General features: G+C 41.5%; 1 protein-coding gene across 2 annotated transcripts; it reads left to right on the top strand.

The window, feature by feature from the left end:
• Positions 1-58,568: 58,568 nt before the first annotated feature.
• Positions 58,569-141,126, top strand: ptdss2 (phosphatidylserine synthase 2). Of its 2 annotated transcripts, XR_012099328.1 has the most exons (13): positions 58,569-58,887; positions 74,314-74,415; positions 83,622-83,704; positions 93,672-93,739; positions 105,718-105,852; positions 113,765-113,815; positions 115,154-115,267; positions 116,512-116,630; positions 117,987-118,101; positions 119,192-119,337; positions 121,261-121,446; positions 124,596-124,844; positions 137,985-138,110. XR_012099328.1 is itself a non-coding variant. In XM_073049213.1 (12 exons), the coding sequence occupies exons 1-12, from the start codon at positions 58,673-58,675 to the stop codon at positions 138,124-138,126; spliced, it is 1,476 nt and encodes a 491-aa protein (XP_072905314.1). In that variant the 5' UTR covers positions 58,569-58,672; the 3' UTR covers positions 138,127-141,126. The 2 variants fall into 2 exon arrangements, 1 of the variants encoding a protein (XP_072905314.1); XM_073049213.1 differs by lacking the exon at positions 124,596-124,844 and having other exon boundaries at positions 137,985-141,126.
• The last annotated feature ends 3,053 nt before the right edge of the window (positions 141,127-144,179 follow it).

The following is a 144,179-nucleotide window of genomic DNA, read 5'->3' as shown; positions in this document are numbered from 1 at the left end:
AGTAAGACGAAAGAGCTGATTGTAGACTTCCAGAAGGGTAAGACGAAATAACACATACCAATCCTCATAGAGGGATCAGAAGCGGAGAGAGTGAGCAGTTTCAAATTCCTGGGTGTCAAGATCTCTGAGGATCTAACCTGGTCCTAACATATCAATGCAGTTATAAAGAAGGCAAGACAGCAACTATACTTCATTAGGAGTTTGAAGAGATTTGGTATGTCAACAAATTTGGTATGTCAAAAACTTCTATAGATGTACCGTGGAGAGCATTGTGGCAGGCTGCATCACTGTCTGGTATGGGAGGGGAGGGGGTGCGCGACTGCACAGGACTGAAAGAAACTGCAGAGGGTTGTAAATCTTGTCAGCTCCATTTTGGATACTAGCCTACAAAGTACCCAGGACATCTTCATGAAGCGGTGTCTTAGAAAGGAAGTGTCCACTATTAAGAACCTCCAGCACCCAGGGCATGCCCTTTTCTTGCTGTTGCCAATGGGTAGGAGATACAGAAGCCTGAAGGCACACACTCAGCAATTCAGGAACAGCTTCTTCCCCTCTGCCATCTGATTCCTAAGTGGACATTCAAACCCTTGGACTCTACGTCACTTCTTTAAAATATAGTATTTCTGTTTTTTGCACTTTTTAAAATCTATTCAATATATGTATACTGTAATTGATTTATTATTATTATTATTAATATTATTATGTTATTTTGGTGTTTTTCCTTCTATATTATGTATTACATTGAACTGCTGCTGCTAAGTTAATAAATTTCACGTCACATGCCGGTGATAATAAACCTGATTCTGATGTTGTGGACTTGGATTTTCAGAAGGCCCTTGACAAGGTGCCACAGATAAGACTGCTTAACAAGCTATGAGTCTATAGTATTACAGGGAAGATTCTAGCATTGATAAAACAGTGGCTGATTGGCAGGAGGCAAAGAGTGGGAATAAAGAGAGCCTTTTCTGGTTGGCTACCAGTGACGAGGTGTGTTCCACAAGGGTCTGTGTGGAACCGATTCTTTTTGTGTTACATGTCAATGATATGGATTGGCTTTGTTGCAAAGTTTGCAGAAAATATGAAGATAGATGGAGGGACAAATAGTTTTGAGGAAGTAGAGAGGCTACAGAAGGACTTAGACAGATTAGGAGAATGGGCAAAGAAGCAACAGATGCAATACAGTGTTGGGAAGTGTATGGCCATGCACTTCAGTAGAGAAAATGAAAGGGTTGACTATTTTCTAAATGCAGAGAAAATACAAAAAATTGAGGTGCAAAGGGACTTGGGAGTCCTTGTGCAGGACTCCCAAAAGGTTAATTTGCAGGTTGAGTCTGTGGTGAGGAAGGCAAATGCAATGTTAGCATTCATTTTAAGAGGACTAGAATATAAAAACAAAGATGTAATATTGAGACTTTATAAAGCACTGGTGACGCTTCACTTGGAGATTGTGAGCAGTTTTGGGTCCTTATCTTAGAATGGATGTGCTGAAACTGGAGAAGATTCAAAGAAGGTTCACGAAAATGATTCCAGGATTGAATGGTTTATCATATGAACAGCATTTGATGTCTCAGAATCTATATACACTGGAATTCAAAAGAATGAGGGGTGACCTCATTGAACCCTATTGAATGGTGAAATGTTTTGTTAGAGTGGATGTTGGATGCTTCCTATGGTGGGAGAGTCTAAGACCAGAGGACACAGCCTCAGAATATGGAGGCGCTCTTTTAGAACAGAGATGAAGAGGGAGTTCTTTTGCTAGAGAGTGGTGAATCTGGAATTCTTTGCCATAGGCAGCTGTAGAAGCCAAGTCTTTATGTATACTTAAGGCAGAGGATGGTAGATTCTTGATTGGTCAGGGCATGAAGGGATACAGGCAGAAGGCAGGAGAATGGGGCTGAGGGGGAAATGGATCAGCCATGATAAAATGGTGGAGCAGACTTCATGGGCCAAGTGGCTTAAGTTTGCTTCTATTCTAATGGTCTTATGAATGTGGATGTAGTTGGTGTTACTTGATAATAAATATTCACAAGTGGTTGTATGCCCATATTATGCTACCATATGGGATTAAGTCAGACCCAAAAATGCTGTAGTTGGTGGTAGACAAAATACTAAAGAGATCCAGGGTGTCTATGTAATCAGGAAACCACAGAGAAGCAGCAAGAAGACTGGGTGGAGCTGGGGGAGGAACTCAGCAGGACATGGACGCGCCATGTATGATTGAACAAGTGTGCAACCCAGAGCGATCAGGGATATTAGACAGGAAAGCAGAGAGACCAGTCATGGAAAAGATGGTGGTTGCATTGGATGTGAAAGAGCTGACGGATGTTCCTGGACTGTGCTCTTTCCTTGGAATGTTTCAGAACTACTCATGGTGACCACATTCATCCTTTTCATAAGCTATTACACAAAAAAAGAGCCAAGAGTTTATTGCAAAGAAAAACACAGAGTATAAAAGAACAAAATTTATCCTGTTTCATTACTTGTGAAAACCATCAAGATTCATGTGATGAATTCAGTAAGGGGTGGATGCAGACGTTACCCATAGAAAGGATCAGTTTACCTGATTACTTATAGAGCCATAGTGACCCAGCAAGATACAGAATGGAAATAGCCCCTACAGATATCAAGGCTCAAGGTTCATTTTATTATCAAATTATGCATCACATCTGTGCTTAACATGAAGCACCAAACTTTTGATCTGTCCGAGCCTAACACATTTATCCTCCCTACTATCCCAACAATTCCTCTGCCTCCATCCCCCCTCTAGATTCTACCATTAATCTATACACTAGGAGCAATTTCCAGTGACCAATTAACCTACCAATCTGCTAGCTTTTGGATGTGGGAGGCAACCAGAGCATCCAGAAGAAAGCACACACCCATACAGTGACAAGGAAAACATGACACTCTATAGAGATAGCACCTGGGCACAGGATTGATAAACTAGCCATGGTTCACTGTCTATTTTTCCTGCATTCTTGCCACCTGCGAGAGAAACCACGTACAGATTTCTAAACTATTTTTCCAACTATTATGTTTTGGTTTATTTGCTTGCAGAAGTTTCTGGTGGATGGAAAATTTACTCTGATCGTGGATCACAAACTCTCGGTGCAATTTTTGGACCAAAGTCCAAAGATGGTAACCAAAAGCCTGCAAAAATGGGCTATCCTTTTAGAACACATGGACTACTCTATTAGCAGAATGCTATAGCTGATCCAGTGTAATATTTTCCTCCTGAGGAGCTTAAAGACTAATTTGCGACATAGCATTTTTCAATTGCAGTTCACAAGCTTTCCAGGATAACACATGAAGATGCTCAGTTGAAGCAGGTATATGAAAATAGGCCTTGTCAAAGTAGAAATGTAATAGACAATAGATGCAGAAGTAGACCATTCGGCCCTTCGAGCCTGCACCGCCATTTTGAGATCATGGCTGATCATCTACTATCAATACCCGGCTCCTGCCTTGTCCCCATATCCCTTGATTCCCCTATCCATAAGATACCTATCTAGCTCCTTCTTGAAAGCATCTAGAGAATTGGCCTCCACTGCCTTCTGAGGCAGTGCATTCCAGACCCCCACAACTCTCTGGGAGAAGAAGTTTTTCCTTAACTCTGTCCTAAATGACCTACTCCTTTTTCTCAAACCATGCCCTCTGGTACTGGACTCTCCCAGCATCTGGAACATATTTCCTGCCTCTATTTTGTCCAATCCCTTAATAATCTTATATGTTACAATCAGATCCCCTCTCAATCTCCTTAATTCCAACGTGTACAAGCCTCTCTAATTCTCTCTAACCTCTCTGCGTAAGACAGTCCTGACATCCCAGGAATTAACCTTGTGAATCTATGCTGCACTTCCTCTACAGCCAGGATGTCCTTCCTTAACCCTGGAGACCAAAACTGTACACAATACTCCAGGTGTGGTCTCACCAGGGCCCTGTACAAATGCAAGAGGATTTCCTTGCTCTTGTACTCAATTCCCTTTGTAATAAAGGCCAACATTCCATTAGCCTTCTTCACTGCCTGCTGCACTTGCTCATTCACCTTCAGTGACTGATGAACAAGGACTCCTAGATCTCTTTGTATTTCTCCCTTACCTAACTTTACACCATTCAGATAATAATCTGCCTTCCTGTTCTTACTCCCAAAGTGGATAACCTCATACTTATTCACATTAAACGTCATCTGCCAAGTATCTGCCCACTCACCCAGCCTATCCAAGTCACCCTGAATTCTCCTAACATCCTCATCACATGTCACACTGCCACCCAGCTTAGTATCATCAGCAAACTTGCTGATGTTATTCTCAATGCCTTCATCTAAATCGTTGACGTAAATCGTAAACAGCTGTGGTCCCAATACCGAGCCCTGTGGCACCCCACTAGTCACCACCTGCCATTCCGAGAAACACCCATTCACCACTACCCTTTGCTTTCTATCTGCCAACCAGTTTTCTATCCATGTCAATGTCTTCCCCCCCAATGCCATGAGCTTTGATTTTACCCAACAATCTCCTATGTGGGACCTTATCAAATGCCTTCCGAAAATCAAGGTACACTACATCCATTGGATCTCCCTTGTCTAACTTCCTGGTTACTCCAATAAACTCCAATAGATTAGTCAAGCATGATTTACCCTTGGTAAATCCATGCTGGCTTGGCCCAATCCTATCACTGCTATCTAGATATGCCACTATTTCATCTTTAATAATGGACTCTAGCATCTTCCCCACTACTGATGTTAGGCTGACAGGTCGATAGTTCTCTGTTTTCTCCCTCCCTCCTTTCTTAAAAAGTGGGATAACATTAGCCATTCTTCAATTCTCAGGAACTGATCCTGAATCTAAGGAACATTGGAAAATGATTACCAATGCATCCGTAATTTCCAGGGCCACCTCCTTTAGTACCCTAGGATGCAGACCATCTGGACCTGGGGATTTGTCAGCCTTCAGTCCCATCAGTCTACTCATCATCGTTTCCTTCCTAATGTCAATCTGTTTCATTTCCTCTGTTACCCTATGTCCTTGGCCCATCCATACATCTGGGAGATTGCTTGTGTCTTCCTTAGTGAAGATAGATCTAAAGTACTTATTAAATTCTTCTGCCATTTCTGTTTCCTGTAACAATTTCACCCAATTCATTCTTCAAGGGCCCGACATTGTTCTTAACTATCTTCTTTCTCTTCACATACCAAAAAAAAAAGCTTTTGCAATCCTCCTTTATATTCCTGGCTAGCTTGCGTTCATACCTCATTTTTTCTCCCCGTATTGCCTTTTTAGTTAAGTTCTGTTGTTCCTTAAAAATTTCCCAATCATCTGTCCTCCCACTCACCTTAGCTCTGTCATACTTCCTTTTTCTTAATGCTATGCAATCTCTGACTTCCTTTGTCAACCACTGTGGCCCCTTTCCCCCTTTTGAATCCTTCCTTCTCCGGGGGATGAACTGATTTTGCACCTTGTGCATTATTCCCAAGAATACCTGCCATTGCTGTTCCACTGTCTTTTCTGCTAGGCTATCCGTCCAGTCAACTTTGGCCAGCTCCTCGCTCATGGCTCCATAGTCTCCTTTGTTCAACTGCAACACTGACACCTCCGAGCTGCCCTTATCCTTCTCAAATTGCAGATAAAAACTTATCATATTATGATCACTACCTCCTAATGGCTCCTTTACTTCAAGATCGCTTATCAAATCCTGTTCATTACATAACACTAAATCCAGAATAGCCTTGTCCCTTGTCGGCTCTCGTACAAGCTGTTCCAAGAATGCATCCCTTAGGCACTCTACGAACTCCCTATCCTGGGGTCCAGCACCAACCTGATTCTCCCAGTTCACCTGCATGTTGAAATCCCCCATAACTACTGCAACATTACCTTTGCCACATGCCAATGTTAACTCCCTATTCAACTTGCACCCAATATCCATGCTACTGTTTGGTGGCCTATAGACAACACCCATTAGGGTCCTTTTGCCCTTACTGTTCCTCAATTCTATCCACACAGACTCCACTTCTCCTGATCCTATGTCCCCCCTTGCAAAGGACTGAATCTCATTCCTCACCAACAGGGCCACCCCACCCCCTCTGCCCACATTTCTGTCCCTACGATAGCACGTATACCCTTGCACATTCATTTCCCAGGTCTGATCTCCCTGCAGCCATGTCTCCTTTATCCCAACAACATCATAGTTACCCATTCGCACCTGAGCTTCAAGCTCATCCGTCTTATTTCTGACACTTTGTGCATTCAGATATAGAATTTTTAGCCCATTTCTCCTCTCTGTTTGAATCTCTGCCTATTGTGCTTAACCCAGTTCCCCGAACTCCCACCGGGCTATACGCCCCTAGAATTTTGTTGTCCTTCCTAAATTTACTTATTCTTTCTGCACATTTAACTCCATGTTCCGTCAGACCATCCCTCTGTACATGTGTCCTCCTTATCACTTGTTCCGCCTCACCTTTCTCTACTACACACTTAATATTCCGGAACCGTGTAGTCCCCACCAGTCCTTTATTCTTCATCTCGCTATCCTCTCTCACATTCTGGATCCCCGCCCCCTGCAAATTTAGTTTAACCCCCCCCCCCCCCCCCAAGAAGCAATGGCAAACTTCCCTGCAAGAATGTTAGTACCGCTCCAGTTCAGGTGTAAACCGTCCCTTCGGAACAGATCCCACCTTCCCTGGAACAAAGCCCAATTATCTACAAACCTGAAGCCCTCACTCCTGCACCATCCTCTCAGCCACGTATTAATCTGTATAATCTTTCTGTTCCTTGCCTCACTCACACGTGGCACAGGTAGCAATCCTGAGATTGTTACCTTGGAGGTCCTGTTCTTCAGCTTCGCACCTAACTCCCTGAACTCCCTACACAGGACCCCCTCACTCATCCTACCCACGTCGTTGGTCCCTACATGGACCACAACATCTGGATTTTTGCCCTCTCTCTTGAGAATAACCTGCACCCGATCTGAGATGTCGAGGAAGGTATTGAGAACCTCTCGTCCATACATCAGGACCACACAGAAAGCCAAAAAATAGAGGTATGAGCAGACCAAGTCACAAACTAACCATCAGTCAACACCCCTCCATCCCCAGGCACCTCCCACCCTTTCTTATAAAGAGTCTGTGATTCCCACATTCGCCTTGTCAATCTTCTCAGAACTCACAAAAATAGTGGGTGCAACTCTTCCTCAATCTAGGAACTACCTAAGGTGAAGAAGGGAATAACCACATTAATTATGTAAATACTTTACCTGCTGCATAATTGCATTTGTGAAAATAATTGATGGTTAGTATTGATTTTCTCTCTGAAGGGGAAATAATAGAGTATAAATCCTTCCTAGGTTGCAACATGATTCTGCTCGTGTGAACTATTTGTAACCTAGCAGTTCACATGTTGGAAACCTGGCTGTGAACTGAGTTTCCAGACAGCAGCAGATGTCAGCAGCATCCGGCAAATCTGTCCTGCCAGTGCCCCAAATGCACATTCATATTTACAGTCTATCCATTAGTTGAGCTTTCGTAGCCCAGGGAGGGCCTGTATATAACTGTACTGGTACCTGTAAGAACATCATAGGAATCTAGTATATTGTGGTTCTGCCCACTGCTGTTTAGTTCAGAGTTATTCTAGTAAACAAAGGACGTTCTGTTTACTGTTCTACCTCTGTCAAGTTACTTATGCTTACAGCAACGATAAGAAATTCATGGATCCTATGTTAGGCAAGCAATTTCCAAAATGTAAGATGTGTTCTGATTAAAAGCTGCAATATTTTGGTCTCAAGCTGGTAACATGCCCTGTCATGACTAAATAGCCAAGAAGAACTCAATATATATCTGGCCTAATCCTTCTTGAAAGTACATCACAGCAGCAAGATATGAAAGGGCAAATTGTAATTGAACAGAATTCAAACTTCTAATCCCCTACTTTTGCTTATTCTCCTTGCAAGATGGTGATACCAAGATTGTGAGAGGCTTAATAGTCTAAAATAAATTAATTAAATGTATAGTTGCTTTTCTTTTAGGCCTAATTATTTCTGTGATTTATCCTATATTCCCGAATTCTGGTTTATTCATCCACTAGAGGATGCAATAGTACAGTGATACGACAATAAGACAGGAGCAGAATTAGGCCATTTGGCCCATCAAGTCTGCTCTGCGATTCGATCATGGCCGACATATTTTTCCCCCTTGACCACATTCTCCTGCCATCTCCCCATAATCTTTGTCGTCCTTAGTAATCAAGAACCTATCAGCCTTGTAAAATAAGAAGTGTTGTAGCTGTATTCAGCAAAGGAGGGTGAGAGGAAACAAAACCAATTTTTCTTAGGGCATTAAACAGCTGCTATGAAACAACAAGTTTCTGTAGACTGCATTAACATTTAGGATAATGATCAATTGGCTGACCACACATCACTATGCATACCTTTCAGATGACTGCTCATAGAACAGATGCTTCTGCAACCGCATTATTTCATCTCTGAGAAGGCGAATTTCAGACTCCATAGTGCAGCATCGAAAATGTTCCTGGTGCAGCTGGTGGCGTAGGTCCTAAGGGTGATCATAGAATCATAGAATGGTTATTGCGTAGAAGGAGACAATTTGGCTCACGGTGTCCTTGCCAGCTATCTAACATACCAACTCCCCACAAACTCTCCTCCATGGTCTTGCACTGTTTTTGTTTATTGTACTGTATGTTCATTCATGTACCTCTTGGAGGCCATTGTGGAACCACCAAACCTGCAGGCAGTGCATTCCAGATTTGTACCAAACTCTACACAGAACGTGTTTCCTCATGTCAGTCCTTCCTTCCCTTTTATTTTTAGACCTGCAATGCTTAACTGCAGAGCAAAGTGAAAATCTTGCCATTATCTACTCAGACCCCTCATCATTTAATATACAGTAGTTTTATAAAATTTCCATTTAGCTTCCTCTGAAGAAAACAATCCAAGTAGATAATATATCCAGTAATTATACCTCCAGGAGGCCATCTCTCAGATGTTTTCTTGAATCTCTCTAATGCCTTCACATTCTTCCTACATGTGGCGTCCAAAATTGAACACAGAATTCTGGTTGTGATCAGACCACTGCCATTAAAAGTTTTAGAAAGTTTTCCATTTACAATACTTTATGCCTTTATTGATCAAGTCCAAGAAATATGTATTTTCTACTAATTTCTTTCCCAATTTTTCCTGCCCTTTCAAAGAAGTAGGCATTCATAATTCTGAGTTCTTCTGCTTCGGCACCTGTTTTATATTATCCTTTATTCTGTCTGGAGGGCAAAAGAGATTACTGAAAACTAAAATATTAAGGGAAACAGGATAAATTATTTCTTCACATCGTGTCTGGTTGTTCGGCTGGGTGGAGCTCTTGCACGTTTAAACACACTCAAGATTAGCGTGAAGGAAGCATGCTCTGTGAAGGATATTGCTCCATTGATTACTACCCTATTTTTAAATAATGAAACTTACTCTTAATACCTTCTATGTTTCTTTTTAAATATGAGAAAGAAAAGTGGGAAATAAACTATTTTTAACATGGCTTTTTTTTTTGCAAAGCAGAAAGATGGAATGAAATCAGTTAAGATTTGGTGCAGAGAGGCAGGATAGGATGTGGAGGGTCAGTTCAGTTTGAAATGGGACAGGATGACCTTGTTTTATAGAAAGCCACACAGTTCCAAAATCTAAAAGTAACTGGGGTGTAATTTTCAAACGGGGCATCTGGCAGTGTGTGGCTGCACTAACAAATGTACTATTCTACCTTAAAAATCTTCCTGTTGCCAATAAATTGACAAACATTGATGCTTTCTATTTTAGGCAATAAATGTCAGTTTTGTATACAGTTTTGTTCCAGATATAATATGGTACTAGACATAAAGCAAAGCTCCTCTTATCTACCTCAGCAATAGACTCAGAATAATGACTTCCATTGCCTCAGTGTGTTATTTTGCTTCCAACAATTGACCACAGGCTTTTTGGGGTAAATGAAAACTTAACCCTTAAATCCATGCCTGTATCGTCCCCATTGCTCCACCCAACCCTACCCAAATGAATCTCCAGCTACTACACCTGGTTTAACATTGGGAAACATGGTGCATCAGTGGTGACAGTAATAGGGAACACCCTGAAGGGCAACATCCTGTTATCACTAGCTGTTTCAATATATTTGTACAGGCGTGTTCAACACCAGAAGATATGAAGATAACAGTGCCAGTGCCAAATCCAAAGTTAGTGCTTCCTGGGTGATTTATTTCATTGCACCTGGTTTTAACTTTAGTCATACAACTTTATAAATGCCAGTGATATCTCGTTCACATCAGCCTAATGCATGCTTCCATGTACATTCTTATTGCTGTCTTTTACAAAAATGTAAGCAAAAAAAAATGAGGAAAATGTTCTTCAGTATTTTGAGTCATGTCCAAACCTATCTGGATGACACTTTGATTATAGGCACTATCCTGCAGGTGGAATATACTTGCCTTTGATGTAAAGAGAGTACAGGTTCAACAAAATGAAGCAGAGCAACAGAGAAAGATAATGCATAACATATAACTGGGTGAATTGATCAAAGAGACAAAATGACAGGCATTTGATAGAGTTGGAATCAAAGGAGGAATTATGAATAGGGAGAAACCGTGTACAATTCCATAATTGGACTGTACAGGAGGGACACACACAAAATGCTGGTGGAACGCAGCAGGTCAGGCAGTATCTATAGGGAGAAGTGCTGTCGAAGTTTCGGGCCGAAATCCTGCGTCAGGACTAAGGGTCTCGGCCCAAAACGTCGACAGCGATTCTCCCTATAGATGCTGCCTGACCTGCTGCGTTCCACCAGCATTTTGTGTGTGTCGCTTGAACTTTCAGCATCTGCAGATTTCCTCGTGTGTACAGGAGGGAAATCAGAAAGCACTTCCTCAACCTGAGGTTAGTGGAAATCAGCTTCAGTGCTGGGACTTGGAGGCTTCCAGATCAGGACTGATAGAGTTTGTCTGGTGAAAGATGTAAGAGTCATGAAGCAAGGGCAGATGGCTAAATGTATACTGCAGGTCATACTGAATGGTGGGGCAGATTCAAGGGGCTGAATAGCCTCCCATTCTGGTTCCCCTCCTGTTCCCACCTCAACTTTTTGCCTCCAGCTCTTCACTTCCTTGTATGTACTGTCCTCCATACGGTGAATTTCCTCTGCTATTGAAGATGTTGACTTTTTCAGAACCTGTTGCACAGCCTCAGCACTGAAGCAGCATTCAACGACACTAGTAAGGTAAGAGAGAGCGGAGCAAACGTAAATAAGAACTGCTTGGAAGGTATGCTCTCTATCCAATAGCTCAGAAAAATAATAATAAACTTAATAATGATATAAAAATAATTAATTTCAGCATTATCTCACTGATATACACCGTGGCATTCATATGCACACAGACCTGATAAAATGTAGGATTCCACCATCACCTCTTGTTCATTATCATCTTGTTCCACAGAGGATGCAATCACAACAGCCCTCCATATTGCTCTGACTCACTTAGAGGAACCGAACACTTACTTTTGTATATGAGGATGTTATTTGTGGACTTCAGTTCTGCATTTAACACAGTCATCCCCCATAAATTGGTCAGCAAGCTGAACACTCTTGGCCTTGGTTCCTCCCTGTGCTCGTGGGTCATGGACTTTCTCACAGACCGACCACAGCAAGTCAGAGTTGGTCAGCACACCTCCACCACCCTCATCTTAAAAACAGGCACCCCGCAGGGCTGTGTGCTGAGCCCTATGCTCTACACATTCTTCACACTTGACTGCACCCCCATCTACACCTCCAACTCCATAATTAAATTTGCAGATGATACCACACTGGTTGGCCTGATCTCCGACGAGGATGAAACAGCCTACAGGCTCGAGGTGGATCATCTGACGGAGTGGTGCAAGGACAACGACCTGGTCCTTAACACTTCTAAAGCAAAATAGATGATCATTGACCTCTGGAGATCAAAGGACAGAGTACACATCCCTCTCCAAATACATGGAGAGGTAGTGGAAAGTGTGGAACACCTGAAGTTCCTTGGAGTTATGTTGTCAAAACAGCTGACATGGACCACCAACACCTTGCTGCTTGTAAAAAGGCACAGCAAAGACTCTTCTTCCTCAGAAAGCTGAAACAGGCCAAACTCCCACAAAAGCTGTTGCTTAACCTCTACAGAAGCACAATTGAAACCATCCTGACCAACAGCGCCACAGTGTGGTATGCTAGCTGCACAGTCGCTGAGCGACAAGACCTGCATCACGTGGTGAAGGCGGCCCAGCGAATTGTCAGGATGGAGCTCCCAGGACTGGACACCATCTAGTCCAGCAGACTCGGGAGGAAAGCAATCAGCATAACCAGAGAAACCACACACCCTGGCCGCCCCCTGTTTGACCCGCTGCCGTCCAGCAAAAGGTTTAGGACACTAAAAGCCAGAACAAATAGACTGAGGGACGGCTTCTACCCCAGAGCTGTGGCCTCCATCACACCACTCCCACAGAACAATGACTGAAACTGTGAGCACACACATGCACACACAAGGACTCAAATACTTACACTAGTGGCACTTTGTGCATTACTGTGACATTCTGATGCTGCTGTAACTTATTTTCTGCTACTTATCTATTTAATACTGTTTTTCTAGTACTGTCTTGTTTTTATCTACTGCTTTATTTAATTGCCTAAGAGGAAGCTAAACAGAGTTTTATTGTACTGTTATGAATGTACCACAGCTCTGAGGGGCCGAAGGGTGTGGGGGTAGCCCCCTCCTTTGTGAGAATCGCAAGATCACTATTGAGTCAATTCAGGAGACACAGGAAATGAGAGAAAGACATGCAGAATCCACAAAAGGGTTAGAATGTGTCCTGGCCTCCGAAAGGCGGACCCATTGATATCGGCTATTGTCTCTTGGAGACGGACTTGTGTATTGCATCCTGTATGATGCAATCAAAGCCCCCCCCCCCCCCAGGCAATGAACCGAGGGGGAGGTTGGTGGAGGGATTGCATCATTCCAACCTTATTGACACCTGAGACCCTGTGAGTCAGGATAAAAAGAGGGTCTGTGGGAACAGCCCCTCAGACGCACCAGAAGAAATGCTAGCGATCCCGTAATAGCGAAAGCCGGTGGAAGGCCACATGCGTCCGCTTCCATTTGCCCGGAATCGGTGACCTTTGCCACGGAAAAACGGTTTTTAGCTAACAACGGGGAACTCAACTCTCAACGACTCTCGAAGGATTGACATCATAAACAGAATGGGCAAGTTTTAACCTGTCTCTCTCTCTCTCTCTCTCTCTCTCTCTCTCCAACAATTGCCACACTGGGTCCCCAACGGCTGCAGCCTGTATGAACTGAACGAACTATATATTGGACAATTCATTATCCCCTAGACAACGATACAGCTTATTTCTTATTGATTATTATTATACCCGCACTTTTAGATTTAGTATTGACGACGTATATTATCTGTCTGTTTGCATTGATATTATTTTTGTGTATTTCTATCAATAAATACTGTTAAAAATAGTACCATCAGACTTCAACGGACCTCTCTATCTTTGCTGGTAAGTGACCCAGTTAAGGGGTACGTAATAGTACCTCAAGTCAAATCAAGTCAAGTCACTTTTTACTTTTTACCTATGTATAATGACAATAAATATCATTCAATTCATTTCAATTCAATTCCTCAACCACCTTTCTTATCCCTCCTCATGGATCGCCAGGGTTGAATTTGGTCTTATTGCATACTATTATAAGGATGTGAACAGTGAGATTAAAGAATAGGTGCTAAATCACTTCAGAGGGTAAAAAAAAAGTCACTTAAAAATATACTTACTATCAAAGTACATATATGTTAACATGTACTACCTCGAGATTAATTTACTTGCATGCATTTACAGGAAAAACGATAGAATTCGTGAAAACTGCACATAAACAAAGACTGACAAGCTACTAATGGGTAAAAGAGGACAAACTGCACAAATAAAAATACTACTGTGAACATGAGTTGTAAAGAGTCCTTAAAAGTGAGTTTGTTGGTTGTTGAATCAGTTCAGAGTTGTGGTAAGTGAAGTTATCTGCGCCGGTTCAGAAACCTGATAGTTGTAGAATAATAATTGCTCCTGAAGCTGGTGGTGTGGGGCCTAAGGCTCCTGTACCTCCTGTCAGATGGTCGTGGTGAGAAGAGAACATGTTTCCATACCAGCCATGTTACAACCATTTAGGATGCTTTCCAATGTGCACCTATAGACATTTATCACAGCTTTTGGCAAATCTATGCAACCTTCTAAGAAAGCAGAGGCACCATTGTGTCTTCTTTGTGATGGCACATACATGTTGGTCCCAGGGCAGATCCTGTCATATGTCTATGACAAAGAATTTAAAGCTACTGACCCTCTCCACCTCCAACCTGTAATGAAGAATGGACCTCAAGCTTCCTTGTCCTGTAGTTAATAATCATGTCTTTGGACTTGCTGACATTGAGCGAGAGGTTGCTATTGTGGCACCAGTCAACTAGATTTTTAATCTCCCTCCTTTATGATGATTCATAACCATCTTTGATTTGGCCAACAACAGTGGTATCATTGACAAACAAGTACAGCATTCGAGCTGTACTTAGCCATATAATCATAGGTATAAAGTGAGTAAAGCAAGGGCTTAAGCACTCAGCCTTGGGGTATAACTGTGCTAATGGTGAGCATTGAGGAGATGTTGTTGCCAATCCATACTAACTCTGGTCTGCCAACAAGTAATTTGAGGATCCGGTTGCACAGGGAAGTATCACCTCCACCTACCTGCAGGAAAGATGTAAATAAGATTGAAAGAGTGCAGAGAAAATTTCCAAGGATGTTGCTGGGACTTAAGGACCTGTGTTCCAGGGGAAGATTGAATAGGTTAGGACTTTACTCCCTGGTACACACAGTAGAAGATTGAGAGGCAATTTGATAGAGATATACAAAGTTATGAGGAGGTATAGATAGGGTAAATGCAAATAGGCTTTTTCCACTGACGTTCAGTAAAACTACAATTAGAGGTCATGGGTTAAGGTGAAAAGAGAAATGTTTAAGGGGAAAATGAAGGAGAACTTTTTCAATCAGAAGGTAGTGAGCGTGGAATGAGCTTCCAAGGTAATGTGGACAGAAGGTAAATTTCAACATTTAAGAGAAATTTGGATAGGTACATGGATGAGAGGGAAATGGAGGCTATGGTCCAGGTGCAGCTCCATGGGACTAGACAGAATCACAGTTTAGCACAGACTAGATGGGCCAAATGACCTGTTTCTGTGTTGTAATGTTCTATGGCTCTAATTTGCAGCCCTTCCTATGACACTAGAGATTTGAGGTGCATGTGACTGGGCATTCAGACCATAACGGACTGATAGGCTTGAATATCTTTTACACTCGGATTGATGGTACAGAATGATGTGCCAACAAGGAAGAACCCCCTCCCCCACCACCCCTTCCCCTGAAGAACAGGCTCTCTCTGTCTGGTCACAGCTGATGTGAGGAAGACTCTAAGCAGGGTCAATACACGTAAAACTACTGGGTCTGATTAAGTACCTGGTCGGGTTCTGAGGGATTGTGCAGCTCAGTTAACAGAGATTCTAACAGACACTTACAACATCTCTTTGGATTAGTCCATTGTGACTACCATCATCCTGGTGCCCAAGAGGACAACAGAAAACTGGCTCAACAACTACTGTCCGATGGCACTGACTTCAACAATAATGAAGTGCTTTGAGTGGATGCTTACCTTCTTGCTACATTGGACCCTTTCCAGTTTGCTTATCATTGATGATGCCATAGCCTCTGCACTCCACTCTATCCTGTCCCACTTGGAAAATAGTGCCTCATATGCCAGGATGCTTTTTACGGACTTCAGCTCAGTGTTTGACATAATCATCTCTCTAAAGCTGGTGAGTAAACTGTGCTAGTTGGGTCTCAACACCTCTTTATCTGGATCCTGGACTTCTTGACAGAAAGACCACAGTCAGTCTGTGTTGGCAGAAACATCTCTAGCTCCATCACACTGACCAGCAATGACCTGCTGCTGTTCACGCTGCTGATGCATGACTGCACTGCTACTGTACACCCAGTGCAAACTGAATCATCAAGTTCACTGATGGCACAACAGTAGCTGGCTTCATCAATGATGACGTACAGAGAGGAGGTAAGAGGGGCTGGTAGAATGGTGCGGGCACAACAACTTGAGTCTCAACATGGACAAGACCAAAGGGATAAATGCGGATTTTAAGAGGGTGCAGGCTAACCATTCCTCACTGCACATACACATCTCTTTGTGGATAGTGCTAGGAGCACCAGCCAAGTTTCTGGGAGTGCACATAATGGATGATCTTACCTGATCCCTCAATATCACCTCTTTAGTCAAGAAAGCACAGCAGCATCTCCACCTCTGGAGGAGATTGAGGCAAGTGAGGCTCCCCGGCCCACCCCCATTCTAACCAATTTTTACAGGAGCACCATTGATAGTGTCCTGATCTGCTGCATCACTGTCTGGTACAGGAATTGCAAGGCATCTGACCACAAGTCCTTACAAAGGATCGTGAGGACTGCTGGGAGGATCACCAGGGTCTTTCTTCCACCCAGAGATATTTATCAGGAGCGCTGTCTACGCAGGGCCTTTGACATTGTCAATGATCCCTCCCATCCATCCATCCAACAATCTCTTTGACTCCCTACCATCAGGCAGGAGGTTCCATGGCATTAGGACAAGAACTGTTAGGATGGGAAACAGCTTCTTCCCCCAGGCTGTTTGACTAACAAACTCCCTGCCACCACCCCCGTCTCACCTCGCATGAAGCACTGGTAGCATTATACTGTTTACTTATTAACTTGTGTCATAAGTGCACCTTATTATTTGTTAATTTACTAGTGTTAATATTACTTTATGTTTTATGTGTGAGTTATGCAGTATATACTGTGTTGTGCCCCTTGGTCTGTAGGAGTTTTGTTTGGGTTGGTGGTATACAGTACATAGATATAGTTGAATGACATAAACTGAACTTGAACTTGATATGGTCACTGCTCTTCAGCATCTTATCTATTTCAATCCGGTTCTCTCTCACTTTTCTAAACTTGAAAGATCCCAATTTAGCCTGTCCAACCCTTCCTCAGAATACAATGCGTCTATTCCAGAAACTAATCTAATGAACTTTATTTGAAACTTTTCCAATGCATTAAAAAGGAATTAAAATGCACAAAATAGAATTAGGCAACTGGCCTAAAGAGTTTACTCCATCGTTCAGTAAGGTCATGGCTGATCCAATCTTAGCCTCAATGCCACTTCCCCCTTTCTCTATTCAGTGATACTCTTGTTGTTCAAATGCCTGACAATCTCTGCCTCTACAACTTTAAGAAGTCACTCTTAATCCTGAAGACATCTTTGCCAAATTGATTTGATCAATTTACAACTAAAATGGCCTTTGATTACTTAAGTACCTTTCTCACAAATCCCAATTGTTTCTTGATTTACTTATTGACACATTTAAACAAGACCAAAATGGTACTTGGATTACCCTACAATACTGAAATATATTGTAATCTTTCAACTTTTATATTCAATTACCCCTAGCAACAACTTTGTCAGCTCTCCTGCATACTAGTTTTCTAATAATTATACGCCAGGACACCAAGGTTCCTTTTCATTTCAGAACTCTGAACCTCTCAAAATTTGATAAATGTGATCCTTTTTATTTTTCCTGCCAAAATGAACTATTTTATATTTTTCCACATTATAATCTTTGCTCATTCACTTAACTATACACATTCCTTTGTGACCTCCTGTGCCCTCTTCATGTATTTTTGAGTCTCTAATTATCCCAAAGGCTCACCAATTATTACATTTTGGAAACCGTAAGAAGACCCAACTCTACATATTTTCTGCTTCCTATTTGTCTTCTCTGTCTTCCGTTTAACAACCTAACTTCCATTCCTGCTAAAATGCCTCTCTGGGTTTCTGTGTGCTCCCCAGCATAGACTCAATGTTCTCAATTCTATCTGAAAAATTCCTTTCTCACTTTGTGCAGTTATGGGTCAGAGGTTCCCAGGAGTTAATGAGGATATCAAATTTCTTTAAGGAGACAAGACTCTGGGAAAACTTGGATCATTTCCCGTATCTCAGAGCTACCTCTCAGTAAAGGCAGACAGATATTGATGATGGAATTCACCACTGCTTCAGTGTACAAAACTGCTTTTGGTCAATTGAAGAAAACGATGCTGGAAAATCTAGATTTCAGACATGGCAAAAAACTTAGATCCAAGGGATAGCTATCATCTCTATCCTCATATGTGCTTCTGTGACCTCGGAACTGTTGGGAACCACTTTTTAAATACCCTTTATAAGATATTAGATGAATTAATTTACGAGGAATGTTGACAAGGGTAAGGCAGTGGATGTAGTCTATATGGACTTCAGCAAGGCCTTTGACAAAGTTCCACATGGAAGGTTAGTTAAGAAGGTTCAGTCATTAGGTATTAATGCTGGAGTAATAAAATGGATTCAACAGTGGCTAGATGGGAGATGCCAGAGAGTAGTGGTGGATAATTGTTTATCGGGATGGAGGCCGGTGACTAGCGGGGTGCCTCAGGGATCTGTTTTGGGCCCAATGTTGTTTGTAATATACATAAATGATCCGGATGATGGGGTGGTAAATTGGATTAGTAAGTATGCCGATGATACTAAGGTAGGAGGTGTTGTGGATAATGAGGTGGGTTTTCAAAGCTTGCAGGGAGATTTATGCTGGTTAGAAGAATGGGCTGAACGTTGGCAGATGGAGTTTAATGCTGAGAAGTGTGAGGTTCTACATTTTGGCAGGAATAGTCCAAATAGAACATACAGGGTAAATGGTAGGGCATTGAGGAATGCAGTGGAACAGAGAGATCTAGGAATAACAGTGCATAGTTCCCTGAAGGTGGAGTCTCATGTAGATAGGGTGGTGAAGAAGGCTTTTGGAACGCTGGCCTTTATAAATCAGAGCATTGAGTACAGAAGTTGGGATGTAATGTTAAAATTGTACAAGGCATTGGTAAGGCCAAATTTGGAATATTGTGTACAGTTCTGGTCACCGAATTATAGGAAAGATATCAATAAATTAGAGAGAGTGCAGAGACGATTTACTAGGATGTTACCTGGGTTTCAGCACTTAAGTTACAGAGAAAGGTTGAACAAGTTAGGTCTCTATTCATTGGAGCGTAGAAGGTTGAGGGGGGATTTGATCGAGGTATTTAAAATTTTGAGAGGGATAGATAGAGTTGACGTGAATAGGCTGTTTCCATTGAGAGTAGGGGAGATTCAAACGAGAGGACATGATTTGAGAGTTAGGGGGCAAAAGTTTAAGGGAAACACGAGGGGGTATTTCTTTACTCAGAGAGTGATAGCTGTGTGGAATGAGCTTCCTGTAGAAGTAGTAGAGGCCAGTTCAGTTGTGTCATTTAAGGTAAAATTGGATAGGTATATGGACAGGAAAGGAGTGGAGGGTTATGGGCTGAGTGCGGGTAGGTGGGACTAGGTGAGATTAAGAGTTCGGCACGGACTAGGAGGGCCGAGATGGCCTGTTTCCGTGCTGTGATTGTTATATGGTTAAGACTAAAGTTGTAGTTAAATCTTAATTTCTACTTTTTGACAAACTCAATGTATTTCCCACAGTATGTGGTGGTTCATTCCCATTTACTGTCAGAAAGTGGTTAACCATACCTTTTCATTTATCATTGGCTAAGTGTTAGTACATTATCCATGTGATGTAATTGTGCAACCATTGATAGGTTTTTAAGGAATTTTCTGTTATCTGGATTTTTCAGTGGAGCCACCTTTTTCTTTTTATCTTTACCTTCTTTGCTTTTCATTGAATCCATGCTTTGTTTATCAACCCGTCGCTTAATTTGCTTTTATTTGTATTCTTGTTTAAACTTTGAAATAAACGATCATTGAGAATTAAAACTCCTCACCATTCTTTACCCGCTGAAGAACCCTAGGATCAGAAAGTAACAGAGATCCAACAGGACACTGGAGCATTACCTACTACACTGTCCCAGTAATCTGCTCTGAATTCACTGGAAAGATAATGGAACCAATGTCAATGTTCTCCGATATTGAGAACCCAGTTATATTCAGAAAGCTAGGTTGTAGAGGCTTAGCATTTGCATGATGGCATTAGACTTCAGAACAGAGAAAATGATCCAAAGCTTTAAGAAATTCTTCGTTGATGGTAATAACAGCAGAACAATTATTTTGACTTTGAATCCTGTAAGAACCTCTCCATCCCCACAAAACACAAACAAGAATAAAAGCATCATGAAAATATTGTTTTACATACTGCATTTTCATTGCAAATAAATCTACAAATATTGAATACTGATGTAGCATATATGATATTCATAGTACTGTACTCTTCCTTTCAAAGTGTTGAAGAACGTACAAATAACAACCCCACACATGATTATCATTCTGTGTTAATTGAAATACAGAATATGCACATACATAATACATCACAGCTGTAGATTTAGTCCATTGTATATCAATATTAATCAGTATTTCTCCAGATACAATATGAATAACATTAATATGTTGCAGGATACCTATATATTAAATATAAAAAGTATTTTAAGTGCTCTGTTTCGGTCTTTTACACCGATACTTACTTGCCACTCTGGGGCTTAGCCAGTAAGTAGCTGCTTTTTTGACTCAGGTCATTTGCTTTGTGTAGTTCAACCAGGATAGCTTCTAAAAGTGATTGAATTCCTGTGAGATCACTGGTATCTGCTGCAATTTTTGATAATGCATCGGAAGATTCATTCACACTGAAAGAAAATTTGGTTTAAAACAGCTGGTTAGCTTCAGGTCCTAGTGCATATAGGAAACATATCTGATTGTGTGGAAGGTAATTTTGGTCAATTACTGATGTCGTGCTGACTACCATGTTACCAAAGAGCCCGTAGTGGTTTGGACAAGTTCTAAATTAAGGTGGCAGGGAGTGAATAAAGCTTAATTTCAACTAGAGGTAGCTGATAGAAGGCCCACAGAGGAGCTCGGAGAGAGGGAAATTATCATACAGTTAGAGGTAGGTCATTCAAAGAAGATGCCAGAAATAATCCTTCATATAAGCAAAGTTCTGGAACCCTCCAGACATGAAGCTTACTAAAGCTGAAAACAGAGATCGAAAGTTTTTAGTCTATTAGGCAAGTGTGTTGAGAATTGTGAGACAGGTAGCTGGAATCAGACGCAGATCAGTCAGAAGCTCCTAGAACCGCGTGTCAATTTTCTAAACATGGTCCATATAAAAGCAATGGCCTATCCCCAGAATTGCAACAAAATGGCCGGGCTCCAGGTTTGAAAGTAGGCCATGTCAAAGGGTGTGTGCCAATCGATGAAGCAGAAGTGCAGGGATCTTTCTAATCCTAATGGATGCTCGTTCCAGATGACTGCAAGTGCCACACAACAGATCTTGCATCCCCACCTAATGAACCATTCATGAATTGCAGTCAATTTTTGCATTTTCTGTGGTACTAGAAGAAATTATATTTGGAAAAATTGCTACAATTTTGCTCAGACTTTATGCACAGAAATTATGTAAGACTAATGTATATATCCCCGTATATTCCTACTTCTAACATGCAGCAGAGGAGTTAGTTTGTAGTTTGAATGAGGTAATATAAAGTAGATGTAGAAGAAGCCAAGTGTCCATGAAGCACAGATTAACTATATTCCTGTTAACAGACAGAATGATACAACTTTTGGCCATTGGCTGCAGTGAAGTTGAAATGTACATGATTCTCACGCTCACGACAAGAATGAGGTTGGTGTAATCAAGCTCAGCAGGTAGAGGGGAAAAGGAGAAATTGAATTAAATAAAGCATTTTAGAACAAACCGGGAAGATTTAAAAAAATATTTTGGTAAGATGATATATTTCAAGGATTCAGGTTTCCCAGGAAGATGCAGACTTCAGATGGGATCAAGGAGAAATTGTAGAGGAGTATGGAGTCATAACCTGTTTAGTAAACGTGGACTGAAAGTTTAGAAAGCTCCACATAGATCAAATAGTACTGCAAACAACTCACAATGGGAACAGATTAGTAGTGAAGAGCTATAGGACAGAAGATATACTGGAAGACAACATAATAAGTGAATACACAAAAGCTACTCAGGAAATAGTGATCAACAGTCCAAATTAGATCACACCAGTGAATCATGCAGCAGATGACTATTAGTAAGCATCTAAAGAAGTCATAAGAACTCCACGAGTCATGCCAAAATCGCTGAGAGGTTTCCCAAGTGTTGAGAACTTGAAGTGATTGGACTTGTATATCTTGTACAGCTAGTTGATTGTAATTGTTAACTTTTCTTTGTTTCTAACTGCAAGCTGAATGCACAAATGGATGTTATGTCCCTCAATGCCACTGTAAGAGCTTTTGAACCAGTTTAATTCCTCACCAAGGGCCTACTCAAAACTGGGCATTTTTGCTGAACAGTTGTTTCATGTCAAGCTTGAATATCTTCAACCAATCTCTGTAGCAAGATAGGCTTGAAATCAACAGTAATATAAATAGCTTAACTTTTAAAGATCTCCCCAATGTTTTCTATTCTTTTATCTGCATAACCACATAGCACCATATTGGTGCTCACTAATCTGATCTTGCTGTATTTTGGCAGTATGTTTTTCTTCTCGTGGAAAGGCAATCTGTTATTTACTTTACTTTATTGTCACCAAACAATTGATACTAGAGCGTACAATCATCACAGTGATATTTGTTTCTGCGCTTCGTGCTCCCTGAAGTACAAATCGAAATAAATATAATAAAAAAATTAAATTATAAATCATAATTAGAAAATAGAAAAGGGAAAGTAAGGTAGTGCAAGTCAGGTCCAGATATTTTGAAGGTACAGCCCAGATCCGGGTCAGGATCTGTTCAGCAGTCTTATCACAGTTGGAAAGAAGGTGTTCCCAAGCGGTCCATCCGATGGATCAAAAATCCCTCTGGTCAGATGGCACAGTCGGGGGTGGCGGGGAGAGCCATGTCTCTGTGAAACAGAATACACAGCAGTTCTGCATCTCCCTGCAGTAGGTGAATCTCCCTTTAAGATCATCCACCTTGTTCTCTATGGCTTGCACATTAGCTAGTAGGATGGTGGGCAGAGGGATCCTAAAGCCCCTCTGCTTCAATCTGACCAGCAGCCCAGCTCTTTTCCCATGCTTCCTCGGTAATTTGTGCATCTGTCCAGGTTTCCATCGATGCAGTGTGGTGTTGGCAGCTCTTTCAGGTTGGTGGGCGCGTCCCGCGGGGATCGATCGGTGGGTCGCGTCTTCAGGCGCTCCAGGTTGGGCCGAGTGACGGGGGAGGCTCCATTGCCACTCCAACTGTCAGGGGCCCGGGCTGTTATTTACAGCTCATTTAAGTTTTTGGCTGTCAGTACTGTTTTGAAATCATCATTGTTCTTCTTTTTGTTGTCCTACCATTTTTGCTCTTTTAAGTACATACTTTGTGGTCCTCATTCACTTCAGGAAGTGTCAATTATCCCTCTGTGATTGCTTATTAGATGCATTTCTCTGCTGCTGGGACATTTGTGCATTGTTGTTATCTGAAATATTTATGCTGTTTTTCTCGTTTCATAGGCTGATACTGTGAATCCATCTTCTTGCAACTAAGATGAATTGTGTTAAGCAAACACACTGAGCTGAATAGCTGAGATTTTCTGTCAAAGTCACCTTTAGTGTTCATTGATTCAGGCCTGATAATGTAAATGTTGTTTCAGAAGAAGATACCATGTATATCTTGCAAATACTGTGTTTGCATGCAATTTCCATGGCAGCTGTCAAGGTGAGTTTCTGTATACTGTACTGAAGAGTTTTGGTTGAAAATGCTCATATCCATGCCCACATATATACTGGTCCTGATCTAAGATCAATCCCAACATTATAATGCCACTCTTAATGTACAGTATGTATACAATGTACTTATCGATCATCTCCTTAGAGTGCAATGTTCATTGCTGTTAAATATTTCCGAAGATGCTGCCTCAAAATGACTCTGCAGCAATTCAACAATCTCACTGAAATGACTCACTCAGCTCTCCACTTTTCAAGGGATCAGGTTCCCCTTTGTCTTTCTTGGCAACAACAAAACGGAGAACACTGGCACTTATTGTGGAACCAATTCAATTTCATCCTATCGAATTCACAGTATATTCACTGTACTCAGAGCTGCACCATTTAATACATCATCTGAGATGCTCCAGCTAGTAATTTCAAGCTGTCCAGGCAAACCTCAGCTTTTTGGATACATAGCCTATATGACTACCATGAAAGACATTACTTGGTTCAGTTTTAAAATCATTATTCACTTTTGTTAACTTGCATATAAACCAAATATGGAGATTTGTTCAATTGGACTGCGTTCAGAATAATGATCGTTAAATCTGCTTAAACTGACTCCAGATTTAGGCCATAGGGAATAGAGCAAAATAGAAGACTGCTGAGTGCAGGTGAAAATCAGGATCATAACTTGGATGATGCCATTTTTTATGATAACTATCAACTCATTCCTTAGATATCTAATTACACCTTGGCGCACCATTCACAAGCTCTATCACACTGTGCTGCTTGAATGTTACACCTATGAAATAAGGGAATTGCTAATCAGATAAATTGTGCATCACTGGCCAATGTGAGGGCTGTTGATGAGTGGCAGCATGCCATTCATTACTAGCCCTTTGCATGCTGGAGTTCTGGTGTGCTGCTCACTTTCAGCCAGTCTCACTGGCTTGCAGCATTGCAAGAAGGAATGCTGTCATGACCTCAGCCCCCTCCTTTGTGAGAATCGCAAGAGAGAGAGAGAGAGCCTTACAGTTTGGAATGTGGGCTGGTCGCTCAACAAGACAAAAGCTTCGGACATAGCCATTGTTTTGGGAGACACCTTTGTGGGATAAGGAACTGGCCTACGTGCAAAATCTCAGGGCAATGTGAGATGGGTGATGGGGGAAGGATTGCCTCGCCCCCCCCACCCTGATGGACATCTACAACCCTGCCAGTCCAGATAAAAGGTGGGCTGCCGAGGCGGGGCGCCAGACGCACCAGAAGACACGCTTGAGATCCTGTGACAGCGTTTTGATAGCGACAGCCGGTGGTGGGGTTCGTGTGCGTCTTTTCCTTGCCTGGGATTGGCGACCCCACAACGGAAGAATGGCTTAGCTACAGGGGAGGCCACAGATGAGCATTCATTCCCCCAACGAGGCTCCGACAAACCGAACTCCTCCAGGTTGGAAAACCTGTCGGGTAACTCTTTCATCCCCCCTCTCTCTCTCTGTCTAACAAAAGTGCACCAACGCGACACCACAACGACGGCAGCGGGTGGAACTGCAGTGACCGCAAAAAGACTTTTAAATATCCAGTAAACAATATATATCTACATTACCCCTAGACAACGATAGAGCTTATTTCTGATTGATTATTACTATACCTGTGCTTTAGATTGAGTCGTGACGACGTATATGATCTGAATGTTTTGTATTAACCATACGTTTGTGCCCCTTTATAAATAAAAACGTTTGAAAATAGTAGCATCAGGCTTCGGTGGACCCATCTATCTTTGCTGGAAATTTACCCGGTTACTGGGGAACGTAACAATGCCAAATGTATTTTCCTATCAATACATAGTATCTCCATTAGCATGTCCACTGCTGTGCTTCCAGGTCGTAATGCATGGGAATTGGGACAGTTGCAGCCCTGAACTCAAGCCACAGGAAGAATTGGAGGGGGGTGTTGGGTCCCAAATATACAGTACATTACAGAGTGTACCTGCAAGTTGACCTACCAGAGCACTTCAACCAACTTCTCATCCATCTCCATCGTGGGTGAACAGTACCACTGCCCAGAATTGGCTACACAGTCATGAGTACACATGGAGTAGAGTAGGAGCTAAGGATACAACCTTCTAAAGCACCAGTGTTAAGAATAATTGTGGCAGAGGTGTTGCTGCCTATCCTACTGATTGTGGTCTGTTAATCAGAAAGTCAAGGATCGAGTTGCACTGAGAGGCATTAACCCCCAGGCAAGGAGTTTCATGATGAGTTTGCTTGGAATATTAGTGTTGAAGGCAGAACTCTAGTCAACAAACAAGAGCCTGGCATAGTTGGTTTTAATGTCCAGATGCTTCAGAGATGAGTGCAGGGACAAGGAATTTGCATCCACTGTTTCGACAGTAGACAAATTGCAGTGGGTCAGAATTGTTTAGAAAGCTGAAAGTGATGCATCTTGAAGCACTTCATGTTGTAGAGCAGTGGTTCCCAACCTTTTCTATTCCCCACACCCCTAGGAAATGTTTGATTAATGTTCGTACCCCCTACAAAAGTAATATCACATTTGAAGATGAAGAAGTCTAATTTCTAATTTTTGAACCACAAATTGAACCACATACAATACTATGGGTGAACAAGTTGAACTTAAAAAAAATAAGCTTTTAACTCAGTGCATAAAATGCAAATATAAATTGAGCAATTAGATTCTAATTTATTCAGAAAAGATTGTAAACAGTAAAATCAATCCCAATTGTGAACATAAAATTCAATGACCTCTTTGCTCCTGCTTCTCATTCATGATTTGGTCAAAACGTGGAACTTTCTTGCTGACTGCGATCCGCAGGTCTGCCTGTGGATTCAGGCGATTCCTAGATTTTGTCTTGATTGACAAAAGAGAACTGAATCCAGATTCACACAAATATGTTATTGCAAATGGAATGAGGACACGGAGTGCTTTTCCACGAAGTCTTGGGAACATATCCAGTGATGCACACCAAAAACTCCTCCAAAGTCTTGCTTTCAAATTGCATTTCAAGAGCTTGATTTGTCCACAAATCAATAAGATCTTCCTTCAGCTCTTCATCATCTGACATTTTCTCCAAATTGTAGGAATATGGATTCATGATCCATTCTTCTGAAATCTTCAGGTCTCCAGCAGCAAAATATCCATCAAACGATTCTGACAGCATTTCCAAGTGAGCCACAATTTCTTCACGCACAGTAGGAGTTATGGATCCAGCATCATCAACCATCTCTTCTAGTGAAGGAAAATTTGAGAGACTGCCTCTTTCCATCCTTCAACGCCAAAGACATAACTTTTCTTTGAAGGCATTCAACTTTTCATAAGCCTTCAATATGTTTATCCCTTTTCCTTGAAGAGAAACACTCAGGTCATTCATAGAGTTAAAATATCAGCTAAGTAAGCCAGCATTTGGGCGAATCCCTGTGATTCCATCGCCCCAACCAGATCACATTCATGCTCCTCCAGAAAAACTTTGATTTCTTCCCGCAGTTCAAAGAAGTGGGTTAAAGCTTGTCCTCGTGACAACCAACGGACTTCTGCGTGGGAAAGCAAAACTGAATGCTCACTTCCCAGATCCTCACAAAATAATTTGAAGATGCGATGGTTCAAAGCACGCCCCCTGATCCAGTTGATGATCTTCACACAAGTATCAAGGACTTTCTTCAAATTTGGAGGCAATGTTTTTGATGCCAAAGCATGCCGATGAAGAAAACAATGGGTAACTTGCAAGTCTGGAATCTCCTTTTTCATCAATGCAGAAAAGCCAGATTTATTTCCAAGCATTGCAGGTGCCCCGTCAGTGCACACAGAACTAATGACTTTGATATCTAAATCACGTTTGCAAATGTTACATACCCCGTAACTGGGTCACTTACCAGCAAAGATAGAGAGGTCCATTGAAGTCTGATGGTACTATTTTTTAACAGTATTTATTGATAAAAATACACAAAAATAATATCAATGCAAGCACACAGATAAGATACGTCGTCAATACTAAATCTAAAAGTGCGGGTATAATAATAATCAATAAGAAATAGCTCTATCGTTGTCTAGGGGATAATGTATTGTCCAATGGAAATATAAAAGTCACTTTAGTTCATTCCAGCTGCAGCTCTTTGGTTGGAGAGAAAGACGGGTTAAAACTTGCCCATTCCTTTTATGATGTCAATCCTTCGAGAGTGGTTGGGAGTTGATTTCCCCGTTGTTAGCTAAAAACCGTTCTTCCGTGGTAAAGGCCACCGATTCCAGGGCAAATGGAAACGGACGCACGTGGCCCTCCCACCGGCTTTCGCTATTACGGGATCGCTAACGTTTCTTCTGGTGCGTCTGAGGGGCTGTTCCCCCAGACCCTCTTTTTATCCTGACTCACAGGGTCTCAGGTGTCAATCAGGTTGGAATGATGCAATCCCTCCACTAACCTCCCCCTCGGTTCATTGCCTGGGGCTTCGATGCATCGTACAGGATGCAATACACAAGTCCGTCTCCAAGAGACAATAGCCGGTATCAATGGGTCCGCCTTTCGGAGGCCAGGACACATTCCAACTCTTTGTGGATTCTGCATGTCTTTCTCTCATTTCCTGGGTCTCCTGAACTGACTTAATAGTGATCTTGCGATTCTCACAAAGAAGGGGGCTACCCCGCACCCTTCGGCCCCTCAGAGCTGTGGCACATTCATAACACCCCCTTTCTTCAAAACGTTTTCACCAGCAGTGAAAACGAAGTAGTACAGAGTCTTACAGGATTTTAGAATCTAACACAATATAAAAGCTTTTCCTTTTCACTACAGAGTAATACAGTTATACATTCAACTCAGCATCTAGATGGTTACCGATTACAATTGTCACTTCCTTTAATATCTTAACATCTTGTACCCTACTAAAGTCTTGTAGCATCAGACTCCAATTTAGTAACCACCTATTTTTTTTTCTTCAGCAAACAAAACTAAAGAGTTGTGATCTTAAGCTTACGTGTATGCTACAAAAGTTCATGCAAATACTAATTGTTATGTTGCTTTCAAACTTAACAGGCAGGCTTCCATGGGGGTTGTCTTATTATTCCCAGGCTTTGTTGAAATCCCTTAAAACCAGTTTCTGCTATTTAAAAATGGCGTCCCCATTAACCCTCATCTTTTTTCCGGTTAGTTCCCACGTGGGGAGCTTGGGTACTCTGGCGAAATAGGCTTTCGCCCGCTTCTTTCACAGGAGTTATTTTATCAACACTGTGTCCCAAACTTAGACCATCTTCTGACTTTCCACCCAATTCTTTAATTTTACGCAAGTTGCTAGCTTTCTGTTCAGGACCCTTCAGGCTATTAGTTTTCAGTTCAAACTCTTTGTTCAAGCAGCATTTCAAATTCTGCCTTTTCACACCACACTGTGGAATAACAATAGCATGGGGGGCCCATCATCTTCCCACTCAACCTGTAAGTGATCCGCAGGTTTTAAATTTTCTTCATTCGATTTGGGAACTACATATTTCCCATTTCCTTCAATGATAATACTCATCTCCCCACTTTTGATCTCCGCATTAACTTTTAACACACCTTCGAGCACAAACACCTGGGAACTCACTTCCCACTATTACCAAGGTTAACCCTTTCTTTGCTGAACCAAGTCTATCTGACCCACAAGGACTGCGTTCCTTGTCAACTGAATCAAATACCTCAGACTTTTTCTGAGCTTCATTACTAGGTTCAGTACCACATGCATCCACATCTTGGACACACTCCAACGGGACATTTGCCTCTTCCAGGTTTTCAATACCCGTACCCGGTCCAAACTCTAAATTCCCCTGATTCTCCCAGCTACTCTCTGGGCAACTCCCTTCCAGAGTAAACTCAACTCCGCGGGCTGAAACAACCTCATCTGCCAACCCAGCAGACTTCTTCAAGGTAAGGGCACCCTTTTCATCTAGGACTGCCCTCATTTCATTATCGGGAACACCTTTAGAATTTTCAACTTCTTCAAACAGTTCTGCCAAACCAGACAGATCATCCATGTCCAACTCTGGACCTTTTAACAGCTCTATCTGTTTCTCATCTTTATCTCCTGCCTCTAGAACTTTTCTCCTCACTAAGGGCAGGTCTACCTCCTCTCCCTTACTCTCTTTCACTTTACTACTCTTCGTTTTACCACCCTCTAAACCCTCGTGGTACAGGGTCGGTAAAAACGTCTCGGCCAAATCGACACTGGCCAGATTTAAACTGCTCTCGTTCTCAGTTGCCTTTCTCGACATGCTGCGAGTAACCACGCATGCGGGATAGATCTTGGACGCTAGGGGCGGGGCTGCAACGCTCACCGGCCGGCTCGCTAGCGTCATTGCTGACCAAACCTTACCACCAGCTAAATCGTTACCCAGAAGGACGTCCGCGTCAGTTTTCGGGAATTCTGATCGCACCCCCACTTCTACTGGTCCAGAGACTAGCTCACAATTCATAATGACCTTATGCAAGGGCACCATTTCCGTCCCTTTGCCTATTCCTTTCACAGCTACCATTCCCGTCTTGCGACCAAAATCTAGTACCTTACTGCTAATCAATGATAGTTCAGCCCCCGTGTCTCTCCAGATCCGTACTGGAACTGGGGTGCCTCCCTCCCTCACAGACACGGTTCCGTTTGACATACAAGTTTCAGACCCTTCTCGTACTCTGTCTACCCGGGGCTCTCTTGTCGATTTACTGATTACCACGGCACATCCGATAGGGACTGCTGCTTTCCCTGTTCCTGTCTCTTTCTTCGGAGCAAAGCACCTAGATGCAATATGCCCCCCCTTTCCACGATTAAAACAGGTCAAGCCCGGAAATCTCTGGCCGTCTTGCCTTTCCCCCTCAATCTTACCACTAGCTCCCGGCGGGACCTCTGCCTCAGCCGGCAGGCTTTCTCGATCGTGCCCACGGTCTCTCTGGGAACTTTTATTTGAGGAAAACTTTGTCTTGTGGGTTAGAGCATATTCATCTGCGAACCTAGCAAATTCTGAGATGGACTTATTCGGTTTCTCATTCAAATACATCCGGATATCCTCCGAAACACAACCTTTAAATTCCTCAATCAGAATTAACTCCCTGAGACGCCAATAATCCTCTTCCACTATCTCTGCTGTGCACCAACGGTCCAAGAGCACACCCTTCTCATAGGCAAACTCAGTATACGTCTGATTCCACCCTTTCTTTAGATTTCTGAACTTTTGTCTATACGCTTCAGGTACTAACTCATAACTCCGGAGAATGGCCGCCTTTATTTTGTCATAACTCTCCTCCTCTTCCTCCTCCATGGACAACGCCGTATATGCCCACTGTGCCTTCCCTTTTAACACACTTTGTAACAACGCCACCCACTGATCTCTGGGCCACTTCTGATTCACTGCCACCTTTTCAAAAAGCAAGAAATAACTATCAACATCCGTCTCCTCGAACGGAGGTACTAACCTCAACTCCCGACTAACATTAAACCGCTCCTCTCGGTCTGATCCTTGATCTCTTCGCCCTTGCCTTAACTTCTCCATCTCCAAGTCATGTTTCCTTTGTTTCTCTGCCTTCCCATATTCTCTCTCCTTCTCAGCTCTTTCCTTCTCTTTTTCAGCTGCTTCCAGCTGTTTTAACTGAATTTCGTGCTCTCTTTGTTTCTCAGCTCTTTCCTGCTCCCGTTTCACCTCTAACTCCTTTAGCTGGAGCACATGCTCCCTTTCTCTCTCGGCCCTTTCTTTCTCCTTCTCAGCTGCTTCCAGCTGCTTTAACTTAATTGCATGTTCCAACCCTAATTTCTCCAACTCTAACTGAGCCGTCCCACTAACTGGTACCTTTTCAGGGATATTTTCCAATACCTCAGCTGCAAACACATTCTTCCCAATATAATACTGAGTTATTGTCCTTCGCACCTCCCGCTTTTTCATTGACAACCTCACCTCTGCGAGGTTTAACCCCTTCGCCAAATTTATCAGGTCTGATTTGGTGGCCGCCTCCAGAGTCGGGTTTTCTATAAATTCACCCACGTCCATCTTTGCTGGTTTCCCGTCTGGCTACCCGCGTAACCAGATCCAAGTTTGGACTTACAAGCCCGATTCACTGGCCTCCCAATTTGATGTCAAATCCTGAGACGAGAACCCCAATTGTTACGTACCCCGTAACTGGGTCACTTACCAGCAAAGATAGAGAGGTCCGTTGAAGTTTGATGGTACTATTTTTAACAGTATTTATTGATAAAAATGCACAAAAATAATATCAATGCAAACACACAGATAAGATACGTCGTCAATACTAAATCTAAAAGTGCGGGTGTAATAATAATCAATAAGAAGTAGCTCTATCGTTGTCTAGGGGATAACGTATTGTCCGATGGAAATATAAAAGTCACTTTAGTTCATTCCAGCTGCAGCTCTTTGGTTGGAGAGAAAGACGGATTAAAACTTGCCCATTCCTTTTATGATGTCAATCCTTCGAGAGTGGTTGGGAGTTGATTTCCCCGTTGTTAGCTAAAAACCCTTCTTCCGTGGTAAAGGCCACCGATTCCGGGGCAAATGGAAACGGACGCACGTGGCCCTCCCACCGGCTTTCGCTATTACGGGATCGCTAGCGTTTCTTCTGGTGCGTCTGAGTGGCTGTTCCCACAGACCCTCTTTTTATCCTGACTCACAGGGTCTCGGGTGTCAATAAGGTTGGAATGATGCAATCCCTCCACCAACCTCCCCCTTGGTTCATTGCCTGGGGCTTCGATGCATCGTACAGGATGCAATACACAAGTCCGTCTCCAAGAGACAATAGCCGGTATCAATGGGTCCGCCTTTCGGAGGCCAGGACACATTCCAACTCTTTGTGGATTCTGCATGTCTTTCTCTCATTTCCTGGGTCTCCTGAACTGACTTAATCGTGATCTTGCGATTCTCACAAAGGAGGGGGGCTACCCCGCACCCTACGGCCCCTCAGAGCTGTGGCACATTCGTAACACAAAGAAGTCTTTCACCAGCTGCATCACATCCTTTGCAGTTGTGTTTGTTTTCAGATCCTTACAAAACAGGAAATCTTCCTTCACAGCACCATCACTGACATACCTCACTAATGTGATGAGTTGACTACAACTGGTGACATCAGTTGACTCATCCAACTAAATAGAGATTTTAAGAGGGCTAGCTCTGACATCTGAGATGACTTAGTCCAAAATATCTTCACTCAAATCACTGATTCGGTTGTGAATGACATTATTTGATAGGGGCACCTGTCCAAATTTTTTTCTTGCTTCTTTGCCCAGGATAATTGTTGCCATTTCCAGTGCACATGGCTTGATGAGATCTTCCGCAATTGTATGGGGCTTCTTGGATTTGGCCACGTTATATGCCACTTGGTATGAAGCAAGAAGTAGTGATTTTTCAACAGAAACTAAACCTAATTTTGGAAGAGTTTGTTGTGAATCAAAACGAGCTCTTTTGATTTTCAATGACCCAGCATGTCCTTCAACATCATCTCCGCCATGCTTGTTCTTGAAGCTTGGATGGCTTCAGATTTGAGTTGGAAAACACAATGTTACAAAGAATGCACTGGGGTTTTTGCAAGCCATCATTTCCTGTTGTGCAAGTGAAACCAAAGCACACATAGTCATCATTCCATTTCCTTCTTTTTGACATGATGAAGGGTTAATGAAGGGTTAAGGGTAAAGAGAAAAATATGAGCTAATATAAGAAAAACTATCTGACTAAGTCAGGGATGACCGCTTTACTCAACCAGACATGCCTATAGCAAAGTATCACGAGAAATACGCTTTTGAATATTATATTATGATATTATCTGTGGTTACGCCAAGATAAATCGTCAGGTGGAAATGCTACGGCGACACGACGCGACTTATTAGGCTACTCTCTACTGAATTTACACACCTATTTCCGATGATCACCGGAGATATGAAGTCCCATCACACGATTCAAAGTCCTCGGTGCTAACCATGATACCTCCTCAACTAACACAATTCAAAATTATCAACGATTCAAGAAAAAAACCTTTGAAATTCAAAAACTTCTTTAATGCATTGATGCAAATACGAATGAATGACTTCAGCTGTTTTTTAAAATTTTATAATTGAATAATTTACCTACTGTCTGCGGGTTTGGTTTTAACGCGAAGTTATTACTCGATGGTTGATTCGGGATGTATAAAGATTTTGGCATTATGAGATGATTTTTAAATCTGAGATGTAACCTTTTAGCTAACATTTATGAGACCTCTCAACTCTGAGGTGTAACTTCCCAGGTAACACTGATGAGAATCCTCAACGCTGACTCAGGCAGTGGGAGACTGGAGTGTGCCTGGGTCAAACGTTACTACCACTTCTCAAGGCACACTGGCAACTGGCTGAGTGTTGACTCATGACTCGTCACTCAAGGACACAAGCCACTCTTTGTCGCACCCCCTGAAATTCCATCTCGCACCCCAGGTTGGGAACCCCTGTTGTAGAACCTCTGGGTGGTAGTCATTAAGGCACATTATCTTGTTTTTCTTGGGTACCGAGATGATAATGGTCTTCTTAAAGCTTGAAGCAAGGAAGGTTTAAAAAGGTTTGCAAATACCCTGCCAGCAGATCTGCAAAGGATCTAAGGACAACGTCATTCAGGCCCAATGCTTTCCCTGGGTTTACCCTTCAGAAAACTGATCTGACATCTGTGATGGTGACTGTAGGTTTCGGTGCACTGGAGACTGTCAGGGTGAGTGGTGACATACTGTTCCCTTCCATTCAATTGGTGCATAGAATGTATTAAGCTCACTGAGAAGGATGTGCTGATGTTAGCAATTCTGCCTGACTTCATTTTGCAATCCTTTATAGTATGTAAACCCTGACACAGCTGATGGCTGGACTGAGATTTGATTTTGGACTGGTACTGTCTCTTAGTATCTCTAATAGTTTTATGAAGGTCCTCTCTTGTTTCCTTGTAAAGATCAGGTCATTTGATTTGAATGCAAAAGACCTAAACTTAAAAACCGAATGGATCTCCTGGTTTATCCATAGTTTCTGGTTTGGAAACACCAATGTTTTTCTCTTCGGTGCACAGTCCTCTACACACTTTGTGATAAAATCTGTGATGGTAGTGACTTACTCCTCTAGGCTGGCAGCTGAACCAGTCCACCGACTCAAAGCAGTCACGTAGAATCTCATCTCCTTCCTCAGACCAGAACTCTTCAATTTTCTGTTCTGGATTCTCCCATTTTAGCATCTGTTTGTATGCAGGGAGCATACATACTGATGATTTTATCTCTAAAGTGTGGACTAGGGATGGCTCAGTCGGCATCTGTGGTGGTTGTGTAGCATCCAGGACATCTGGGCCTCTGATCGGACAGTTACATTCATCAGATGAATGGTGGCTGTGTCCCATTGATGTTGTGTAAGGTGAACTGGCCCCTGGGTCAACCTCCCAGATGTCCACCTGTCCGTAACAAATACAGATGTAAGCAGGATATGAAGACTGTGGACATTGATTCAGGGAATGGGAAATAGTCACTGAGCGTTCAAACCTCCAGAGTCTATCACTTTTTATGAGGGCATTTGAAAAGCCAAGGAGAATGAAACAGGTTCAGAAGAGGTAGAAGAGAAAACAGAAGTTAGAAAACTTGGTACTTTCTCAGCACATTACCTTCACCTGCAATGAGTGCAGCAGAGACTGCCACTCCAGGGTGAAGGCTCCGAGTCACAGTGTTATCATAATTCCAAATTGCATAGGAGAAGCTAATATATGCTCATTGTTTATATTGGTTTCTAGAGCAAAACATCAAATTCAATCCATCTATTATTTTCCTGTAACTATTATCTTATATTTGCCCAATGACACACCCTCTGATTCTCCAATCAGCCTCCAGTACTAGTTGCTAAATGCTTTGGCCAGATACCTTAACAAGATAATGATAAACACAGAGCTAACCACAAAGGCACAAATTATTACCCTACAGGATGGAAGACTGCCAAAAGGAGATTCACGGGGTGTATTGCATTACCCTGCAGGGTAGGTGTGAGTTACGCAGCACCAAGCTACTCTAGTCATGGGTGAGAGAGTATAATTGCAAGGCATAAAACTATACAGTATGAAGTGCAGTGTATACAAACCCCTAACCCAAAGTAGCAATGAAACTGTGAAGAATATAGATGGACACCCACACAGAAACACTCTTGAATTTTCATGTTGCTGACACTCAGTTGTAAAAATAGACTCACTCGATAAGCTGGAGACATATGATTCTTGGTTGGGGTTTTGGTTAAAACAATGCTCCTATCTAAGCAACACAACCTCTTGTGGTACTTCACTTTTAATTAGGCCTGTGTACACTGGGGCTTCCTGTGCTTGAAATCAGACAAAGATAACAGCAGGGAGACATCAGGAACAACCGCGTGAACTCCTTCCCCCACCCAACCAGATCAGTTGGCCGCCGAAGCTGTTAAGTTGTTAAGTCGCCTTTCCCATTGATTTACCTGACAGAAATGTCATTCGCTTCATTTTTGAAGTCTCCAAGCATTTTATGCAAACTGGACTCTTCTTCTTGGCTGACCTCCCACTGGTTCAGTAAACTGGTCATCTTCTCTTTGATTTTGTCAGTCTGCTTAGACACTTCTTCTGTGAGGACATTATCCTCGTGGTATCCCGAATTGAAATCCACTAGTGTCTTCCTGAAATAATCACAGAGGTTTGGTAATTGGCATAGGGAGTAGTTGAAATGGAGAGAAGTTCCCTTCCTTCTCTTTGACAACCCATCCTATTTATAAGCCTCATTCATAAACAATATAAGGCAGTCATATGCTTTGGCCAGCAGGCTCCATCCGCTCCAGAGGATGTGCCCATTCTGTGTACCCTTGTCAATCTCATAGTCCTTTGGATGTCAGATTCTAAGTCCCCAGGGATTTTGCTGTGCCAAACTGTGGGACTCACTCCATTCTAGACCCTAAACCTTGAGCTTTGGCATCTAGGTGAGGTTTAGGGCCTATGCTGACGTGAGTGCGGAATATGTGGGCCCAGCTGCAGAATATGATCTGGGACAACACAAAAATACAACTGCAGATGCTATGGATCAAAGAATACGTACACAACACTGGAAGAACTCAGCAGGTCAGGCAGCATCCGTGAGAAAAGAGTAGCCAATGTTTTGGGCCGAGACCCTTCATCAGGAATGGTCTTGAAGTATGAATTTCAAATGCCCCTCAATTCAAGGGTGATTTGGAACAGAGTATAAATGCAGGCATTACTAGGGTAATCCACATTTCCTGAGTGAAAAATATATGAAGAAAACAACTAATCACCAGACTAGCTGGCAAGTTCCAGACTAATTATTTTTTTAAAACTCCCATTCCCTGCTTGGTCTAATACTGTTATCCCTGTGGTGTTTAAGTTCAAAGGTCACACTGGCCATTTGTCTTCTCCAGAAAAGTCATGCCTGCAATCATCCCAATTTTGTCAATATCAAGCTAAATTCCTAAATTCCCTGAGCACTCATGGACTCTTTAGAACTGGCAGAGCTTTTTGACTGATATAAATAGGAATTCTCAGCATAAACAATCAAGCTCAAAGAAATGTTGAATTTATAGCTAAATTTATTTTTTTAAGTCTTAAAATTAAACTTTGTCATCATTGACCAGCATTGACCATACTATGTTTAAAATTCTTTACTTTGGGAGGACATTTAATTTTTAGTATGAACTATACTTAATGCAAAGAAAATAAATTAAAAGTAAAAGAGAGCACAGACTAACTTAGAAGTGATGTTTATAAATGCTTAAAAGATTGCAATTATAAACCAGACAAATTACTGTTCCCACTGTGCCTTAAAACCTTTGAATATTTATTTATTTAGTGATACAATGTGGAACAGTCCCTTAAGAGAACTGATCAAAAACAACTACCGTAGATGCATTTGCATGCAAGTTGAAAGCAGGGCCAGTTTTGTGGATAGAGATTCATATGGGCTTATATAATAAAGTTTTGATCATATTAGTTATGCTTGTAATTTAATCATGGCCAAAATGCTATTTTTTTAGGTTGTACCAGATTGCAAACCTGGTACCAGATTCTGACTGGCCCAGAATTGTACTGTTCATTTTAGCATCTGCATTTGCTTTCATCTTTCAAACACTGCTGCCCTGTCTATGTTTTCACAGCAGGAGCAATAACTACTAAGCAGCCACATGGCACACAGAAGTCCTAACAGTATTCTCACCAAGGAGTATAATTCATCTGACTGACAAAGCTATATCTGTGGCAACAGGAGGGCAAATTTAGCATAACCCAGCCACGAAATGAAGCATAACTGTTCATTTGACCTTAGCACCAATTCCATTAGAAAATATTACAGCATAGATTTGCTTCAGGTCTGTAGTCAGCACATAACATACAATAATAGAGCTTCCTCAAACCACAGCATATGTTAATCCTAACTCAGAACATTTCTCCATTGAAACCAATGGGATGCTTTTCAGTCTTCCACCAGTCCACTTCTAAATTGCTCTGTAACAAAGTTCATTGCATACACAGGTCACTTAGGGTCCTTACACCAGCCATTGTTGGAAAAGCTGAGTTTCACATAATTGCATGCATGGAGATGTCACTGATTTGCTGGTGAAGGGATGAATAAATATGAACCTGAGCTTGATTTAAGAATAATTACAGCCAAAGAAAAGATATTTATCATTATTATTATTAAGATACAGTGCGGAGAAGACCCTTTTGGTCCTTCGAGCTGCACCACACCGTTCAGCAACCCCCCAATTTGACGGTTGACTAATTTATCATTGGACTGTGGGAAGAAATTGGAGCTCCCAGAGGAAGCACATGCGGTCACAGGTACAAAGTACAAACTCCTTGCAGACAGTGGCAGGAATTGGACCCAGGTCGCTGGCACTGTAAAGCGTTGTGCTAACCACTATGCTACTATGCCGTGGTATTGTGAGATTCCATCTATCATTGTTTGACATCTTTCATCAGAAGCTACCCAAAAATTTAACTGCAGTGTGAGTCTGTCACTAGGAAAGTAGTTCACCTGCTATAAGGTAATTCTGAGAAGTATATATACAAAAATTGAACCTGTGGATTTACTTCATTTCAGGGAAAAAGGCTGTCTTTTTTCTTTTCACACACACACAACATTCCAATGTTCCCTTCCTTATTTTGTAAGTTGTGTACCAAAGAAACACATGTGCATACTTTAAAAATACTCCTTAAATACAAGCTGTTGTTGCTGGATTATTTTTACTCTTCCATTTGCACATTTACGCTGGAGTGCTGTGCAGGCTTATTTTTCAGTTACCAAACATCAAGTTCTTCCAGTAAATATTGTATTTCTTTGGAAGGGAGATATTCACAAAATGTTAAGGACCATTTTTAACTTGCAAATGTTAAATGACAGTGTCTATATCTCTCATGTCATTCAAAATATATGAGCATTTAATCTACTATACTGCACTTAGTGGTCACTTTATTAGGTACACCTGTACCCCAGTTTGTGAATGCAAATATCTAATCAGCCAATCATGTGGCAGCAAGTCAATGTATTAAAGTAGCAGACATGGTCAAGAAGCTAATTTGTTGTTTAGACAGAACATCAGAAAGGGGCAGAAATTTGACCTAAATGGCTGACCATGTAATAATTGTTGATGCCAGACAAGATGGTTTGAGTATCTCAGAATCTGCTGATCACCTAGGATTTTTATCCACAGCAATCTTTAGAGTTTACAGAGAATAGAGCCTTTAGAGTGTGAGAAACAAAAAAAAAACATCTAGTAAGCAGCAGTTCTGTGGGGGGAAATGCCTTGTTAATGAGAGTGGTCAGAGGAGAATGGCCAGACTGGTTCAATCTGACAGGAAGGCAGCAATTACTCAAATAACCACACATTACAACAGTGCGTTTAGAAGAGCATCTTTGAAGCACAACACATTAAAACTTGAAGTGGATCAGTTACAGCAGCAGAAGACCACAAACATATTCAGTGGCCACTTTATTAGCTACAGGGGGTACCTAACAAAGTGGCCACAGTGTATATTTTGACCTTAATAATGATAAATGGTTAATAATTTAAGCAGCTCTTATTAATAAATAGCTAAGAGGTAGGGATTTCCACATAAAAGTACAATTTCTGTATTCCTTGGCAATTCTGTGATTAAGGATTTCAATTCCACCATCATGTTCTCTTAAATGAAGAAGCAAAATAATAAATAAGGAATGTTAAAGTTGTATAGGACTTTCACCAGTTCATATCACACTTGGGAAGCATTAGCCAAGTATTGATCTTTTTGTTATTGAAAGGATATTATGGACCAATAAAAGATACAAAAACATTTATACAGTTGAGGTTATACTCTGGAGGAAAGGCTGAGACTCTTTCTCCAAAAGGTGATCTTGTAGAGACTTTTAAAATTATGAAAGGGTATAATCCATTAGATGCAGAGAAAATATGACTACTAATGGGAGAAACTAAGAGACATGAATACTAAAGAGCTACTAATAAATCTAATAAGGAATTCAGAAGAAACTGCTTTTTATTTAGGATCTGGGTAAGAAGGTGGCATTTATTTGTAACTAAGGCAGCTGAGCTGAGTCGCATAAATATAAAGAATAGTTTGACAAATGTTAGGGAGAAAAAATTGAAAGCAAATTTTGAGGTAACAGGTGATAGAAAAAGCTTGTGTAGACCTTCCCTTGACTATTTTGCATGAACATACCGGTACTAGTCCTGTCTCTTTGGTTCATGACTCACATTCAGGTACACCAAGCTGACAGATGTTATTGCTTATTGCCAAGGGAACTGAATACACCACCATCTCAAGTTATATAGGGCTCAATGCACACTATTAGCTTCCTTTTTTAAGGAAGGATGTTAAATCTTTGAAAGCAGTTGACACGTTTACCTCGCTAATATCCATAAAGGGCTAATTGGACAGGCTAGATTTGAATCTGCTGGAGTTTAGAAGAGGGGAAAGGGACATGACTGAAATGCACAGGGTCCTGAGGGGTCTTGATAGGGTGGAAAAGATACTACCTCGTGTTAGAGATTATAGAACTAAGTGTCACCACTTAAAAATCGGAGACAGCTCATTTACAAAGTTATTTTTTCTTAGATGGTCTTGAGTCTTTGTATTGCTATCATAGGACAGTGGAAGCAGTGTTTGAATATTTTTCAGGCAGAGAAAAATAGATGCTATAATCAGGGAAGTGAAAGATTATAATGAAGATTTGAATTTAGAATCAGATTACTCAAGAGATTATGTTTATATACTTCGTGGGTTACCTGACTTCCTCTAATACTGATGATAAAGATTTGGGCTTGTGTGGTATGTTTCGAGTTTCAGATTCTTTCCTGGATGTCATGGGGTCCGTCTCTAGCATTCTGTCAGAACTGGAGTCCTCTTCAATAGTGTTTATAATGTCGCTCATCATCACCTCCAGGTCTGACATTGTGGCAACAACATATTCAAGTGTCTGGCATAAACTTTCATTAGGGTTGTGATATCCTGATGAGCCAATCTCATCAGTAAGGCTTCTCTTTCTGAGTTTCTTGCTTAAATCAACTTTAATCTTTTTGTGTTTCTTCATGGTGTCCTCCTTGATACGTCTGCAGAGCTGTCGCAATTTTATCTGTCATGGAGAAGAATTAGATTATCATGGGTCTTTCTCTTAGATATTCCAAACACTGGTAGCAATGACGAACTTACAAGTATCTTGTCTACAGACCTACATACTTAACAATTCACTTACACAGGAACTCCCTGGGTTACTGAAGGCCTGACTTTTGGAAATCTAACTTCAGGTAAATTCTCCCAGAAATTTTTATAGAGCTTTTTAAGACAGGATAGTTCAAAATGCAGAACAGCCTTTGGAATTATGAAATGGTGATAGCAGCTAGTTAATTTAAAAGACAATCAGTCTTCAAAAAAATGTTTACATGTAATTTCCCTGCAGTAATCAGACATCATTGTCTTTAAGAAAGAAGATGACAGTTTACAGTGATCAGCTACTTAAGAGATTTGGTTTGGAAACTGACAAAGCAATCTCTTCTATTGATTATAAATAAATGTTCACAGTAATTGACTTTCATTGAAGTTGTTCATTCCTGACATATGGTTTTTAGATGGAATGGAACTCATAGATGACATGGGGACCGCTGTATTTAAAGTGAATGGTGATTTATTGTACTCTGGGCAGGAAATCTCTAACAAGGTCATTTTAGATCTATTAACCAAAATAACAAATATGTGTTGTGAACCAATTAGTTTGAAATTCAATTGAAACTACATGTGGGTGTGAGCAAGATCGCCCAAATCTGAGTTGCTTTCTTTTCTTTGGTTGTTTGCAAAAAGAATATATCTAAATTTTAAAAATATTTAAAAGCACAAATGATGAAGTCCTCTAAATTTTCAGTCAGAAGATTGTGAGTTCATGTCCCACTGCAGACACTTGAGGACCTAATCTAGGCTGATATTCCCACGTAGTACATGGGGGGGGGGGGGGGCTAGTCTATTGTTTTCCACAGATGTTAAAATTTTTGCCTTCAAAAAGGATATTAAAAAATGCAATTCTCTATTTCAGAATAGAGCAAGAAAACTCTTCCTAGCTTTCTGGTCATACAGCGCAGGAACAGGCACATCAGGCCCAATTGATCCATGCAATCAAGATTTCCACCTAAGTTAGTTGCACTTGGCCAAATGCAATCTTACCAACATCTGCAACTGCATCATAACATCCCACCTTCTATACTCAATCCCTGGCTGATGAAAGCCTACTTGTGATACTTGGTGAGCAGAACATTATTAAACATACCTCAAGAGCATTTTATTAAAAGCAAATTGCTTACCTCTAGGAGAGAGGAGTTTTCCCTTACAGCAGCTGCTTTTCGCTGTATACTATCTACTGATGCTTCAACATCTTCACACTCATACTGAGAAGAAACAACAAGAGATATCAGTGTAATCGCAGGCAAAATCAATTGATATTGTAATATGTATAGAAAATCTATAGCCCACCACTTGTGTGGATGTTAAATCACCTTCTGATATTGAAACCAACGAGCGCAATTTATGTTCTAAAGATGTCAATGTATGCATGTTAGGCATAATCTAAAAGGAGGCTAATTGTTAACACCATTGACATATGGTGAATTAACAATCTTCAAAATAAAAGGGAGCTTGGACCACAAGAACAGTTTTTAGAATTAGAGTGGAACAGCACAGAAACAAGTGCTTCAGCCTACCATGTCCATGCCATCTGTTATAACCAACTACATGAATCCCATTTGTCTGAATTAAGGTCTGTAGCCTTCTAATGTCTTCACAATTCAAGAATTCTTCTAAATGTTGTCAGAGTATCTGCCTCAATCATGTATTCATTCCAGACTTCAACTACTCCTTTGGAATCCCTCTAAACTTCCTACCTGTCTTACGACACCCCCGCCATGAGAAAAACTATCTACCACATCTATCCCCCTCATATGTTTATACCTGATACCCCTACCACGACATCTCAGCCTATCCTCTCCAAGGAAAACAAACCTGATCTGTGCTGCCTATCTTTTCAGCTGAAATGCTCCAATTTTGGACAATATCCTCATTCCCTCCGGCACAATCTCTTCCGTCCTGACGAAGGGTCTCTGCCCAAAACGTCGACAGTGCTTCTCCCTATAGATGCTGCCTAGCCTGCTGCATTCCACCAGCATTTTGTGTGTGTTGCTCATTCTTCCTTATAGGGTGGTGACCAGAACTATAGACAAAACTCTAGGGATGGCCTAACCAATACTTTATGAGGTTGTAACATGACATCCCAACTCTTATATTCTGACCATAAGAGGCATTTTATTCCAATTTTATATGAGCTTCACATAGAAAATTACAATGGAGGAAAATAAAGTTGCAAAAGGAGTGAAAAGGCTTAAAAAAAGGAGAGTGACCACTGCCGAATGAAACCTCAGAAGTCAAACTGACTAGCCATTTCATTATAATATAAATCCAAGTACCAAGATTGTAAAACCCCATTCAGATTCATGTACCTCCTGATTTTTCTGTTTGGGTTTATTGATTATACTTTTGACTGAAATATCTGAGCATCCGTAAGTCCGTTTCAACCCAACCCACATGATGTCCAAAGGATCAGAAGTGGAACCAACTGTATAATTATTCAGCCTATAAAACAAGAGGAGAACAATGTCAGAGAGAATTTTCTAATTGTTTTTGATATTTTAAATCATTTTAGAAATAAAGATAGAAAGTGATACAGCTCCACCGTCATAAAGATCTTTTGACCCCACCATGAGCTAAATCTTACATAATAATTTCAGCATGAGCTGCCTGTATTCATTGGCAATGATTTATTGGTAATTAGAAGCCCATTTCTTATCTTGTGCTTTCATTAAGAGCAGCTAAATTCTTATTTTAAAAATTGGGGTTCATCAAATGATAACCACGGTTCATGATTTGCGTAACACACTTAATTAGTTATTTCCCTGAAGGGTTCCATTACCAGTTCAAAGCAGACTGTGCTTCATCTGACTCCACAGGTGACAGTTGTTCACTCTCAGGGTCAATACTTGCTTCTTCAACTTCACCCTTCTCAAATTCTGAGGACTGCCAAATAGTTTTGAAGATAATTTCCATTTTGACAGATGAAAAAAATCGTAGTTATGTATTCATTTTAATTTAAATAGCTCTATTCATGTAATGAATCCAAACAAAACTTAGCAGGGTATTGGCAACAAACAAATTAGGTTTTACTTTGGTATAGTTTCACTCATCTCTCATCCAGCTTTACAGTTCAGAGGACTATGGAACACAGTAGGGCAACATTCAAATGGAAGTTTGAAAGACATAATCATATTTTGTGATGTCATAGAACCTGCAGAATTCCAGTGATGAAATCCTTTCTAATAACTAGAGATTAAATAACCTTACCAAAATCAGCTGCTTTGAGGACATTGAAATGTTAGCCAGGCAGGAAGATTCTTTTTAACTTTGCGGGTTGTTATCTGGCTTACACTTCTGAAAGTGAGGTGGAAGCATATTCAATAGCTGGAAATTTAAGTATTTGAAAAGGATTTTTAAAAAGCTTGAGAAGTGTAGGAGAAAAAGCAGGAGAGTGGCATCTATTGAAAAGCTCTTATAGAGTTGGCACAAGATAATGGCCTCCTGTGCTATATCACACCATGGTTCTCGTTTGCTAGAGTACTGTGTAATGCTTAGTCACTTCATTTGAAAGTAAAATTGAAAAAAAAGCATATTATTTTCTTCACCTACTTCTGCATTTGTATAAGTTAGGTCTAATCTACCTGGTACAAATGAGTGACAAGAAACAAAAAAATACAGATAGGTAAAAGGGAAGACAGGAGAGAGACAGCAGTGGCAAAAGATATGTGCAGCAAGTCACTAACATTGTGTAAGTTCAAAACAGATTAAGTGTTTTTGCAAAAGCTCCTTCTTTATCCCCAAATCTGCCTCTGATGGAACCTGGCAGCCTCCATATTTAGGTCAATGTATATTCCTACTCTTGGACGTTATAAAAGATTATCTTTATTTGTCACATGTGTATGAAAACATGTAGTGAAAGGTGTAATTTGCGACAACAACTGACACAGTTCAAATATGCACTGGTGGCAGCTCACCAGTGCTCCCATGTTTCTGGTGCAAACTCAGCATGCCCACAACTTACTGACCCTAACCTGAATGGCTTTTGAATGTGGGAGAAAACCCACACAGTGATGGGGAGATTGTACAGACTCCATACAGTCAGCAGCAGGAACTGAACCCGGGTCGTTGGCTCTATAAAGAGTTACGCTACCATGTTGCCCCCATCTTCCTTTAACTCAGTTACACAAATTTAAGAACACTGGAACGTTGGTTAATTTATAGCATAACGAGCTTAGCCAGTAACAACTAAGCTCAGATGGAAACAGAGAAGGGGAGAGAGGAGAAGAAAATGTCGGAGGAGAGCCAGGTGGAAGTGAGCAGGATAAGATTAGCAGCAAAAGGAATAGAATTTGCGCATTTTGTAGGAATGCAGAAAGCAGCATCAATGTTTAGAAAAAAGAGCTGAGGAAGTGGACCCGAGGAAAACCGAAACAACATGCCCTGCAAAGAGGCAGCCATAGCTAGGTCCCATAAGAGTTCCCAATCTTAGCATTATACAACATGGAAACAAGCCCTTCGACCAAGCCAGCCAAGGTGTCTTCCTGAGCTAGTCCCATTGCATGTATTTGGCCTATATCTCTCTGAAACTTTCCTATCCATAGCTAGGTCATTGATCTGGAATAGGTGAGTGAACTGGAAGGGGACATTCATCCAAGCTTTGTAGCATTGGTTAGAGCGAAGAATAATGTGGAACTGTGGACCAGGACAGCTTTGAGATAGAGTGAGCCTGGATTGTTTCAGAGAGAGAATAAGAGCATATACTCTTCATCCAGGTCTGGGGAGTCTTCAACAAAGAAGCAACGAACCCTGAGACCGTGCATGTATGGAATGGAGATGCAGTGGTGAAGATGACCTGGTTACCACCATGAAACTGTTTATGTGACAAGTTTATTAGCCGTCTCAATGATGTACAATGTAAAGGCAGGAAGAAGTGAGTTCAGGTGGACAACAGCAGGCTGAAACAAAGGGTCTGCTGGTCACTCTGGCTTATGGCAAAGGTGGAAAGGGTCTGTTCCAAGTTCGGAATCATGAGGATGCAATCAAAGATTAGCTGTAATTGGCACTTGTACAGTGAAATATACAGTGAAATGCATTGTTTGCATCAAATCAAATCATTAATGATTATTCTGGGGACAGCCCACAAGTATCAATATGCTTGAGGAGCCAACATAGCATGCCTACAACTTATTAACCCCAACCCTAACCACACAACTTTGTAATGTGGGAGGAAATTGGAGCACCATGAGGAAACCCAGGAGGTAAACGGGAGTTTTGTGTTTAATATTTCTGCAGTAATTCATTAATATTGTAAACATATTGCTTGATTAAGCATTCCTGTTCATTCCAATAATTCATTATGGATTATATGTAAAAGTAAGTGAATTGCATATGTCATGATCTACCATGTAATACATGACTGCCTCGCTTAGAGTAAACATGAACTAAGACTCGCATCTCTCGGCTCTCTTATTTTCCTTTGAATTAAGGATGTTTTGGAGTTACAATCATAAGATATAGGAGGAGAAGTAGGCCATTCAGCCCATCAAGTCTGCTCCACCATTCAATCATTGGCTGATCCAATTCTTCCAGTCATCCCCACTCCCCTGCCTTCTCCCCAAACCCTTTGATGCCCTGGCTAATCAAGAACCTATCTATCTCTACCTTAAATGCACCCAATGACTTGGCCTCTACAGCTGCTCAAAGTGATGAATTCCACAGATTTACCACCCTCTGACTAAAGTAATTTCTCTACATCTCTGTTCTAAATGAACGTGCTTCAATCCTGAAGTTCTGTTCTCTTGTCCTAGTCTCCCCTACCATGGGAAATAACTTTGCCATATCTAATCTGTTCAGGCCTTTTAACATTCAGAATGTTTCTATGAGATTCCCCCCTCATTCTCTTGAACTCCAGGGAATACAGCCCAAGAGTTGCCAGATGTTCCCCATACAGTAACCCTTTCATTCCTGGAATCCTTCTCCGATCCCTCTCCAATGTCAGTATGTCTGTTCTAAAATAAGGAGCCCAAAACTGCACACAATACTCCAAGTATGGTCTCACAAGTACCTTATAAAGCCTCAACATCACATCCCTGCTCTTATATTCTATACCTCTAGAAATGAATGCCAACATTACATTCATCTTCTTCACCACTGATTCAGCCTGGAGGTTAACCTTTAGGGTATCCAGCACAAGGACTTCCAAGTCCCTTTGCACCTCTGCATTTTGAATTCTCTCCCCATCTAGATAATAGTCTGCCTGTTTATTTCTTCCACCAAAGTGCATGACCATACACTTTCTGGCATTGTATTTCATTTGCCACTTCTTTGCCCATTCCCCTAAACTATCTAAGTCTCTCTGTTTCCTCAACACTACCCACTCCTCCACCTATCTTAATATCATTGTCATATTTAGCCACAAATCCATTAGTGCCATAGTCCAAATCATTGACATATATCATAAAAAGCAGCGGTCCCAACATCAAGCCCTGTGGAACTCCACTGGTAACCGGCAGCCAGCCAGAACAGGATCCCTTTATTCCCACTCTCTGTTTTCTGCTGATCAGTTAATACTCCACTCATGCCAGTAACTACCCTGTAAGTCCATGGACTCTTATCTTGCTAAGCAGCCTCATGTGTGACACCTTGTCAAAGTCCTTCTGAAAATCCAAGTACACCACATCTACTGCATCTTCTTTGTCTACCCTGCTTGTAATTTCCTAAAAAAAATTGCAGTAGGATTTTCCTTTCAGGAAACCATGCTGGCTTTGGCCTATCTTGTCATCTGCCTACAGGTACACCGTAATCTCATACCTAACAATTGATTCCAATAACTTTACAACCACTGATGAGAGGCTAACAGGTCTATAGTTTCCTTTCTGCTGCCTCCCACCCTCCTTAAATAGTGGAGTAACATTTGCAATTTTCCAGTCATCTAGTACAATGCCAGAATCTATTGATTCTTGAAAGATCATCGTTAATGTCTCCGCAATCTCTCCAGCTGCTTCCTTCAGAACCCGAGGGTGCATTCCATCAGGTCCAGGAGATTTATCCACCCTCAGACCATTAAGCTTCCTGAGCACCTTCCCAGACATAGTTTTCACTGCACATACTTCACTTCCCAGACACTCTTGAATGTCCGGTATACTGCAGATGTCTTCCACTGTGAAGACTGATGTAAAATGCGCATTCAGTTCCTCTGCCATCTCTGCATCTCCCATTACAATATTTCCAGTGTCATTTTCTTTTGGTCCTATATCTACCCTCAACTCTCTTTTACCCTTTATATACTTAAAAAAGCTTTTAGTATCTTCTTTGATATTAGTCTCCAGCTTCCTTTCATAAGTGTACAGGTTGAAGAAATAACAAACAGGATAGACAAAGGAGAATTGGTGGATGTTGTATACTTGGATTTTCAGAAAGCCTTGACAAGGAGCCACACATAATGCTGCTCGACAAGTGAAGAACCCATGGTATTACAGGAAAGCTACTAGCATGGACAGAGCATTGGATGATTGGCAGGAGTCAAAGAATGGGAATCAAGGAGGCCTTTTCTGCTAGGCTTGTGGAAACTAGTGGCATTTCACAGGAGTCAGTGTTTGGACCACTTCTTTTTACATTATATTACACTCAGCAATTCAGGAACAGCTTCTTCCCCTGCGTCATCCAAGTCCTAAATGGACATTGATACTACCTCACTTTTTAAAAAAATATACAGTAGTTCTGTTTTTGCACATTTTTAAAAATCTATTCAATATACATAATTAATTTACTTGTTTATTTATTATTATGTTTTATTTTATTTATTTATTTTTTCTCTCTGCTCGATTATGTATTGCATTGAACTGCTACTGCCAAGTTAATAAATTTCACATCAAATGCCGGAGATAATAAGCCTGATTCTGATTCTGATTTGAATGACGGAATCGATGCCTTTGTGGCCAAGTTTTTGGACGATACTGTTACGTACCCCGTAACTGGGTGTCTTACCAGCAAAGATAGAAGTATCCGTTGGAGTCTGGTGATACTATTTTCAACAATATTTATTAGCAGAAATATACAAAATAATATCAATGCGAATATACAGAGAATATACGTTAGTAATACTAAACCTAAAAGTGCGGGTATAATAATAATCACTAATGAAACAAGCTCTATCGTTGTCTAGGGGATAATGAATTGTCAGATGAAAATATAAAGTTCAGTTCAGTTCAGTTCATGCAGGCTGCGGTAGTTGTTTGTCGATGTGTTGCAATTGTTGTAGAGAGAGAAAGAGAGAGAGAAAACATGTGAACAATAACAGCTATTATCTTGCCAACCTTCCTTTATGATTTTGATCCGTCGATGCATTGTTGTGGCCATTCACGTATGACCCCTCTGTCCTTTAGCTAGACCCTTCTTCCGTGGTGGACTCGTCACCCAGGCAAGGGTGGACACACACACAAGCCCCCACCGGTCTCGCTACAAAACACTGTGAGTTAAAATTTACCGACCCTTCGTTCGGTCTCCGGTCTCCCACCCTGTCTCGTGGGGGTTCTGATGCTCACTAGCGTTTCTCCTGGTGCGTCTGAGAGGTGTTACCCCAGACTTCACTTTTATCCCCACTCACGGGGTCTCAGGTGTCAATCAGGTTGGGATGATGTAACCCATCAAACCAGCCCACTCTGGTTGCCCCCTGAGGGGTTTCAATGAATAGAACAGTACCAAGTAAACAATCCTTCTCCAAAAGACAATAGCAGTAAATCAATGGCTTTTGTCAGTAGGAGACATTCCACCTTGTGTATCTCTGAGCTGTGTCTCTCTCTCATTAACTTTCATGAGCTGTTATCAATAACAACTGCCCTGGCAGCGTTCCTTTGTCTCTCTTACTTCCTTGGTAGCAGCATCGAAATAGTAGCGATTTGCGATTCTCAAAAGGGGAGGGGGCATGGGCGATTCTGCACCCTTCTGCCCATCAGAATTGTTCATCCTTCGTAACAATACTAAGATAGGAGGAGAGGATGATAGTTTTGAGGAAGCAGAGAGGGTATATAAGGCAAACAGGCAAACAATGAAACACTTTACTTGTATGTAAACTCCAAGTTACCCAAACTGTAGAAGCTACAACACTAAGTATTCAATAAACTTGTTAAAACTGTCCAAGTTACACAACAAGATTAAATGAGTGATAAACAGCTACTTAACTAGTTGTGCACTCAAAACTTGAGTCCTTCCCCATTATCTGTAACACACCTTCAAAATGTTTTTTCCAGTGCTGCCCGCAGTTCACAGCCTGGAGTGGTTAGGGGTCAAGGGTGCAACTAGCACATGTGCATTCACCTTTATACACTTGAAGATTGGAAACCTGTCCCAGGTATTGCAGCATGTGACCAGAAACTGGTGCCACAGGGAATGGAAGCTAGCCAATGGGAAGGTGGCTAAATCCCTCGACTGGGGCCATAATTAACTAGCATGGTGGAAGCGACTTTCGGAACAATATTTGAACAGCAAATAAGTTAATCTTCCACGTAAATGCCCATGGGCAATGCCAGTGCTCCCAGTAGTCAAGAAGAATGGGTCTGTCAGGATCTGTAGAGATTTTAAGGTCACCATCAACCCAGTATTGCAAGTAGATCAATATCCTCTGCCCAGATTAGAGGATATGTTTGAAAACTTTCTGAAGGGAAACATTTCAGCAAGGTGGACAGCTGAAGCCCATCTACAGATGGAGATGGAAGAACAGTCCAAAGTATTTCTCACCATAAACAAAGCCTGAAACTATAACAGGCTTATTTTTGGAGTGCATCTGCACAGCACTCAGGCAGAAAGCTCTGAACCAGGTGCTGCAAGGCTGCCCAGACACTGAGTGTTACTTGGATGACATCATTTAACGGTGAGGAGGATAAGGAACATTTCCAAAATTTCAAGACAGTGTCTAAAAGATTATGGGCTCAAAGCACAATGCAACAAGTGTGAATTCTTTAAACCAAGCTTCACTTACTGTAGTCACATTATCGATGTACAAGGATTACACAAATGTGCTGAGAAAATTCAAGCAGTGGTGGATGACCCAAGGCCAAAGGACATGTCATAGTTGTGGTCCTTTTTAGGATTTCTCAGCTACTGTAACAGGTTTCTACAGAACCTGGCTACTGTGCTCTATCCCTTGAACTAATTACTGCAGATTGGGAGAAATGACGATGGAGAAAGCCGGGTGAGGTGGCTTTCAGAAAGGAAAAGGAAATGGTGACATCAGACGCTGTTCTCATACATTATTATACACATCGTCCAGTGAAGCTTGCCTGTACGCCTCACCTCATGGTATAGGTGCAGTCATGTCACATGTTATGAGTGCTGGAAGTGCACACCTCATAGCTTTTGCATTCCCATAGACACTGCAGTGAAAAAATATGCACAGATAGACGGAGAGGCCTTGAGTCTGGTTTGTGGTGTAAAATATTTTAACCAGTACTTGTATGGGGAGAGAGTTTACCTGAAAAATTTACAAAAAAGGACACTCCTCTTGACGTATTCTCCCCAACACAAATCAAAAGTCTCTCAATTATGGCAGAGGTAATCCAAAGGGGAACTAATTAAGACGCACACTGTGTCAGGTCTACATGGACATCCAAAATAGCTGAAATGTGCAGCAGAAATTCCAGTTTCCCCATTTTTACCAGCACCAGGATGAACTTGCCCTTGATGGAGGTTGCCTTATGTGGGGATTGAGAGTTGCTGTGTTATCCAAGCTGAGAGCTAGTGTTGGAGGAGCTACATGCCAGTTATCAAGGTGTGATTAACATGTAAGTGTTGACTCTAAGCTTTGTCTGTGGCTTGGGATAGATCAGCAGATTGAGCTGTTTGGCATGCACTGTGTGGGACACCAACATGTGCAGAAGATGCCAAGAGCAGTGCCTTTCCATCCCTGGGAATGGCTGGCATTGCCCTGGCAGAGAATTCATATGGATTTTGTTGGACCAGTCATGGGCGCAAACTTCTTGGTAGTAGTAATGCAGCTACAAAATGGCCAGAAGTGTTCCCAATAGATTCCACTACAATCTTCTATACAGTTGATGTGTTTTCAGAAGCCTCTTCTCAAGGACTGCTTGTTCTGTGACAATGGACCACAGTTTTGTTGCGGAACAGTTTCATGTCATTCCTAAAAATGAATGGAATAAGACATATTACATCTGCTCTGTACCACCCAGCTACAAATAGCTTGGTGGAAAGGTTTGTCCAGAGTCTAAAGAACACACTGCAAGCAACGTCAGCAGAACACGCTATGCTAACAATGAACCAGAACATCACCAATTTCTTCTACGCAAGTGGCAATGCAGCACACTCCACAACCAATAACACAGCAGCTATGCTGTTCCTCGGTCTTGCCTTGGATCTCCTCAAACCCGATCTCAGAAGGAATATGCAAAGCAAACAGTTGAGATAAATTGAAAGCACCTCAAACAAGGAGATTTGATGATTCACTCCTGGACAAGCACTCTTGGTGAGGGACGACAGAAGTGTTCGAAAGTGGGTACTCGGAAAAATTAAGGGCAGAACTGAACCACTCTCCTTTGCAGTGGAGATTGCATCTAATATCAAATGGAGAAGCCACATCGATCAGTTTAGGAGAGCAGAGTCAATTGTTAGAGAAAAAAGGTGGTTACTGCTGTCAGAACCTCCTCCAGTCTTGAGTCAACTCCTACAACCACCACGTAGGAAGCCTGAGAAGCTGAGATTGTTCCACAGCCACTCTGCCAAGCAGAGTGATCCCCTTGAGAGGAAAGCTATTGTCCAGCAAGAGTAAGAAAGCCTCCACATCAATTAAATCTTTAGATCTGAATGGGACAATTTAAAATTTATTCTGCTGTGGATGTCTGTATTGTAATTGTATTATTTAGTATATTGTGTATATAAAATGACTAGACAGTGCGTTACATTACGTATTTGAGTTGAGATGCATTCTATATTAAGTTGGAGATTATAGCTAGGCAGAGGGGAATGTTGTGTATTTAATATTTCAGTAGTATTTGAGTAGTTGTGTAAATATATTGTTTGATTAGGCATTCTTGTTTGTTTAAAAAATTCATTATGGGTTATATGTAAAAATTAGTGAATTACGTTTGTCATGATGTTACCATGTGATATGTGCGTACCTCACCTAAAGTAAACATGAACTAAGACTCGCATCTCTCAGCTCTTTTGTTTTCCTTTGAATTAGTTTCATGTTTCGGAGTTATAAAACTTAACAACTGGGAGAATGTAGAAAGGATTACGGACAGCAGTGGGAAACAAAACCCGAATTGGTGACTGCTGGCACTACAAAATGTTAATGTTTGTCTGGGAGACAATGGCCTGACATTCAGTGGAGGAGTTAATGGGGGGGGGGGGGGGAGGTTGTCAGAGAACTGAAGTTTGGCTTCTGTAAGAGATTAGTTTGCTCAACCATTTTAATGACGATGCTGGGATTTGCAGCAAGGGTGGAGGTGGGAGTGAGTCAGGTGTCTGGATAAATGGAATTGGTCAATGTTACATTGGTAGTTAGCTATGAATAGACTGCAAGAATGAAGGCAGTCAAAAGGAAGAGTCCAGCTAGATCAGGAATTCTGGAGATGGAAGAAAGGGTCCACTATCTGAGGTGAAGACTGCAAGAAGTTTGTACATTTTTCCCATGACCACGTGGGTTTCCTCCCAAAGACATATCGGTAAATAGGTTAATTAGTCATTGTAAATTGTCTTGTGATTAAGCTAGAGTTAAACAGTTTGGTTGCTGGGCAATGTGGCCCAACGAGCCACAGCCCAAAAGGGCCTGTTCCACACTGTATCACTAAATAAATAAAATAATTAAGACTCTCATCCAAAGAGATAGACATTATTAAAAGGCAGAAAAATAAGAGACCAAATATTATACTGGGCTTGAAATTCATAGATGCTGCCTGATCTGCTGAATTCTTCCAGTATTTTCTGTGTCTTACTCTGGATTTCCAGCATCCGCAGAATCTCTTTTGCTTATGACTTTTGTCCATCTGGGTATGTTGCAGCCTTTCTGACTTAAAATAGAATCCAATAATTTCAGATAGCTTGCTTTTTCTATTGGTATCCCAATAAGTTCAGATTGGCAACAACATCTCCTCCACGATCTCCATCAGCATGGGTGCACCACAGCACTGTGTTCTTAGCTTCCTGCTCCACTTACTTTACACCTATAACTCTGGCTTAGCACAGCTCTTATATCACATTCAAGTTTGCCAATGACACCACTATTGAGAGCCAAATCAAAGGTGGTGATGAATTAACATACCAAAGGGAGATAGAAAATTTGGCAGAGTGGTATCATAACAACAACCTCTCACTCAATGTCAGCAAGACTAAGGAACTGTTCGTAAACTTCAGGAAAGGGAAACCAGAGGTCCACGAACCAGTTAGAGGATCAGAGTTGGAGGGCGTTAGCAACTTTAAATTCCTGAGTGTATTTCAGAGGATCTGTCCTGGACCCAGTGTGTAAATGCAACTGTGAAGAAGGTACGGCAGCATCTCTACTTCCTTAGGAGTCTATGGAGATTCAATATGATATCAAAAACTTTGACAAACTTCTATAGATGTATAGTGGAGAATGTTTTCACTGGCTGCATGATGGCCTGATATGGAAACACCAATGCCTTTGAACATAAAATCCTACAAAAGTTAGTAGATTCGGCTCAGTATGTCATGGGTAAAGTCCTCCAAACCATTGAGCACATTTATATGAAATGTTGTTATAGGAAAGCAGCATCCATCATCAATGGTCCTCACCACCCAGGCCATGCTCTTTTCTCACTGCTGCCATCAAGTAGAAGGTGCAAAATCCTCAGAACTTGTACCATGGTGTTCAAGAGCAGCTACTGCCCCACAACCATCATGCTCTTGAACAAAAGGGGATAACTACACTCATTTGCCCATCCATTGAGATGTTCCCACAACCAATGATTTCACTTTAATGACTCTTTATCTTATTTTATGTTCTCATTGTTTACTGCTATTTATTTATATTTGCATTTGTACAGTTTGTTGTCTTCAGTTGATCTTTCATTGATCTTGTTTTAGTTATTATTCTAGGAGCTTGCTGAGTATGCCCACAGGAAAATGAATCTCAGGTTTGTATGTGGAGATACATATATACTTCAATAGAACTTCAGGAACTGGACAATTCTGTTGAAATTCTATGTCTATACTCAGGCTTTCTTGCTCTACAGATGTTACCTGATCTTCAGGCCTTGTCAAATGTTTTCCTTTTGGTTTCAAAAACTCTGACCTGAGTTTCTGTTCCAACAATTCTTTTATTTATTTTTCTCTCTCTCACAATTCACTCATTAATTTATCAGTTAGACAGAGCCATACATAACCAGCTTACTTACTGCCCCTTATGCCACTGGCGTTTAGGGCAACAGTGAACGTCCTCTAACTTTGGTGGTGTTCAGGGCTTCCTTCATTGTGTCAGTAGCTTCATCTTGGTTTTCACTACCATCAGTCATGCAAGTCCCAGCTGGAGACTCAGGAATACCGTTGCACTCAGATATAGACGGATCTTTCATTGCTGTTTCCATAGCAATTTTATTTTACCAGTCAGGGTTGTTTGCCCTGAACTGAACCCCCGAACCTGGAGGACCAGTGGATCACTCTTAGTCTGACTACTTTGACCAAGAGCCAAAGCATAAAGCTCTGACTCCAGCCAACTCTCCAGGTCATTGAGGCATGCAAGCCCCCAAACCACGTCAAGATTGTGGTCCTCTTGGAGGGTACACAACTAAATACAACCAAGAACAGTTACTTTTCCTAAACAGGCTGACCAACACTTCCCACCCTTCATATCCCTCACTGCTACTGCTTTATCACTTTCTGTCAGAGACTCTTTATGTATAGACATTCCTGTACCTGGAGTCACTTTATGTAAATAAGCTTTTAACGTATTTATATTTATGTTTTTTTTATTATTGATTTTTTTACCTTGTTATTTTGTGCTGTATCGGATCCAGAGTATTTTGCACTGGAAATCACATTAAACAATTTTGAAACCTGTCTTGAATTACCTCTGAATGGCCTCACTTGTCTGTCCTATTCACACTTTTCCCACCTTCTCTGCAACTTAAAACTAACTTGTAATATTACAAGTTTTCTCTTTCCACAGTTGCTGTCTGACCTGCAGTGTGCTTTGTATATCTTTCCTCCACAATCCACCATGTACGCATGCAGTCTTGCCAACTACCTTTTTGTTTAAATTGCAACAGTCACTATTCTGTGACTGATTTGTTCATTCTATCCTTATTCTAATAGAAGAAGGGGCACCAGTAGGCCACAAGCCACTACAGACATCCCACCTCTCCCAGAAGTCTCCTGGGAGTCTTCCGCATATTGATAGCAGCTCCCTGACACCCACAGATGAGGTACAATATCCCGGAAATCGATTTTTTTGAGAGTGTTGGGGGGGGGGGGGGAGGAGAGAGAGGGAGGGAAAGGGAGAGAAAGGGAGAGAGAGAGAGAGAGAATGAGAATCCTGATTGGTCTCTCTTTGTGCTAAGTAGACCTATCTGTTTTCCCTGTGAAAACACAAGGAAATCTGCAGATGCTGGAAATTCAAGCAACACACAAAATGCTGGTGGAACGCAGCAGGCCAGGCAGCATCTATAGGGAGAAGCACAGTCGACGTTTTGTGCTGAGACCCTTCGTCAGAACCAACGGAAAGGAAATATATTAAGAGATTTGTCCTGACGAAGAGTTTCGGCCCGAATCATTGGCTGCGCTTCTCCCTATAGATGCTGCCTGGCCTGCTGTGTTCCACCAGCATTTTGTGTGTGTTGCTTTGTTTTCTCTGTGGGCGGTCTTTACAATCGACCTCTCTCTCTCTCTCATTGTCCATCAGTTCAGTTTAGTGTCCTGCAGCGCCACGGCAGAGTGTTCCAAGAAAAAGAAAATATGAGCCAAAGGTACTGAGAGAACAGAACATTCAGGAGATCGATGTGAGCAACCCTGAAATTCCCGCCCAGAGGAAGAGCTTTTTATTGGGTACCTGGCAAGCAGGCAGTTCAGATTCAGATTTAGATTCAGTTGCTAAGTGAGGAAGCACAAGAGATCCCGCCTTACAAGACAAAGCAGTTCTTCGAAGATGCCAGAGTATTCTATGTCAGGTGCTTTCAAAAAATCTTGGAGAAGTTCCCAATGAGAGACCAAATCTTGAAAAATCTGTCAGTGGTCAATACAGCGAGACAAGATGAGGTGAATCCAGAGCAGAGTCTGACTTTGGCAGAGAGATTTCCAAATGTGATCAAGGCAGGTGCAAGAGAACAGCTCCACTTGGAAGTCCTGGATTTTGTCTCAACTAACCTTGAAGGACTGGTGCCAAACTACAAAAGTTTGCCAGTTGATGAGTTCTGGGGGAAGCTGTCCGAAGTAAAATCTGTGAGCACAGGGCAGTTGAGATTCAAAGAGCTCTGCCAGTTGATGAAGCTGCATTTGGTGCTGCCAAATTCTAATTGTGATGTAGAAAGGGCATTCAGCATGGTGTGTCACATTAAGACAGAATTCAGAAGTCAGCTGTCTTACAAAACACTTGTCACTCTGATGTCTTGCAAAATTAATAGATTCATTGACACAGACTGCTATGAGGTTGAGACTTCCGGCAAAATGCTCAAATCTGCCAAGCAAGCCACATCACAGTACAAGTAAAGTTTGCAAAAGAAATAGAAAAGCTATTTGCATTAGCATTTAGCTATTAGTATTGAGACTGCCAACAAAATATTCAATAAGGTGCATATATATATGTGTGTGTGTAGTTTCAATAAGTGATCAAATAAATTGTTGTGTTCTTTCATAATCAAATGTCCTGTATACATACACACTTGGAGGTCGACGGGTGGGGGGGAGGGTGTGGGGTGCTACCTCCCTGAAATGAGTTTTGGCAGGGTGGGATGTCTGCCACTAACCCTCATGTGGTGCCCACTCTTCCGCTATTACTTGAACAACAGCAGCCATCGAAATTTGTTTCGATTCTGGATCTGCCCCTTACGCCTCGTTGTGATAACCGAACGAGAGACATGCCCCTCTAGCCTCGTTGTAGTGCCAGTCCCGCCCCGGCTACTTCATGAGGGCGGGGTGGGGTGCGCCTGCGCACTGATGCTGTAGGAGCTGGTCAGTGCCGCTCGCTGCCCGTGGAGTGAAGGTAGTATCGGAGACCGGTCAAGTGATTGCTGCGGTCCGGCACCCTGCTACAGCACCGCGATGTTTCGCGGGACCAGTGCCGATCGTGGCACGGTGAGGAGACCGGCCGGCGGCGGCGGCGAGCCGAACGGATTGTGGAGTGAGCCGGAGCTGGAGACGGGAAGTCGGCAGCATCGCGGGGAGGGGGCGAGCGGCGGGCGCCGGGACAATGTAGACGAGGCCCGGCGCAGTACAGAGTCCGAAGTGTTTGACGATGGTACCGTCACTTTCTTCTGGTGAGAACTGAGGGGGGGAGAGGGGCTGCTGACTGGCGATGGGGGGAGAGGGGCTGCTGACTGGCGATGGGGGGAGAGGGGCTGCTGTCTGGCGATGGGGGGGGAGAGGGGCTGCTGACTGGCGATGGGGGGGAGAGGGGCTGCTGTCTGGCGATGGGGGGGAGAGGGGTTGCTGACTGGCGATTGGGGAAGAGGCTGCTGACTGGCGATGGGGGGGAGAGGGGCTGCTGACTGGCGATGGGGGGAGAGGGGCTGCTGACTGGCGATGGGGGAGAGGGGCTGCTGACTGGCGATGGGGGAGAGAGGGGCTGCTGACTGGCGATGGGGGGAGAGAGGGGCTGCTGACTGGCGATGGGGGGAGAGAGGGGCTGCTGACTGGCGATTGGGGGTAGAGAGGGGCTGCTGACTGGCGATGGGGGAGAGAGGGGCTGCTGACTGGCGATGGGGGAGAGGGGCTGCTGACTGGCGATGGGGGGAGAGGGGCTGCTGACTGGCGATGGGGGGAGAGAGGGGCTGCTGACTGGCGATGGGGGAGAGGGGCTGCTGACTGGCGATGGGGGGAGAGGGGCTGCTGACTGGCGATGGGGGGAGAGAGGGGCTGCTGACTGGCGATTGGGGGAGAGGGGCTGCTGACTGGCGATGGGGGGAGAGGGGCTGCTGACTGGCGATGGGGGGAGAGGGGCTGCTGACTGGCGATGGGGGGGAGAGGGGCTGCTGTCTGGCGATGGGGGGGAGAGGGGCTGCTGACTGGCGATGGGGGGGAGAGGGGCTGCTGTCTGGCGATGGGGGGGAGAGGGGTTGCTGACTGGCGATTGGGGAAGAGGCTGCTGACTGGCGATGGGGGGGAGAGGGGCTGCTGACTGGCGATGGGGGGAGAGGGGCTGCTGACTGGCGATGGGGGAGAGGGGCTGCTGACTGGCGATGGGGGAGAGAGGGGCTGCTGACTGGCGATGGGGGGAGAGAGGGGCTGCTGACTGGCGATTGGGGGTAGAGAGGGGCTGCTGACTGGCGATGGGGGAGAGAGGGGCTGCTGACTGGCGATGGGGGAGAGGGGCTGCTGACTGGCGATGGGGGAGAGAGGGGCTGCTGACTGGCGATTGGGGAAGAGGCTGCTGACTGGCGATGGGGGGGAGAGGGGCTGCTGACTGGCGATTGGGGAAGAGGCTGCTGACTGGCGATGGGGGGGAGAGGGGCTGCTGACTGGCGATGGGGGGGAGAGGGGCTGCTGACTGGCGATGGGGGAGAGAGGGGCTGCTGACTGGCGATTGGGGAAGAGGCTGCTGACTGGCGATGGGGGGGAGAGGGGCTGCTGACTGGCGATGGGGGAGAGGGGCTGCTGACTGGCGATGGGGGAGAGAGGGGCTGCTGACTGGCGATTGGGGAAGAGGCTGCTGACTGGCGATGGGGGAGAGGGGCTGCTGACTGGCGATGGGGGAGAGAGGGGCTGCTGACTGGCGATGGGGGGAGAGAGGGGCTGCTGACTGGCGATTGGGGGGAGAGAGGGGCTGCTGACTGGCGATTGGGGGTAGAGAGGGGCTGCTGACTGGCGATTGGGGGTAGAGAGGGGCTGCTGACCGGTGACGGGGGGGGGAGAGAGGGGCTGCTGACCGGTGATTGGGGGGAGAGGGGCTACTGACGTGATGGGAGGGGGAGAGAGAGGGGCTGCTGACCAGTGATGGGGGGGGGGGGAATAGGGGCTGCTGACTGGAGACAGAGGGGGGGGATGTGAGAGAGGGGCTGCTGACCGGTGATGGGGGGGGGGAAATAGGGGCTGCTAACCGGTGATGGGGGGGTGGAAGAGAGGGGCTGCTGACTGGAGACAGGGGATGTGAGAGAGGGGCTGCTGACCAGTGACGGGGGGGGCGGGGGGGGGGAGGTGAGAGGCTGATGACTGGCAATAGGGTGGGGAGAAGGACTACTGACTAGTAATGGGGGGGTGGGGGGGAGACAGAGGCTTGTGATGGGGGAGGGGAAGAGGGGCTGCTGTCTGATGACTGACACGGGGGTGAGAGAGGAATCACTGCTGATGGGGAAAGGGGAAGAGTCAGCAATGGAAGTGTGTAGAGCCAGAGCTGGCAGACGTGTTGGGGGAATGGGACTGGTTGGGAATTATGGTGCATTTTGGTGACTGGTGAATGATAATGATTTTGTGGTTATTAATTGGGTAGTGACTTGGACAGGTACTTGAAGTACTTTGAGGGCAGAGCTGGGGAGGAGCTATATTGTAACGGGGCTGTTTTTAATCAGTAGGGTGCACTCTTTTGGCGCTAAATGGTGGCACAAGATTTATGTTCCTGCTGTTTGCTCTGAGAAATAGATTACTGCGAGATACAAGTTTCTTTCCAATTGGTTTTGAGTAAGATTATGTAAAGACTGAGAATGCTGGAAATACTTAGCAGGTCAAGCCGCATCTGTGATGTTGATGTTTCAAATTGAAGACCCTTTGTCAGAACTGAAATATTAACTTTTATTTTTCTTCCACTGATGCATGACCATCATTTCCATCATTTTCTGTTTTTAATTTCAGATTTCCAGCATCTGCACTTTGTTAATTTTCAAGAAACGAAGTAGTTTGTAAAATGAAGCCTCAGCAAGTTATGATATTGCAAAGCTCGAAAGATTAAATTTTCAGAATGAATGGTTAAGAGTTTGCAGGATACTGTACTTCCATCACTGCAGTGTTTTGATTCTTATAGCCTGGATAGAATCCTTCCAGTTTGGAAATAGCAGATAAATCAGTCTCCTGTTGGTTGAAATATAGATAGCATCAGATTCCCTTAGCAGGTGCATTTCTGCCCCAATGCATGCTATATAATGTGACATCTAAAGTCTGGATCCAGTTTATTCAGTTTTAGTGCACTTTTTCATTAAGTTTTCTGTAGAATTTACATTATTAACCCACAAAAGATATGAAACCTTCCGTGTAATTAGGATTTGGCGTAGGGTTAAAGTAATACTTTATGTAAGAGTCACCTTCACATATTTAAAGCTGATTTCAGTTGCTGAGTTATTACAGGCTGCTGCAGAAATCACATTATATAATATCAAATTTCTAATTCATGTTCGTGATTACTTTTACAATAGATTAGCTATTGTGTTTTGTCCATGTCCATACAATCAAATCAGTTCAATTACTGTGCTACTTTTGAGGTCGTTAATTAAAAAGACTGTTCAATAATTTTGGCAAGTGCAGGTACTGCAGTGATGTTTTATGGTGGATAGTTAGCCCTGACACAATGCACTGCTCTTCATTCTGCATAATGAAAATCTAATACAGATTTAATCTTTTATCATAGTTTACCACATTCATGTTTTTCCCTGGATTTAGGGATATTGTAACAAAGATGCTGAGTTACAGATAACAATGTACCATTTACGGAATTTACAAAGATAACAGTGTAATTTGAACTTTAGTAGCCTGCCAGAGCTAAAACAAGTAAATCATGGCCATTTGTTCTAAGTTGTCTTCTACTTAGTCTGATAGGAGCAATCCTATTAGTCCCATTCTCTTTCTTACTCTCCCATGGCCCATAACTTATTGTCTCTTGCATATGTCCATCAATTCCCTTGTGATATTTTGTCCATTACACCCAGGGGTAATTTATAGTCTCCATTTAACAAACCAGTATTTCTGAGCAACAGGAGAAGACTTTCTCACAAAAAGAAAGATAAAAAGAAATGAGAATAATAAATACGGAGAACATGAAGAATACTTGAAAGTGAGTCCATAGGTTGTGGGAAGTGTTCAGTGACATGGCAAGTGAAGTTAACCTCTCTGGTTCAAGAGGGGTAATAACTGTTCCTGAACCTGGTGATCTGAGTCCTGAAGCTTTTGTACCTTCTACCTGATGGCAGCAGTGAGAAAAGAGCATGACCTGGGTGGTGGGGTTCCCCGATGATGATAATGCTGCTTTCCTGTGGCAACTCTCCATGTGCTCAGGGGTGGGGAGGGTTTTACCTGTGGTGAACTGGGCGGCATCCACTACTTTCTGTAGGATTTTCTGTCCAGGGGCATTGGCGTTTCCATACCAAACAGTGTTGCAGCCTGTTAATATATACTCCACTATAGAATCTATAGTCAATCTATAGAAATTTGTCAAAGTTTTAGATGTCTTGCCTGAATCTTCGCGAATTTCTAAGGAAGTAGAAACACTGCTATGCTTTCTTTAGAATTGCACTTATGTGCTGGACACAGGACAGGTTCTCTGAAATAATACCACTGAGGAATTTAAAGTTACTGACCCCTGATGAGGACTGGCTCAGGGGCCTCTAGTTTCCTCCTGAAGCCAATAATCATCGCCTTAGTTGCTGACATGAAGAATCAAAGTCCTTTTGGCTCGTGCAACATTTTCAGCACTCTGAGGGTAATATAACGCTAATAAAGTTAATACTATGTAAAATCAGATAAGATTTTTGGTATTAATAGAATGTTTCTTTAGAATCAGGCATTTCCCTTTAATGTGACTGCCATATGAGGGCTTTGAATCCGAATTTGGAATAATTTCTTCATGTAGTTCCTACAAAGGAAACTTAGTGTCTATATTTAAACATTGCTGTGGTCTGTATTTAATATTTAATCCAATGATATTATTTTGCATTTTAACCATAGTGTAGATAGCCTATTAGAGTAAGCACTAATAGCTAGCTTAGACTTGGTAACTGTAGTACTTATTTCCTCTTATTCCTTCTATTATTCATATTCCACTATTTTTATATCTTTATTAATCTTGGAATGATTAGCAGTCTGTAATATATTCAATAGATTTAGCAAATGTTTGAGTGTTGAACTACGCTCTTGAAATTTGACATCTAACATCGATTGGAATCCCAGCCAGATGTTTTTATTGCCTCATCTGTTTCAGTAAAGTATTGTATGTAGTGACATCATTAAAAAAAACTCCACCTTATATTTTTCATTCGAGGAATTCGGAGGATCAGGTAAATAGACAGTCAATGTTCAGGGTTAAGACCCTTCATCAGGACTGAAAGATGGTGAATATAAAAAGATAGAGGGAATGGGTGGAGCGAGAGGTTGGGTGGATCCAGGTTAGACATTGGTTAGACATTTAAGCGCATAAGACATAGGAGCAGAATTAGGCCATTCAGCCCATCAAGTATGCTCTGCCATTTCATCAAGCCTTTTATTATCCCTCTCAATCACATTCCCTTGCCCTCTCCCTATAACCGTTGACACCCTGATTAATCAAGAACCTACCAACCTCTGCTTTAAATATACAGAATAACTTGGCCTGTACAATGAACTCCACAGATTCACCACTATTTGGCCAAAAAAAATTTTCATCATTTCTTCTAAATGGACGTTCTTCAATTCTGAGGCTGTGCCCTCTGGTCCTGGACTCCCCCACTATAAGAAACATCTTCACCACATCCACTTTATACAGACCTTTTAATATTCAATAGGTTTCAATGAGATCCTCCCTTCATTCTTCAAAACTCCAGCAAGTACAGGCCCAGAGCCATCGACCAGCCCTCATATGTTAACCCTTTCATAGAAAATAGGTGCAGGAGTAGGCCATTCGGCCCTTTGAGCCTGCACCGCCATTCAGTATGATCATGGCTGATCATCCAACTTAGAACCCTGTACCTGCCTTCTCTCTGTACCCACTGATCCCTTTAGCCACAAGGGCCATATCTAACTTCCTCTTAAATATAGCCAGTGAACTGGCCTCAACTGTTTCCTGTGGCAGAGAATTCCACAGATTCACCACCCTCTGTGTAAAGAAGTTTCTCCTCATCTCGGTCCTAAAAGGCTTCCCCTTTATCCTTAAACTGTGACCCCTCGTACTGGACTTCCCCAACATCGGGAACAATCTTCCTGCATCTAGCCTGTTCAATCCCTTTAGAATTTTATACGTTTCAATGCGATCCCCCTCAATCTTCTAAATTCCAGCGAGTATAAGCCCAGTCGATCCAGTCTTTCTTCATATGAAAGTCCTGCCATCCCAGGAATCAATCTAGTGAACCTTCTTTGTACTCCCTCTATGGCAAGAATGTCTTTCCTCAGATTAGGAGACCAAAACTGCAGCACAAGACTCCAGGTGTGGTCTCACCAAGGCCTTGTACAACTGCAGCAGAACCTCCCTGCTCTTGTACAAGAATCCTCTTGCTATGAATGCCAACATACCATTCGCCTTTTTCACCGCCTGCTGTACCTGCATGCCCACTTTCAATGACTGGTGTACAATGACACCCAGGTCTCATTGCACCTCCCCTTTTCCTAATCGGCCACCATTCAGGTAATCTGTTTTCCTGTTCTTGCCACCAAAGTGGATAACCTCACATTTATCCACATTAAATTGCATCTACCATGAATTTGCCCACTCACCTAACCTATCCAAGTCACCCTTTCATCTCAATATTATTCTCGTGACTCTCCTCTGGACCTTCTCCAATGCCAGCACATCTTTGCTTAGATAAGGGGCCCAAAACTAACCAACGCCTCAGCATTACATCCTTGATTTTGTATTCTAGTCCTCTCAAAATGAATGCTGATAATGCATTTACCTCAACCTGCTAGTTAACCTTTAGGGAATCATGCACAATGACTCCCAAGTTCTCTTGCACCTCTGATTTTTGTATTTTCTCCCCATTTAGAAAGTAGTCCACACCTTTATTCCTTCTGCCAAAGTGCATAGCTATGTACTTCCCTACGGTGTATTCCATCTACCACTTCTTTGCCCATTCACCCAATCTGTCTAAGTCCTTCTGCAGACATCCTGCTTCCTCAACACTGCCTGCCCCCACTTATCTTCGTATTGTCTGCAAGCTTGGCTACAAAGCTAGTAATTCCTCTGTCCAAATCACTGAACAACAGCTAAATAGAAAAGTCCCCTTTTATTCCCACTCTTTGCCTCCTGCCAGTCAACCAGTCTTCTATCCACACTAGTGCCTTTCCTGTAATACCATGGGCTCTTAACTTGTTAGTGGCCTCATGTGCGGCACCTTCTCAAAGACCTTCTGAACAAACAAATAAACAACATCCACTGACTCTCCTTTGTCTATCCTGCCTATTATTTCTGCAAAGAATTCTAACAGTTATGTCAGGAAAGGTCTCCTCTTTAGAAAACCATGCTGACTTCGGCCTATTTTATCATGTGCCTCCAAGTACTCCAAAACCTCATCCTTAATAATAGACTCCAACATCTTTCCAAACACTGAAGTAAGGCTACCTGGCCAATAATTTCTTTTCTTCTGTCCCCTTCCTTCTTAAAAAAGAGGAGTGACATTTAGAATTTTCCAGTCCTCAGTAACCATTCCAGAATCTAGTGATTGTTGAAAGATCATTACTAATGCCTCCACAATCACTGCAGCTACCTCCTTCAAAACCCTCAGGTGTAATTAATCTGATACAGGAGGCTTTTCAGTTCCCCAAGCACCTTCTCCTTAGTAATAGCTATGACACTCACTTCTGCCCCGTGACACTCTTGAATTTTTGGCATTTTGCTGGTGTCTTCCAGAGTAGAGTGATTTTTTAAAAAAATGCTTATTCAGTTTGTCTGCCATTTCTGTGTCCTGCAGTTCTATCTTTTCAATGTCATTTTCCTGTGGTCCGATATCCACTCTTGTTTCTATTTTACCCTTTATATATCTGAAAAACTCTGTCTCCTTTATTGACTAGCTTGCCTTCATGTTTCATCTTTTCTCCCTTTATGGCTTTTTTTTGTTGCTTTTTAAAAGCTTCCTAATGCTTTACTTTCCCACTAATTTTTGCTATATTATATTCCCTATTTTATGTTGTCTTTAACTTCCCTTGCCAGCCACAGTACCTCATGTATCTTTCCTGTACCTTTCGAATTTCTCCCAGAAACATCAGCTGTTGCTGTTTTGCCATCATCCCTGCTAGTGTCCCCATCCAATCAACTTTGGCCAGATCGTGTCTCTGTAATTCCCTTTACTGTATTACTGGTATGTTTGACTTTAGCTTCTCCATCTCAAACTGCAGGGTGAATTTTGGATACTATGATCAGTACATCCCAAGGATTCATTTACCTTAAGCTCCCTAATGTAATCTGTGTCTTTACATAAATACTAATTCAGAATTGCTGTTCCCTTAGTGGGCTCAGCATAACCAGCTCTAAGAAGCCATCTCGTAGGAACTCTACAATTCCCTCTCTTGTGATCCAGCACCAACTGGATTTTCCCAATCCACCTGCATATTGAAATCCCCCATGATTATTACAACATTGCCCTGTTTACATGCCTTTCCTATCTCTTGAATTTTGTAGACCCCATTCTGGCTACTGTTTGGAAGCTTGTATATGACTCCTAACAACAACACACACAAAATGCTGGTAGAACACAGCAGGCTAGGCAGCGTCTATAGGGAGAAGCGCTGTCGACGTTTCAGGCCGAGATCCTTAGTCCTGACGAAGGGTCTCGGCCCGAAACGTCGACAGCGCTTCTCCCTATAGACGCTGCCTAGCCTGCTATGTTCTACCAGCATTTTGTGTGTGTTGTTGTTTGAATTTCCAGCATCTGCAGATTTCCTCGTGTTTGCTCTTTAAATATGACTCCTAATTTTTTTTTTACTCTTGCCATTCCTTAATTCGATCCATTAGGATTCTATTTCTTCCGATCCTATATCACTCTTTTCTAAGGATTTGATTTCATTTTTTTTCCAAAAGAGACACCCTACCTGATCTGCCTACCTGCCTCTCCTTTCAATACAATATGTATCCTTGGATGTTAAGCTCACAATTAATATCTTTTTTCTGCTGCAACTCAGAGATGCCTACAACATCATACCTGCTAATCTCTAACTGTGCCACAAGATCATTTACCTTGTTCCATTTGCTGCCTGCATTCAAATATAACACCTTCAATCCTATCTTCATCATTCTTTAATTTTGGCCCCCTCTTGTACTTTAACTCATCCCACTGTCTGCAATTTTGCCCCATCATCCTCCTGTCCTTCCCCACAGTCTCACTACACACTGCATCTACTTGTATACCAACTGCATCTACCTGCTAAATTATTTTAAACTCTCCTCAACAGATCTAGCAAACCAGCCTGCAAAGATATTGGTCTCCTTCAAATTCAGGTGTCACCTGTCCCTTTTGTACAGTTTATACTATGTCCAGAAGAGATGGCAATGATGAAGAAATCTGAAATCCTGCCCCCTGCAGCTGTTCCTCAATCACGCATTCTGCCAAATCATTATATTTTTGCCGTCAATAACACATGGTGCAGGCAGCAATCTGGAGATGACTCCTCTGAGTTGCCTTATTTTTCAACTTTCTGTCTAGCTTCCTAAATTCTCTCGTCAGGACCTCCTCCTTTTTCCTACCTATATTATTGGTGCCAATATGTACCAAGACTACTGTCTGCTCACCCTGCCTATTTAGAATGCCATGGACCAGATCTGAGACGTCCCTAATCGGGGAGGCAACATACTATCTGGGTGTCTCTATCGTGTCCATAGCATGTAATATACAATGGCCATCATTTTACCTGTGAATTTTTATAAAGCAGTGGGTAAAAAGAAAGCCATGAAGACTGATACAGAGTTATAGACTTGTGGGGAATGGAAGGTTGTTGGAACTAAGAGTGTGGTGTAGGCCAGGATTAGATCAACTTTGATTTCAAAGCTAAATATGGCAGATTCTGTACAAGTGGAAGGAAGGGTAGTATTAGAAATATCAGTTAGGGAGGAACAGATTTGTATCAGTGATCATTTGTTCAATTTATAAATATTATTTAGTGTTGAAATATTTTATTTTAAGTTCAGAAAACAGGCTTGTGTAAAAATAGCAACTATGATGGGATTGAGACTAAGACAGACATACTTTATTGATCCTGAGGGAAATTGGGTTTCATTACAATCACACCAACCAAGAATAGTGTAGAAATATAGCAATATAAAACCATAAATAATTAAATAATAGTAAGTAAATTATGCCAAGTGGAAATAAGACCAGGACCAGCCTATTGGCTCAGGCTGTTTGACACTCTGAGGGAGGAGTTGTAAAGTTTGATGGCCACAGGCAGGAATGACTTCCTATGACGCTCAGTGTTGCATCTCAGTGGAATGAATCTCTGGCTGAATGTACTCCTGTGCCTAACCAGTACATTATGGAGTGGATGGGAGACATTGTCAAGATGGCATGCAACTTGGACAGCATCCTCTTTTCAGACACCACCGTCAGAGAGTCCAGTTCCACCCCCACAACATCACTGGCCTTACGGATGAGTTTGTTGATTCTGTTGGTGTCTGCTACCCTCAGCCTGCTGCCCCAGCACATGACAACAAACATGATAGCACTGGCCACCACAGCCTCGTAGAACATCCTCAGCATCGTCCTGCAGATGTTAAAGGTCCATGGGATGTTAAAGAGAGACTGATCACCTGAGAGAAGATTATGAAGGCGTTTTAATAAGTCTATCTGGAGGAGTACATTGGTTGTTTGTTCATCTTTGTGTGCAATACTTTATTGATTCTGTTGTATTTCTTCATATTCACAGTGAATGCCCTCAAGCAAATGAATCTCGGGATAGTATGCAGTGACATATATGTACTTTGATCATTTAACTTTGAAGTTGATGTATATGCTTAGGATATGTTCTTCTCTACTTTGGAGAAACTAAATGCAGATGGGGCTGACTGATTACAGAACAGAAAATCCTGAGCATCTGTGGAGGGGGTTTCGGATTAACATTTTGGGTTAGTAGCCTAGTGTTTCTAGAATTTTTTTCTTTATGATTTGGATTTCTAGCATCTGCGGACTTTGGTTTTTTGTTTTGCAGAATACCTCTTAATCAATTTGTAGCTGTGGACTTGAGCTTCCATTTGTTTGTCACATTAATTTTCAGTTCCATTCCTTGGCCAACCTCCTTTTTTGTTCTGTTCTCCTCTTCTTTTGAAATGTGGCAAGCTGGAGTAGCAGAGATACATTTTTTTGTAAAGAAATACTACTGGCTCAATGTTAAATTCTACAATTTCAGTTAATGAGCTTTACCAATTTGTCAGAAGTTGCTAGTAACAATGATGTTTCTCTCTCCTCAGATGTAGTGTTCATCCAGAATTCTCCCATTTTAAATTTGCAGCAACTGCAATGTTTTATACCTAGCTATTCATATTTTTATTTCTCTCCTTTATCCTTCTATATCTTTCTTTTGTATCTCCAGACAGTTCAGAATGTGGGGAATAGGTCTGCCTTAATTGATGCACAAATTTAACGGGCTGATTTGTTGCTTTCTGTACTCCATCCTTATTGGTTTATTCTGGGGCTTTCAAACTTTATTATTTTCCCTTATGTCTTCCTGTTTCTAAGTCTGTTAAATCGTCAACTATGCCTTCATTTTCTTTACCCTGCAACATATTTTTAGTTTTGTTAACATTGGCACTCAGTTGCTGTTGTTGAGTTGGTGTTTACAAGTATGAAGCACATAAGGCATAGAAGTACGTAGGAGGTACCTAATAAAGTGGCCACTGAGTGCCTGCCCCTGGTTGCCTGCTGCTGTAGCTCGCTTCAAGGTTCAACTTGTGCGATCTGATATCTCTCATTATTAAAGCATTTTCACCCACAGATCTGCTGCTAGCTTTTTTTTGTTTTTCTCACCATTGTCTAAATTCTAGAGACTATTGTGTGTGAAAATCCCAGGAGATCAGTTTGAGTTACTCAAATCATCTCAACTGGCACCAACAATCATTCCACAGTCAAGGCCATTTCTTCCCCATTCTGATGCTCGATCTGAACAACTGCTTAACTATATCTGCATGCTTTTATGCATTGAGTTGTTGCCACGTGATTGGCTGATTAGATATTTGCATTGATGAGCAGGTGTACCTAACAAAATGGCCACTGAATTTATGTCCATATTTTCTTTTGGAATGCAAGCTGCAACTGAAGTAAACGTGGGCTTGACAAACTTAAGGTGATATCTTCTTGAAAAATATATACAGTAGCTTCAATAAAATACTGTTTATACAAGTGAATTGATTCGTATCCAATCCTGCTTGTAAACAAAGTTAATGCAAAATCATATTGGAATCTTTGAGGTATCAAGTCAAGTCACTTTTTATTGTCATTTCAACCATAACTGCTGGTACAGTATACAGTAAAAACGAGACAACGTTTTTCAGGACCATGGTGCTACATGAAACAGTACAAAAACTGCACTGTGTAAAACAGCACAGAAAAAAAACTACACTTGACTACAGGCCTACCCAGGACTGCCTAAAGTGCACAAAACAGTGCAGGCATTACAATAAATAATAAACAAAACAATAGTCACAGTACAGGGCAGTAAGTTGGTGTCAGTCCAGGCTCTGGGTATTGAGGAGTCTGATGGCTTGGGGGAAGAAACTGTTACATAGTCTGGTCGTAAGAGCCTGAATGCTTCGGTGCCTTTTCCCAGATGGTAGGACAGAGAAGAGTTTGTATGAGGGGTGTGTAGGGTCCTTCATAATGCTGTTTGCTTTGCGGATGCAGCATGTATAAATGTCTGTAATGGCGGGAAGAGAGACCCGGATGATCTTCTCAGCTGACCTCACTATCCGCTGCAGGGTCTTGCGATCTGAGATGGTGCAATTTCCGAAGTGATGCAGCTGTTCAGGATGCTCTCAATACAACCCCTGTAGAATGTGATGAGGATGGGGGGTGGGAGATGGACTTTCCTCAGCCTTCGCAGAAAGTTTTATTTATATCTACTTGAGCAGAACCTGCATTTTTATCTGGTATTTCAAAGTATCATAATAACTTGTTTACTACTCCCAGGGGAGTTAGACAGACACAGACACTCACTCACTCTGTGTGTCTGTGTCTGTGTCTGTGTCTGTGTCTGTGTGTGTGTGTGTGTGTGTGTGTGTGTGTGTGTGTGTGTGTGTGTGTGTGTGTGTGTGTGTGTGTGTGTGTGTGTGTGTGTGTGTGTGAGAAAAATATTTTTTATCAGACTCTTAACTAACAAATAGTTTGGTATTGCTGGTTTGTTCTGAGTTTGAGGTTGACTTAAAGGGTTAAGGCATGAGTATTTAGAATATTTTTGCTTGACTTAGTGTTGTGGAATGCAGTTTAGTAAGATTCTTCATAATTGACGTGACTCAGCTATTTGCCATTGATCTGTATTGTCATGATTTGCCTACCAGTTACCTAAATATGTAGCATGGTACATATAACATGACAGTTCTCAAAAGGTGGTGAGAATGTGCAGGGCCAGTTTGGCACCTTGAACCTGTATTACTATCTTACTTTGTAACCTTGAGTACTCCCAAGATTTAAATTTCTGTATTTTAATAGTTTTTGTAATTTTTTAAGTATTTAGATTGTAAGTACTCTTTTATTGTGCTGCTGTTTTTACATCAGATGTAAAAGCAAAATGTAAGATTTCCTTGTTGTTCAACACATTTTAAAATAATGCTGGTATTTCTCTGTTAAATTTCTTTCATCTTGTTTGGATTTCTCTATTTAGGGATGCAGTTGATGAATGGGTGGCAGTGCTAGTTGGAGCTTTGTTGCCATAGCGAAATTTATTTTTGCAGAATACTGCAATAGTTCTATTGTGTCTCTTCAGTTAGTGCTGAGACTGTCACTGACTATAACCGCTTATCTACAATGCATGACCTTTGGTGACAAAAAGCTTGTTCGTCTTTTTAAAATACTTGTTTGGAGAGCTATTAGCTGACCTGTCACAATAAGTACATGTTTACAATTCCAAGGCTGTATTGGATTTGTAGTGAAGGATTTTAGTTTCTGTTAATATACAGATAAAATTGAATACATTTGGGAACACAGGACAATGTGCATAATGCCTGACTGCCATTGTTTGAGGGATTTTTTGAAAGTGGGTAATGGAGGGACTAGAGTGAGAATTTTATCAGGATTTTTAAATTTTTGCCTAATTATTTTTAGTCACAAAAAAGTTTCATGTTTATGAGAACACTGGGCTTTCTGTTTAACTTTTTTTAAATGTGAAAATGTTAAAATTAATGCTTTTGTGATTCTTTTGGGATCTAGTGAGAATGTATTTTGGAGTGTCTAAAAGGATCCCCTTGTACTGCTGTAGGTTAACTTTACACTGAAACTTTAGATGAGTTCAGCGCTTTGGCATCAGTCAAGGGATCAGGTTCAGGTTCCTACCAGCTCAGATTAAATTCCTCCTCAAGATTTAAATGCTTAAAAATGGTGCAGGTATAAAACAAAATCAGATTTGAAAGAATTGAAGCACTGGCAGTGGCCAAGAAGAGGATAAGAGGGGGTTGACCTGATTTCAGCAGATTCAGTTTGAGAGTCTATGTTTAATAGTCTAGTAATAACTGAATGTTATACTAAAAGTATTGAGCTTCACTGGGACTGAGAAGACAATTATCAAACAAAAGTTAAAATTTTAATAAACACATGTGACAGTATGAAAATCTGGCTGAGAAATTCCACAACAACAATCTTTCACTCAATGTCAGCAAGATGACAGAGCTGATCAGGAGGAAGAAGCCAGAGGTCCACGAGCCAGTCCTGATTGGGGGAATCAGAGGTGAAGAGGTCAGCAATTTTAAATTCCTCAGTTGTTATCATTTAGGAGGATCTGTCCTGGGTCCAGCACCTAAGTGCCATTGCTAAGAAAGCATGGCATGCCTCTACTTTCTCAGAAGTTTGGAAAGATTCAACATGTCGTCTACAACTTTGACAGACTTCTGTTGATGTATGGTGAAGAGTATATTGGTTGCAATGTAGACTGGTATGTAAACTTGAATGCCTTTGAACAGAAGAGCCGACAAAAAGTAGTGGATACAACTCAGTCCGTCATGGATAAAGCTCTCCCCAGCACTGAGCACATCTACATGGAACACCGCCACAGGAAAGCAGCATCCATCAACAAGGACCCCCACTATCTAGGCCATGCTCTCTCCTCACTGCTGCCATCAGGACAAATGTACAGGAGCCTCAGGCTTCACACCACCAGGTTCAGGAATGGTTATTACCCTCAACCATTAGGCTTTTGAACCAGGAAGAATTACTTCACTCACCCCAGCACAGAACTCTTCCCACTACTGATGGACTCACTTTCAAGAACTCTTCATCTTACGTTCTTGACATTTATTACTTATTTATATATTTTCTTTTTGTCTTTTGCACATTAGTTGGGGATGGTCTTTCCTTGATTCTGTTGTTTCTTGTATTTACTGTGAAAGTCCGCAAGAAAATGAAACTCAGTGTTGTATGTGGTGATATTTGAACTTTGATAAATTTAGTTTGAACTTCGATATTTTACAATTCATTGGGAAGTAAGTAGTTGGAAATGTCAGTGATTTTTACAGTGAATTTGTTTTCTAAGTTAGTTACTGTTTTGAGCTGAATATTTTTATCAATTTAAAAAACATTTCCTGGTAGCTGTCTAACCTTGTAGATATCATTTGGGTTTTTTCAGCCATGGAATAGTTATTGAAGCAGCAATTCTATTTCTATTTACAGGAGAGCTCACACCTTGACTGTGTTATTTATCCTGACTTGTGCACTAGTTTATGTTACCTTATTGGAAGAAACTCCTCAGGACACTGCCTATAATATTAAAAGGTAAGTGATAGTCTCTTGTAACTTGTCTAATTCTTTTCTTTCTGAAATCCAAAGAATGTGTTCTCTTTTATGCCTTGCTTTTTTTAAAATCCCTCCAGGATACTGAGAGGTGCTGTGCTAAAACCTGGTTCAGCAAGTGTGTTTACTGTCGTTATATGTGACAAAATCCATTAGCTCTCAACTGTTGAAAATAGTACATTAGATCCATAGCATTGAGTTCAGTAAAGACTCCTCGAAAAATTGTATTTTATACCTTTGTGCAATGTGAAGATTCAGAACATTAAATTTTCCGATGTAATCTGATATGTCATGACAGTTTGTGCCCCAACTTAAATCAATTATCTGTGACAGTCCTCATATTGGAGGAGGAAAATTGCTATTCGATTCTATAATCTGGGTGGCCAAAATATTAAAGAATAAACATGGAAAAACTATTGCCATTGTCCCACTGCTCATAGATCCACTTACTCATCACTCTTGTCCTTGCTAAATGTATTGATTTTTAACCATATTTTACAATAACTTAGAACTGCTCCTTTGAGAACCAACTCATCCACTCAAACTGATACAGGCCTGGCTTGAGGGTGTACTAAATGAAATTGTCTAAGCACTTTTTAGACTTGTAAGTCTGAGCTGGGAGCCTTTGAAAAATATATTTATCCATTGTGATGTGTCTTCTTTTGGGACTGTCCTTCCTCCTTCCTGATCTTATTTTCCATGCCATGTTCAGGTGAGCTGGCCCGGATTTGCTTGATTTCCATCATGCAATCCCCATTGATCTAACTTGTAAGTGAAATGCAAGGTCTGGCCCTTGTGTGTAATTAATTTTCCCATGCTGCAGCCTCAAATGAAACCTCCATTGCTCAGATGCACTTGATCCCAATGACATTATTTAACATTCCATTCAATTTCTAGCCAAAAAAAAAACCTTGCAATCATGTGCTGTGTCCATTTGAATACTTATTTTATGAGGTAGCTCCAGGGAAACTAAACTAACTAGAAATCACCTGATAAGCTTGGTAATGAAATTCTCATCTTTTCAATAAATTATTGAAGAAGCTTTCCATTTAATATAAGAAATAGGTATGGAGCATGTTATTGTTGAAGTCTGTTCTGCCATTCAACAAGGCCAGCAGTTATTTCATTGCTATTTATCTGCACTATCCACACAACCTTTGTTCCCTTTTAACCTCCATAAATTTCTGGACCTCCTGTTTAAGTAAACTTGCTGACTGAGGCACCATAGCTCCCTAGGGTAGAGCAAACATAAAATTCATTTCCCATTTTCCCAAGACTGAGATCCTTGGTTTTAGACTTAGTCAGGAAAGCATTATTCCTGCATCCAGCCTATTGAGCCTTGTAAGAATAGTCTCATTCTTTTAAAATTAATGTAATATTGGCCTAGGCCATAGGCTATTTGATTTTGCTGCATTCTGCCTATGATGTATATCCTTCTCCAGGTAAAAAGATTGTTGTGTGACATCCTTATTCTTATACTGAATCCTTTGGTAATTTTTTTAATTGCTCGTTTCACTTGCATGTTGACTTCCCTTGACTTGTCTCTTCAAACATCATTACTTACCATTCCCATTGCTTCTGCACCTCATTTTTTTTACATTATTTTACCTTTTCCATATTTTAAAGGGATTAAAGAGATGGGCTTTGTAGAGGGACATTGAAACATGCAGTGAAATGTGTCATTTGCATCAATAATCAACAAAGTTCAAAGAAGTGCTGGAGGCAGCTCCCATGTATTGCCATGCATCTGCCGGCAACATAGCATGCCCACAACTCTAACCAATCCGTCTTTTTGGAATGTGGGAGGAAACTGGAGGAAACTCATGAGGTCACATGAAGAACATACAACCTCCTCACAGACAGCAGTGAGAATTGAACCCCTAATCTTCTGATCACTGGCGGTGCAAAGCATTACATTAACCACTACCCCACTGTGTTGCCTACCTTGTACAATCCTTTAGCTTGCTTATACTTTTGAAGCTTGTTTATAGACAAATTGTTGATGTAGATCGAGTGACAAGCTCTCAAATACTGACCTCTACAGTACCCCATTTATCATAGCTTTCCAGCCTGAGAAAGACTTCTATTCCTACATCTGACTTTCTCTCTAATATCCAATTCTTAGTTCATAACAGTATGTTACCACTGCTACTCCTTGTACTTAGCCTTATTGTGTAGGTGTTATTGAAAGGCTTCTGAAAATCCAAGACACTTCATTCATTGTTTCCACGTATCTCTCCTATTAGCTTAATTAGTAGGTTAATCAAACATTATTTGGCTTTAATAAATCAATGCTGTTAGACTGCTGTTTTGTTAGTATATTATAGATTTTGGCATATCCTTATTATTAATGTTCGTCTGACTGCTCATTAACTCCCTGCTCTCACTCTTCAGTACTTTACTTCAATACTAGTAAGTCAAGTCAAGTCACTTTTATTGTCATTTTGACCATAACTGCTGGTATAGTACATAGTAAGAATGAGACAACATTTTTCAGGACCATGGTGTTACATGACACAGTACAAAAACTAGATTGAACTATGAAAAAAAACAACACAGAGAAAACTATTCTAGACTACAGACCTACACAGGACTGCATAAAGTGCACAAAAACAGTGCAGGCATTACAAAAAATAATAAACAGGACAGTAGGGCAAGGTGTCAGTCCAGGCTTCGGGTATTGAGGAGTCTGATAGCTTGGGGAAAGAAACTGTTACATAGTCTGGTCGTGAGAGCCCGAATGCTTCGGAGACTTTTCTCAGACGGCAGGAGGGAGAAGAGATTGTATGAGGGGTGCATGGGGTCCTTCATAATGCTGTTTCCTTTATGGATGCAGCGTGTAATGTAAATGTCCATGATGGCGGGAAGAGAGTCCCCGATGATCTTCTCAGCTGACCTCACTATCCGCTGCAGGGCCTTGCGATCCGAGATGGTGCAATTTCCGAACCAGGCAGTGATGCAGCTGCTCAGGATGCTCTCAATACAACTTATTTTCTTTAATTCGCCATTCTCACTGGATCTTCTGTCAGGACTTTTGTACTTCTATCATGATGCCAGGGACAGGGATTATCTAATTCCTCTACTATTTGCTTACTCTTCATAAATTCTTCTGATTCTGAATCCTCAATTTCTGAATTCTGCATTGCTTTCGATACTTAGACTTTCTGATGTGTTCGACAACTTTGTAAGCCTCTCTCATGGATTTTCTTATATCATTAATTCTTTTTCTGGGCACAGCTAGATATTCTTCTTTTTGGGTTTTAGTGCTTTACGAGAATACTTAATGGTGATTTTTGCATTAATTTTTTTTAAATGCTAGCCATTGCCAACCTTTCCATCTACTTTCCCAGTCAACAATCGGTTTCATTGTATTAGATTTAAGAAATCAGTTCATTTCGCCTCCTGTATTCTGTATGCTGTAAGTGGGTTCCCAGAAGAGACATTTACAAGGCAAGATGTTCAAGATTTTTAATTTTCAAGAGCTGATTAATCCACTGATAATGACAGGAATGAAACTGTTCTTGGACCACTTTCATGTACCTTTTTAGTTTTAATAATAGGGACAAGTATTTTTTGCTTTCCTGCAATGAGCAAAAGAAGCAATAGGTTAAATTCCTGATTGTTATTATGTGCTGTTACGTACCCCGTAACTGGGTCACTTACCAGCAAAGATAGAGAGGTCCGTTGAAGTCTGATGGTATTATTTTTAACAGTATTTATTGATAAAAATACACAAAAATAATATCAATGCAAACACACAGATAAGATACGTCGTCAATACTAAATCTAAAAGTGCGGGTATAATAATAATAAGAAATAGCTCTATCGTTGTCTAGGGGATAATGTATTGTCCGATGGAAATATAAAAGTCACTCAGTTCATTCAAGCTGCAGCTTTTGGGTTGGAGAGAAAGACGGGTTAAAACTTGCCCATTCCTTTTATGATGTCAATCCTTCGAGAGTCGTTGGGAGTTGATTTCCCCATTGTTAGCTAAAAACCGTTCTGCCGTGGTACAGGGCCCACCGATTCCGGGGCAAACGGAAAAGGACGCACGTGGCCTTCCACTGGTTTTTGCTATTACGGGATCGTTAGCGTTTCTTCTGGTGCGTCTGAGGGGCTGTTCCCACAGACCCTCTTTTTATCCTGACTCACAGGGTCTCAGGTGTCAATCAGGTTGGGATGATGCAATCCCTCCACCAACCTCCCCCTCGGTTCATTGCCTGGGGCTTCGATGCATAATACAGGATGCAATACACAAGTCCGGCTCCAAGAGACAATAGCCGGTATCAATGGGTCTGCCTTTCGGAGGCCAGGACACATTCCAACTCTTTGTGGATTCTGCATGGCTTTCTCTCATTTCCTGGGTCTCCTGAACTGACTTAATAGTGATCTTGCGATTCTCACAAAGGAGGGGGGCTACCCCGCACCCTTCGGCCCCTTGGAGCTGTGGCACATTTGTAACAGTGCTAATATATGTACTGAAAGAGGAAAGCTTAATTAGTATCCAAATTTACTCCCACTCTACCCTCATTGACATCTTCATTTATTTGGATTTAAGTTTAAGACTCATTTATTTTATCTTCTGTGCTCTATCTTTATTTGCTTTTCTGGTTTAGGAAGGTTTTTAGTAAGTTGGATAAATAAGCTCAGGTTTCTAATTATATATCAAGGGTGTATTTCAATAGGTCGAAACTAAGTGAATTATGTACTTGTGTACAATGGATTAAAATTATGTATAAACAATTCTGTTTAGAATCATTGCAAACAAAAAACTTTTAGTTCTTCAATTCCCTGATCTGCACATTCCTCAAATGCCTTGTTGTGTACGCAAGTTGCTGCATTGTGCTTATTCCTCCACTAGTGTCCCTCCAGCCACATATGTGCTTTTCCCAAGTGGATTTGTCCAATTGATTATTGTGCTTCGTTGACTACATTTAATTAGTGAACCCAACAAGTCTGTACACCATCTTCAATTAAATTTTCCTATTTCTGGCAATAATTAAATCTTGATTGAACTGCATCTTAAATATAGGATGTAATTAGTTCACAACAATCTATTCCTGTGGGCAAATAGAACTAGATTAAACTTCATTCATTGTAGAATAGTCAGAGCTTTGTTCAGTTTTTCAGATAATGTCAGATATGTATATTTGAATGTAATGGGTGGGTGATGCATTATTCTAGGAATTATTTCTTGGTTTAACCTTTCACTTGCAATAGCATTTTGTTTCCGTAGTTCCTATTTGTGCACATGTTCATAGGATGTGTTTACACAGTAATCTGTGTCTAATTTTGCTAAAAACTGAAAAATACGAATAAAAACATGCATCTGTGTATTGAAGCTTTTTCTCCAGTGGTTCTTTGAGACCAGGCTAGCACCTAGCCTGTGTGGAAAAACAGGGTCCAGAAAGCATTGGCAGGATGAGGATGAAGTGGGATCCCAGAGACAAAGGCAGAGTAAAGGAGAGGAAATGGACTCCTGGAAATAGTGGAAGTGAGACAAATAGACTGATTGATTCAAGTATATAGCAACAAAGCAGTTTTTCTCATGTACTAATAATTGGATTACATGTTCCATTCAATGGCGATCCTGTTGTTTGACTTGCTGAAGTATTCATTTCAACTTTTGCTATACATCCATTTCTAGATTTTTCACTCTCTTTAACTTGGGTTTATCATTTTGGCCTTTGTTGTTGTGTGTATGTTATCATTCTATATAACCTTAATTTCCATGTTGTATTTTCTTTGATGTAGATCTGAGATTGACGGAAATATTCCTAACCTCCGTGGCTAATCCAGAACACTTATTTAAAATTTATTTGTGAGATGTGGACCCTAATTGGGCTGTCAATAATTGGTAATGCCAGATGTCCTCGAACTGAGTGGCTCAGTAAGCAATCTCAGAGGGCAGCTAAAATCTACATAGTCAGCCAGAGGACAAGAGAGCAGATTTTCTTCCCTGAAAGACATAAGTCTTTAATGTTATGGTCACCATTGCAGATGCTAACTCTTTATTCGGGATTGCTTAATTCATTGAATTTAAATTCTCTGGATGCCGTTATAAGATGTGCATTTCCTGTGCGTACCACTGGATGATAGTCTGGTAACTTGACCATTGTCCAACAAGATACCAGTTAGGAAGTTGGGCTAATGCTACAAATTTGAATACAAACTTTAAATGTGGTAGCTTGAGATTATCTTAATAAATGACGATACGTAAGTGTGTTAACAATGGAACTGATAAGCTCATAAGAAATCTGTTGAAATATAGAAGCATTAGTTATTTTTACTTAGTTTATTATAGTAGTTCTATATTGTAGAAAGAAGATTCTTAATTAAAGTGCATGGACTAGCAATGCAAAGGTCCAGAGTTAACTACTGTAGTTAGGTTTCCCTTTGTCACTGTAAATGAAGCTTTGATCCATTAGTGTTAGGGACGTGCACTGGAGAGTCCTGCCTTTGCTTCAGTGTTGGGTGGTAAAATTGGGAAGTGATTTCCTTATACTGGAATCATGCTTTGCTTCACTATTATGTGGTAAAATTAGACAGAATTCTCTGATTTGCCATGTGTCTGGCAAGAACTTCTCTGCATGAGAGTTCTTGCTTCCAATTACCTTAAAACATTTGGGAGCACAAGTCAGGTCACCATGAATTTGGCTTTGCTTTGGAATACAATGCAGCAAAGTTGGTACTCCACATGGCTGACACCGAATGAACCACCACAACAGTAGTTTCAGTGACATGCCTGCTGCTGTATATTTTAGTAGCGGTTAAAGATCAATCATTAGGTATTGCCATATTATAGTAAAATATTTAAAATACAAGGTTAAAGGAAAATGAGTGGGTAGAAATGCTTATGGGGTGAGACAGAAGGGAGGGCAAATATATAATGAATCAAAAATGGGGTTTCTTGTGGCCTCCATTGGGGCAACAAGTTTTAGGACATCAGGAAATTGAGGTATGGTGGTGTGGGTCACAGTGTTTAAGATTTTATGAAAGAATGCATTTGGTGAAATTAGTGGAAGAGATGTTAGATTCAAAAAATGAATCAATGGTGATGTAGAGAATTGCTAATCTGGCAACGATGTTGGCTTCTGATACAATATTCTCACCAACACTCAAAAGGAACATTGCACCAGGAATGCTATCACTGAATGAATGTTTGATAAAACTTGCTTCATGAGTGCCCAGTCAAATTCCTGATTTGAAGCAAATTGCTACATTAATAATTGTTCTTATGTTCTTGCTGTAAAACAATTTCAGTTAAGTGATGCTAAAATGAACAGAACTACCCCAGTAAATTCCTGTGTCCTTTTTGATATGCACAATGACAACTTGATGAGACTCGACAGGTGGTCTTTGCATGCTGTTGTGAAGCCATTAATGCAGGATTATTTACCAAGTATACTGCTAGAAAGTGCCAAAACAATAACAGGCAAGAATGGCCAGTTCAGAGTCTGGAAGACTGCATATGGGGGTCTTCACACATGACTGCACCCTCACCTACACCTCCAATTCCATAATTAAATTTGCGGACGATACCACAGTGGTCGGACGAGGATGATACAGCCTACAGGCTTGAGGTAGATCATCTGGCGGAGTGGTGTAAGGACAATGACCTGGTCCTTAACACTTGTAAAACAAAAGAGATGAACATTGACTTCAGGAGATCAAAGGACAGAGTACACACCCCCATCCATATACATGGAGAGGTAGTGGAAAGTGTGGAACACCTGAAGTTCCTTGGAGTTATGTTGTCAAAGCAGCTGACATGGATCACCAACACCTCAATGCTTGTAAAAAAAGGCACAACAAAGACTCTTCTTCCTCAGAAAGCTGAAACAGGCCAAACTCCCACAAAAGCTGTTGCTTAACCTCTACAGAAGCACAATTGAAACCATCCTGACCAACAGCGCCACAGTGTGGTATGCTAGCTGCACAGTCACTGAGCGACAAGACCTGCATCGTGTGGTGAAGGCAGCCCAGCGAATTGTCAGGATGGAGCTCCCAGGACTGGACACCATCTATTCCAGCAGACTCGGGAGGAAAGCAATCAGTATAACCAGAGACACCACACACCCCGGCCACTCCCTGTTTGACCTGCTGCCGTCCAGCAAAAGGTTCAGGACACTAAAAACCAGAACAAATAGACTGAGGAACAGCTTCTACCCCAGAGCTGTGGCCTCCATCACACCACTCCCACAGAACAATGACTGAAACTGTGAGCACACACGAGGATTCAAATACTTGCACTAGTGGCACTTTGTGCATTACTGTGACATTCTGGTGCTGCTGTAACTTATTTTCTGCTACTTATCTAATTAATACTATTTTTCTATTACTGTCTTGTTTTTATCTACTGCTTTGTTTGATTACCTGAGAGGAAGCCAAACAGAGTTTCATTGTACCTATGTATAATGACAATAAAGATCATTCAATTCAATTCAATATGGAATAATCTAATCTTGTCAAACAATCAGACTGCCGTTTTGTGACAAGAATGTCAGACTTGAATGGAAAGTATTGATTGAGATTGTTTTTACTAGAACTGGAAATAAGAGGCCTTTACATTACTTGAAGTTCAAGGTCCATATTTTAATTACAAAGTTATTTATGTGTAATAATATCTCAACCCTAGCAATGATAGATGAAATCCTGTCTTCCCAGAGTTGTAATTTGGTTATACACAATTTCATCAATTCTGCTTACACCATGTGCCATAGTGCTTTGCTCTCTTTGTGGTTTACTTTAGGTCAGAGATCCAGAGGAGGGTCAGTCTTTCAAACTGGTTTGAGAAACAACTGTTAATCTTGGCAAATTGCATCACATATGATAATCAAAATTTCCCAGCCTGCTGTCTAGAGCTTTTAAAATGGCTCTCATTTACAATGTTGACTTCCAAGCATCACTGGTGTTAACAAAATCACTTCAAGATATATTGGAACACTTTCATTTCAAAACATCATCAGACTTGTTTTACTAGGAGAACATTAATACATTTTTATATGTTTAAAATTTTATGAGTAGATTCTGAAAGGGGAATTGAGTTTGAATGTCTTTTTTCCTTCAAGATGTATTTGAGTTTAAAAAAAACATTTGAATGCTCATAAGGGTATTTAAAAACCTGATTTGAATTGTAATCAACTGCTTCCTTGAGCATCTTTCTCATTTTACTGTTTAACTTGCAGAGGAATTATTGCCAGTATTCTGGTGTTCTTGTGTTTTGGAGTCACCCAAGCAAAAGATGGACCATTTTCCAGACCTCACCCAGGTATGGTTCTTGGCAGTTTTGTTGCAAGCATCCTTATTCTGAAATGGTTTCTCAGTTATAAATGAATATTCAAGGTGATTAATTTACTCAGGTAATTCACAATTTCTGATGTCTGGTATCAACCAGGTATATTGACCACCTCTGTACCCCCAAAGATGCTTCCTGACCCACTGATTTCTTCCAACATTTTATTTTTATTTTGATTACAGTTCTACCTGAAATTTGTGACCTGTAATCTCAATACCAATCGAGGTCATGGCTACCCTCAGCTTGATAGGCTGGGGTGATTCCAGGCTGCTGCTGTTGATCTGGACTAAATTTCAGTTTGTATTATAAATGAATATTCAAGGTGATTAATTTACTCAGGTAATTCACAATTTCTGAGTCTGGTATCAACCAGGTATATTGACCACCTCTGTACCCCCAAAGATGCTTCCTGACCCACTGATTTCTTCCAACATTTTATTTTTATTTTGATTACAGTTCTACCTGAAATTTGTGACCTGTAATCTCAATACCAATTGAGGTCATGGCTACCCTCAGCTTGATAGGCTGGGGTGATTCCAGGCTGCTGCTGTTGATCTGGACTAAATTTCAGTTTGTATTTCACTACATCATCAAAGGACATCCAATCCTTCACCCGTAAAGATAAGGCGGGCTGTGCAGGATGTGCTACATTGCAGGCTTTCTCAAATGACAGGCAGTCATAGATTATCTGGACATGGTTTATTCCTAGCAGAAATTTCCTGAGCACCCTCCTGCCAAGAAGCATGTGACTGTAGCCCTGGAGGATCCCATGGTACTTCTCTTGTACTTAAATAGTCCATTGGTTGAACAGGTCTTTCTCACTGAACTGTATGCAAATAGAAAGTCTAAAATAAATTGAGAAAAGAATGGATATGTTCAGTAGCTTTGGAGAATCATGGAAAATTGATTATTTCTGAATAGACCTATCATCAGAATCATCAGTCACTGGTAGGTATCTTGAGGACTCATAGTTCATAGTACATTAAAAGTAGTCTGTTGCTGAGATTGTATCTCACTTATGTACTTTGAAAATGCACATTGGGGGAAATCCTGCATTTTGTTTAGCTAAATTGGTCATTTCCTGTAGTCTGCGTCATTTTAAATCCACTTTGGCATGTGTTCTTCCATCCTTGAATTTGCCAACTGTGGTAGGCCCAGTCCATCTCCATTCTCTGCTTTTGTTTCATTCAAACAAAATCCTAAAATGTATTTATTTTTTCACTTTGGTGCTTGGTTGGCAGAGCCAGCATATAGAACGGTATTGCACAGTGCAGGCCCTTTGGACCACAATATTGTGCTGACTTTTTAACTTACTCTAAGATGAATCTAACCCATCCCTCTTACATAGCCTTCAATTTTTCTATCATCCCTGTGCCTATCTAGAAGTCTCTTAAATGTCCCTAATGTATCTGCCTCTACCACACCCCTGGTGCTATTGCCTGCTGATCATTGCTCTTGAAAGTTAGTGTTGGGTCACCATTTTGAGTCCTTCCACAATATTGATTACTTCTACAGTGCTGTTAGGTAGGGACTTTTGGAGCATACAACTAGCCACGATGAAGGAACAATGATTAGAAGAGGCCGTGTATACACTGGTGTTTTCATGCGCCTGTTACCATTGTCCTCTTCTGTAGTAGAGGTTGTATGTGTTCCTGAGTTGTCTAGGCAAGTATCCTTAATGTATTTGCCAATGATGGACATAAATGATGAAGGGAATGAGTGTTTTCTACTACTGGCAGTGCATTATCTGATTCTATGGCCTTTACAATATCCGGTACTAGAAGCTGTTTCTGGATATCCTGTGGAGTGATATGAGCTGGCTGAAGGCCAGCTTCTGTGAGGAAGTTTGGATGTTGGGAAGAAGTTTAGATAGTTCTAATGGTGTTCCGCAGGATATCCATGCTGGGACCTCTGCTATTTGTGATATATAACTGACTTTAATGAAAATGTAGATGGGTGCATTAATAAGTTTGTAAGATTATACAAAGATTGGTAGTGGTGTGCATTGCATAGAAAACTGCCAAAGGATACAGCAGGATATAGATAAGTTGCAGATATGGACAGAGAAATGGCTGATGGTGTTTCTAACTGAATGAGTGTACGAACTTTAGTGGTGTCATTAGCAATTAGCTGGATCCCAGTATCCCTTTGCTAAACAAAGATTACTAGACTACAAAAAAAACACAAAATGCTGGCAGAACTCAGCAGGCCAGACAGCATCTGGGTCAGGTCCCACACAAAGGAAAAAAATTGCCTTGGTCCAGGTTGGGTCCAGCAAGAAGCAGAGGAAACTTTGGTGAACATGTGGTTTAAAAGAAAGGTATTCCAAAATGCATGTATCTGTATGTGTGTGTGCCTCCTGATTGTGAGTGTATGAATGGTAGTGTGAAGGTTCCTTGTCCCAGTCCTTTGAAGGACTCCAGTAGCATGCATGTTTGTATATTATGGATCAGAAAGCATTAAGTATGTTGAGAATCATATTCTGTGGATGGAATGGACTAAATGAGTGTCTGCAGATGTTAGAGAAAGGAAACTGTGAGAAGACTTGGGTTGTCTGTGATTGTTCAATGTAAATGTGAAAAGCAAAAACGGTTAGATAAATCCTGTTTTTAAAAAAAGAGTGAACAAAAGTTAAAGAATGAAAAGAAATGGAAAGAGCAGGCAAAGGATCATAGTGTCTACTTCGTTGTTTGAAAAGAACCAATTAGCACCAGTCTGGGGATGAACTAGGTGCTGTATCCCTGCCTTCCGTAGGCATGGTTTCAACAAGACCCGCACCAAGTGGCATCTCTTGAGTACTCGGCCATATAAAAGAATTAAGTAAAATTGTGAGTATTTTTACAATATTGCCAAAGAAATTATGACACCAAAGGATTAAAGCTGTTTAGGGGAATTGGGACAATACTCATCTGCAACTTCCCAGCTGCCCCACAATGATGAACTCTGCATTGTACATTGATTTAAAAGTATTGTGAAAGCTGTCCTACACAATTTGAATGTTATTTTAAGTTATAGCTTTGTTTTATATTTAACTAAATTGACAGTTACCAAATTTTGGCTAATCATTACCAGATTAACTTAAAGTTTCACTGTGAACTTCAGTTTTAACATTACATGCTCTATAAGCATATGGTTCATGTGACCCACTTGTGACTAGTAATTTTTGTTTTGAACAGTGCAGATATGTTTAGATAATGCTATTTTAAATGTATGAATTTTAGTTCTTTGATTCTTGTCAACATACATAGAAATGGGATGACGGGTAATACATGGGGATGTGCACCAAGGGTATGTTTTTTGTTTGCAGACAGCCTGACCACTGAGCTCAAAGATGCCTTCAGGCCAAGGCATCTTTGATGACTGTTTTCGCCTCCACCACTACCAGCACCATACACTGCATAGTTAACTTTAAATTATCCCTTCCTGAACAGTACTTGTGTCTGTGTAAAATCCAACCTGATGTCTATACTTCTGGTGACCCACCGAATCTCATAAGCACTCTGTGTGTGGCCATCAGGCGTGTGTGTGTGCCGTTAACTCCTGGTGGAGTCGTCGGGGCGCCGTCATGACAAGCTTTTTTGCACCAATCTTGGTGATTGCTCATTGTACGGCGTGCCCTGGGCAACCTGGCGGAGCTCATCCCTCTCTAGGTTTTTTTAAACGAGGTCGAGTTGCTAGCTTGACACTCAACTCAAGCATGGATGGAGAGTGTGCAAGGGAGTTGGCTGGATTTGAACTTGGGACCTGTTGCCTCGAAGTCCAGTGCTGATGCCACTGTGCCGCCAGGCCCCCCCCCCCCCCCCATATGAGAAGAACTGCAGTTCTGTGCTGTCAACCCAGACAAGGGAGACTTTTGAAGTGAGACCGCCAGAGCCATCGTGGTCACTACAGACGAGATAGGCGAGGGTGACTGCAGCAGTGTGTAATCAAGCTGTACAAGTGGAGCCTCTGAACTGAGACCTTTTCTAGAAAGATCCTTTTATGCAGTAAGGGGTGCCTGAGACAGATGAGATAAGAATGTAAAGCACACGGAACAAATAAAGGACAATTGTTTCACTAACTCAACTGTCATTAGTTCTCAGCTTGTAGTTTCTGTTGGCTTTTAACACTTCTATTGTGAATAGCAATTGATTTTGCAAGGAAGGAATTCAAGCATACACAACTTACCAAATGGGCAATCGATAAGCCAATTCTGTATAAAAATAGTAATTTTCTGTTCAGTATTCAGAACATTGTGGTGACAGGGGCCATGCTGCTCTCCTTGTGCACAACTAGAAGCATGTTTTAGCCATGAGTTTGTGTGTCGTCCAGTTATTTAAATTTATTATTGTCCATGACATATGCAGCTTTGTATAAAGAAATGGAATAAATAGATGGGCTATTTTTCATAGTTGCACCCATTTTAGTCTTTGTGTGCTGGTTTAAACAGAATTGCAGATTTTGAAAAAAAGGTGCATATTTCACTGATACTTGTTAATAAACAGTGTGTCGACTGGATCTATCTGTTTTTTCCATCAAGGCATAGGGTAGCAATAATTTTTCTGAGAATATTTGAAGCTTTTTTTTCCCTGAAGTAGCATACATCACTTTTGTTCCATTAATGAGCCCCATTGAAATATAAATTCATGCTGTATGGTGGCTAGTAAAACAGAAGAAAAAATTCCGTGATGCACAAGATACCAACCTTCTGTGTTTTGGGAAAGAAATACGGAGAAAGTATTGATTTAAAAGATATTGACTTCAGATTAAAGATTTAAGTATTTTTAAAAACTATTCCATTTTTAATCTATCAATCTGACCGAATGTTACACATGGCTACAGGATCTTTTAATTCTTTTCAAGTTATTTTCTTTAATCCCTATTGGACAGGGCCTTATTGCTGTGCGATAGAGCGAGGTTTAATATCGTGGATGTAAATCTGTATCTTATCAATCTTTTGCAACTCCGAATTATTAGTCTTATAACTAAAAATGTTTTATCTTTTTGGAGGATAGTAAGGTGTTCTACAACATGGAAGCCTAAGTCTATTCTACACTCAGTGGCTACTTTATTAGGTATACCTGCTCATTAATGTAAAACTCTCATTGCCCAATCATTTGGAAGAAATTCAATGCATTAAAGTATTGAGGGAGGCAAGGGTAGAAATTGCTGCGGCACAGGCAAAGATACTTAAATCATTCTTAGCAACAAGTGACATGCAAGAGGGTTGGATGATGGCCTGTGTTGTTCTGCTGTTTAAGAAAGGCTCTTTAAAAAAAAGGAAGCTATAGGTTGAGCCTGACATCAATGATGGAAAGTTTTTGGAAGGTATTCTATGGGATCAGGTAGGTCTGTGTGTGTGTGTGTGTGTGTGTGTGTGTGTGTGTGTGTGGTGTGTGTGTCCCTTGTTTTTCAAACATTCACTTCATGACACCTCGCTGTTTCGAAAGACCTACATTAGTACCTGTCTTTGCTGACCAAAGGAGGATTTTCGCTGTTATGAAAAAAGACGCCCGCTTTAAATGAGTTTACCCCAAGAAAGACTACCATGGCCGGTGAAGCCTTGCGCGAGCAGGTGTGTGCGTATGCGAGTACGTGCATATGCGTGTGCGTGTCGATTTTTTTTTTCCCTACAAATCTGATTTGGCTCGCTGTCTTCCCAATTCTGGTAAGTGAAACTACACTGTACATACAATATTTCTACTTTATATAGGCTGTGTATTTATCATATCATTCCTGCTTTTACTATATGTTCATGTTATTTTAGCTTTTATGTGTTATTTGGTAGGTTATTTTTTTTGGGTCTGGGAATGCTCAGATTATTCCCATATAAATTAATGGTAATTCCTTCTTTGCGACATTTCAGCTTACAAACAGTTTCATAGTAACGCTCTACCTTCGCATAGTGGGGGTACCTGTATATATACACAGTGGCATGCAAAAGTTTGGGCATCCCTGGTCAAAATTTTTGTTACTGTGAATAATTACGTGAGTAGAAGATGAACTGATCTCCAAAAGTCATAAAGTTAAAGATGAAACATTCTTTTCACCATTTAAGCAAGATTAGCGTATTTTTTTTTGTACAATGTTAGAGTGGGGGAAAAAAGGAAAGGAGCACCATGCAAAAGTTTGGCACCCCAAGAGATTTGAGCTCTCAGATAACTTTTACCAAAATCTCAGACTTTAATTAGCTTGTTAGAGCTATGGCTTTTTGACAGTCATCATTAGGAAGGGCCAGGTGATGCAAATTTCAAAGCTTTATAAATACCCTGACTCCTCAAACCCTGTCCCAACAATCAGCAGCCATGGGCTCCTCTAAGCAGCTGCCTAGCACTCTGAAAATTAAAATGAATGATGCCCACAAAGCAGGAGAAGGCTATAAGAAGATAACAAAGTGTTTCTTAATTACATTACAGTTCATAATGTAATTAAGAAATGGCAGTTAACAAGAACGGTGGAGGTCAAGTTGAGGTCTGGAAGACCAAGAAAACTTCCCGAGAGAACTGCTCGTAGGATTGCTAGAAAGGCAAATCAAAACCCCCGTCTGACTGCAAAAGACCTTCAGGAAGATTTAGCAGACTCCGGAGTGGTGGTGCACTGTTATACTGTGCAGCAACATCTGCACAGATATGATCTTCATGGAAGAGTTGTCAGAAGAAAACCTTTCCTGCGTCCTCGCCACAAAATTCAGTGTCAGAAGTTTGCAAAGGAACATCTGAACAAGCCTGATGCATTTTGGAAACAAGTCCTGTGGACTGATGAAGTTAAAATAAAACTTTTTGGCCTCAATGAGCAAAGGTATGTTTGGAGAAAAAAGGGTGCAGAATTTCATAAAAAGAACACCTCTCCAACTGTTAAGCACGGGGTGGATCGATCATGCTTTGGGCTTGTGTTGCAGCCAGTGGCACGGGGAATTTTTCACTGGTAGAGGGAAGAATGAACTCAGTTAAATACTAGCAAATTCTGGAAGCAAACATCACACTGACTATAAAAAAAAAGCTGAAGGTGAAAAGAGGATGGCTTCTACAACAGGATAATGATCCTAAACACACTTCAAAATCCACAACCTACCTTAAGAGGCACAAGCTGAAGGTTTTGCCATGGCCCTCACAGTCACCCGAACTAAACATCATCAAAAATTTGTGGATAGACCTCAAAAGAGCAGTGCATGCAAGACGGCCCAAGAATCTCACAGAAGCAGAAGCCCTTTGCAAGGAAGAATGGGCGAAAATCCCCCAAACAAGAATTGAAAGACTCTAGCTGTCAAAGGCGGATCGACCCGATGCAATAACGCAAGATATCACGAATTCAATAAAACCATGAAACAAGCGAAACTTCACTTTTTATTCTTAGCATGCTATGGGGAAATTACAGACTGATTAATGAGATAGTCTGAGCATTCAGCGCCGACTTACATTTCTGCCCAATTTATATCATTAATCGCAGGAAATCTTACAATTACACGAGTTAGGACAATTTTAGAATAGTTTTGATCACATGTTAACATACAATTAGATGTAAAATCATTTTTGGTTAGTTATAATTATTTCTGCCAAGGCTAGCATGGATATAACCTCAGTTCCTCATGTTGACACCTCCCGCTACTCTTCCCCCCTCCCCCACACCATTCTTCCCCTATTTTGTTATGTTGTACCTCAAAATGCTTTGTGCGACCAGACAATTCTTTATTTAGACCTATGTCTAACACTATTAGGGAATAATGTCTGGTACGCCACCTGTTGCTGGGTAAGGTTCCCTTTTTGGCTGTCCAGCACTAGCATAAGATACCTATAAGGTTAATTGATCATTAGCTAATCATTGTCTTTTAATCTCTTTTAATCTATACCCCTATTTACCTATCCCTTTACTCCATCATAACTGGCTACAGAAAGCATTTACAAGCTGTGATACTTGCTAAAGTGGGTGTTACTAAGTACTGAGCATGCAGGGTGTCCAAACCTTTGCTTCGGGCCCTTTCCTTTTTGGTTATTTTGAAACTGTAAAAGATGGAAATAAAAAAAGTAATTTTGCTTAAAATATTAAAGAAATGTGTCATCTTTAACTTTAGACCTTTTGAAAATCAGGTTACCTTTTACTCACTTAGCTATTCACAGGAATTTTGACTGGGGTGCGTGCGTGTGCGTGTGCGTGTGCGTGTGTGTGTGTGTGTATTTGGATAGACATAGACTGATTAAGGATAGTCAGCATGGCTTCATGTGTGGTTGGTTATATCATTATAGAGTTGTTTGAAAAAGTTGTCTGGATGAAGGCAAGGCAGTAAATGTCTTTTACATGGACTTTAGGAAGGCGTTTGACATGGTCCTGCATGGGAGGTTGGACAAGAAGTTTCTGTCACTCAGTGTTCAAGATGAGGTAGTAAATTGGTTTTGTGGGAAAAGTTAGAGAGTGGTTGTAGATGGTTGCCTCTTCGACTGGAAGCCTGTGACTGGTGGAGTGCTGCGGGATGAGTGTTTGGTCCATTCTTGTTTGTCATCTATATCAACAATCTGGATGATAATGTGGTTAACTAGATCAGCAAATTTGCGGATGACACTAAGATTGGGGTGTAGTGGACAGTGAGGATGGCTATCATGGCTTGTGGAGGGATCTGGACCACCTTAAAAAAAATAGGCTGAAAAATGGCAGATGGAATTTAATGCAAGCAAGTGTGAGGAGCTGCACTTTGGTAGGACAATCCAGAATTGGTCTTACACGGTGACTGGTAGGGCGCTGAGGAGTGAGGTAGAACATAGGGATCTAGGAATACAGGTCCTTAATTAATTGAAAGTGGTGTTACAAGCAGATAGGGTTGTAAAGAATGCTCTTAGCACGTTGGCCTTCACAAATCAAACTATTGAGTACACAATAATTTGGAGTATTATGTACAGTTTTAGTCATTACCTACAGGAAAGATGTAAATAAGTTTGAAAAGAGTACAGAGAATATTTACAAGGATGTTGCTGGATCTGGAGAACCTGAGTGAAAGTTTAAATAGGTTAGAACTTCATTCCTTGGAACCTAGAAGATTGAGAGGAGATTTGATAGAAGTATACAAAATTGAGGAGTCTAAATAGGGCAAATGCAAGCAGGCTTTTTCCACAGAGGTGGGATGGGTCTTTAACCAGAGATTATGGGTTAAGGGTGAAAGTTGAAAAGTTTAATGGGAACATGGGGGAAACTTTTTCACTGAGAATGTGGAATGTGCCGCCAGCACAAGTGGTGCACACAAATTTGATTTCAATGTTTAAGAGAAGTTTGGATAGGTACGTGTATGGTAGTGGTATGGGGGGCTATGATCCTGGTGCAGGTTGATGGGAGTAAGCAGTTTATATGGTTTGGCATAGACTAGATGGGCTGAATGACCTGTTTCTGAGCTGTATTTTCCAAATGAGGTTCATTTTTTGTTCAGACCAGGCATCAGAATGGGAAAGATATGTGATCTAAGTAACTTTGACTGTGGAATCATTGATGGTGCCAAATGGGATGGTTTGAGTATGTCAGAAATTACTGATCTTCTGAGATTTTCACACACAACCATCTCTAGGGTTTACAGAGAAATGGTGTTTTTAAAAAAAAATAATAACATCTGTTCTCTGGGCAAAAATGCCTTGTTAATGAGAGATTATAGGAGAAAGGCCAGACTGGTCCAAGCTGACAGGAAGTCGACAAGAACTCGAATAAGCACTGTTACAGCAGTGGTATGCAGAAGAGCATCTCTGAATGCACAACATATTGAACCTTGAAGTGTATGGACTACAGCAGCAGAAGACCATGAACACCTACCTAATGGCAATGCAGTATTGGGTTCCTCCTGTACCTAATAAAGTGGTCACTAAGTGAATGTAGCTGGCTGTCTTAACAATATTCAGTTGTTCGCCAACCTGTTCAATTGTATGATGATGTGCCTCTTTTAAAATTATTTTAACTAATGTCTTCTCTCTTCGGCCATTCTCTCTTACAGCATACTGGAGATTCTGGTTATGTGTCAGTGTTGTATATGAGCTGTTTCTCATCTTCATACTTTTTCAGGTAAGAGATAAGTCCTTATTTTATCACTGAAGTATCTTTAACACTGTTTCCTCTAAGCTGCCCAGGTGTGCAGCTGCAACTACTCCGGTCACACAACCTTTGTTGCTGCGCAACTGGTATTTTCTTTTATATCATGTTTTATGAAAGTGCCGCACAGTCTTCAGACTGTGTTTGAAGAATATATATAAGTAAATAAATCTGCTCAGAGCAATGATTGGTCCATGCAGCTGCAAAAAAAGAATTAGCGGGAACGTTGATCTTTAAGCATGCAAAGTAAATCCTTTTGAGGTAACATATGTTTGTACAGCAAAATATTTCACTATGATCATAGTAAGTATAGTACTGATAATGTCACTAGGTGAGAACTGATCTTCTCTACAGGGAGTAATTGTTATTGTTGATGTTTCGCATGTAAAAATGTTTGAAATGGTGATTTTGAATTGCGCTCAGGTTTATGAACACTGCAATCAGTTGTTTTTTGCAAATATACATACAGTGTATTATTGAAGTGTTTTCAGCTGCTTAATCGTTAAGCTTTTAAGAAGCTTGGCTCTGTAATCAAGAGTGTGACGGAATCGTCATTGCATCATGTGCTTTGTATCTGTGCAGTCTTTTACTTTCAACACTTTGTTGGAATCCAGTTTTCCCTTTCTGTCATCTTTGTGTCTCTTTTGCTGGGGGATGGGCCAACACAGGATTCCACTCTCACTGATTTTGAATTACCGAGGTCAAACTAAGACGTCTATATCTGAAATAAAAGTGGCTGTTTTTCTATGCTTTCCTTACTCTATCAACATTGAATTTCATTGAATTTTTATTCAGTTTAGCTTCAGATCTTCAATAAGGGTATTGATCATATTGACGCGAGAAAATGTGTAGATGCTGGCGAAACTCAGCAGGCCAGGCAGCATACTCCCCAATGCCATTAGGCTTTACAATTCTACCGCCAGGACTTAAGAACTTTTTAAAAGCTATTATTAATGCTTTTTGAGATAGTGATTTAGATGCATATCATATTTTTTTTTACTGAGTTAAGTATTGTATGTAATCAGTTTTGCTACAACAAGTGTATGGGACATTGGAAAAAAGTTGAATTTCCCCATGGGGATGAATAAAGTATCTATCTATCTATATGGAAAAGTGTAAACGATTGACATTTCGGTCTGATACCCTTCTTCCGGACTGCAGAATAAAAGATGAGAAGTCAGAGTGATAAGGTGGGGGGAGGGGAGGATGTACAAGTGGTAGTTGATAGGTGAAACAAAGAATGGGGAGGTAGAGGGATGAAGTAAAGAGCTGAGAAGTTGATTGGTGAAAGAAATAAAGGGCTGGAGAAAGGGGAAATCTGATAAGAGGCAGGTGAGGAGATAAGGTGAGCGAAGGAATTGGGGAATGGTGAAGGTGGGGGCAATTACTGGAAGTTTGAGAAATTGATGTCCGTACCATCAGGTTAGAGGCTACCTAGACAGAATATAAGGTGTTACTCTTCCAACCTGTGTGGCCTCATCATGGCAGTAGAGGAGGCCATGGTCTGACATGTCAGAATGGGAAGTAGAATTGAAATGGATGGCTACCAGGAGATTCTGCTTTTTCTGGTGGCCGGAGTGTAGGTGTTGGCGAAGTGGTCTCCCAATCTATGTTGGGGCTCACCAATGTACAGGAGGCTGCACCAGATGGAGCAGATGACCCCAACAGACTTACAGGTGAAGTGTTACCTCACCTGGATGAACTGTTTGGGGCCCTGAATGGTATTGAGAGAGGAGGTGTAGGAGCAGGTGTGGCACTTGTTCCACTTGCAAGGAAAAGTACCAGGAAGGAGAACAATATTGATCCTTGTTTAATTTGACGCGCATAGATGTTTAGGTATATTTTTAATGAATGTTTAATTTCTTTCTGCAAATTGGGATTGTTCTCCTTTATTTGTGTAAGCAAAATAGTGTACATTAAACTATCTTTATGTACTTTGGCATCAGAGATTACCCTTAAAAATCTGAGCAGCTGGGTAAACAATCACCACTAAATGCATCTGTGGATGGATACGCAGCATTCAAGTTATGGGTTCTGTGCTACCATAAGCAACTATTCCTATCAAGATTAATTTAGAAAATAATATACAGATTGTAAATCTGTTGTCCAGCTATTCACTTGTCTGATGAGGGGTCTAGGACTAAAACATTGACTTTGCTCTTTTCCATAGATGCTGCCTGGCCTGATGAGATCTTCCAACATTTTGTGTCTGTTGCTAAGACCTGTACTAATCTATAGTTAATTAGCCTACCAGTACAACATTAGCCCACAGTCCTTCTGACTTGCAGAAACTTTGGATTGTTGGCAGTTCTTGGAATCCTTCTGTGATGGGGGAATGTTCATACTTCAAAAAAAAACAATAGATCTCTTGCTCAGATGATGATGACTGGGGGCAATTTCTGTGGTTTAGCACCAAGAAGGGTGTCAGTCTAGAGAGTTTCAACCTCTAGTCCAAAATACTTTAATATGTTTTGCAATTTTGTTTTATATAATATATTTAGCCAGTTTACAAGTAGTGAATTCTCATGTTGAGCTATCCTGAACTATTAAAGTTATTTTAAATGAAAATAGAATTTTAAATAATTTAAATTGTTTAAATTATGTAAATTTGAGTACTTATTTCTGGTTAAAAAGTGATTTTAAGACAAAGCTGCTCATCTAAAGCTAAGCTATACTATCTATTATAGGCAGATATAAAGACTGATGATAATTATGCACATTAGTTTTTTCACTGAAGCAAAAATGGCGTTTAAATATATTGCAATCCCCTGTCATTTGTGCTGGATTTGATCTGAGAATAGCTGACATTGGAAAAGAGGTAACTGTTGGTTTCTCATTGCTGTTGTAGCGGTGTGCTACACGCAGTGCTGAAATAACGACACGTAGTCGGTGAGCTGCAGTTGCAAAAGAGGTTTATTCAAACTTTGTGGCTTCGCTTTAAAGCCTTCCTGTTCCTGCCCTCCCCGAGCGGTAATGCTATAGGGGGCGCGTATTCACAGTCCCGTCCTGCGCGCGGGCTTTTCCCCTTGCTGGTGAAGCTAGCTTGGCGCCCTCTTTGGGACTGGCCTCAATGCCGGTGCGTGCCACTTTGTGAGCCGGTTCGAGTGCGCTGGGAAGTGGGTCGCCACATAACCCCGCCCCCCCCAGAACTGGCGATACACCCCCCAATGTCCTCAGGCTGCTAAACGAGATAAAAGCTCATTACTTCAGGAAAGATTCTAGCATAGACAGAAGATTGGCAGGGTTGGTTTTGGGACCACTTCTTTTCACATTATGTGTCAGTGATTTGGATGATGGAATTGATGGGTTTGTGGCCAAGTTTCCAGATGATACAAAGGTAGGTAGAGAAGCAGATAGTGTTGAAGGAGGATTTGGACAGATTGGGAGAATGGGAAAAGAAGTGGCAGATGTAACACAGTGTAGGGAAATGTATGATCAAGCAGTTTGGTAGAAGGAATAAAGGAGTAGGAATAAAGAATGCAATGTTAGCATTCATTTTAAGAGGATGAGAATATAAAAGCAAGGATTTAATAATGAGACTTTTTTAAGGTATTGTTCAGATCACATTTGGACAATTATGAGCAGTTTTGGGTCTTATTTCTCAGAAAAGATTTGCTGGAATTTGAAAGAGTTCAGAGGAGATTTATGAGAATAACCCAGGAATAAAATGGTTAATGTATTAGCATTTGATGGTACTGGGCTTATACTCACTGGAGTTTCGAAGAATGAGTTGGGAATCTTACTGAAACTTACCAAATATGGAAAGGCCTTGATAGAGTGGATGCGGAGATGAGGTTTCTAATCGTTGGGGAGTTCAAGGCCAGAAAGCGCAGCATCAGAGTAGAAAGTGTTCCTTTAGAACAGATGAAGAATTTCTTTAGCCAGAGCGTGGTGAACTATGGAATTCATTGCCACAGATGGCTGTAGAGGACAAGTCATTTGATCTATTTAAAGCAGAGGTTGATAGGTTCTTTATTAGCCAGGGCATCAAAGATTATGGGAAGAAGGCAAGAAGATGAGCTTGAAATGGATAATCAGCCATGATGGAACGGAGGAGTAGAATCAATGGGCTGAATAGTCTGATTCTGCTCCACTGTCCTATGGTCCTGGAAAGCCATGGTTTTTCAAAACTATGCTCTCCCACAAATAGAAGTAGTGGTTGAATTGACCTTTATCTAAAGCAGGTTTCTCAACCAGGATTCTGCGGAACCATAGAATTATGTGTGAGGTCGCTAAGGGTTTTGTGAGAGATCATGATTAAAATAAATAAGCATAGTTTTTGAACTTTACTGCAACGCGCTATGCTGGGGATCATAGTGGTTGGTAGTGACTGAGCAGCCCCGTTAGCAACCTCGTTCAGGGTCTGTCAGCGCATTATGTCAGTGCATAGTAGGACCGTGTTTATTTGGTTGAATCCATTCTTAGTTTGTGACATGAGATAGGGCAGGCTGTTGATAATTGACAAGCACTATATTGCACAGAGGGGAGATGGTAGTTTAATGAGGAGCGTGGTACGTTTTCCAGACGTTGAATGGACTTGCCCAACTTCAGCTGTGACGTCAGTCTCTTCCTCCTGAATTATCCAGGTTGCTGAGTCAATAGATTTCAGCAAAAGTGTCATGTTATAGCATTTGTAAGATTTGGAAATGATAGTGAAATTCAAGAAAACTTTTTTTGTTGTAAAGAGCTGCCTGAAACAAGCAAAGGCCAAATATATTTATCTGGAAACAACAGAACAGGTCTGTCTTGGAGGAACTGTTGGCATCTGTACTGATGAATCCCCATCAGTGTTTGGCTCCATGAACGGTTTCATTTTTCTTGTTTTTACATGTTACTTTTGGTAATACAAATCACTATACAGTTTTTAGACTAATTGAATAAATATCCTGATTTAAGTTTCTGTAGATACCTTAAGTGCACTTTTGGTGATTGGTTATGGAATCAAAAGCCACTCTACTGCGGTACCACATTTTGCTCTTTCTCGCTGAAATTTCTCTTTTCAGAGTATATCCAGGCAAATACTGCAAAAACGGGGCCTTAACATTCAAAGAATGCGTGCTTTTTAACCTGTTCCAGAGACTGGATTCTTTTCAAAAGGGTACAGTAGTATGTAAAACCATTTTGGCTTGCATTTTGGTTTTTGTTCTTTTTCTTGTTAAATTTAAACAGTGTGCTGTTTGGCAGCTGAGGGCGTTGGAATGTGGGGAATTGACAGTTTGACTGTCAAATGAACTTTAGCACTGACACCGTGTTTTGATTCTGGCTGTGCTTCATTACTTCTAGTAAAAGGGCAAGTTTTATCTCATAGGAAACATGTGCATGCTTGTATAAACAATATTTTCAATTGATGTGAGAAAGAGGACCTAAGGAAGTAACATTTTGTCTACCACATGCACAAACTATGGGTATTTATAATATTAAAAGGAGATTAGATCAGAAAAAATTATGCCTTTTTTTACTTGGTTGTTTTTAGTTCTTCTGGAACCCAACATTTAGACTGAAAAATCACAAGAGCCATGCTCTGTAAATTCTAATTTAATTATCCACAGGAAATGGATCATGGATCCTGTAGGCAGTGCGGCACACGGCAGCAGCAGCCTTTCGGATCTGATGCTACTTTAATTTAGTTTTTTAATTTAATTTTAATGAAATTTAATTTTAAGGCACAATTAGGGTTTAGGGCAATGGATAACAGAGCGACTATCTACCATCGCCAGTTACTGCTACAATACAGAGATCGCCCAAAAATGAACCTTCATGAAAATCTGCTGGTTAGATTGCGCGACCTTGGCTTGCTGAGGGAATCGGGCCTGCAGTCCTGGGAGTCGCCTGCTGCCGGTGGCTGGAGGTGGAGACAGCGTAAGCAGTGTGCGAGGAAGCAGAAGTGAGGTGAGCAGACAGGAGTCTGTGCCAGGAAAAAAGGAAGCCCTAGCCGGCCGGCTCTCCCGTCCATTCTACTCTCCAATGTCTGCTTGCTGATGGAATCAGGCCTGCAGTCCTCGGAGTCGCCTGATACCAGTGGCCGGAGGTGGGGACAGCGTAAGCAGTGTGCGAGGAAACGGAAGCGAGGCGAGTGGGCAGGAGTCCGTGCCAGGGAAAAAGCAAGTCCTAGCCGGCCAGCCCTCCCATCCATTCTGCTCTCCAGTGGACATTAAATTGGACTAGATCTGTGGCAACAAAATACTCGGCATGAGTACAGAAACGGACAGAATCCTGGACGCCGCCATTCAGCTGATTATTCATGTAACATCAGGCTACCAACCTACTGCCCTCTGTTGTACCTATTGTCTTGTTTATTATTTATTGTAATGCCTACGCTGTTCTATGTACTTTATGCAGTCCTGGGTAGGTCTGTAGTCTAGTGCAGTTTTGTGTTGGTTTGCGTAGTTCACTGTAGTTTTTGTATTGTTCATGTAGCACCATGGTCTTGAAAAACATTGTCTTGTTTTTACTGTGTACTGTACCAGCAGTTATGGTGGAAATGACAATAAAAGCAACTTGACTTGAAATGCAAGATTCAAAGATTCTAAGTTCATTTATTAGCAAAGTATGTCTGTACTATACAACCCTGATATTCATCTTCCCCACTGACAGCTACAAAACAAAGAAAAACCATAAAATCCCGTTCAAAGAAAATTATTAACCCCCACTTGCAAAGAAAAACACATTGCGCAAATGGCAACAAAAAACAGCAAAAATCACAAAATCGAAAGACTGCAGGCTATTCAGTTCAGCTCAGTGTTCTTTATCTGCAAGCTATCCTGATTCCAAGTTGTCCAAAATAGCAAACAAGAAGCGACTAGAGACACATCACATCATAACGTGAAATCCAATCCACAAAAAGTGTGGATTAGATCTTGCCCAGATCTCCAGCACTATCCTCTGACAGCAAGGTGGGGAGGGGAAGGGGGACTGTCACACACAGTGAGCGAGAGGCTTGTGGATGTGCTGTACACCCACTTGCCTTGATAATTTCAATCTGCTACAGTGCCTTAATCAGTGAGAAATGGAGTTGATCATGGGCTAGCTTCCCATCTCCCGGCTTCTTGGCCTTGAGGCCGGGCATTTTGTTCGTAGCCTCATGGAACACCCTCAGAGCTAGCAAAGCACCAGATCGTTCAATCAGCTCTAAAACACACACCTAAAATGTAGATCACAGGTTCCAAAAGTGAACTACAGTTGAAAGAAAAAAAGATGTAAAAGAAGTGAAAGAGGTTGTTTCTAGAGGATATCACCCTTGGTTGCTTTGTTCACTGATGCCAGCTTCCTGTAAAAGGAATCCACAGTTATCCTCTGTAATATTTTGTCCAGATTTGTTCAAAGAAACTTGGGCTTTAGCATCCGTTGGTATGGGGCAATTCTCATATCCTAGTTGATTAGAGCTTCGAGTAGACATTCAGGTAATTCATATGTAGTGCCCTGGTTCACATCTTTACTGTTATGCTGTAGATATTTCATTCAGCAGCTCTATGAGAGTTGTTTGTGCTGCTTTCAGTCTGTTTGGGTTATTGTTGAAGATAAGGGATGATGTGGAATGTGTGCCGTCCAGTTAGTGGGAGATTTTTCTCGGTGAGGGACAATAAGATTAGTCTTGAGCTTTTGTTTGAGAGGAGATGGAGAGAAGACACTGGGGAGAACCGGTTGCAGCATACGATCTGATGGGATACCCGTTTGTTCGAGATGGATTGCAAGTGACTTTCGGAAGGTGGTGTGTGCTTTCACATTGACCCAAGGGTCCATTGCGTGAGTGACAGAGAAGTTCAAGATGAGCTCCAACTTGTGCATATTTGACTGTTTAATTAGAATGGGCCTTTTTACTTTTTGTTATTCTTTACTAAACCTTTAGGTAAGATTAATAAATAAAATTCCTTAATCGTACGCAGTGTGCTGTCTGTTATTTTGTGGCATTAAATTGTAACAAGGTAGCGAATTACACAGCATCCACACAAATGGGGGGTTGGGGGGGGGTGTCTTGCGTCTCAATCTCACACATTTGGCGGGGCTGGAGGTTGTTGTCCCAAGACTTATGCAGCTGAGGAAGCCAGAGTGTTTCACATAAGTAACCTCATAGCATGACTTTCTAAGTCTCTTGTCTTGAACCGATTATTAAGCTTTGCATATTGTCTTGTAGATGTACAATAAACTTGTGCATCATTCTCTAAACATTTATTCTGGAATGGGTTTGTACGTGTTCCTAAAACTGCCCTATTTCATTAAGGTACTCCTTGAAAAACATCACTTTGGTTAATTGTTCTGTGATCCATGAATTCTTATGAATCTGTGTAAACATTCTACCATTGTCCTCTTGGAAAAATTCTAATTCTAGGTCTGTAATGGGACTTGAACTTGTAATTTTTGGCTTTGGTGGTTAAAAAGCTCATTACTGATCCATAGTTGACTTATATCACTTTGGCTGGGTATATTTGGGATTCTACCCTTGCCACATAACATCCACAACAAGCAAGATTTCCTAATGGCCAACCATTTTAATTACAATCCCCAATCAGACATGTCAGTCCCTGGCCTCCTCTACTGGCACGAGGAGGTCACTCCAACCTGACGCATGAACATCTGTTTCTATAACTTACAGTAATTTATCCACTCTCCCTTCTCTTTTTCCATTTCACATTCTGTGTCCCTCTCATCCCTTTTTTCACCTGCCCATCACCTCCCTCTGGTTCCCCTCTTCCTTCCTTTGCTCCCAGGGTCCACACTTCTCTCTTATTAGATATATCCTTCAGCCTTTTACCTTTCCACCCAGCTTCTAACTTATCTCCACTCCCCCAATAGTCTACTTTCTCCCTTACTTTCTCCCTTATCTGGCTTCACACATTGCCTTCCAACTTGTACTCTTTCTCCTCCCCCCACCTTTTTATTTTAGCTTCTTCTCCTTCCTTTCCAGTCCTGATGAAGGCCTGAAGTATTGGTTCTTTATTCCTTTCCATAGATGCTACCTGACCTGCTGAGTATCTGCAAAATCACTCATGTTTATGCAAATTTGCACGTCCCCTCAAGCATACTTTGCCAGTTAATGCGGTTGTGAATAATCTGATAATATCCGAACTCTGCAATCCTATCTGCTGATGAGCTGATGGTAACCTACACCTCTGTGTTATCAAGTCTCTCTCTTCCCCTTGTCATTCCAACATTGCCAGATGAAAAGAGATTTCCAAATAGTCTCGAGAGAGGAATTTTCTCCTGGTCTATCTTAAACATTCAGTGACTTCTTTTAAATCAGTCACCCTTTGTTCATGTTTCTCCTACCTGAGGCAATATCCTTTCCATATCTACACTCTGCTTTGTATCTTTCAATCAAAGTAAGACTTCTGAAGCATTCAAGATCCTTGACTTTACAGCCATAGAAAATGAAGGTTTCCATAAATATAGCACATTTCATGATCTCAGGATGTCTCATGGTGTTGTTTCCTTTTTAATTTATTTGTACAAATAAGAAATATGAAAAAGTTTATGCATTTTTGTGCTACCCTGTATTTTTAATTTGAGCAGATCAAGCTGATTTTTCTTAGGAACAAATTAAAATCTTCCATAATCCTTATTATTTGAGAAAGAAATCCCTCATGCTTTTCATTATTAAGCTTTTTAAAATAAATTTTCAAGTGTTCTAAGATCCTGTGATTGCCCCATTTAAATTTGGTCTTGAGGATAGATAGCCATGACATGGAATTGTAGTGAATGTTAGTGAACTGTACAAAAATGTATAAAATGTTAAGAATTAAGAGCTTGGTGCAGTATTCAGACATGCTAACTTTACCCAAACCCTCAGTTATACTTTTACATTTAGATAATCAGACTTTTTGTGCTGCAGGGTTCTACTATGATTCTATAATTTGGGTTGAGTACTTTTTGTAGGAATCATAATTTCTTGCTGACCTGAATTTTAAAAAGGAATGTAATTAATAAATTCACCTCCTTGTGCCATACTTTTCCAAACAAAAACAATGTAAAATGTATAAAACTCATTTTCCAATTATTTGTCATGTACACTTTGATGTAATATTAGGATTTCAGCAAGGTTTAAGTTAGCAGCACCGGTGTAATTGCAAAAAAGGGAACAGTGATATGACAGTTTGCTAGATATTCTGAAATATATACATTCCTTTATGAACTATTAATCACTTTCAGTATTATTTACAGTTAATATTAACTATTTCTGTAATAGTTTATAATAGTTGGAAGTTATCATATTACCTGTTAAGGATTGAGTAGGCAGCTGTTAACGGACCTTAATAGTCCTGTGTAGTAGTGGATTTAGAATGGATGCTGTCTCCTTTCCTATTGTCTTTGCTTGCACCTACACCAAATTACATTATAGCTTTTTCTGAAAAGGATATAGCTTATCCTAATTGATTAGTTTCTACAAATTTATGATGGAACTAATTTATGTATATTATTGATAGAGTTAATGTGATTTTTAATAGGGATAGAATTTTTGGCTCTCTGGAATTTTATTACATTTGTTACGTATTATTGAGTGGAGAAATACTCTAAGTTGCTTGGTCCTATTTGTTTGAAACATTATTTGCCTCAAATTCAAATCAGCAGTTTGTCTTTTTCTGATGCTTTGAAATGAAATGAATCCACTGCATAACATTTTGAGTAAGTTGGTGGTACTGCTCAGAATATATGACACAGTTAATTTGAAAAGGAAAATTTGCTGTGAGTGATGTCTCGGCATTGGATAATTTTCTTTCTTCCTTCCTTTCCCTCTCTCCTACCACTTTGTTCCCCTCTGACCCAAGTTAGTTTGGTGAGATTGAGAAATATTGAGGTAGTACAGATAATAGAACTGCTGCCTTACAGAGTAATCTAGATTCAATCCTAGTTTTTGCAGCAGTGTGTGTGAACCTTGTATGTTCTCCTTGTAACTGCACAGGTTTCCTCTAGGTCCTTCTGTTTCCCACCCATCCCCCACATCCCAAAAATATATAGGTTGTAGGTGGTAAAATCTGTGGATACTTAATAGGAATATAGAGAGAATAAGTATAATTGGATGTTTGATAGTTGCTGAGGACTTGATTAGCCAAAGGGCCATTTCTTTGCTTTAGCATTCTAAATCTAAGAACTAGTCCTCTTTAGGATCACTTTTATTTTGTTGGAATTGAAAACATATAGCCAACTTAATTCTAATGCAAATATCTTGATTATTCCACTGATATGCGGAGATAGTGAATATTTGCATTGTTGACTTTATTAGTTTCTAACTAGATTCTGCAATGTTTGCATTTAAGAGTTGCTGATAGACTGTACACATAGAAGGTGTGCTGGAGATTCCAAACAATATGCTGCTACTTTTGAGGCGGAAGCACTTGAGCTGGGGAATTGAAATCTCATTTTTTAAGAATATAACTGCCCTTGAGAACATGTTCCAGGTTAACTTGAAGAGCATGTGTTGCCAGTGAATTGGGTGGAAAGTGCAGTTTCAAGGGGACATCACAATAACAGGTGTAATTAAGAGATCAGGAGGAAGTGATGGTTGCATAAGGACTCATGCAGTTAAAAGATATTCAGTTTAAATGTCTATTGGAAACATGGTTTTATAGTTATCTTTTTTACAGGGTGATTGGTAAGTTCATGGCCTAAGGTAGAAGGAGATGAGTTATACAGCTCTCGTTACATGCACATGCAGGAGAGCTCTTTGAGTGATTATGCAGAAAGTTTGAAGTTAATAACTCATCTCCTTCTACCTTAGGCCACAAACCTATCAATCACCACTGATGAGTTATTAACTTCAAACTTTCTGCTTAATCACTCAAAGAGTTGATCTGCATGTGCATGTATTGAGAGCTGTATAACTCATCTCCTTCTACCATAGGCCACGAACTTACCAATCACCCCTCGTATTTTCACTTGTACTCAGTGCCACGTTTAGAATCTTTAACTTGGGACAAGTTTGTGCAGCATCACTGAGTGCTTTGTTTATATTTTCACAGACTGTTCAGGATGGACGTCAATTTATGAAATTCATCGATTCAAAACTAGGGGTACCCTTGCCTGAGAGGGACTATGGTGGCAACTGTCTTATTTTTGACCCTGGAAATGAGACTGATCCCTATCACAACATTTGGGTGAGATTGATTTGCATTTTTAAATTGCTATATACTTTCTCTATTTGTGGATGGAATCCAATGTTTAAAAGTGTTCTCGTGAACAGCCTCAACTTTCCATTCCTGTTCCTCCAATGGAACAGAGCTAAATAAATATTTTTACCCCTCAAATAGAGGAACTGTATGGAAAACAGAGGTAGTTAATTATGTTAGATTATGATGGAGAAGAATGAGGAGAACATTTTGTAATTGTCGCGTCAAATGAATTTATTGTGTCTGTTCTAGTGATTTGCCATTATTGGAGAATGATCCAAATATACATTGCCTTGTAAAAGTATTTAACTGTAAAAGTATTTAACTCTTTGTTCACATAAATGAATATTACAACTAGGGTTTTGATCAATTTAACTGAGAATTTTTATTTGTGAATCATGTGCTGTTTTATCCCCCCACTGTAAAAACTTCCAGAAAACAGGAAAATTGTAAAGCATGAAAAACTAAAGTTTCAAAAACTGAAATGTTCACAGTTCAAAAGTATTTATCCCACTTTGCTCAATAGTTAGTTGAACTACCCCTCACAGAGATTATAGCCAGTAGTCTTTTTTCATAAGTCTCTATTAGCTTTGTACAATATGATGGAACAGGATTTACCTATTTCTCTGTGCAAAATTGCTCAGGCCATGCCAGGTTAATTGGGAAATTTGAGGTCTTGCCAGATATTTATGATCGGGTTAAGGTCAGGACCCTAACTGGGCCACTTGAAAACATTTTCTTCATTTGAAGTAACTCCGTGGTTGCTCTGGCAGTGTGATTTGTGTCATGGTCTGCTGAAAGTCGAACTTCCTTCCCAGTTTAAGCTTTCTGGCAGAGGCTAGAAGTTTTTATCCAGAATCTATCTGTATTTAGCAGTATTATCTTCCCATCAATCCTGACCAAACTTCCAGTACTTAGTGCTGAAAAGTATCCCTATAGCTACCTCCGTCATGCTTCACAGTAGAGATGGTGTTACCTGGCTGTTCTGCAATTTTAGATTTACGCCACACATATTGCTTAGTATTGAGGTCAAAAATTTCTACTTTTGTCTCCTCTGACAGGACCTTTTCCCACATCTTTACAGTACCTTCTGAGTGACACTCTGCAAAGTCTTTATGGACAAGGATTTTTTTTTTACGCCAGGGCTTTTTCCTTGCCACTCTTCCATAAGCACCCTATTTGTGCAAGGCCTTAGAGATTGTTGAACCATGAACTTCATCTTCAGTTGCAGCCATTGACTTCTGCAGCTTACTCAGTGACTGTTGGTGTCACAGTTGCTTTTCTAACAAGTGCCATTTTTGTACGGTGACTAAGTTTAAAGGGGCGGTGTGGCTATGGTTTCAGATTTTTCCACTTTTTCACAATGGACTGCGCTGAACTGTTGAGGTATGTTCAGTGCCTTTGAGGTGTCTTGTATCCTTCCCCAGATTTCTGCTTCTCAATGATCATTTTCATGACTTGTCTTGAATGCTTTTTTTGCCTTAATTTTGGTTTTGTCTGTTGAAAATCTACTATACTGTTGGACCTTACAGACGGTGGGTGCATTTATTCTTATGAATTTATTGAAAACAGGTGATCCTCCAATTTTCTGCATCAACTAATTGGGTGAGTTGTTAAGGTAGTATATTGTACTGTAGCGATGTACTGCATACAGAGCTAGAAACAACGACACGCAGTCGGTAAGTCGTTTCGAGACTAGTTTATTCAAACTTCGCGGCGCTGGCTTTTAATCCCAAGTTCCCGCCCTCTCCGGGCAGAAACTACGTCAGAGGTGCATTACCAAAGTCTCTCCCCGCGAGTGGGCTATTTGTAAGCTGGTTCGCCTGTGCAGAAAGTGGGTTGCCACATAACCCCACCCCCCCAAAACCAATGATACACCCCCCAATGCCCACAGTCTGGATCAGCCTCTGTTTGGGAGGTCTGCCTCTGCGCTGCGGTGCCTGAACCTCGACCGGCTGCGCCAAGTCCACGTGGGCTGGTTGAAGTCGGTCCACCGTGAAAACCTCCTCTTTCCCCCCAATTCCAGAACGAACGTGGACCTGTTGTTGTTGATCACCTTGAACGGCCCCTTGTACGGCCGCTGTAGCGGTGCCCGGTGTGCGCCCCTTCGTACAAACACAAACTTACAGTTCTGCAGGTATTTGGATATGTAGGTCGGGGTCTGTCCAAGCTGTGAAGTCGGTACGGGGGCCAGGTTGCCGAGCCTTTCGTGTAGTCTGTCCAGGACTGCTGTGGGTTCTTCCTCTTGCCCCCTTGGGGCTGGTATGAACTCTCCTGGGATGACCAGGGGTGCGCCGTACACCAACTCGGCCGACAAGTGCAGATCCTCTTTGGGTGTTGTGCGAAGTCCAAGCAGGACCCAGGGAAGCTCGTCCACCCAGTTAGGTCCTCTCAGGCGGGCCCTGAGAGCCGACTTCAAGTGACGGTGGAAGCGTTCCACTAGTCCATTCGACTGTAGGTGGTAGGCTGTTGTGTGGTGTAGCTGCGTTCCCAACAAGCTGGCCACAGCCAACCACAGGCTGGAGGTGAACTGGGCGCCTCTGTCAGAGGTAATGTGGGCCGGTACCCCAAAGCGTGCTACCCAGGTTGCAATCAGCGCTCGTGCGCAGGAATTGGCAGATGTGTTGGTGAGTGGGACAGCCTCTGGCCATCTCGTGAACCGGTCTACCATAGTTAGGAGGCACTGCGCGCCTCGTGACACTGGTAGGGGCCCCACGATATCCACATGAATGTGGTCGAACCTCTGGCGGGTGGGTTCGAACTGCTGCGGCGGGGCTTTAGTGTGCCGCTGCACCTTGGCTGTTTGGCACTGCGTGCACGTTCTGGCCCATTCGCTGACCTGTTTGTGAAGTCCGTGCCACGCGAACTTGCTGGAGACCAGCCGGACGGTTGTCCTGATAGATGGGTGCGCCAAACCGTATATGGAGTTGAAAACTTGCCACCGCCAGGCTGCCGGGACGATGGGGCAAGGTTGGCCAGTAGCCACGTCGCACAGGAGGGTCCTCTCACCAGGGCCCACGAGGAAGTTTTGCAGCTGCAAACCCGAGACTGCGGTCCTGTAGCTGGGCGTCTCATCGTCTGCCTGCTGCATAGTCCACCCCCAGGGACAGGGCCTGGATAGCTGGTCTGGAGAGTGCATCCGCCATGATGTTGTCCTTTCCCAAGACATGCTGGATGTCCGTTGTGTACTCGGAGATGTAGGACAGATGTCACTGCTGGCGAGCCAACCAGGGATCGGACACCTTAGTGAACGTGAAGGTCAATGGTTTGTTGTCCGTGAACGTGGTGAACGGCCTGCCTTCTAAGAAGTACCTGAAATGTCGGATTGCCAGATACAGTGCCAACAGCTCCCAGTCGAAGACACTGTACTTGAGTTCGGGTGGTTATAGGTGCCGGCTGAAGAACGCCAGGGGTTGCCAGCGCCCCTCAATGAGTTGCTCCAGCACCCCACCGACTGCTGTGTCGGATGCGTCCACTGTGAGGGCGGTTGGAACGTCCATTCTGGGGTGCACCAGCATCGCGGTATCTGCCAAGGCTTCCTTGGCTTTAACGAAAGCGGCCGCGGCCTCATCGTCCCAAGTAATATTCTTGCCTTTACCCGACATCAGGGTGTACAAAGGGCACATGTTACGTGCTGCTGAGGGGAGGAAACGGTGGTAGAAGTTCACCATACCAACGAACTCCTGCAGGCCTTTGACTGTGTTGGGCTGGGCAAAGTGGCAGATCGCGTCTACCTTGGCGGGCAGAGGTGTTGCCCCGTCTTTGGTAATCCTGTGGCCCAGGAAGTCAATGGTGTCGAGACCGAACTGGCATTTGGCCGGGTTGATCGTGAGGCCGAAATCACTCAGGTGGGAGTAGAGCTGGCGGAGGTGGGACAGATGCTCCTGATGACTACTGCTGGCTATGAGGATGTCGTCCAAATAGATGAACGCAAAGTCCAGGTCGCATCCGGTCGCATCCCACTGCATCCATTAGCCGCTGGAACATCTGCAGCATTCGGAGGAATTTGAACAGACTGAACGGGGTGATGAGTGCTGTTTTGGGGATGTCTTCAGGGTGTACCGGGATTTGATGGTATCCCCGGACAAGGTCTACTTTAGAAAAGATTCTTGCCCCGTGCAGGTTTGCTGCAAAGTCCTGTATATGCGTCACAGGATAGCTGTCTAGAGTTGTAGCCTCGTTCAGTCTGCGGCAGTCGCCGCATGGTCTCCAGCCCCCGGCTGCTTTGGGCACCATGTGCAGGGGGGAGGCCCATGGACTGTCGGACCTCCGTGCGATTCCCAATTCCTCCATCCTCTTGAACTCCTCCTTCGCCAGGTGGAGCTTTTCCGGGGGGAGCCTTCATGCGCGGGCGTGGAGGGGTGGTCCCTGGGTAGGGATGTGGGGCTGTACTCCGTGTCTGGGCATGGCTGCCGTGAACTGTGGTGCCAGAATCGATGGAAAGTCCGCCAAGATTCTGGTGAATTCGTTGTCCGACAGTGTGATGGAGTCCAGGTGTGGGGCCGGCAACTTGGCTTCACCCAGGGAGAACGTCTGGAAAGTCTCGGCATATACCAGTCTTTTCCCTTGTAAGTCAACCAGCAGGCTGTGAGCTCACAAGAAGTCCGCCCCCAGGAGTGGTTGGGCCACGGCGGCCAGCGTGAAGTCCCTTGAACCGGCTGGTACCGAACTGCAGCTGCACTGTGCGGGTGGCGTAGGTCCGTATTGTGCTGCCGTTTGCGGCCCTCAGGGTGGGTCCTGGCTTCCTGTTGCGGGTGCTGTACCCGGTCGGGGGTAAGACGCTGATTTCCGCTCTGGTGTCGACCAAGAAGTCCCGACAGTTTGTCCCAGACGTACAAGAGGCTGTCCTGGTGGCCAGCCACCATAGCCATTAGTGGCAGCTGGCCCTGGCCCTGGCCCTTGCAGGGCGGGCAACAACGGCGGGCTTCTGTGCCCCACCACTGGTGGTAGAAACACCACTGTTCACTGACCTCCTCACTCCTGCCTCTGTGTTGTGGGCGCCCCCTTGCCGGGCCTGGTCTGGTCTGCTGTTGGGCGCGTGGCTTGGTAATCTGACCGACGGACACCACGCTCTCCCTCTTGGCTTTCCACAGCACGTCTGCCCAACCGCCACCTTCCGGGGATCACTGAAATCTGCGTCGGCCAGCAACAGATGTATGTCCTCGGGCAGTTGCTCCAGGAACGCCTGCTGAAACATGAGGCAGGGTTTGTGTCCATCAGCCAGGGCCAGCATCTCGTTCATTAATGCTGACGGTGGCCTGTCTCTCAAACCGTCTAGGTGCAGCAGGCGGCACCTCGCTCACGCTGTGAGAGGTCAAAGGTCCCAATGAGCAGCGCTTTGAACACTTCATATTTGCCTTCTTCCGGGGGCGACTGTATGAAATCCGTAACCTGGGCGGCTGTCTCCTGGTCAAGGGAACTCACCACATAATAGTAACGCATGGAATCAGAAGATATCTGCCAAATCTGGAACTGGGCTTCTGCTTGGCTAAACCACACGCTTGGCTGCAGCGTCCAGAAAGTCGGTAGTTATAGCGAAACTGCGTGAACAGATGAAGAGTCGGTCATCTTTGGTCCAAATCCCGTTCGGACCGTCAGGGTCACCAATGTAGCGATGTACTACATACAGAGCTAGAAACGACGACACGCAGTTGGTAAGTCATTTCGAGACTAATCTATTCAAAATTTGCGACGCTGGCTTTTAATCCCTAGTTCCCGCCCTCTCCGGGCGGAAATAACATCAGAGGTGCATTACCAAAGTCTCTCCCCGCACGCGGGCTATTTGTGAGCTGGTTCGCCTGCGCATAAAGTGGGTCGCCACAGTACCTGATGAAAGTTAGTGTGGTAATTGCAAAGTGAACAAATACTTTTTCAGCCTCTCAATTATGTTTTTTATTTTTAGTAAATTGTTGACCAGTTTTGGAATTTATCTTTTGATTAGCACAAATCCTACTTCAATCTATTTTAAGTTTAGAAAATGAGACAGTAAAGTGTGAAAATAGTTGTGAAGGCTGATTACTTTTTCAAGGTATTGTATTTAAAGGAAAGAAGGCATGGATTTAGAGGTAGCAACAGTTCTATGGAGTGTGGATAAGAGGACAGTGAACAAGTGTAGAACTAAATATTACAGATGCAGTAAATCTGAAATAAGCAATAGTAGAAATCTATGGAAAAGAAAACAGTATATCAATGATTTTTAAAATTTCAGAGACTATAATGGCAGCAGGTTGAAAGACATGGGAGGCAATGTTTGTGAAAAAAGACATTAATTATATCAGCCAACATTAAGGCAGAAAGAGATTGATGACTGTTTAGGTTGAATTAAAATTAAGTGAATTGTAGGTACATCTTGTTGGTAAAATAAATTTGGAGAAAGCCAGAAGATAAGATCAGAGGATTAAGAAAAAAAGATAGATTTCAGGAATGGAGGGAGCACACTGAGGTTTGTCCAAATAACCAAAATGTAGGAAAGGTTAATGAATTTTATCTTTGACAGAACAAGTTCATATACTGTATACCTTATACTTGTTTGAGGTGAGAGTGGTGAAGGTTGGTGGTGACATTTTAAGATGGTTTCTCATTAAGATGTCATTGTATTCCTTCATATGGTTAAGTGTTGGATGCTTCAACTTAAATTTTACCCGTTCTCTTAGAGTTTTGGGAGCACAATGTAGATGAGAATTTGCTTTTCATTTCACTGTCTTCCCATGTCAATCTAGTTACAACCCAGTAAACAAAGGGAAATGTTCAGTCAGAAAACATCATTACATCCACTCTGCAATTATCAAAGAATTATAAAGAATTTCTGTAAAATAGTAGCTTCTAGGAAAATAAATCTAATCATCTAGAAACTTTTATTATTTAGGTAGATTGTGTTTGTCTATTATTGTGACTTAGAAGATCAAACCCATTTTACGAGTACCATCAAGATGCTGTATTTCAAAGAGGTTATTTATTCATAGTCATTCTTCCTTAATTTACTTATTGCAAATATTTCTAGCATATCATTTCACCATATAATTCTAATTTGTACTCCATACAGCAGAACATTGGTTCTGTTGGAAAATTATTATATATTTCTACATTGACATAATTTTTGACTGGACTACAGGCCTCTTTTGAAATGACCTTTTCTACATCCAGATTTGATTATCATACCATTTGGATTTTACATGCAGTTTTTCAATCAGTGAAGGTTACCTGAAAATGTTGGCTCATTTGATTCTCACTGCAGCATAGCATCAAAACTCCAAACAATCCAACTGAGATCGGCTCTCAATGACTTTTAAGTGTTGAGGCATAAAAATGGCTTAATTTAACTTTCAACATATAAAAGCATTTGAAGTTTAATTTCATTTTACAATTTATGCTATCAGATTTTTAACATTATGTCTAAGAGCAAGCTGAGGTAAGAAAATTCTACGCTTTAATTTTAGCTTCTTTGTATTTTTATCTCTTTACTACTGAAAGCAATTTGAATGTTAACAGGCAGCTAAATTCTGTGAACTTCCTGATAGTGTAGAGTATGTCACTCAATCAGCATGCTGGAGATCAGGAAATGGCTCTACTTGGATTTGAAACCTCAAATAATCTTCCATTCAGTCTGCACTTTACTTGTAGTGTTAGACTGGTTTAAAGGCTATTAGTGTTGCCTTTTTCCATATCTGTGGTCTTATGTAATGTGGGCAGTAATTAGTTGGTCACCTGTAGACCTTTATATATTGTATCAGTTTTCTCTGAGATCAATCAGTGAGTTAAAGCATCTTTTAAACAGCAAGTTGAGCAAGGTGTAAGAAGTAGATTTATGGTAATTGGTAGGAAGAAAAATACTTTTTTAATTAAAAAATGTAATTAGAAGTTCAATCTGAAAATCTGAAAATTCCTGTATCTTGTATTTCAGGACAAATTGGATGGATTTGTCCCAGCTCATTTCCTTGGCTGGTACCTTAAGGTAGGATAAGAAAGCGATTAGCTTTCATCCATGACTATTTTGCTAATTAAAGCTCCACCGCGATTTTTTATCTGTTGTGTAAAGATGTAATTTTACAACCCTCCCTACTTGGAGGATTTGCAATCAGAAGAGCAACTGTGTGGAAAGAAGAAAAATTGGCATATTCTGTCTTGATTATAATCTTTTTGGAGTCCAGTTACTATTGGGATGCAACAAGTAGTGTGGACAAATGAAAAGTGCTGATAAATGCAAACTAATCTATACAAATATGGTGCAGAACAACTGCATTATTAATTCATGAGTATGTTATATTTAGCCTTTAGTATTTTGTATGCACTGTGTTATTTCAATATTTCATGCATGACAGCCATCAATTCAGAGCTGCCATGGATAATTCTGCCCTTTGTCCTCAGCATAGAAGTGAATTCATTTGGTCCTTGTGTTTTTGCTGAATTCATGGAGTGGCTTCTCAATTGATTCTACCTTGCTCCAAAACCTTGCAAGTTTCTCCCCTTTAATTATTTATCAGTTTCCTTTTTAAAAATATCATTCAAGTCGTCTTTGCCATCATTTCAACGATACTTTCCAGATTGCAACTTAGATCCTATATGGCCCATTGTCCCGCTTGAAAGACGTTTTACCATCCAATGATATTTATGACTCAACTATTTTATCAATCAATGTCCTTTATCTGTCATACCTTTGCCTCTATATATAGACATAAACGGACAGATATACAGAGAGAGAGAGAGAGAGAGAGGTTTAAAATAAATATATTCAGTATCAACTTGTAGAATAGTTCCAGATTTTTACCGTGGTCTTCATGAAAATTGCTTTCTGTCTTCTGGTCTTGAATGGGTTGGCTTTAATTATCTGGTTCTTTCCCTGTGTCTTGATCTGTCCATCCAGTCAACTGCACTTTCAGATCAATAGGAAAGAGTTTCACTTCTTGTGCCTACCATTCTCTTTCAAAATGCACCATCTAAGTTTACTTAATCTTCCTGGATAAGCTAATCCTTGGAGCTCTCATAATTCCATCCAGTATTCCTTCTAAGGTATCCTTTCAGTGGAAATCTGAGATGTGATTGCCAAATCGTGTGAAGTAATTGGAGACATCTCCTGAAATTTTGGTATCGTAAATCCGTAACTAAACCATTCATTAAGCAGTCTTCCAATGTCTTATCAGAATCTCATTCTTCAGGCTGTAAGTGGGAAAAACTAACTTAATTCTATGAAAGTAATGGAGAAATTTCTCTTATAAGTGTAACTCACTGTTAATTTCCTTTTTTTTAATTCATTTATTAGTCTTTTCAGTAGTTTTTTTTTCCTTCTCCCTAGACACTAATGATTCGAGACTGGTGGATGTGTATGATAATCAGTGTGATGTTTGAATTTCTGGAGTACAGCCTAGAGCATCAGTTACCTAACTTCAGTGAATGCTGGTGGGACCATGTATGTATCTGGGGGAAATACAGGCATGTTTCATGCTCACATACAACCTGAAGTAAACTATGTAATGTTATTAACTATTGATACAGAAGCATCTTTAATTTCATGGGATTACACCAAGACTTGAGTAGATTAACTGTGAAGATAATTGCCAGCAAATTTTCTCTTGAAGGTACTCTCTTAGTATGGTTTGTGGTGAACATGACTAAGAACTTTTATTTCTACAACAATGCTTGCAGGCAGAATAAGTCTCAGCACTTCTTGTTAAGAAAGAAATGAAAAGTAGATGCTGAGTAAGGAGATGAAAGGGGGAAATACTACTGGAATAGGGTAATGATGTGTACAGATGGTAAAGTACTTGGTCAGGAGGGTAGATTATTGAAGAAACTGCAGAAATTAAGAATAAGCACTCAAGTAATTGTGTGGCAGCGAGGAAGTTGAAGCTGCCATCTTAGCAACTAAAAACACTTACCTTTTTCTTGAGACCAAATTTTGAGAAATTTCAAGGCTGGGATACATTTTTGGATGTTTGAAAGAAACTTTTATGGTTATTGAGTGTAGGTTGGAGAATGGATGATGTGGATTGTTAGCTGAGCCATGGTTTTATTGAGGGTTGTATAGTATATTGCTCTGTTAACTTCCTCTTTTTCCTATAATGTTTGTGGATCAGAAAAGAAGTTTAGATACTGGTAGTTTTTGCTGAACAGGACAAACCATGAATAGTAAGTGGTTTTAGCAAATGAGAAGCATCTGTTGTTAATGAGGTGATCCACTCAAATCTAAAGGTAAACATCAAGCCTTCTTGAGCTTAATAAAAAGACACATTGAGCTAGTGTTTCATTGCAATAAGTGTATTTACTCTTGTAATGCAGGAAATGGGCAAGGGAAACAGTGAGCATGGCAGTGCAGTCCTGTTGATAATGGAGACCATAAATGTCTGGGCATCGTTTGAGTAAGTGACATTGAGTGTATTGCCATGTGTATAAACGATAAAGTAAAATTGTAGGGTTGTGCTGAGGAAAGTGTCTAGTATGAGGAAGTCGGATTTGTATTGTTGACGAGCCGCAAGACCTTTATATAATCAAAGTGTATTTTTTAAGCTCTGGATCATGTAAAGCCACATTTGAGTTCCATTTACTCTGGGGATATATATATATGCATTTGCAACCTCCATTCTAGCTACCTGAAATAAGATATGACAGCTTTATCTTGTGAAAAGGTTTGTAAAATTGTCGTTGTGTTTACAGTGGATAATGGATGTGTTTCTATGCAATGGATTTGGAATCTATTGTGCAATGAAGACATTGGAGTGGCTTTCAATGAAGCCTTACCACTGGCAAGGACTCTGGAATATTCATAGCTACAAGTAAGTCAGTCAGGTTGTGAAGTCACGGTGGGTGGGATCATTCTGCTCAACAGTGACTTTCTGTTTTCCAGTAAACAGATGTTAATCATAAGCACAGTGTGGAAATTTAGAATTTTAGCTGCATACCTGCAGTGTAAAATTACCTATATTGATGGATAGCCATCTGTAATATTTCAGTGTGTATATCCGTATTCAGCAGAACTGGAAGCATTGTTGGTAATGTTTCTTTGGCTGGGATCCAAATTTGTATGAGGAATTGACAGACTTGTGGACTCAGAGTTGGGAATTTTCCACCTGCTAAATGCTGTTGCTTTCGACAAGTTAATGCTGGGACCTGACTGTATGCCAACGATTAACCTTCTGAGTTTGCCATCAGCAGTTCAGGCCAGTGCTTGTCAGCAATTTATAAAAGGATTAGCTTTTGTTCAGTTTGATTTTATATTGGAAGGTGGTTGTGGAGTCACTGGTACTTCCTCCCATTGCTTGTTGCACACAAGCTACAATGTTTTAGTTGCTTTCTGTAAATCCAACTTGCAATGTTTCTCATCAAAATTAGAAGTGTAATATTTATTTCTGACCTTAATTTTGAGCACTAGGGTGTATCTATAAAAATCGTTTTTGGGTTCTAAGCTACACATGAGAGTATGAAATGCAGTGCTTTTAGCAGAAAGTTACAATCTAAATTGTATTATGCATGCGCTGTTCGTGTGTAATGGACCATGGAACATTTGAAGTATTCAGAAGCAGTAGATGAAGCAATAATTAATTGTCCAACATTACAGGTTAAAAATAAGTAGGAACTATTCCTTGCATTAATCTTTATAGAAGTAGGTTCAAGCCTGGAATATTGCATATTGTTGTTTGCTAAAATATATTGCTCAAATATCTGCTGTGGTAGCATTACAGTTGAAAATGCAATCCCAGGAAGCATTTTCTAACCTGAGATTTTTATTTGTTTATCTATGGGATTATCAAGCCGGTTGCTTGTCCTGGATGTCATGAAGATTCTTGTGTTGTTGCATTACACTCTTCCAGACATTTCAGCCTCATGATCTTATTGAACAGACAACAACTTTGTCAGACCCAAATAATTATAATTGATTCATGTTATCTCTGGAAGTGTTGCATGTTGCATATCCACCATCAATTGTTATCATCAAAGTAAAAGGAGGGTGACATAAAATTGTGCCCACAAACTTTTCTGATATTCCGTCTTCGTAGAACCATTCACCTAAGTACCTCAGTAAAAAGTAATATTGATGTAGAAATGCATAAGTGTACAGGGTCTCTGGTGTAAAGGAGCTATTTACTGTTGACAGTCTCTAATTTTTATCTGATGTTCTGCTTTTTATTCAGAGGGAAAATCAAGCGCATTGCTTTCCAATTTACACCATACAGCTGGGTGAAGTTCGAATGGAAACCAGCCTCAAATCTTCGCAGGTGGCTGGCAGTTTGTGGAATTATTTTCATGGTAAGGAATTCTGTTACATTTGGATGTGAACATACATTTAAAATTTTGCTCTTCACTGTTTCATAATTGGACTACTCATTGCTTGAGCAGTTGGAAACAGACCTAGATTTATTTATTTACCTCAAATTCCAGGAATTGTTAAACAGTATTTGTAAGTATGATAGTGTATTAGTTTAGTAACTGAAGTGGGCAAGGTCTGGAATGATGATAGGGAAACTAGTTCTAAAACACATGAAGTAAAATTACTATGACAGATAGTAAATGCTGGACTACCAGTTTGACACCATCCCATAAATGTTAAATTTAAAAATTTGATTTTAGTATCTTATTTTCTTATAATTGGGTTTATCAATGCCTCTTCAAATGGGACAGTTAGCAACTATGAGAAGCTGGGTCCAAAACTGGCTGGTATCTTTCCGTCTCTTGTGAATGATGGATGAAAAGAAAGAAGTGATTCTTGCACAAATAATGCAGCCAAATCTATTTGTCAGCTTGTCTTTCCCAATCTTCCTGCAAATGGGACGTGGAGCACTTTAGGCAAATATTGGAAATTTGTGGTCAGTTTATTTCCTTCAATTAACTCTTTGATCAATTTACATTTTTCACAGCACTAATTAGCTACATAATATTGTAAACATTTTACATTTGAGTTTTGTAGTCCAAGTACTGAGCTGTTTGTCTTGAGGATAACTGTAACAAATGTGCTAAATGGGGTATTTTTTTTTCTATTTTACTTGTTTAGAGATGACAGGGCCTACTAGCTCAACGAGCTTGTGCGGCCCACTGTGCTTATGTGACCAATTAACCTACTAGCCTGTACTCCTTGGATTGTGGGAGGAAACTGGAGCACCTGGAGGAAACCCACACTGTCATGGGGAGAACATACGAACTCCTTACAGAGGGCAGTGGGAATTGAACACTGGTCGCTGGTGCTGTAATAGCATGCTGCCCCTGTATTTCGGGAAAACAAGAAGGAAAATGAATTTCACATTACTTTGTTAGAAAAAGTTCTTTTAACTATTTACATTTGAAAATCTTCATTTCAATTATATACCTAAGAAATAAGCAAACTTGTGTCTATATTTTGCAGTTCCTGCTTGCAGAGTTAAATACATTTTACTTGAAATTTGTCCTCTGGATGCCTCCTGAACATTATCTCGTCTTGCTGCGTCTAGTTTTCTTTGTTCACGTAGGAGGTGTAGCAATGCGTGAGATTTATGACTTCATGGATGACCTGTAAGTATTTGTTGGAATAGAAAGATGAGTTTAACAGTTATACTGTGTACATTGAGACAATTGGCAGCCTGAGACTGTAGACTCAATCTGATCCGTGGAAAAATATTGCCACTATTCAGTCATTGTGATGACATTGATTTTAAATGGATTCTTATTTCTAAAGCATTCGAAGTGCATCCATCTGTTTCTACAGCAGACATTTTTCTGTAGTCACTATCGATGTACCAATTTGTACATAAAATGTAGGTTTCTGATTAGTTGGACCTGGCATTGTCATGCCTTTTTCCATAGATAAAGACCACATCATGCTCAAATTAGGCACAAATGGAAGATTTCCACCTATTGCACTGGTGTCCATTGTAAACTCTAGTGAAGAAGCCAAAATTTATTTCACTGATTCCTCTGAAATAAGGAAATATTGGTGAACTAAAACTAAAATTCATGTTCCTACTATAACGTGTTATCTGTATTTCAGAATAGTTTGTCAGTTTAGACACTTCTATTTTGGGGAACTATCCAAGATGTAGAGCTAAATTTCTACTTGTATATTCATCTTTAGTGTAATTATTTTCCCCCTGTTACTCTGTAGTTTCACTGATTATAGTTCTCTGTAGCTATTAGTTGTCACATTATGCTTTTTAAGTAATGAAACTTCCTTAATGGTAAGGCAGGCCATATGCATGTGCTTATTTGTCCACTGTTTCCAAAGGGTGGTGAAAGTTTAAATTCAACTCTTCTGTAAGTGTTTCAGGATTGTGAACAGTTGGTGTTCACTACACTGTGATATCCTGTTCGAGCACTTTTGATTGTTGCTCTTACAACCTTGCCAAAAACAGAGTAGTTGAAATCTTGCTGTGGATTGAATTTAAACATATAAGAGCTAAAAAGTTCTCTGAACATGATGGTCCATATCCTAGGGTATTAAATGTGCTAGAGCATCAGGGTCATCTTGCTAGAAATCCATAAATCTTGGAATGGTCTTCATGGATTGTAAAGTAAAATCTAACATGTGATCAAGAACAGGACATGTATACTGGAGACAAGTTGGCCTTGGCATCATTGTTTAAAAACTGGTGGAATCCATTATTGGTCAAGGATGCATCAAAGTTATATGATTGCGCAAACTTGACACAAATTTAATTTTAAAAAATTTAAAATCAAAATCCCACAGAGACTAGAAATCAAACAAAAAAACAGAAAATATTGCCTGAAGCATGTCATCTTCCTTTCTCCATGGATTCTGCCTGCTCTGTGTATCAGTGTTTTCTGTTGGATTTTAGGACTGATACATTAGGGACATTTAAGAGACTCTTAAATGGGCACATGGATGAAAGGAAAATGGAGGGTTATGGGTTGTGTAGGGGGAAGGGTTGGATTAATTATGGAGTAGGTTAAAAGGTCATCACAACATTATGACTGAAGGTTGTATGTTGTTTGTTATAGAAACTGCTATATATCGTGAGAAATAGGAAGTTTTTCTCCCTGAAAGTTAAATTGAGGGAACAGATTTTTTTAATGTTTAATGACCAGGAGATGCTGAGACACCAGCTAGCAAACACGTATCTACAAAGTAACTTCTGTAATTAATACTGTTGTATCCATGCAACATCTATATTTGGGGTGGGGGGGGGGGGGGGGAGAAGAAAGATTTCTTCAAGGATCAGAGGAGCCCAAAATTATCTCAGGTGAATACTTCCAGTGCTGGACCATAAAGATTATGCAGAAAGTATTGATCAAATGTGCATTCTTCAAATAATTTTGAACATATTATTTCAACAGTGAAGGTAAATAATATGTTACCTTCAACAGTGAAGGTAAAGGTTAAATATTATTTTCAGTTTCCTAAATAGATCAAAATGTAAATTTGTCTAATTTTCACCTCAGTAAATTTTAAGTAATAGTGTTTAAACCACTTTTCTGCAGGCATTTCCATAAAAAACTTGGTCAGCAAGCTTGGTTGGTAGCTGCAATCACAGTGACAGAATTCTTAATTGTGCTGAAGTACGACCCATATACGCTCACACTTCCGATTCCTTTCTATGTTACCCAATGCTGGATCCTTGGCTTTATACTGGTCCTGTCTTGGACAATATGGCGTTTCTTTATACGGTAGGTTTTATCCAAAATATAATGTGAATCTATGAATAATTTATTGTGTAAGATATTAAGTGTTTCATTAGAGATTTAATTATACTGTATGCTTAAACAAATACTTAAGTGTGTACTTATAGTTTTACCAAAGTTCTTACATGAATTTGGATGTTTTGCTGATGGCCTCAAATTCCAAACATTGTTTTCAGTCAGGCCAAACATTGCTTTATTTTACTCTGCATTCTTTACTAATGTGGTTTAGTAAAGGTTTATGAAAGGATTCTTCTGTTGATATTTCATTTATTAGGGATGACCAAATAATTTCATTGTGCTTGAAGGGAATATTCAAGTTGTGTTTAGTCCTAACTTCCATTACTTAAGAAAATCCAAAGCATTACAAATGTTTGAAATCTGAAATAAAAAGAGACAGTACTCCATTATGAGCAAAAGACTGGAAAATCAAATTGAAATATTAGCATGCACAGATTACTACATGGATTTGCAAGAGCTTGTACTTGGTCATTAAATCTCATTTAAATTGTGAAATTGAGAAAGTCTGTTTTCCAAATAGAATATTCATATATCAGGTTTCCACCGCTATCCGAAGGTAGAGCATTCCTATGAAACCATCTGTAAACCAAAATGTTGTAAAGTGAAGAAGCAATTACCATTAACTTATATGGGAAAAATATTTGAGCGTTCCCAGATCCAAAAAATAACCTACCAAATTATACCAAATAACACATAAAACCTAAAGTAACTCAAACCATGTAGTAAAGCAACCTATATAAAGTAGAAATATTGTATGTACAGTGTAGTTTGGTTTATCAGAATCGGGAAGGCAGCAAGCCAAAATCGATTTGGAGAAAAAAATCGGCACGTACACCATGCACACACAACTGCCCGCACAAGGCTTCACAGTCATGGTGGTCTTTCTCGGTAAACACACATAAAGTGGGCGTCCTTTTTTCGTAAAAGTGAAAATCCTTTTTGATTAGCGAAAACTGGTACTAATGTAGGTCTTTCGTAACAGCGAGCTGTCATAAAGCGAACGTTCGAAAAACAGGGGCCACCTCTACTTTAATACTTTAATAAAATTTTGGTTAGGGTTATTGTGACTGTTACTGCAACGCTGGTTACTGCCAATACAGAAAGGATATAGATACTTTGAAAAAGGTGCAGAAGAGGCTTACCAGGATGATGCTTGGATTAGAGGGTATGAACCAAAAGGAGAGGTTGGACAAGCTTGGGTTGATTTTTCTATAATGGGCGTGGCTAAGGGGAGATTTGATAGAAGTTTATAAGATTATGAGAGGCATAGATAGAATAGACAATAAGAATCTCTTTCCCAGGATAGAAATGTCAAGTACATTTAAGTCCATATAAGTTGAGACGGAGAAAATTTAAAAGAGATGTGTGGAGCAAGTTTTTCTACATAGTGTGGGTGCTTGATCTGTTGATTGGAGTGATGGAAATGGATATGATAGTGGTGTTTAAGAGGCTGTTCAATAGGTATGTGAATATACAGGGAATGGGAATGGAGGGATATGGACCATGTACAGGCAGAAAAGAATTAATTTATTTTGGCATCATGTTAGGTGCAGAAAGGCTTGTTCCTCTGCTGTGCTATTCTATGTAGTCCTTGCCATCTTCTGACCGCAGCCTCACTTGAGATTAATTTTCAGGTGATAAACATCATTCATGAGTTTAGTCACTGTTGACTGGGTCAGTAGCTAATTAAACGGAAGTATTTGAATACCTTTTGATGTCATGAGAGGGTGTGAATAATATAACTACTTCAGTTGCCCTAATAGTTGTTGGTGTGTAATTAAGGCTACATCCACACTAGACCGGATATTTTTGAAAACGCCGGTTTCGCGTAAGAAGGATAGGCGTCCACACTATGCGTTTTTGAAAATATCTCTATCCACACTGAAACAGAGATTTTGGTGAATCTCCTCCTGCTGCGCATGCGCAGGACACACCTACCGAAAACAAGAGAAATGTTTGGTGTCAAATCTCGCTGTAAAAGTGCGCGTTTGTGTAGTTACAGACTAGAAAAACTTAAAACGATGGACAGCTGTTGGCTCTTGTGCAGGAGAACTTAAAACTAAAAAAAAACAAATACTGGAGCGTACGGCGGCAACCGACAGGGAGTTCACGGACAGATTGACCCGGCTGACAACGAACATTGAAAAACTGACCAACTCTGTTGCATTAATAAAGCACCTTGTTAAATGTATCAAACATGCCTGCATCAGTGTTACCTTGTATTTCCATACAATGTTACATTAGGCTGTTACACATTTATTGTCAGAGAAGTACTTGCATAAATAGGTAAATCACCTTCATACGAGCAAGGACAGAAAACGGCAAAGTGAGTACAGTGTACTTATTTATTCAGTAAGTTATGGGTCAAAGTATTTGGTGAGTACATTTCTAACTCTTCTGGCGTCGGTTTCGTTGCTGTCTGTTCTGAAATTGTTAAGGTGCGTTCAAGAAAACAATGAAATAACGCGCTGCGGTCTGATAGTGTTTTCAGAAGTCTCTGGTTACCCCAGCCACACTGATCTGCCTGAGCAGCATTTTCAAAAATACCCACCCTGGAAAGCGTTTTTGAAAAGCTCCAGTTTCAGGAGACGAAAACGCAGTTTTAGTGTGGACGGAGAGTAAAAACGAAGAGAAAAAGCTTCGGTTACGGATTTATCCGGCGTAGTGTGGATGTAGCCTAAGCAAGAACTCTTTAGGGAGGAAACCGCCCCTAAAGAATGTGCATAAACATGAGAAATTCAGCAGATGTGGAAATCCAAAGTAACACACACAAAATGCTGGAGAAACTCATCAGGTTAGGCAACATCTATGGAAATGAATAAATAGTTGACGTTTCATACAGAGACCTTTTTTTAAGAATTAAAAGGTAGAGGGGAAGGAGGATAGCTAGAAAACGATAGGTTAAGCCAGGTGGGTAGGAAAGATAAAAGGCTGGAGAGGAAGGAATTTGATAGGAGAGGAGAGTGGACCATAGGGGAAAGGGAAGGATCAGGGGTCCCGGGGGAGGTGATAGAGAGGTGAGAAGAGGTAAGAGGCCAAAGTGGGGAATAGAAGAAGAGGGAAGAGGGAGGGAATTTTTTTTAACTGGAATGAGTAATCAATATTCATGCCATCAGGTTGGAGGCTACCCAGACAGAATATAAGGTGTGGCCTTATCTTGGCCACAAGAGGAGGCCATCGAGCAACATGTCAGAATGGGAATCTGGATTTACAGTAAATGTTTGGCCACTAGGAAGTTCCGCTTTTGGTGGATGAAGTGGAGATGCTCAATGAATCAGTCCTCCAATTTATGACAAGTTTCACTGATGTAAAGGAGGCCGCATCGGGAACACCGGACGCATTAGATGATCCCAGCAGATTTGCAGGTGAAGTGTTGCCTCACTTGGAAGGACTGTTTGGGGGTCTGAATGGAGGTGAATGGCAGATGTAGCATTTGGGCTGCTTGCAGGAATGAGTGCCAGGCGGGAGATTAGTGGGGAGGGGCATATGGACAAAGGAATCATGGAGGGAGCGAACCTTGTGGAAAGTGGGGGGTGGGGTGTAAAGTTTATGTTTGGTAGGATTCCTTTGGAGATGATGGAAGTTGTGGTAAGGACAAAAGAAGTTCTATCATTGTTAAGGCGATGGAAAGATGGGGAGAGTGTGGATGTATGTAGTGTTGACATCTTTTAAAATTCATTCTATCTAGATGTTGTCACTCTTGAATGAAAAGCATTTAAAAAGGCCTTGGAACAGTCTGCATTCAAACTGAAAATTTAAAACTGCGTGGCAAAGATCTTCAAATGCAAATCCATAATCCTGTCATCTACAGTAGGGACTTAAGAGATGCTGTAATCATTGCTGTCTTCCAGAAAAGAGCTGGCAAACTATAGTAGATATAGGAAGGATACTGTAGAAAAAGACAGCACCAGTGACTTCTGAGTGGCTGAGGAGCTGCTCTCTGAATCGCATTGTGGGTTCCATTCACCTCAGGTCACAATGGATGTGAGCTGCACCATGCAGTAGTTCCAAGAGGAATGTAGAGAGCATAATCTACTGTTGCAGGTGATCTTTTGGATCTCAGTAAACCAGTGACCATTAAACAGGGGGAATGGAGCATTCATCATTAGCTTAATGTTTACTTCATGATGCACGCAAGCCATGGTCCTAACCAATGGTTCTATAACAGAGCCACACTCAGTAATAACTTGTGCTAGATAAGCTGCATCTTTGCCCTGACAGATTTTTTACTTTTTCTCACCGCATTGCTGTATATTTCCTGAATGGTCCGTGTAGTCAACATTCACAAATGTGGCATAGCGGTTAGCATAATGGTATTACAGCACCGGAAATCTGGGTTCAGTTCTATCACTGTAAGGAGTTATCCATTCTCCCCATGATTCCCAGATTCTAAAGACATATGGGTTATTAGGTTAATTAGTCACATGAGTGTAATTGGTTGGTATGGATTCATTGGGCTGGAAAGGTATGTTACCATGCTGAATCTCCACTTCATCTTTATAAGGGTAGTGGAAGAATCAGGTTATGCTGAATCCTAAGGAAGTGCCTTAAAGAGTTAGAACCATAGAACATAACAGCACAGAAACAGGCCTTTTGGCCCTTGGCTGTGCCGAACCATTTTTTTGTCTAGTCCCACTGACCTGCACCTGGCCCATATCCCTCCATACACCTCTCATCCATGTACCTGTCCAAGTTTTTCTTAAATGTTAAAAGTGAGCCTGCATTTACTACTTCACCTGGCAGCTCATTCCACACTCCCACCACTCTCTGAGTGAAGAAGCCCCCCTAACGTTCCCTTTAAACTTTCCTCCCTTTACCCTTAACCCATGTCCTCTGTTTTTTTTTCTCCCCTAGCCTCAGTGGAAAAAGCCTGCTTGCATTCACTCTATCTATACCCATCATAATTTTATATACCTCTATTAAATCTCCCCTCATTCTTCTACACTCCAGGGAATAAAGTCCTAACCTATTCAACCTTTCTCTGTAACTCAGTTTCTCAAGTCCTGGCAACATCCTTGTAAACCTTCTCTGCACTCTTTCAACCTTATTAATATCCTTCCTGTAACTTGGTGACCAAAACTGCACACAATACTCCAAATTCGGCCTTACCAATGCCTTATACAACCTCACCATAACATTGCAACTCTTACACTCAATACTTTGATTTATAAAGGCCAGTGTACCAAAAGCTCTCTTTACGACCCTATCTACCTGTGAGGCCACTTTTAGGGAATTTTGTATCTGTATTCCCTGATCCCTCTGTTCTATTGCACTCCTCAGTGCCCTACTATTTACCTTGTATGTTCTACCTTGGTTTGTCCTTCCAAAGTGCAATACCTCACACTTGTCTGTATTAAACTCCATCTGCCATTTTTCAGCTGGTCCAAATCCCTCTGCAAAGTTTGAAAACCTTCCTCACCGTCCAATCTTTATATCATCAGCAAATTTGTTGATCCAATTTACGTTATTATCATCCAGATCATTGATATCGATGACAAATAACAATAGACCCAGCACTGATCCCTGTGGCACACCACTAGTCACAGGCCTCCACTCAGAGAAGCAATCCTCCACTACCACTCTCTGGCTTCTTCCATTGAGCCAATATCTAATCCAATTTACTACCTCACCATGTATAACTAGCGACTGAATCTTCCTAACTAACCTCCCATGCGGGATCTTGTCAAAGGCCTTACTGAAGTCCATGTAGACAACATCCACTGCCTTCCCTTCATCCACTTTCCTGATAACCTTCTTGAAAAACTCTAGTAGATATGTTAAACATGACCTATCACGCACAAAGCCATGTTGACTCTCCCTAATAAGTCCCTGTCTATCCAAATACTTGTAGATCCTTTCTCTTAGTACTCCTTCCAATAATGTACCTACTACCGACGTCAAACTTACCAGCCTGTAATTTCCCGGATTACTTTTAGAGCCTTTTTTAAACAATGGAATAACATGAGCTATCCTCCAATCCTCTGGCACCTCACCTGTAGATACCGACATTTTAAATATATCTGCCAGGGTCCCTGCAGTTTCAGCACTAGTATCCTTCAAGTTCCAAAGGAATACCCGATTGCCTCAAGATAGCAAGCACCTCCTCCTCTTCAATCTGTATAGGTTCCATGATCTCAGTACTTGTTTGCCTTATTTCCATTGATTCCATGCCAGTTTTCTTAGTAAATACAGATGCAAAAAATCCATTTAAGATCTCCTCTGTTCCTTTTGGTTCCATACATAGCCGACCACTCTGATCTTCAAGAGGACCAATTTTATCCCTTACTGTCCTTTTGCTCTTAATATACCTGTAGAAGCTCTTTGGATTATCCTTCACCTTGACTGCCAAAGCAACCTCATGTCTTCTTTTAGCCCTCCTGATTTCTTTGTATTTTTTTTTGCACTTTTTATACTCCTCAAACACCTTATTTGCTCCCTGTTTCCTATACATGTCATACATCTCTCTCTCCTTTATCAGAGTTCCAATATCCCTTGAGAACCAAGGTTCCTTATTCTTACTCACGTTTCCTTTAATCCTGGCAGGAACATACAAACTCTGCACTCTCAAAATTTCTCCTTTGAAGGCCTCCCACTTATCAATCACATCCTTGCCAGAGAACAACCTGTCCCAATCCACGCTTTTTAGATACTTTTTAATTTCTTCAAATTTGGCCATTTTCCAGTTTAGAACCTCAACCCGAGGACCAGATTGATCTTTATCCGTGATCAAGTTGAAACTAAAGGTGATATGATTACTGGAACCGAAGTGTTCCCCTACACACACTTCCGTCACCTGTCCTAACTCGTTTCCTAATAGGAGATCTAATATTGAATCCTTTCTAGTCAGTACCACTATATATTGATTTAGAAAACTTTCCTGAACGCATTTCACAAACTCTTATTCATCTAGACCTTTAACAGTATGGGAGTCCCAATCAATATGTGGAAAATTAAAATTAAAAGTTATTATTCTTTGTACAGAAGGGTCCCAGTCCTGAAACATTTATCTCTCGCGCAGTGCCCCCCCCCCCCTTTGCTGCAGATACAGCCTGACATGTTTAACCTACAATATTCTATTTTTAACTACGCACATAAAATGCTGGAGGAACTCAGCAGGCCAGGTAGCATCTAGGAAAAGAGTACAGTCAATGTTTTGGCCCAGATTTCCAGCATCTGCAAATTTTCTCTTATTTGTGATTTTTCCATATTTCCATCATCTGCAGTTGTTTGACTTTTCATTTATTACTTGACCCATGAAAGTATCTAAATTAGATCTGCTGTTCTTCTGAGATTTTCTTTCTGTAAGCAGGCATGTGATAGATTTCACAGACTGATAAAAGGTCAAATTTCAAGGCCATAAAGATATAGGAGCAGAATTAGACCATTTAGCCCATTGACTGTGCTCTGCCATTTCATCATGGCTGATCCATTTTTTCCTCTTGATCTCAATCTCCTGCCTACTCGTCATATCCTTTCATGACCTGACCAATCAAGCATCTATCAATCTCTGCCTTAAATATACATAAAGTCCTGACCTCCACAGCCACCTGTGGCAATGAATTCCACAGATTGACCTCTCCGTGACTAAAGAAACACTTCCTCATCTCTGTTCTAAAAGGGCATCCCTGTATTCTGAGCCTGTCCCCTCTGGTCCTAGACTCTCCTACCAAAGGAAACAACCTCTCCTCATTCACTCTATTGTCCTTTGGATAGGTTTCAATTAGGTCATGTCTCATTCTTCTGAATTTTACAGGCCCAGAGCCATAAAACGCTCTTCATGTGACAAGCTATTCAATCCAGGAATCATTTTCCTTTGTGTCAGCACATCCTTTCTAAGATAAGGAGCTCAAAACTGCTCAGAATAGTCCCAAGTCGATCCTCACCAATGCTTTATAAAGTCTCAACATTACATCCTTGCCTTTATATATGAGTCTTCTTGAAATGAATGGCAACATTGCAGTTGCCTTCTTCACCACCAAATCAACCTGAAAATTAACCTCAAATTAAAATTAATCTTAACCTCAGTAGGCCAGGCAGCCTCTATGGAAAAGAGTAAACAGGGCTTCCTCAGGGCTGGAGCAGAGAGACGACAGGAAGAGTAAGAAGATAGATGGAGGGGAGGAAGAAGTACTCCATATTTTCATATTCCATCTTTTATAATTACTTATCAGTTACCTTCTGTTGCTTTTTACAAGCTTCTGAATCCTCTAACTTTTGCTCTTTTATATGTACTCTCTTTTGCTTTTGTGTTGGATTTTACTTCTCTTGTTAGCCACAGATGTGTCATCTTGCCTGTATAATACTTTTCCTCTTTGGGATACATGTATATAGCTCATGCCTTCCAAATTGCTTCCAGAAATTCCAGCCATTGCTGCTCTGATGTCATCCGTGCCAGTGTTCTTTACTCATCAAGTTTAGCTAGCTCCTCTCTCATGCCTCTGTAAGTCCCTTTACTCCACTGTAATACTGATGCATCTGACTTTATCTTCTCCTTCTCAAATTTCAGGGTGAATTCAATCATAATGATCACTTGCCCCTAAGGGTGTTTTTTTACCTTAAGTTCTCAATTAGTTCCAGTTCATTGCACAACACTCAGTCCAGAATAGCTGGTCCCCCGGTTGGCTCAACCACGAGCTGCTCAAAAAAGCCATTTTGTAGCCATTCTAGAAATCCGCCCTCTTGGGATCCAGCACCAACCTGATTTTCCCGATATGCCTGCATATTGAAATGCCCCATGATTATTGTAACCTTGCCTCTTTGGCATATGCAGTTTGGCGTGCTTGACCCGTTGTAAGTTTTAGACCACATCCTTACCATTATTTCAGGGTCTGTATATAAATCTCATCAATGTGTAGTGGTGCACAACGCGCTACTAAAGAAACACACGGAGGCAGAGAGAGCTGAACTCAGAATGCCTTTACTGATTCAAAATCGCACGCTTAAACCTCCCCTCCCATGGGTCCCTGCACCTGCAGGACGGACATGACGTCAGACTGTCCACAGAAGGTCCGCCCCGAGCGGGTAGTTCCAAATGCGCTACCGCATGTCTGCCCGCGGCTTCCGATGGCGGTTCGAGTCCTGCATGTGCGGGCTGCCACACCCCCCCACAGAAACATCCATCGGGGGAGTGGAGCCCCCAGTCTGTGTAGGTTGCCTGGGTGGCCAGCCTCACTGGCACAGTGCAGGTATCCTTACTGGTTGCTCAATGTCCAAGTGCGGTGATTTGAGGCGGTCCACTGTAAAAGTCTCTTCCCGGCCACCCACTTCCACGACACATGTGGTTCCATTGTGCCGGAACACCTTGAAGGGTCCCTCGTATGGCCGTTGTAGAGTTGAGCTGGGCATGCCCTGCAAATAAAAACATACTCACAGTCTCAGAGGTCTTTAGGGGTGAAGGATGGCATGGCACTATGCCTGGAGGTCGGGACCGGTGCCAGGGTCCCTACCTTGTCCCGCAGCCTCGTTAGTACCGCCGCTGGAGTTTCTTCCGAACCTCAGGCCTCTGGTACGAACTCGCCCGGGACCGTCAGGGGGGCGCCGTAGACCAATTCCACCGAGGTGGTGTCCAGGTCTTCCTTGGGGGCTGTGCGGATGTCCAGTAGGACCCAGGGAAGCTCATCTGTCCAGTTGGGGCCCCTGAGGCACGCCATCAGGGCCGACTTGAGATGCCAGTGGAATCGCTCTACCAAACCGTTGGACTGGGGATGGTACGCTGTGGTGTGATGCAGCTGGGTGCCCAGGAGCTGCGCCAGAGCTGTCCACAAACCAGATGTGAACTGCGCCCCTCTGTCGGAGGTGATGTCCGTTGGGAGGCTGAACCTGGCGATCCAGTTTGCAATGAGCGTCCTGGCGCAGGACTCAGTGGATGTGTCTGCGAGCGGTACGGCTTACGGCCATCTGGTGAACCTGTCTACCATGGTAAAGATATACCTGGCTCCCCGGGAGACTGGCAGGGGGCCGACGATATCCTCGTGGATGTGTTGGAACCTTCTGTGTGTTGGCTGGAACTGCTGGAGGGGAGCCTTCACCTATCGCTGGACTTTGGCGGTCTGGCAGTGTACGCAACTCCTGGCCCAGTGCCTGACCTGTTTGCGCAAACCGTGCCAGACGAATCTGTCCGCAACCAGCTTGATGGACGCCCGGATGGACGGGTGGGCCAGGTCGTGCAGCGTGTCGAACACACGGCGCTTCCACGCCGCTGGTACCACGGGTCGGGGTTTGCCGGTAAACAAGTTGCACAGGAGTCGATCCGCTGCTGGGCCGATGGAGACGTCTTTCAACTGGAGCCCCGAAAACAGCGGTGCGATAAGCCGGGATCTCGGTGTCCGACTGTTGTGCTTCGCCAGTGCTGCGTAGTCTATTCCTGAGTACAATATGCCTACTGAGTGGAGGCCGGGGCGAGACAGTGTGTCGGCAATGACGTTGTTCTTCCCTGCGATGTGGCGGACGTCCGTGGTGAATTCTGAAATAAAGGACAGGTGCCTCTGCTGCCGAGCCAACCATGGGTCCGATACCTTGGCCAGTGCGAAGGTGAGGGGCTTGTGGTCCGTATACACGGTGAACTCCTTTCCCTCGAGGAAGTACCAGAAATGCCGGACAGCCAGGTAGAGTGCTAGCAATTCTCTGTCGAAAGCACTGTACTTCACCTCTAGTGGCCGTAGAAAGCGAGTGGTCACCACTGGTCCTCGATGAGCTGCTCCAGGACTCCGCCGACTGCCGTGTCGGAAGCGTCGACTGTGAATGCCGTGGGTACATCAACTCTTGAGTGCACTAGGAGGGCCACCTTTGCCAGCACCTCCTTGGCCTGCTCGAACGCCTCCGTGTCCCATGCCACTTCTTTGGCCTTGCTGGCCATCAGGCTGAACAAGGGTCTCATGATGCGGGCCGCCACCGGCATGAACCGATGATAAAAGTTGACCATCCCTATGAACTCCTGCAGGCCCTTGACCGTGCTGGGCTTGGGGAACTGGCGGATGGCTTGGATTTGGTCTGGTAGGGGAACTGCACCATGTCGGTTGACTCTGTGGCCCAAGAAGTCGATCTCCGTCAGCCCGAACTGGCACTTCGCCGGAATGATTGCCAGTCTGTGGTCGCTCAGGCGTTGGCAGAGCTGGCGCAAATGTGCCATGTGCTCGGTGCGAAATGCTGGCCACCAGGATATCGTCCGAGTAAATGAAAACGAAATCCAGGTCGCGTCCCACCGAGTCCATGAGCCTTTGGAAAATTTGGGCTGCGTTCTTGAGACCAAAAGGCATCCTCAGGAATTCGAACAAGCTGAACGGCGTGATGAGGGCTGTCTTGGGCATGTCGTCGGGGTGCACTGGGATCTGATGGTATCCCCTGACCAGGTCGATTTTCGAGAAGATGGTTGCTCCGTGCAGATTCGCTGAGAAGTCCTGGATGTGGGGTACCAGGTATCTGTCGGCGGTTGTGGCATCGTTGAGCCTTCTGTATTCTCCGCAGGGCTTCCATCCTCCTGCGGACTTGGGCACCATGTGCAGCAGGGATGTCCACGGGCTGTCTCAGCGGTGTACGATTCCCACCTCTTTCATCTTACAGAACTCCTCCTTGGCGAGGAGGAGCCTGTCGGGTGGGAGCCTGCAAGCTCGGGCATGCAGCAGTGGTCCTTGCGTGGAGATGTGGTGCTGCACACTGTGCTTGGGGTTGGTTGTGGAGAACTGCGGGGTGTCTATGGAGGGGAATTCCGCCAACACCCTGGCGAATTCGTTACCTAAGAGGGTCACAGAATCCAGGTGGAGGGCCGGTAGCTTGGCTTCTCTGAGTTGGAAAGTCTGGAACGGCTCAGTGTGGACCAAACGCCGGCCTTTTAGGTCGACCAGGAGGCAGTTGAAATCTGTAACACCGCTGCCAATGTGAAAGTCCAAGTGAAACGGCTGGACCGGAAATGCAGTGAGATAGTTCGTGGGCCATACGTCTGAATACTGGTGCCATTTGCAGTGGTGAGTCTGGGGCTGGGACCGCGTTATGAGTGTCCATGTTCAAGGGGGGAGTACGCTGACTTCGGCCCCGGTGTCTACCAGGAAGCGCCGCCCGGACTGTCAGTCCCAGAGGTACAGAAGGCTGTCTCAGTGGCCAGCCATTGTAGCCATTAGCGATGGCTGGCCCCGGCGTTTCCCGGAAAAGCACATGGTGGATGGCAGCGGCATGTGCCTGAGCCCCATCTTTGGTGATAGAAACTCCATTGTTCCAAACTTTCGTCTTTTACCCCCGTGGGCCTGGACGGCTTTGGGGTGCGCGATCGTGGCTAGGCCAATGGAGGCTGCTCCACGTTGCTTGCACTGCCAAAGGACGTCTGCTTTAGCCGCGACCCTGTGTGGGTCGCTGAAATCCTCACTCACGAGGAGGAGGCAAGTGTCCTCTGGCATTTGCTCGAGGAGCAACTGTTCAAATAAAAGGCACAGCTTATGAGCGCCAGCACATCGTTCATGAGCTCGGATGGCGTGCGGTCCCCCAGGAAGTGTCTGAAGGTACAGATCAGGAGCACCTTAAGCTTAGTGTACCTGTCCTCCATTGGTGGCTGGCGTAGGAAGTCAATGATCCAGCCTGCCGTCTCCTGGTCGAGCGTGCTGATCACGTAGTAGTACCGCGTGGTGTGGGCTGTAAGTAGGCCTCAGCCTGCTTGAACCAAACGTGGGGCTGAGTGGCCCAGAAAGTCGGGAGCTTCAGAGAGACCGTGCTGTGCGAGTTGCTCAAATTCATGGCTGGTCACTGAGTCACCGGCTCCAGATGCCATCTGGAATGTTGGGGTCACCAATGTTGTCGCGCGCAACGCGCTACTAAAGAAACACACGGAGGCAGAGAGAGCTGAACTCAGAATGCCTTTACTGATTCAAAATCACGAGCTTAAATCTCCCCTCCCATGGGCCCCTGTGACCTGAGGGGTGGACGTGACGTCAGACTGTCCCCGGAAGGTCTGCCCCAAGCGGGTAGTTCCAAGCACGCTACCGCGTGTCTGCCCACGGCTCCCGATGGCAGTTCAAGTCCCACGTGTGCGGGCCGCCACAAATGTCTTTTTACTTTTGCAGTTTCTTTGCTCTTCCCTCAAAGATACAACACCTCTGACCCAATGTCACCTCTTTCTAATTACTTGATTTCATTTTTTCTCAACAGAGCCACCCCATCTCGCTCTGTTTACCTACCTGTCCTTTTAATACAATGTGTAACATTGGATGTCAAACTCTAAGCTATAATCCTCTTTCAGCCATGAGCTCCCAACTGTAATCTTCTTTCAGCCATTTTGCTTCTCAAGCTTTCATTGATTAAAATATGATATAGTTTGGCTGCATGTGCCTTGTTGACATATTTCCTCTAAAAATCATACAGAAAAGATTTACTTGAGCAATGTCTTTTTTTATTCATTTGCATTCATTTTTCTGTTTGCTTTGAAATCGATCATTGAATAGTTTGTGAAAAGAAGTCTGCAAAAACTTAATACAAAGTTTCTTATAGAATTGGGTGTTCAAACTAATAGATGAAAGTAAACTCAGTATTAGGGACCCTCATGTCCCATGCTACATGCCTTTTAGTTGATTTAAAATTCTGAGTGAATTGCTTCCTGTCTGATTTTAGCTGACAGTATGTGTAGGCTATTCAAGCATTTCTTCACTTTATTTACCAGAGGCAATAAAAATCATGCTCTTCAGTCAAAAGACATAAAAACTTACAAACGTTGTTTAATATGTTCATTTGATAAATCTGCTTCAACTGATTATTAGAGGAGAAAATTCAGTAATGCATGAAGTGCCATAGTTATTTTGGGAGAGCCACTTGGGTTTTCTTTAGTCCAGCTCCTTTTAAGCCAGTTCACACTATATTATTTGTTTAATGACTTAGAGTGGATGTCTACACAAAGGAGAAAGGAACTCCTCTCTCGTGTCAACACACACAAAATGCTGGTGGAACACAGTAGGCCAGGCAGCATCTATAAGGAGAAGCACTGTCCACATTTTGGGCCGAGACCCTTCGTCAGGACTAACTGAAAGGAAAGATAGTAAGAGATTTGAAAGTAGTGGGGGGAGGGGGAAATGCAAAATGATAGGAGAAGACCGGAGGGGGTGGGATGAAGCTAAGAGCTGGAAAGGTGATTGGCGAAAGTGATACAGAGCTGAAGAAGGGAAAGGATCATGGGACGGGAGGCCTCGGGAGAAAGAAAGGGGGAGGGGATCTCCCAGTGGCCACACATTTTAATTCCACGTCCCATTCCCATTCTGATATGGATCTCCCAGTGGCCACACATTTTAATTCCACGTCCCAATCCCATTCTGATATGTCTATCCATGGCCTCCTCTATTGTCAAAATGAATCCAAACTCAGGTTGGAGGAACAACACCTTATATACCGGCTGGGTAGCCTCCAACCTGATGGCATGAACATTGACTTCTCTAACTTCTGTTAATGCCCCTCCTCCCCTTCTTACCCCATCCCTGACATATTTAGTTGTTTGCCTGTTCTCCATCTCCCTCTGGTACTTCCTCCCCTCCCCCTTTCTTTCTCCCGAGGCCTCCCGTCCCATGATCCTTTCCCTTCTTCAGCTCTGTATCACTTTCGCCAATCACCTTTCCAGCTCTTAGCTTCATCCCACCCCCTCCGGTCTTCTCCTATCATTTTGCATTTCCCCCTCCCCCCGCTACTTTAAAATCTCTTACTATCTTTACTTTCAGTTAGTCCTGACGAAGGGTCTCTGCCCAAAACGTCGACAGTGCTTCTCCTTATAGATGCTGCCTGGCCTGCTGTGTTCCACCAGCATTTTGTGTGTGTTGTTTGAATTTCCATTATCTGCAGATTTCCTCGTGTTTCCTCTCTTGTGTCTCTGTAATTCTCTTTGCTCCACTGTAATACAGATACATCTGACTTGTAGTTCTTGGTATGAAGTATGCGGAAGGAGTCGCATTAGGTACATTAGTATCATTCCAAATCTGCTGAGATAGATATAGGAGTGACACAGTAGTTCATCGGTTAGTGTAACATTATTACACCAACAACCCGGCTTCAATTCTGTAAAGAGTTTATACGTTCTCCTCGTGACCAAGTGTACGGATGCTGCCCGACCTGCTGAGTTCATCAAGCTTATTTGTACGTGTTTTCTCCAAGCATTCCGGTTTCCTTCAACAAACCAAAGACGTGCAGTTTAGTAAGTTAAATGGTCACATGGGTGTAATGGAGCGGCATAGGTACATTGTGCCAGAAGGGCCTGTTTCTGTGCTGTATTGTTAAGTAAAATTTTTTTAATGAGATGTTTTATAATGGTTTTTTTTGTAGTTTTGTTAGTATCCTCTACTTTGGGAAGAGTAGTGAGTGTTTCTCATAAGGAGCTGGCAGTGTATGTAATACAAACAGGTAAGGTGGTCAATCAGTTTTAACAAAATTTGAGGGAACCATTCAACCAGGATTACACCTCCCCCACTTTCCCCATCTGAGGAGAGTATTTGGGTTTGGAATCAACTGTTGTGACCAAAACTGAGTAATGCAAAGCTGTAACTGGGAAATATAATGGTTTTTACTCACACAGCAAACCTCCAGGGGAGAGTGAGTGTCCAGGAGAATCCACTGGAATTTCACTCTCCTGACACGATTTTTATCTGACACAATGTTTTATATTTCCTTAACACAAAGATAATAATAAACGATTAATTTTCATTTGCTGTAATCACCTACTTTAACATTTGGAAAATAGGTAGTCGGGCAAATTTACAAAATTACATATTTACTATGGCAGCACATACCAACTGGCAGCACCTCTTTGAATATTCAGTAGTGGTGTCTATTCCAAACACAGACACCTAAAATATACCCCTTTATATACAGTGTTGAGAGATGTCTCCGTGAATATAACTATCCAGAAGTTAAGTGACAAAATAGATCTGTCTTGAAGTAACATGCACTTTTATCAATGTGCTAATAGCAGGAACATTCATCTATTGTCTTCCCTTATATAGTTTCAATTGGACAGAATTGAAATGATTGGTATCATTAGCCATAAAGTATCAGTTGGAAGTTAAATTCTGTACAGGTTTTATTTCCTAAAAACTGGTTCACATTTTACTTTAACCACAATTTCATAACCACAGAATGATCCCTAACAACCACCCTGAAATGCTGCATATATAGTGTGCTCAGAAGCATGGTGCTTTGCATATCAAACTGAATTTATACCTAAATATGCTGCCATTTCTGACATCCAGTGTGTTCTGCAATTTTAAAAAAGAGGGTGGGGGAGGTTGAGCTTGAATTGCCTTCAGCATTTTCCCATTCGAGCAGATTGCTAAGCATAGCACTTGCTTTCTGGGAGTTTCAAGACAAAGGTGCCAATCAGACTATGTTAAATTGTCATGAGGATATTTTGTGCAAATATGAAGGACTGTTCAGTGTCACCTGTGCAGGCTGGGATTAATTCTACCGTGTTCATGATCTGACATTTCACAGGCTTCAGTGACACTGGAATTGTCATGGCAGAAGTTGACCTCCTGTCTTTATTTTAACCACAGGAATATCACTCTACGATGGAAGGAAACCAGACTGCAAAAACGGGACAAGGCAAGTGAAAAGGACAAGATTGGCAATGGCAATGCAAATCCTTTTATGAAAAGCAAGCATAATGGCGGTGATACAAGGCAAAGGAAATGCTGAATGTCATGAAGCAGGAACACTGACAACTATGCACCATAACAGGATTGCAAGAGCTGCTTTCTCCAATGGTTAACAGCAATGACACTTCAGTTATTGACTGATATGTATATTTTGTTACATTCACTGGGTGTTTAGTGCTACAGAGTCAATATATTAAGCTAACTATATTATCATAATTTCATGAAACTAAATCTTGCCAATGTACAATATTTTGGATCAATGTTTCTTACACTACTTGCCAACTTACAGTTGTACAGACTGGTTCTAAACACCCATAGGTTAATTTAATCTCAAAATGCATGTGAATGTGGATTATAAACTAATTACTAACTTGGTCATGTCTTGCCAAGAATTTAATTTATTCCATTAATGGAATTTTGAAGTGGCCAGCACTGTTGGATCTAGGAACAATTCAGGCTTCCAAGCCTAATACTTACCAAAAAGTACAGGAAGAATTCAACCTAGAATACCCTAGCAACTTAATTTTATACTGGATGTTGCTGGTTATATTAATGCACTGAAAAGCAAAATTTTTTTATCTTTATTTCAGGCTGTAAAATTTGTCAACCTTAGATCCATAAGTATCCAATTATGCAGTTGGATACCTGGCTGCATCTAACACTGCTGGCCAGTGTTTTGTAAGAAAACTTCTTCCTTGTAATGCATTGAATATTTTGGCACCTTTGTAAACAAAAAAAAACAGTTTTGCTTTCATGAAATTACGGTATTCAAACCCTTCAGCAATAGTAATATTGGTTTTGAATTCTTAAAGCCATAGTTGTATATGTCATATATACTGTCATTTCATCCAGAAATTGAAATCACTGATGTTTTTATACTTGGAGTTAACTTATAAATTAGTACTTGATTTTTTTTTCTAGTATGCTTCATTATGCCATTTTTAAGAAGCTGGTGAATTTTTTTTCTCTGAACACTGGGTACATGATGGAGTGAGAATTTAGTCTGTTAAACAAAGCAAAAAATCTACTGTGCTAACTTTATCTGAAACAGTTTTTGTTTGAAGCATTAAGAATGTGTCCAATCTCTAGATTGTGAAAATTATATTTGGTTTTATAAGCTAAAAGGCCTTGAGAAGAATATAATGTAATGAAGTCTTGGACATGCTCACTTTAGAGTAGTGCTCTTGTCTATAATACAGGGTGCATACTAATGGTGTTAGATTTTAAAACATGGTGGGTCCAGTCGGTTATTAATTAAGTGAAGTGTAGGTGCCTAGATTTTGTAACTAACAAAATAATCAGAATCTGAGCAATAAGAATATATTTTCTTTTAAAAGAATACAATCCTGTGTATATAGACAGCAGTTTCCTGGACAAGTCACTACATAATGTGAGGGTATTGGTTTGCTAGCTTTAACACCTCTCATTCAGAGGAATCATTATTGATATAACTTCTCTTTTCCTCTACCACCTATAATACATCTGGTAATGAAGTAGAAAAATAAAACCAAAATGATGTGTATCTCTTAAGACTGTGCTCTCATTCTTCACTCATTTATAAAATAACCCCATGGCCAAGGAGGTGTTAAAATATTTTGTTATGACCCATGGCTGAAAAGTATCATTATTCCTGAGAAAATCTGTATCACCGAGCACATCCCTTAGCTGGTATCCCTGCCTCCATAAAAGGCAAACCGCTTTTCAGGAGATCATTGTTATGTTCCCTTTCTCCCCACAGCAAGTTTGACGCCATTTCATAACAATACTCTGTAATGTTACTCTTTCCTGTGATAACAATCTTATTTTGATGTGACTATTTCTTTGAAGTAAACCTCACTCATCTTTAAAGTTAGTCAATTAATGAACAGATTACTTTGCTCTAATTTAAGCTTGTCCATGAGGCTATTATGCTTTTATGGTTTCAGAAGGATATACTAGTAGAACCCGAATGTAATTAACGTCAATTCCAATTCTCAGGAAATCCACTTTTTTTCTAAGCTTTTGTAACTCTGTTTTCATATCTGTTGAATTGTCAGTGTTTGCACTTACTACTTCAGTGGACTTGATTTGTGTTTACATTTTTTGAGCACTGAATATTTCTTTCTGGAAAATATATAGTATTAAAATTAATTATTAACAATGTCCAATGTTCTACTGATGAGAAGTGTTCTAATCCTCCTTTACAGTATGGTAAACTTTGTATCTGATTTCTAGTACCTAGTGTCCTTTTCAATTTGCAGATCTAGTGGGTTTCTTGAATGTGGGAATTTATGAAAATCATTTTTAATGGCAGAAGCTGGCATAAATATTTGGGACCATCTTTCAGAAAAAGCATAGCAACTTGGAGATTGTTGAGAGCAAAGGTGCGCAAAATAAACAAATTAGCCTTTAAAGAATAGATGTCCACTGTTTTCAAATCTTCTTCCAATAAAATAATTTACAGATAAATTCAGGAAATTTGGATTTTCAATTGGATTCGTCAGCTGGGAATACAGTAGGAAAGTGTAATTGTGAAACAACAAGCCCATTGTCTTTTTCTCCCCCTTGCACACGCACTGAAACATTTGCATCCACTAGTACTAGATAAACAAATGCTGCTTTTGTCCTCAAAAAGTTAATCCACCCTACTTAAGTGATACTAATGAATGAAACAGTACTGAACATAAGATGCCTTACTGGGGATTGAGTTGTGCTGGAGGGTGGAAAAAGTGCCTAAATGTGGCCATTATCCCTCTTCTCTTGGCCCTTAAAACACACTTTCAGTACTTTTATCACATGGGCACAGAATACAGCTTCACCATTTATTAAGCTGCACTTGGGCTGCTTTGATTTATATTGATAGTTATTTTGAGAGGAACAAAATTAATCCTGGTTCTTTATATTCTTTTCCCATTATTAATGAATCAGATTGTTATTGCTAATGTATAATCTATTGAAAACATGGATAGTTTTTTCAATATTTTTACATAGTGATGCTCATCTCAACTGGTCTGAAGAATTGATTTGTGACAATATATTCTAAATAAATTAGAAGATATTAGTTTTGTTTTTGTCACAGTTACTGAAATTTCTATTTGAAAAGCTTATATATCTATTAACAGCTTTTCTGTTTTATTGTTTGGTTCTTGCAAGAGTGTTATTCCATTGATCACCAAACAATGTGTATTAATACCTCAGGTGCTACCTGCTCTGTGTGCATTTTCACATTAACTGCATTGGAAAGCCCCTGAGCTGGTGTTATAGACCTAACATGAGTGTGCTATGCTGTGGTTGTGTCACCAGTATGCATCTGCATTGCTTTTGGTATCTATGATGATGCCCCAGTGAATGCCACAGAATCATTTATTAAGAAGACAGAAGTATTTTTAACTTTTTTAAACCAGCACTGTGAATCATTAACGTTGCCTCCTTAAACAATTTGTACTTATTTCTGAGACTTTCTTACTGGTGTGCCGGTGGCCTCATCATGGCAGAAGAGGAGACCGAGAACTGACATGTCAGAACGGGAATGGGGATAGGTATTAAAGTGATTGGCCAATGGGAAATCTTGCTTTGCGTGGATGGAGCAGAGGAACTCGACAAAGCAGTCCTCCAATCTACATTGAGTGGTTCTTCAAAGTGGCGGCAAGCATCATTACGGACCCCCATCTGCCAGGACATGCCCAATTTTCATTGCTTTGAGGAGGTACAGGAGCCTGAAGACATGCACTCAACACTTCAGGAGCTGATGCTTCCCCTCTGCCGTCTGATTTCTGAATGGCTAGTGAGCTCATGAACACGACCTCACTTTTTTTTTCTTTTTGCTACACACACACAATTTATAGTTTTCAAAATTATGTATTGCAATATGCTGCTGCTGCAAAGTCAACAAATTTCACATGTTGGTGATATTAAATCTGATTCTGAAATTTGTTGTTTTGCAGCAGCATTACAATACAATACATGATAATGGGGGAAAACATGAAATAAGTTATATTAAATATTAAAACATATACATATCATTTTTTAATATTTTTTATTTTTTTCTACAAACAACAACAAAAAACAGCACATCCACAAAAACCACAACTGTAACAAAATCAAATTAAATATTGAGCATCAAAAGGGAGAATAATATAAAGGCAAAAATAAAATATACACAGCAGAGGTGCACCGCACCAAAAAAAACCTCCGTCCTCACCCTGTAAGAAAGTCCCAATACAGAGCCCCATATCCTTTCAAAGATGTCCCCTCTGTCCCCATTACATAGTCTCAGTCTCTCCAAATGTAAAGTATTTGCCAGTTCTCTCAGCCACAAACATCAATACATTTTGACTCAAATAATTTTGGTAGTTTCTCAGGTCTCTCTATTAATTGTGATAAGAGTGAACTAATGCCAGTCACTACAGTGGTTAATACAGAGTATTTACGGTATATTCCCTTTAAAATAACTTATGATAATTTTTCCTATCTTGGTGGGGAAGATGCTAGAGTCCATTATTAAGGATGAAATAGTGGCATATCTAGATAGCAGTGATAGGATTGGGCCGAGCCAGCATGGATTTACCAAGGGTAAATCATGCTTGACTAATCTGTTGAAGTTTTTCGAGGATGTAACCAGGAAGTTAGACGGGGGAGATCCAGTGGATGTAGTGTACCTCGATTTCCAGAAGGCATTTGATAAGGTCCCACATAGAAGATTGGTGGGTAAAATCAAAGCTCAGGGCATCAGGGGGAAGACATTGACATGGATAGCAAACTGGTTGACAGATAGAAAGCAAAGGGTAGCGGTGAATGGGCGTTTCTCGGAATGGCAGGTGGTGACTAGTGGGGTGCCACAGGGCTCGGTATTGGGACCACAGCTGTTTACAATTTACGTCAACGATTTGGATGAAGGCATTGAAAATAACATCAGCAAATTTGCTGATGATATTAAGCTGGGTGGCAGTGTGATATGTGATGAGGATGTTAGGAGAATTCAGGGTGACTTGGATAGGCTGGGTGAGTGGGCAGATACTTGGCAGATGACGTTTAATGTGAATAAGTGTGAGGTTATCCACTTTGGGAGTAAGAACAGGAAGGCAGATTATTATCTGAACGGTGTAGAGTTAGGTAAGGGAGAAATACAAAGAGATCTAGGAGTCCTTGTTCATCAGTCACTGAAGGTGAATGAGCAAGTGCAGCAGGCAGTGAAGAAGGCTAATGAAAGGTTGGCCTTTATTACTAAGGGAATTGAGTACAAGAGCAAGGAAATCCTCTTGCATTTGTACAGGGCCCTGGTGAGACCACACCTGGAGTATTGTGTACAGTTTTGGTCTCCAGGGTTAAGGAAGGACATCCTAGCTGTAGAGGAAGTGCAGCATAGATTCACGAGGTTAATTCCTGGGATGTCTGGACTGTCTTACGCAGAGAGGTTAGAGAGACTGGGCTTGTACACACTGGAATTAAGGAGATTGAGAGGGGATCTGATTGAAACATATAAGATTATTAAGGGATTGGACAAGATAGAGGCAGGAAATATGTTCCAGATGCTGGGAGAGTCCAGTACCAGAGGGCATGGTTTGAGAATAAGGGGTAGGTCATTTAGGACAGAGTTAAGGAAAAACTTCTTCTCCCAGAGAGTTGTGGGGGTCTGGAATGCACTGCCTTGGAAGGTAGTGGAGGCCAATTCTCTGGATGCTTTCAAGAAGGAGCTAGATAGGTATCTTATGGATAGGGGAATCAAGGGATATGGGGACAAGGCAGGAACCGGGTATTGATAGTAGTTGATCAGCCATGATCTCAAAATGGCGGTGCAGGCTCGAAGGGCCGAATGGTCTACTTCTGCACCTATTGTCTATTGTCTATTACAAAAAACCCAGATGACCTTTTGCAAGTGAATTGGCGAAACGAAGTTGAACAGGTTAAACGCAATATTGACTTTTGGAAAACCCTTTCAATTTCTTTGGTGGGGAGGGTTAACACAATCAAGATGATTGTACTGCCACGATTTTTTCATCTTTTCCAGTCAATTCCATGTTTTATTCCTCTGTCATATTTTAAGCAATTGGATTCAATTATTTGGGATAATTTGGAATTATAAAGCCATTAGAATTACTAAAAAACACTTATCAA

This window comes from Hemitrygon akajei, chromosome 6 (genome assembly GCF_048418815.1).
Source record: "Hemitrygon akajei chromosome 6, sHemAka1.3, whole genome shotgun sequence".
In the NCBI taxonomy this organism is placed as follows: Eukaryota; Metazoa; Chordata; class Chondrichthyes; order Myliobatiformes; family Dasyatidae; genus Hemitrygon; species Hemitrygon akajei.
This window is presented reverse-complemented; position numbering and strand designations above follow the sequence as displayed.

Bases quoted from the DNA above. Each gene is read 5' to 3' on its own strand.
- ptdss2 (XM_073049213.1), top strand. From the start codon at position 58,673: ATGTTTCGCGGGACCAGTGCCGATCGTGGCACGGTGAGGAGACCGGCC. The intron at 118,102-119,191 runs GTAAGGAATTCT...TATATTTTGCAG, and splicing joins TTTGTGGAATTATTTTCATG to TTCCTGCTTGCAGAGTTAAA. The intron at 119,338-121,260 runs GTAAGTATTTGT...ACTTTTCTGCAG, and splicing joins TATGACTTCATGGATGACCT to GCATTTCCATAAAAAACTTG.